The 140,665-nt window shown below is 38.7% G+C and overlaps 1 protein-coding gene and 1 long non-coding RNA gene across 10 annotated transcripts; one reads left to right on the top strand and one right to left on the bottom strand.

The window, feature by feature from the left end:
- Positions 1–37,059: 37,059 nt before the first annotated feature.
- On the bottom strand, positions 37,060–81,221 carry LOC126469970 (uncharacterized). 9 transcript variants are annotated; one of them, XM_050097397.1, is made up of 5 exons: positions 80,708–80,929; positions 79,336–79,539; positions 58,085–58,130; positions 47,635–47,729; positions 37,060–40,775 (listed from the first exon to the last, which is right to left on the bottom strand). In XM_050097397.1, the coding sequence occupies exon 5, from the start codon at positions 40,747–40,749 to the stop codon at positions 37,741–37,743; it is 3,009 nt and encodes a 1,002-aa protein (XP_049953354.1). In that variant the 5' UTR covers positions 40,750–40,775; positions 47,635–47,729; positions 58,085–58,130; positions 79,336–79,539; positions 80,708–80,929; the 3' UTR covers positions 37,060–37,740. The 9 variants fall into 9 exon arrangements, with proteins under 9 accessions (XP_049953354.1, XP_049953358.1, XP_049953356.1 ...); XM_050097401.1 differs by lacking the exons at positions 79,336–79,539; positions 80,708–80,929 and adding an exon at positions 81,155–81,188; XM_050097399.1 differs by lacking the exons at positions 47,635–47,729; positions 80,708–80,929 and adding an exon at positions 81,155–81,171.
- A 20,845-nt stretch (positions 81,222–102,066) lies between these two features.
- On the top strand, positions 102,067–107,444 carry LOC126469979 (uncharacterized). The gene is made up of 2 exons (XR_007586102.1): positions 102,067–103,368; positions 105,383–107,444. It is a non-coding gene; the product is annotated as an uncharacterized LOC126469979 (long non-coding RNA).
- The last annotated feature ends 33,221 nt before the right edge of the window (positions 107,445–140,665 follow it).

Here is a 140,665-nt window from a genome sequence, read left to right on the forward strand (position 1 = left end):
TTTAAAATAGACAAGTAACAGTAAAAGGGGGGGTTAGTTCACAAGAAAAATAAGATACACACAAATGAGTGGATGGATTTTTCTATAATTATGAGACTTCGTGTGGCACAAATCAACCCAGCAAGTTTGGAAGTCAGGAACAAAAACTGCCTAAGCCATCATGAAATGGATATGTATATTAGATAATGTTTTCACACATAGAATTACTGTAAGATTAGAATACACACAGCACCCAGTTAAGGAATGCTGATTATAATGTATTACACTTATAATAAAATGAGTTTCAAACAGAAGGTGGTACCATTGACATATGATATTGAGATATCACAGAGTGATTTAGAGGCTTCCTAAAAAGTTACATAATATATCCGTGACTGTAGAAGGAAGGAAAGAAGATTCTGGTGTATTGTCCAATTGATGGTGATATCAATGTAAATGGCATACAAGCTCAGATTGTAGAAGGTATAGAAGGAAATTGGTCCTGACATCCTCAATGAAACCAACCAACGATTTGTCCATGGCAATTTAGAGAAATCACCTAAATCTGGATGGCCATACAGGATATGAACTGCCATCCTACCAAATATGACTTCAGTGTCTTACCACTACACCATGTTGCTTGGTCCCTCTGTGCATAAACTATGTAGCAAGTAACTTTTAATCTCATATCATTAATCCCATATGTGAAATGGAGGAAGTACTTGTAATGGAACTTGTTTTTCACATAGTATTGTAGAGTATGATACATTAAATGCATTTACCTTCTTGATACACTATTTATATAGTAGTTGTTATTCTTATAACCATTCAAAAAGAGAACTGATGCTTTTATTAATGAATTATTAAATATATCTGTATCTTTTTGGAAGTAATTTTGGTCATATCGATACTGTACACATATCTTTGTAACAAGAAAGATTGATCTACCGTATTTACTCGAATCTAAGCCGCACTTTCTTCCGGTTTTTGTAGTCCAAAAAACCGCCTGCGGCTTAGAATCGAGTGCAAAGTAAGCGGAAGTTCTGAAAAACGTTGGTAGGTGCCGCCACAACTAACGTTTGCCGTCGAATATATGTAGCGCTACACAGGCATACTTTCCAGGCGCAAAGATACTGGCGCCAAAACCTATGCGTAAATAAATTAAAAAAAAAAAAAAGGTGTAAGACGAGCTTTTTCCTCAGCCCCGAGTTTCGACCACTGCATTTTCATACATTATCCAACGAAGTAAATACAAATTCCGTATTGTTCACCTTCGAATGTAGCAGCCTTTCAATGTACTACGAAATTCCGAATGGCAAGACTGTTTGGGATGTTTGTCTGTCAATATGGCTAACTCTACGTTCTGAATTTTTTCCTACCTGTGACAATAGATGGTTGCTTAGGAACTTTTATGAATTGTGAATTACATGCAGTATTCTCTGCACCATAAGAATAATACGAATGTAAACATTTTGCCATGTATTCTTTCATGTTTCCTGCTATCTCATTCAAATCCTGTCTGCCTAATAAACTGCGAAACTAGAGGGAGACAACAGCAAACGCTCAGAATATAAATATCATGTCATGTTTATATTCGTATTATTCTTATGCCGAATAGTGATACAGTCAGAAATGAAGCGCGGCAACTGACTAGATTTTTAAATCTAAGATGACTAATTTCTGTGCAGAATGTAATATACTAAAGAGGCGTCTGCAAAGATTTTCAAACGGAGAAAAATTTTCGCTAAACTCTCGTTTAGAACATCTTCTATCACACGCAGTCTATTATTTGGTTCTTGTTGATCATTATCAAACAAAGTAGCAGTGTAAGTAAAAACAAATAGCAGTCTATTGCCATTGTTTCGCTAATGAGATGATTCCTCTCTTTTCTTTTAATTGTAAGCGGCGGTAGCGTGCACAAAAGCAAGCCATGCCACGAGCGGCGACAGGTCGTTAACACTCATTATCAGAATGCGACAAACAATGCATCACACAGTACAATAATGCATTTTCAGCTTAGAGTGACGTAAAAACCTATACCAAAGAGAACGGCACTTATCAGATCAAAGAAAAATAAGCAATCACTTCAAACCAGGCGAAGCACGTGAAAAAGGAAGGGTAGCCGTATAAATACGGACGGGGCGCCTGACGCATAGCAATGCCTACCTGGTAAAGCTTAACTGCTAAGCTTACGACTCGAACCGAACTACTGTAGCTGTATCGTCATTCATTCGACCTAAATTGTGTCTAATATTACAATGTTTCGATTTGGAGATGCGGTCTGAAACTTTTCTCTGCCCTTGAATTTCGAGTCTCACATTACAGGTGCGGCTTAGATTCGGGAATTTTTTTTTCCCCTTGATTTCGAGTCTCATTTTTCAGGAGCGGCTTGGATTTGAGTAAATACGGTACTCAAAAATCTCTGAACTGCAGATTCCTGTATCACTGCACTTGTTGATATGTGCCCAGAACTGTAGAACGAGCTCTTGAGTTCATACTCTATGGTCAAGTCTTGAGTCTGGGGCAGTGCAGTGAAGATACAATGAGATACAAGCAGCCATGACAAGCTGTATTGAATACTGATTTCTGTAATTTACTTCATGGAAAAAGAAACTGACATTCACTAAACATCTAAAGTAAAAACAGTTTGGCCGCATATAATAATTTCACAGTATTTATATCAAGACAGCAACCCATCCCTCTATTGGGAAGCAAGGTAATTAATCTAGACAACCCACCAAAGAAGAATTCTACATCAACAACACCAAATTTAAGTAAATCTTATTGTTTTTAACAGCCGCCTGCTCATTTTCTATTATCACGCAAATGGTCGCATTGTGTTTAGTACCTGTATTGGCAAATGATTCTTGGTCATTAAAGAATTGAAGCCAACAGTACAAGGAGGCAGGTTAAAGGCTTTGACACTGAATGGCTGCAAAATAAAAACAAAACTTCCATCTGCTGTCACATCTTATGACAAACTTCTGAGAGCAACTCTCCTTGAATGTGAACAGTCAAATTTAAGGGGATCAGAACTCCTTTTGGAATGTGTTCTTGCACTCAGTGAACAGAGAAATCAAACTGCTGTGTTTCCTCTTGACACTGAACACATAGTAATCTAATTTATGTAGGCATTCATCAGAAACTTTCATAATCCAACTTACTGTACTTATGTATTCACCAAAAACATGATGGCACAGGAGGAAAAAACACTTTAAGCATTCGTGAAGTGTCTGGACTATGTCAGAGTGGTGCACCAACTCAAAAACACAGATGTCAAAAGAGCTTATTGTTTGGAACATGGACAAAGTTGGCATAGTTTTGTGGTGGAAAAATTATTTATCACACAATACAACAGTAACAGAATGCTGGTTTGACACCTGCTGTGGACTGCAGTCCCACACAGACTGCAGCCACTGAGCTATTATTGCTTTGTAAACTCAACATGTTGGTTATTCATAAGTACGGATATAAAATATTGCCAACATAAATTCATGAATTAAAGCCACATTTTTCAATATTTTCAGTATGACAGAGACGCAAAATGTCGAAGTGAATGTTCAATCACCATGAAGCTGATAATATGCAAGGAAACATAATCTACATTGATATTATTTCTGTATTTTTGTAGTGTGGTTGTGTGGGTTTCAGTTCCTCTATAATTAAAATATTATTAATGATCAACACTGTCAAGAAGTAAATGTATTGAGGAGTGAGTAAGAACTCCTCTTGTCTCAGCATGATGTGCAACTGTCTATTTTACACAATATTCTCATTGGTCACTTCTGCAAATTAAATGTCTTATTGACTAACTGCATTGCTCCAACACATTACATTTATGTTGTGTCTAATATGTTATGTTTGGGGCACTGATTTAAATATGTGTCATCTGCTAACTCCTGTTTTCCATTTAGTGAACTGTTCTTTTTACATTCTCCAGTTAATCATTATATGATGGAACACAACAGACTTTTCTGTTATTGTGTACTAAGTGTCAAATGACTTAGAAGTTTAGCTACTTGCTAAGATAATTTCAAGTGCCATTATACAGCTTAAATAATCCATCTTATGCCTCAGTTATTTGAAGGACAAAAAATAAACAGAAACATTAGTGATGGAAATTGTCACAGATATTAAAGTGTTCAATTGTTACAATTTATCTGCAGTAAATTCTAAGTGGGATTTGTGCTTATTTATTACACTAAGGTTAGAACTTGCCAGTATTAAAACCTAACCATAACAGGGCATCATAATCATGGGGAATTGATGCCCTGATCATCCATAGGTTTAAATATGGACTCATACAAGAAACTTATTTCCTTTATTAACAAACAATTTTAATAGTCAGCAGTGTTCTAGCAATTATTAGGCCCAAAGTGTTTAGTGAAACAATGCTGTTCTAATTATAGTAAGCATAAAACCAATTCAGTTCTTCAAGTTCTAAGATAAATCATTGGAAAGAATAAAAAGGTTTTTTAATCAATCAGCTTTATTACGATTTATTCACATTTCTGACACAGAACAGTAACACATGTAAGCCTGCCTGGTTAGTGTTGCGGTCTAAGTGCTTTCCAGGTGGGAAGGCACGCCGGTCCCCAGCACGAATTCTCCCGGTGGATTAGTGTCAAGGTCCAGTGTGATGGCTAGTCTGTGGATGGTTTTTAAGGTGGTTTTCCATTTGTCTTGGTGAATGCAGGTTGGTTCCCCTTATTCCGCCTCAGTTACACTATGTCACCAATTGCTGCGAAAACACTTTCTCCGCGTACGCGTACACCGTAACTACTTTACCACACAAACATTGGGGTTACACTCATCTGGTGTGAGACGTTCCCAGGGGGGTCCACTGAGGGCCGAACCACACAAAAAACCTGGGTTCAGTGTGCAGTGGCGGTGGGGTGAGTGGACTGCTGTAGCCTGTTGTGGAGTTGTGTACCACTGTGGGCTACAACAGGGATGAAGCCTCTCCATCGTTTCTATGTCCCCAGTTCAATACAATGCAATGCAATACAATACAATACAATACAACACATGTAATATTATAAAATATGCTAAAATGATAAGAAACATATTTCGTAAAAATATATCTATCTGTCTCCGATATTTGTTCCTTATATTTTCATGAATTGCTCATTTCTTTCTATGAAGAAGAATTTTACTGATTTTAGTATTCACTAGATAGCCCCTAGCAGGAAAATAGATTTTTATCATTTTTCATTGTTGAGTGTCCTTTCTGCCAACTAGAGTGTTAACCTTGTGTGGCAGTAGGTTTCCTTAAGTTTCTTATAGTAAATCAGTTATTAGCTAGATGGATACGGACTGAGTCTATTGTGTGTGGATGCAGGAGGAGTTGGCCAAAGTCCAAACGCAGCTGGAAGCTTTGGTGGCCACAGTCAACAAGCTCCAGAGTGCCATTTTGAGGTGCAGTGGGGATGGGGTGCCTGGGGCAGGCTCTGCTGTACTAGATGTGAAGGGGGGATGTCACAGCTCTCTGTCACTGAGCCGAACTCAGGTGCGATTGAGCCGGCTGGCCCACTCTCACCTCAGTGTGGGTGGCGGACTGTGTAGAGGTCTCAAGCCTGAAGGTGAAGGCTGCATTGGGGACGCAGGCAATAGATTCAGTGTGCTATCTGATTCTGGGGGGTGGGGGAGGGGGAGGCTGAGCCAGATCGGAATACACCTTCTGCCAGGATAGGGGCCACTCCTTCAGCAACATCCAGACAGGCACGTGGGGGCAGGGGTTTGTAAGTTATTGGGAGCTCCAATGGTAGGCGGGTCATCGACCCCTCAGGAACATAGAGCCTAGAGCGGGGAAGAAGTCCAATGTTCACTCGGTGTGCTTACCGGGTGGGGGGGGGCCTTGTCCGGGATGTGGAAGAGGCTCTTCTGGCAGCTATCAAGAGTGCGGGGTGCAGCCAGCTGCAGATTGTTGCACATGTCGGCACCAACGATGCTTGTCGTTGGGGTTCCGAGGAAATCCTTGGGTCCTTTCAATGGCTGGCTAAATTGGTGAAGGCGGGCTCCATCTTTCAATGAGTGGAAGCCAAGCTGACAATCCGCAGCATCGTACCCAGGGTGGACCGGGGTCCTCTGGTTTGGAGTCGAGTGGAGAATCTAAACCAGAGGCTACGTCGACTGTGACGAAAATGGTTGTAGATTCCTCGACCTAAGCTATGGGGTGGAAGGTTGTAGGATGCCCCTCAATAGATCAGGGGTGCACTACACACAGGAAGCAGCTACCTAGGTAGCACAGTACTTGTGGTGTGCATATGGGTTTCTTTTTTTAGATTAGGTTCCTCCCCACGGGAAACAAACCGTTAGCCTGAAAAATTACCAGTTCTTGACACTGATGTGGGTGTGCCAACTGTAAAAATTGTTAGTTCGCCTAAACAGCATAGAGTTTTCTTGTTTTGGAAAGCAAATAAAAGTGTCATTAATGAATATCTTCATACTCAGTTCCAAGCATTCACTACGGGACACAAAGATACTGAGCATCTTTGATCTGAATTTAAAGGTATTGTCCACCACGTGGTAGAGAAGTATGCGCCTACCAAAAATATAGGGGAGGGAAAGGTTCCACCCTGGTACAATGAACACATTAGGAAGTTGCTGAGAAAGCAGAGAATTTTTCACAGTCGTTTTAAATGTTGTCATTGCTCTGCTGACAAACAGAAATTATGTGAAATGAAAGCAGCTGTCAAAAGGTCAATAAGAGATTCTTTTAATGAATTTGAAAGCAATATTTTATCTGCAGATTCTAAAAATAACCTCCAAAAATTATGGTCGTACATAAAATCTATGAACGCTACAGATAATTCAATACCTTCTCTTGCTGACAGTACAGATAATGTAATGGATGATGATAAACAGAAGGCCGAAATTCTAAACCTAGCTTTCAAAAACTCGTTTATGGTAGAGAAGTGCAGCACCATTCCCCTTTCATTTATGGAACAAACGCAAGGATGGCTGACAGTGTTTAGTGCATCTGGGATTGTAGAACATTTAAGATCCTTGTACACCAGGAAGGCATCTGGCCCAGATAGTATCCCCATAAGATTATATGTTGACTATGCTACAAATATAGCACCCTTCTTATCCATCATCTATCAGAGATCATTGGAACAGCAGAAAGTTCGATGGAACTGGAAGAAGGCCCAGGTCATAGCAATCTATAAAAAGCGGAGAAAATTGGATGCACATAATTACTGGCCAATTTCTCTGACATCAATTTGTTGAAGAATCATGGAACATATTTTGTGTTCAGACATAATGGCCTTTCTAGACTCTGAGAAGCTCATCTGCAGAAACCAGCTCAGTTTTAGGAAACAGCAGTCATGCGAGACACAGCTGGCCCTCGTTGTGCATGATATACAACGGGCTCTAGATACCAGGTCCCAGGCTGATGCCATATTTCTTGACTTTCGAAAGGTGTTCGACACAGTTCCACACTGTCACTTGCTCCAAAAAGTGTGCACTTACAGTCTCTCCATTGACATATGCGGTTGGATGGGAAGTTTTCTAACAGACAGATAGCAGTGTGTCATCCTGAATGGGGTGACTTCAACAGAAACAAGCGTAACTTAAGGTGTTCCCCAGGGCAGCATAATAGGCCTGCTGCTTTCTATGATTTACATAAACGATCTGGTTGAAGGTACTGACAGGGGCATTAGATTTTTTGCCGATGATGCTGTAGTCTACAGCAGGGCTTCCCAATGTGTGGTCCGCAGACCCCTTAGGGGTCCGCCGGTTCTTTCTAGGGGGTCCGCGGCCACGTTTCACCAAATTGTGTAAAATAATGAGTAAAATTATTGAATAAAAATGTGAAAATCAAATTCATCACTTTTTTGTGTGAAAAACATGTGTACTTTTACTTCAGGTCATATTCGCAAGCAGCCTTTGCGGTTCCTAAGTGAGAACGCACACACAGTTTAGTGCCAGAGAACGCAGCTTCTCTGAACGACTGTTTCGCAACAATACAGGGGTCGTTTGTGCGCCGGCTCACGGCGCTAGATGCGCTGAAACCTTTTACGCGTGAGCGGAGCAAGCTTTGTCGACCAATCACAGCGCTCGCTGGCATTTATGCTGACCCAGGCATCATTAAATGTTAAACTTGCTTTGTCAGTGCACTACCTATTTCATAAGTCGGTATTTGACCTTCAAGTTGTTTTCATTCATCTCTAAACCAAAGACTATTGATAATCCGGTTTGGGGGGGGGGGGGGGAGGGAGGGAGGGTCATTGGGAACATGGCACTTGCATTAAGAAGCTTCAGTTTCCATGGCTTTCGCTCTGAAATTTAAAGTTACTGTGCTCTTGACTGACTATGGGTCCGCCATGGATTTTCGACTGATGAAGGGGTCCTCCAGCTGAAAAGGTTGGGAAGCCCTGGTCTACAGGAAAGTAGTATCACACGAAAGTTCTGAACAAATCAATGAGGACTTGTAGAAAATAAATGCGTGGTGTAATGACTGGCAGTTATCTCTCAATATTATTAAGTGTAACCTACTGCATATAACAAGGCAAAAAACCCATTAACATGTACAAAATAGATGCCCAGTCTTTGGAAGCAGTAACATCTGTCAAGTATCTGTGTGTGACTATTTGAAATAATCTCAAATGGAATGATCAGATTACACAAGTAACAGGCAAGGTAAACTCTAGTTTGCAGTTTATTGGTAGAATCCTGAAGTGATGCAGTCCTTCAACAAAGGAAATTGCTTACAATCTACATCTACATCTACAACCATACTCCGCAAGCCGCCTGACGGTGTGTGGCGGAGGGTACCCTGAGTACCTCTATCGGTTATCCCTTCTATTCCAGTCTCGTATTGCTCGTGGAAAGAAGGATTGTCGGTATGCCTCTGTGTGGGCTCTAATCACTCTGATTTTATCCTCATGGTCTCTTCGCGAGATATACGTAGGAGGGAGCAATATACTGCTTGACTCTTCGGTGAAGGTATGTTCTCGAAACTTTAACAAATGCCCGTACCTAGCTACTGAGCATCTCTCCTGCAGAGTCTTCCACTGGAGTTTATCTATCATGTCCGTAACGCTTTCGCGATTACTAAATGATCCTGTAACAAAGCGCGCTCCCTGCACCATGCGTCAATTCGCTGCAGATCCTCCTGCATTTCAGTACAGTTTTCCATTGTTACAACCTCTCGATACACCACAGCATCATCTGCAAAAAGCCTCAATGGACTTCAGATGTCATCCACAAGGCCATTTATGTATATTGTGAATAGCAATGGTCCTATGACACTCCCCTGTGGCACACCTGAAATCACTCTTACTTCGGAAGACTTCTCTCCATTGAGAATGACATGCTGCGTTCTGTTATCTAGGAACTCTTCAATCCAGTCACACAATTGGTCTGATAGTCCATATGCTCTTACTTTGTTCATTAAACGACTGTGGGGAACTGTATCGAACGCCTTGCGGAAGCCAAGAAACACAGCAACTACCTGGGAACCCGTGTCTATGGCTCACTGAGTATCGTGGACGAATAGCGCAAGCTGGGTTTCACACGACCGTCTTTTTCGAAACCCATGCTGATTCCTACAGAGTCGATTTCTAGTCTCCAGAAAAGTCATTATACTCTAACATAATACGTGTTCCAAAATTCTACAACTGATCGACGTTAGGGATATAGGTCTATAGTTCTGCACATCTGTTCGACGTCCCTTCTTGAAAACGGGGATGACCTGTGCCCTTTTCCAATCCTTTGGAACACTTCGCTGTTCTAGAGATCTATGGCACACCGCTGCAAGAAGGGGAGCAAGTTCCTTCGCGTACTCTGTGTAAAATCGAACTGGTCTCCCATCAAGTCCAGCGGCCTTTCCTCTTTTGAGCGATTTTAATTTTTTCCCTATCCCTCTGTCGTCTATTTCGATATCTACCATTTTGTCATCTGTGCGACAATCTAGAGAAGGAACTACAGTGCAGTCTTCCTCTGTGAAACAGCTTTGGAAAAAGACATTTAGTATTTTGGCCTTTAGTCTGTCATCCTCTGTTTCAGTACCATTTTGGTCACAGAGTGTATGGACATTTTGTTTTGATCCACCTACCGCTTTGACATAAGATGAAAATTTCTTAGGATTTTCTGCCGAGTCAGTACATAGAACTTTACTTTCGAATTCATTGAACACCTCTCGCATAGCCCTCCTCACACTACATTTCGTTTCGCGGAATTTGTTTGTTTGCAAGGCTTTGGCTATGTTTATGTTTGCTGTGAAGTTCCCATTGCTTCTGCAGCAGTTTTCTAACTCAGTTGTTGTACCACGGTGGCTCTTTTCCATCTCTTACGATCTTGCTTGGCACATACTCATCTAACGCATATCGTACGATGGTTTTGAACTTTGTCCACTGATCCTCAACACTATCTGTACTTGAGACAAAACTTTTGTGTTGAGCCATCAGGTACTCTCTAATCTCCTTTTTGTCACTTTTGCTAAACGGAAAAATCTTCCTACCTTTTTAATATTTCTATATACGGCTGAAATCATCGATGCAGTAACCGCTTTATGATATCTGATTCCCTGTTCTGCATTAACTGTTTCAAATAGTTCGGGGCTGTTTGTCACCAGAAGGTCTAATATGTTATCGCCACGAGTCGGTTCTCTGTTTAACTGCTCAAGGTAGTTTTCAGATAAAGCACTTAAAAAATTTCACTGGATTCTTTGTCCCTGCCACCCATTATGAACGTTTGAGTCTCCCAGACTATATCTGGCACATTAAAATCTCCACCCAGAACTATACCATGGTGGGGAAATCGACTCGAAATATTTTCCAAATTATCCTTCGGATGTTCAGCCACAACAGCTGCTGAGCCAGGGGGCCTATAGAGACATCCAATTACCATGTCTGAGCCTGCTTTGACAGTGACCTTCACCCAAATTATTTCACATTTCGGATCTCCGTCAATTTCCTTCGATACTATTGCACTTCTTATCGCTATAAAGACGCCTCCCCCTTCACTGTCCTGCCTGTCTCTGCGGTATACATTCGAATCTGAGTTTAGGATTTCATTACTGTTTATGTCTGGTTTCAGCCAACTTTCTGTCCCTAGTACTATATGGGCATTGTGACCATTTATTAATGAGAGCAGTTCTGGGACCTTTCTATAGACGCTCCTGCAGTTTACTATTAGGACACTAATATTGTTATTCCCTGTTACATTTTGCCTACTCCTACCTTGCCGTGTCTCAGGAGGCGTCTTGTTGGGCCTAGGGAGGGAATTCTCTAACCTAAAAAACCCCCCATGTGCACTCAACACGTACTCCGCTACCCTTGTAGCCGCTTCCAGCGTGTAGTGCACGCCTGGCCTATTCAGGGTGACCCTACATTTCTCCACCCGATAGCGGAGGTAGAGAAATTTGCACCCAAGATCTCTGCAGAATCGTCTGAGCCTCTGGTTTAAGCCTTCCACTCGGCTCCAAACCAGAGGACCGCGATCGGTCCGGGGAACGATACTACAAATAGTTAGCTCTGATTCCACCCTGCGAGTGAGGCTTTCCGCCTTCACCAATTCCGCCAACTGCCTGTACGAACTGAGGATGACCTCTGAACCCAGACGGCAGGAGTCATTGGTGCCGACATGAGCAACAATATGCAGTCGGGTGCACCCAGTGCTCTCTATCGCCACCGGCAGGGCCTCCTCCACATCTTGGATGAGACCCCCCCCGGCAAGCAGACAGAGTGAACACTCGCCTTCTTCCCCGACCTTTCCGCTATTTCCCTAAGGGGCTCCATCACCCGCCTAACGTTGGAGCTCCCAATAACTAATAAACCCCTCCCCCCGTGTGCCTGCTCGGACCTTGCTGAAGGAGCGGCCACATGTCCACTCACAGGCAGAGCGGGCGATGCCACACGGCCAGCCTCCACATTTACCCTCTGCCTCGTGCGCCGCGAACGCCGCTGAACCCGCCACTCCCCTTGGGGAGAGGGTGGCCCAACCGCGCCCGGTACCCGCAAAGATATCTCGACAGCAGGGACAGTGGGTGAAGCATGTAACACCTGGGGTGTACCATGCGACGCACCAGACTCCCCACTGCCGCTACACTACGAGGCAGCAGCCTGAAGACTGCTGACCGCGGCCATCAACACGCTCAGCTGTTCGTGAACAGTGGCCAGCTCCTCCTGCGTCCGTACACAGCAGTCACACATCCTATCCATCCTAAGAAATCAGTTTACTGAAGAGAGTTAATCAACTTTTAACTTGACTGCTAATTCACTAAAGGCGGCTGATTGTTGACTAAACTGTGGTTGCTAGCCACTTCTTGTAGAAAACAAACACTAGCACTACTGGCACTATGGTTGACTAAAGGGACTCTCTCTGACTGTATTCAAAACAAACATGAAATCTATGGAACACTATTACTAGCACTCGACAAAGCTTCCTAAAAGCAAAAACACACGGAAGAAGAAGTGACAAGTAAGAAAAATACAGTTAATACTTAAATTAAGGTAGCTCGCTGCACAGCAGATGTGAAGCGGACGGCAGTTACGACATTAATGATACTTTCTCACACGGTAATGGTTGGCTTACTGTAGCCATTGTACGTGGAGGTACAGGAGTACCTAACGTACCTGGACTTGAAAGTTTTGTTGATAGAGACATTATTACCTATCGTACTTATCATATGGCAGAACTTGCAAATAAAGACTTTGGTGAATCAGCTTATATGTCGCCTTCTGCATTGTCTTTGTACCTCCACGTACAATGGCTACAGTAAGCCAACCATTACCTTGTGAGAAAGTATCATTAATGTCAATACTACAATTAAGTCTACAACCACAGACAACACAAGGTCCGTCGACAAGTGCAGGAGCAGCAACTGTCTTCACTGGGATGCGATTCTTCTTGTCGCCTGCTGTTGTGGCGAACTCTATGTTCTCGATGGTTTTATACACTGTCTGTTTAGTTTGTCCAGTCTTAGAGTATTGTTCATCTGTATGGGACCCTTACAAGTTGGGTCTCATTCAAGAGATTGAAAGGGCCAAAGACGAGTGGCAAGATTCAAGACTGGTACCTTTAGCCATCGTGAGAGCGTTACAGATCTCATAGAAAGTTTGAAGTGGGATGCACTTGCAGATAGATGACACGCTAAACAGAAGTGGCTGCTCACTAAATTCTAAAATCCAGTCTTCACCAATAATGTAGAGCATATATTATTACCACCAACTTTCAGATCGCACAATGATCACCATTCAAAGATAAGGGAAATTAGAGCTCGTACTGAGGCATTCAGACAGTCATTTTTCCCTCACGCGATCTGCGAGTGGAACAGAGGAGGTGGGAATATGACTTTGGCATAAATTGTGCCCTCTGCCACACACCGCTTGGTGGACAGCAGAGTATATATGTAGATGTAGAAGGATGGTTGTGGCAGCCTACACTTACGCACTTATTTCTTTAAGACTTCTTCCAAGTGACACTGAGAGAAAACTAATTTAGTATTGTATGTAAAGAAAGTGATAAATCAAAATATTTATGGCACTAAAAATAGAAGTAAAAAAAAAATAGGTATACAAGAAATACAAATTCTGTAAATTCTTATAGCATCACATTATTTGTCAAACTCAGTAAGATACGATTTCATATAAAAATCATGAAAGATATGGAAACTGGCCTCTTGGTGTAAACAAGAGGAAGAGCTGGAAAATAAGTAAATGAAATTCTCATTGAATGCCACGTCAAGTTATAAAAATACTGAAATGTGTGATTGTTGAGACAAACAAAATATTATACCAAACTGAAGTTGATTCAGTAATGGGCCAAATGAAACAAAGATCTTTAGGAGCCATGTTTCAATGGTGTGACGAGGGAGGGTGGGAGGGAGCGAGTGACACAAGGAAAGGGGAAATTATATTGCACATAATTCTAATCTAACAACCATGGATAATATTCATATTCAATACAATATCCAAATGTTACACAAAGCGGTGAGAACCACATGATTTCAGGTGACTGCTGAAAAAACTGAAGAGGAACCAATACTTGAAATACAAGAAAATTGTTGCAGAATGGGCATTATATAATATTAAGCTAAAGTTTTCATAGCAAATCTGTAAGGAGAGTATTGTGCAAGGAAGGCAATAGTATTTTGCACTTAGGGAGGGGATTTATGTAAAGTTCCATTTAAGTTCGACATGAATGCCAAGTTTTACCACAAAAAATTTAAAAATTTGATGGAATCAAGTGGTGTGCATCACAGAAAAAAATGGAAAATCTATACAATCTGTTTTTAGTAGACACTTTTAACATAGTCCATAGGAACTTTGGAAAGTCAGTTACATATGTTAATGAATGGATCAAAAGTGGCGAATTGTCAGAAGAGACCACACATTCCAGGTTTCCTGCAGTGTGGATAACTGATGATTCACAGTGTAGTACTGCAATGGTACAGCAACTTAAAATGTATTCCAAATTTGAAGCATATGAGACAGTATGATTATTGTGGGCAAAATGTTTAAACACCACATAGATTCACTGCAAAATTTTGGCTATATATGGGCCAAATGCAATGTCGTATGTAGCCATAGTGAAATGGCCACATATTTGGGATGATGCTGGTTATGAAATCGAGATCTTGCACATGTGATTTCCATCTTTTTGGTAAGCACAAAGAACGTCTTGGAGACAAGAGATTTTCCAATAATGGTGACTTTTACACAGTATTTCTTGAATTTCTCCATGACCAATGCACAAAATTACTGTTTACATAAATTTTATGACTATGTTGAAAAACAGTGTAATGTATCTGTGTCACCGCTTCGAAGAGTGCAACATTCAGTAACAGATACTTGGCCTGCCAAATGTGTAACTTACTTTTTGATGTCCCCTCCTGTTTTCAGTACCATGCAATTCCAACATGTCACTACTATTCAAATGATGGTTTGTTTAACAAATTTAAACATGGTTGTAAGCCATAAATCATACAAGAATATGATTTGCACAATGCAGCCAACCAGTTGCAACAATATTTAACGTGATCTGGTATTGACACCAACTGTGCGTGTCTCCATCAGAAAAACCAAAAACAGTTACACATACAGAACACAAAACCAGTAACAGAGAGAAAAAGCAATAGTCATCTACTTCAAGATGGTACTTAGTGCAGTTATGTGTGGTGTTCAAGTCGGTAAAAGTATAGCGGGTACAAATGATGTGGCATCTAATGAAGCTAATATTTGAATTGGAGGTTTCACCAAGTTTCTACAACAAAACAAACTGAAAAACAATATTGTTGTTACAATTCCACTTTGTTATGAGTTAATACATGAATTGTGTTCACAAAGAAATAAGAAATACAAATGGAAGAATCCAGTTACTACGATCAAGATATGAAAAACGTTTGATTATAGCTATTGGTACAATGGATAAAAGCATCCCACTAAACATGGATTACATTTGAACTATGAGAGTAAACAGTTTTTGTGCGAAAAATTACAATAGATTGGTTACAGAGAGAATTGAACGGAGTAGTTTAATATGTGAAAATGTTAATTGGTGAGTGAACTTTTTTAGTGTAAATCAGCATTCAGTGTGTGTAAATTTACCTTCAGTGTTCACACAAAAAAGCAAAACAACTGCAGACAGAACCAGAGACAATGAAAAATTTAAAGTAATGTTACAGAATGTCCAGCAGGTCACTAATTAAATAGAACAAGTTGATGAATTTCTAGGAGAGAGTAAACCATACTTATATATTGTGAATCAACTAGGACGCAAGAGCGAAGAGATTCATAGTTTTAAGTTAAATAATCACAAATCTCTAAGTGCATGTTGTAGTAAGATGCACAAGGGTGGTGGTGCGGGCAGTATGCTAGAAATGTGTTGTGGTCTTCAGTCCTGAGACTGGTTTGATGCAGCTCTCCATGCTACTCTATCCTGTGCAAGCTTCTTCATTTCCCAGTACCTACTGCAACCTACATCCTTCTGAATCTGCTTAGTGTATTGATCTCTTGGTCTCCCTCTACGATTTTTACCCTCCACGCTGCCCTCCAATGCTAAATTTGTGATCCCTTGATGCCTCAAAACATGTCCTACCAACCGATCCCTTCTTCTAGTCAAGTTGTGCCACAAACTTCTCTTCTCCCCAATCCTATTCAATACCTCCTCATTAGTTACGTGATCTACCCACCTTATCTTCAGCATTCTTCTGTAGCACCACATTTCGAAAGCTTCTATTCTCTTCTTGTCCAAACTAGTTATCGTCCATGTTTCACTTCCATACATGGCTACACTCCATACAAATACTTTCAGAAACGACTTCCTGACACTTAAATCTATACTCGACGTTAACAAATTTCTCTTCTTCAGAAACGATTTCCTTGCCATTGCCAGTCTACATTTTATATCCTCTCTACTTCGACCATCATCAGTTATTTTACTCCCTAAATAGCAAAACTCCTTTACTACTTTAAGTGTCTCATTTCCTAATCTAATTCCCTCAGCATCACCCGATTTAATTTGACTACATTCCATTATCCTCGTTTTGCTTTTGTTGATGTTCATCTTATATCCTCCTTTCAAGACACTGTCCATTCCGTTCAACTGCTCTTCCAAGTCCTTTGCTGTCTCTGACAGAATTACAATGTCATCGGCGAACCTCAAAGTTTTTACTTCTTCTCCATGAATTTTAATACCTACTCCGAATTTTTCTTTTGTTTCCTTTACTGCTTGCTCAATATACAGATTGAATAACATCGGGGAGAGGCTACAACCCTGTCTCACTCCTTTCCCAACCACTGCTTCCCTTTCATGCCCCTCGACTCTTACAACTGCCATCTGGTTTCTGTACAAATTGTAAATAGCCTTTCGCTCCCTGTATTTTACCCCTGCCACCTTCAGAATTTGAAAGAGAGTATTCCAGTTAACATTGTCAAAAGCTTTCTCTCAGTCTACAAATGCTAGAAACGTAGGTTTGCCTTTTCTTAATCTAGCTTCTAAGATAAGTCGTAAGGTTAGTATTGCCTCACGTGTTCCAACCTTTCTACGGAATCCAAACTGATCTTCCCCGAGGTCCGCTTCTACCAGTTTTTCCATTCGTCTGTAAAGAATTCGCGTTAGTACTTTGCAGCTGTGACTTATTAAACTGATAGTTCGGTAATTTTCACATCTGTCAACACCTGCTTTCTTTGAGATTGGAGTTATTATAATCTTCTTGAAGTCTGAGGGTATTTCGCCTGTCTCATACATCTTGCTCACCAGATGGTAGAGTTTTGTCATGACTGGCTCTCCCAAGGCCATCAGTAGTTCTAATGGAATGTTGTCTACTCCCGGGGCCTTGTTTCGACTCAGGTCTTTCAGTGCTCTGTCAAACTCTTCACGCAGTATCTTATCTCCCATTTCGTCTTCATCTACATCCTCTTCCATTTCCATAATATTGTCCTCAAGCACATCGCCCTTGTATAAACCCTCTATATACTCCTTCCACCTTTCTGCCTTCCCTTCTTTGCTTAGAACTGGGTTGCCATCTGAGTTCTTGATATTCATACAAGTGGTTCTCTTCTCTCCAAAGGTCTCTTTAATTTTCCTGTAGGCAGTATCTATCTTACCCCTAGTGAGACAAGCCTCTACATCCTTACATTTGTCCTCTAGCCACCCCTGCTTAGCCATTTTGCACTTCCTGTCGATCTCATTTTTGAGACGTTTGTATTCCTTTTTGCCTGCTTCATTTACTGCATTTTTATATTTTCTCCTTTCATCAATTAAATTCAATATTTCTTCTGTTACCCAAGGATTTCTATTACACTGACTGTGTTCATGAACTCACTGTGGAGACGTGCTTTGAACCTCCAGCAATAAAAATAAAGGTAGGCAAAATCAAATTCATAATTGTAAGCCTATACAGATCACCAAATGCTGGTGTATATGAATTCTTCTGCCATTTAGAACAACTATCAACAAAAAAAAGCAGGTTATAATAAAAGGAGATGTGAACACAGACACTTTAAGCTATAATGTAAATTAACTTAGGTATTCTGACTTGTTACATTGCTACAGCCATATCCATATGAATTCATTACCAATGATAATGGCCACCTGCTTAGCTGAGTGGTAACGTGCTTGCATCCCATGCAGCGGGCCCGGGTTCGATTCCCGGCCGGGTTGGAGATTTTCTCCGCTCATAGACTGGGTGTTGCATTATCACCATCATTTCATCCTCATCACTAACAGGCAATTCACCCAATGTGGCATCAACTGAAGGAAGACTTGCACTTGGTGGCCGAACTTCCCGGATGGGGCCTCCCAGCCAACAATGCCACACTATCATTCATCAATGATAATAACACTTAACTCATCACTCAGACCATAGAGCTTTGTCCACAGAGGTTAAAACAGAGCACAAAATAACTTGCTCACTTTTAGAAGAAAAACTGGCCACAATAAACTTAGGGAGGAACTTGCACACAGTGACTGGCAGAAAATACACAAATCAGTTGATATGAACGAATAGAGGAGGGGGGGGGGGGCATTTCTATGAAATATTTAACCATACCCCCCATGAACCATGGACCTTGCCGTTGGTGGGGAGGCTTGCGTGCCTCAGCGATACAGATAGCCGTACCGTAGGTGCAACCACAACGGAGGGGTATCTGTTGAGAGGCCAGACAAACATGTGGTTCCTGAAGAGGGGCAGCAGCCTTTTCAGTAGTTGCAGGGGCAACAGTCTGGATGATTGACTGATCTGGCCTTGTAACATTAACCAAAACGGCCTTGCTGTGCTGGTACTGCGAACGGCTGAAAGCAAGGGGAAACTACAGCCGTAATTTCTCCCGAGGACATGCAGCTTTACTGTATGATTAAATGATGATGGCGTCCTCTTGGGTAAAATATTCCAGAGGTAAAATAGTCCCCCATTCGGATCTCCGGGCGGGGACTACTCAAGAGGACGTCGTTATCAGGAGAAAGAAAACTGGCATTCTACGGATCGGAGCGTGGAATGTCAGATCCCTTAATCGGGCAGGTAGGTTAGAAAATTTAAAAAGGGAAATGGATAGGTTAAAGTTAGATATAGTGGGAATTAGTGAAGTTCGGTGGCTGGAGGAACAAGACTTTTGGTCAGGTGATTACAGGGTTATAAATACAAAATCAAATAGGGGTAATGCAGGAGTAGGTTTAATAATGAATAAAAAAATAGGAGTGCGGGTTAGCTACTACAAACAGCATAATGAACGCATTATTGTGGCCAAGATAGACACAAAGCCCATGCCTACTACAGTAGTACAAGTTTATATGCCAACTAGCTCTGCAGATGATGAAGAAATTGATGAAATGTATGACGAGATAAAAGAAATTATTCAGGTAATGAAGGGAGATGAAAATTTAATAGTCATGGGTGACTGGAATTCGTCAGTAGGAAAAGGTAGAGAAGGAAACATAGTAGGTGAATATAGATTGGGGGGAAGAAATGAAAGAGGAAGCCGCCTTGTAGAATTTTGCACAGAGCATAACTTAATCATAGCTAACACTTGGTTCAAGAATCATGAAAGAAGGTTGTATACCTGGAAGAATCCTGGAGATATTAAAAGGTATCAGATAGACTACATAATGGTAAGACAGAGATTTAGGAACCAGGTTTTACATTGTAAGACATTTCCAGGGGCAGATGTGGATTCTGACCACAATCTATTGGTTATGAACTGCAGATTGAAACTAAAGAAACTGCAAAAAGGCAGGAATTTAAGGAGATGGGACCTGGATAAACTGAAAGAACCAGAGGTTGTACAGAGTTTCAGGGAGAGCATAAGGGAACAATTAACAGGAATGGGGGAAAGAAATACAGTAGAAGAAGAATGGGTAGCTCTGAGGGATGAAGTAGTGAAGGCAACAGAGGATCAAGTAGGTAAAAAGACGAGGGCTAATAGAAATCCTTGGGTAACAGAAGAAATATTGAATTTAATTGATGAAAGGAGACATTATAAAAATGCAGTAAATGAAACAGGCAAAAAGGAATACAACCGTCTCAAAAATGAGATCGACAGGAAGTGCAAAATGGCTAAGCAGGGATGGCTAGAGGACAAATGTAAGGATGTAGAGGCTTGTCTCACTAGGGGTAAGATAGATACTGCCTACAGGAAAATTAAAGAGACCTTTGGGGAGAAGAGGACCACTTGTATGAATATCAAGAGCTCAGATGGCAACCCAGTTCTAAGCAAAGAAGGGAAGGCAGAAAGGTGGAAGGAGTATAGAGAGGGTTTATACAAGGGCGATGTATTTGAGGACAATATTATGGAAATGGAAGAGGATGTAGATGAAGATGAAATGGGAGATAAGATACTGCGTGAAGAGTTTGACAGAGCACTGAAAGACCTGAGTCGAAACAAGGCCCCGGGAGTAGACAACATTCCATTAGAACTACTGATGGCCTTGGGAGAGCCAGTCATGACAAAACTCTACCATCTGGTGAGCAAGATGTATGAGACAGGCGAAATACCAACAGACTTCAAGAAGAATATAATAATTCCAATCCCACAGAAAGCAGGTGTTGACAGATGTGAAAATTACTGAACTATCAGTTTAATAAGTCACAGCTGCAAAATACTAACGCGAATTCTTTACAGACGAATGGAAAAACTGGTAGAAGCGGACCTCGGGGAAGATCAGTTTGGATTCCGTAGAAATGTTGGAACACGTGAGGCAATACTAACCTTACGACTTATCTTAGAAGAAAGATTAAGAAAAGGCAAACCTACGTTTCTAGCATTTATAGACTTAGAGAAAGCATTTGACAACGTTAACTGGAATACTCTCTTTCAAATTCTGAAGGTGGCAGGGGTAAAATACAGGGAGCGAAAGGCTATTTACAATTTGTACAGAAACCAGATGGCAGTTATAAGAGTCGAGGGGCATGAAAGGGAAGCAGTGGTTGGGAAAGGAGTGAGACAGGGTTGTAGCCTCTCCCTGACGTTATTCAATCTGTATATTGAGCAAGCAGTAAAGGAAACAAAAGAAAAATTTGGAGTAGGTATTAAAATTCATGGAGAAGAAGTAAAAACTTTGAGGTTCGCCGATGACATTGTAATTCTGTCAGAGACAGCAAAGGACTTGGAAGAGCAGTTGAACGGAATGGACAGTGTCTTGAAAGGAGGGTATAAGATGAACATCAACAAAAGCAAAACGAGGATAATGGAATGTAGTCAAATTAAATCGGGTGATGCTGAGGGTATTAGATTAGGAAATGAGACACTTAAAGTAGTAAAGGAGTTTTGCTATTTAGGGAGTAAAATAACTGATGATGGTCGAAGTAGAGAGGATATAAAATGTAGACTGGCAATGGCAAGGAAATCGTTTCTGAAGAAGAGAAATTTGTTAACATCGAGTATAGATTTAAGTGTCAGGAAGTCGTTTCTGAAAGTATTTGTATGGAGTGTAGCCATGTATGGAAGTGAAACATGGACGATAACCAGTTTGGACAAGAAGAGAATAGAAGCTTTCGAAATGTGGTGCTACAGAAGAATGCTGAAGATAAGGTGGGTAGATCACGTAACTAATGAGGAGGTATTGAATAGGATTGGGGAGAAGAGAAGTTTGTGGCACAACTTGACTAGAAGAAGGGATCGGTTGGTAGGACATGTTTTGAGGCATCAAGGGATCACAAATTTAGCATTGGAGGGCAGCGTGGAGGGTAAAAATCGTAGAGGGAGACCAAGAGATCAATACACTAAGCAGATTCAGAAGGATGTAGGTTGCAGTAGGTACTGGGAGATGAAGAAGCTTGCACAGGATAGAGAAGCATGGAGAGCTGCATCAAACCAGTCTCAGGACTGAAGACTACAACAACAACATTTAACCATAGTTTTAATCAGGCATGTCTAATAATAAACAAACTAAGGAAATCAGACTACACAAATAATCTTAAAATTCATCCAGAAATCCACAAATTAAAGGAAAATGTTGCAGACCTACATGTGCTGTTCAGAGATACAAAATAACAGTACTTCCTAACAAAGTACATAAACACCAGAGAAACATACAAGGACTCCCTGGAGACTAAATGCACACTATTACGCTGAACAGGTAAGTGACTCCAGTAATGTTAATGAAACAGCTTAGAATATAGCAAACAAAGAATGTGAAAATAAAGAGAATCCAAGATACAGTAATACAGCACTAGAAGAAAATGGAATTTGGTGAGTGAGCCAAAGACAATATGTGAGGCCGTCATAAAACATTTGGCTACAGCAAGTAAAGAAGAAAATGAACCAACACTACAACTAAACTCAGTTAAAACCAGTAATGCATTTTTCCCAAGGAGTATAACAGAATCTTGGGCAATGAAAATAATCTCAAAACTCAAAATAAAAACATCTAGTGGCTGGGATGACATTATTATCTACATTTCCAAGGAAAGCAAAAATTACTTAATAAAATCAGTAAAACACTTAAAAAAGAGTTCAACTCACCAGGGGACCTTTTTATAAAGTTCTAAAAATTACTGAGACACGACTTGTGTATAAAAAGGGTCCAAACATTGACATAAATAATTACAGGCCTCACTCACTGACTTCGACACTAGGCAAGTTGTTCTTTCTTCAGTAAATACAACCTATTAAACAACTAGCAGAATGGGTCTTGAAAAGGAAGATCTACAATGACAGCAGTAGAAACTTTCAACCATGAACTGCCAAACAGACTGGATAAAGGAAACAAAGTCATTGGGAATTTTCTTGCCTTGTCTAAGGCACTTCATTCTATGAATCATGCAGTACTATTGTCCAAATTAGAAACTTACGATGTAAGAGAAGTAGCACTAAACTACTGAAGTTGGTATCTCTGAGATAGAAGACTGTACTAGACTGTGTTATAAGAATGAAAATAAAATCCTAACTGTAAAATCGGCATACAAAACTCCTAACTGTCGAATTGCCCAAGGAACTACTCTTAGGCCTTTTTTTAAATTGTATATATTAATGACTTAACACAGGCACAACACTCAAAGCTATTTAATTATGCTAATGATGCATTATTTATTAGCTGGGGACATACTGATCAGCTAGCATTACAAAGCAATGAAGAAAACCCTGAACTGATCACAAAGTATCCAACAATAAACAAACTTACATTGAGTAAGAGTGAGACTGTTCTAATGAATTTCTAGTTAAATTATAACCAATCTCATACTAAATCACATTCTTCTGTTAAAACATTTGTTAAAAATAAGTTTTTAAGCACTGTGATTGACAAACATCTTACATGGACATAGCATATCTGCTGCATCTGTCAAAAGATAGGCAGCAATATTTCCTTAATGAAATGTCTCTTAAATATAATAAATCCTCCTGTCCTTACGTAAGTTTATTATGGATTAATTAATTTGCATTTGCAAAATGGCATTGAAATTTAGGATGGGGCACATGGATAGGATATTCAGGCGTCAAAATAGAGCAGTTAGGATAATTGCCAATATAAATCAGCATCAATCCTGTACAGACTACTTAAAGGCAATTAAGTTTGAAACAGAAAATGATTAACTGAGTATAATGAATTGAAATATTCATAACTGGATAGTGTTGTGTACTGATTGTCAACTACCATTTTAATTTTTTTTAAGGTTTTTGCACCCAGTCATGTGTATAGGTGTGAACTATACACAATAAAATTGTCTGACACCAATATGGTTGATTTTTCAACATGAAGTTAACTTGAACCAAGCACTAAACACTCCACCTCAATTATTATATTTTGCATCAGTTGACTACCTACACAATCTTGCAGTTTTACTTTGCATCAGTTGGCTATGTAGCAACTGAGCTTTGCCTGATCACATGATGCATAAATGCTTTGCACGAGCACTATGTCTCTCTCTCTCCCCATGTGCTGTGGTTGTCTCTCATGTGCAATGTGTTTTCCGATTGTGAGACAATCCTTTAATAATATATTTTATAGTTTTCACTGTTCTGAAGTGTTGTTTTGATAATGGAAATGTATAAGACATGAGAAGAAGAATGAATTTGAAACTCAGATAAGTTTCTTTAACATAACATTTGTGATTTGTGGTGCAATAATTGCAAATTATTTGTAGGTTGTTCTAGTTATGATCCATAAAAGTGATGTACCAAATTACTATGTATAATAAAGCATCTGGTTCTCCATACACAGAAAAATGAATATGCAATAGACCCCCAGTCACCTGTCTTTGCAACACAAGTGTCAGTACCTGATCAGTCAAATTAGTTGTTGATCTCACACCACTGAGTCCAGTAAATTCTAATTTAAGCCCCGTAACTATTGTACAGTATTATTATGAAAGAAATGATGTTTCCAATTTGGGTGTTGTGAGCCCAACGTAAATTTTTGAGCTCTGTGAAAAATTAGGAGATCATGAAATGTCAAATTCTGAAGCCATGGGAGAGTCTTCAAATGGGGGACCAAGGAAGGGGTGGACCAGAAAATACTCATCACAACATTGACAAATAAGGAAGACAAAATGCATTATAATGAGACTTACATAAATCAGAAAGGCAAAGTAAAAGAGAAGAAAGACTTCAGAGAATATCTCTGCCTCTAAGTTTTTCCAAGTTAGGATGGGATACTTTAAAAGACTAGTTTGGAATATTCTACAAAACTGACTTACATGACGGTCAAATAGCACTTATTTGCACTGTGCTATTAGAAAATGAAGGAAAAAGGAAGAGAGTTAGGAAATCACATAAAAGGACAAAAACAAGAGTGTATAAAATATGCGGGATACCTGTATGTAAAACTTTCTTTCTCCAGACTTTTAGAATATTTAGTGGAAGGATACATTTAGCTTTAAAGAAAATTAATCACCACAGTGCATTAGAGACTTCCTAGGAGTGGGTGGAGAAACAAAAAGGCTTCCTAAAGAAAAATGCAAAGAAGTAATACACCACATTAGAAAATTTCCAAAATACAAATCTCTCTATAAAAAGAGGTGAACCAAACAGAGTATTCTTTGCCCCAGAAATTACCATTAATGTCATGTACAGTTTGTACAAAGAAAACTATTCAGACCCTGTATCAGACCCTGTATCACTGACAACTTACAAGAAAATATTTTTTGCCAAAATTTAATATACAAAGAATGAAACTGATAAAGATATACATACTGTTTGTGACACACTTGAGGCTCTGATAAAAAAAAAAAAAAAAAAAAAAAAAAACTATGACAATTCAATGGCAGAAAACCTTAAGATCAACAACAACACTCATCTTAATACAGTGAAGGCTGCTCAGGAGCAGAAATCTTCAGATACTTATGAACAAAAGAAGATGAGAATGTAGAAGTTCATTGTTTTGGCCTTGAAGAAACTGTGCCTCTCCCAAGCATTCCCACAAACATTGTGTTCTACAAGGGACAGTTGTGGCTATATAACATAGGTATTCATAATGCTACTAATGACAAATGGCACAGATATGTCTGAGGGTGAGGCAGGACATGGAGCACAGGAACTAGCATCCTGTTCGTTAGAACATTTAATGCAACAGATATTGACAGCCAAAGAGGTAATTTTGTGGTCCGATTCATGTAGTAGACACAAGAGAAACAACAAGCTGGTTCTAACACTAAAATTAGGTTTAGATCAGCATCCCACATTGCAGAAAATAAGATAGCTGTTTTTTATACCTGTACACAGCTTCCTTTCAAATGGTAGCAATTTTGGAGACATGGAATGTGCTCTCCAACTCCAACAGAGACTTTATCATCTGTGAGGATGGGGCAAAACAAACCAGCAGAATTAGGGTTTAAACTAAAGGCAGCTAATGGTTCAAATATGCATTTTATACATCACTTAACAACTGTTGGTCGTCATCTTCCAAAAATGTTTAAAATAATAATAATATTTATTATTATTATTAGATGGTTATTATACTGAAAAAAATTATGAGGCAAAATTACAGGTATTGCAACTGACATAACAGTGGTAATTGTCAGTAAAAATTATAATGTGTGGCAGTTCTTACTGTTTTGTCATTCAGAGAGAGCTTATATCAATAAAAATCACATTTTTATTTCTACTGTGACTATTGATTTGAATATTCACTTTCCTATAGAATTTACAACATAAATAATAAAACCATTACAATTAATAATTCAACAAAATTATTTTGAATCAAACCAATAGTATTACATGTAAAAATAAGTACATGAATAGACCCACTTACTTCAATAATACCAGACAGAATTTTCATGAACCAACAGAAAAATACCTCTTGAAGATAGGATACCAAATAAAGTATGAGGTTGGTTGGTTAGTTGGATGAGTGTTCCATTGATCAATCACACTGTACTGTAGCTATAATGTACGTGTCAAGTATCTGGTATTGGCACTGGTACAGGCACGGCAGTATATCTTGTAAATGAACATCAGAGGGGTATACAACAGCTACAAAATAAATACATAAACAAAGATGGATGGATCAAAAGGTGCTGTTTCCACCTTTAAAAACAGCATGTCACCTGCATGCAGTGTAGCAGTTAAATACTACTGAATGCCATGTGCAGCCTCCACGAAAGAGGTCCCGCTCCCTGTCTGAACACATCTCTCAAAACATGACATGGGGCACCCAAAAGTAGCACCACGAAGTGCAGTATAACGTAATGCAATCATGATTTGAATTTTCTGTGCTGTGACCACTAAACATCTGTACAGTGTGATACCAAAGTAATACAACTCAGGGTACAGTAAACTAATGTTGAATCACTTAACAGGGCTATTCCAGTGATAAACATTAGCATTGAAGTTGAGCCACTGTAAAACATTCTTATATATACTGTGAAAATATGTAAGTTATTTTTTCTGCTGCTTTATTCCTAGTACATAAACCTACCATTTTTCTTGTTTGCATGGATATGTTAATAATGACACCAATGCATGAACTTTGGGGTGTTATGTCACCACAAAAAAATACCAAGTCTGAATACGCTACTATTTGACAGAATATGTTGCAAAAACTGAAAATGAATGTACAAGGCAACAGAAAAATTTTACAAAGTATTCATTTGACACTGCACCACGAAGAAGACCCTTCTAATCCACAATCCACTATACAAAAAAACAGTGTGAGGGTAATATATATTCAAAGGAATAGGAAAAATGTGTGTTTGAGTGTCTGCAAGGAAATATTAATCCTTCCCAGTTATAGGTGCCTGTCAGGAGAAACACTTTTCGACACATCTCTTGTGCCAATAGCAAGGATTGATCGAAGTGATTCTGTAACATGGATTCTGCATTCACCTGACCTTAATCATTTAGATTTTTAGTTGGGGGTCATTAAAAAAAAATTGGTGTATTCCACAGACATGGACAATCTGCAGACATTACAGGTGTGTGTGAGTGTGTCCCATGCATGAGACCAAAACCGAGGACATCTAGGTATGCTTGCATAAGTTTGTGACTCTTTGAGGAGGAGGAGGAGGAGGAGGAGGAGGAAGACTGAAGGAAGATTGAGAATGAGTGGTAATCACATTTCTCACCACCTGCAGCATCAAAAGAGAGAGAGCTCTCATAGAACAGAATGGCCAATATATCAACAAGTATTTGTTTTCAGACATATGTTTATAGGTCTTTTGTACTTTTGACAAGTACAATCTCCAGTAAGAGTACAGGATACTTTTTAAAACACCCTCTACATACAGATTAATTAGTTATATTAGCTCCAGATAACTGGATTATAAGACAGATTGTGAAGTACTGAATGACTGCATGTCTAACAATCAGTTGTTTCTGACATTTTTGGATGATGAAGAGCCTGAGACTAATATCATGCAACGCCCTGAGATTAATGTTATGACAGGAAAGGTGCTAGATAAAGCTGACAATTTCTTTATCTTGAGCGAGGCATAATTCACACCTTTACATGTTTCTTGGCTGTCTGTGATTTACTGTCCAACTATTCCATGTACATCTAATGACTATCTTCCCAATCTGGATGATGTTCCATTACCACAAACACTTTTTGTAGGATAGAAAATGAAAAACCTATGTGTAGTACAATGGAGATACAATGATTCAGACAGTGCAAAGGTCAGTGTCTAATGAAGAAGTGAGATCTATACAGTATTTTAAACTGTTTTTTTTTCCCTATCAAGATGTTTACACATACAGCAAAAAATGAGAGATTTATACTATTTTAGAGAAGTTGGTAATAGTTTGAAAAGAAATTCCACTGAAACAGAAATGTTTTGGCATAGATAATGTGTGTGGGTTACTGGAAGTCCTTTGCAGTTGTTCCTGATGGAATTTACTCAGTAGAACAGACACCTGAAGACATTGTGTGAAGAAACAAATTTGATAAACTCAAATTCATATTCATTTTGTAGATGACAGATTTCTATCAAGTGATGACTCAAAGCATGTCAGACTTCAAAAGTTTGTCACTACACTGAAGATAACAATCAAGGAATATCTTTGCACTCATTAATTATTACCTCTGAATGGCATTCTTAAATCAGGAATTACATAAATAAGTAACCCATGTAACTAGTGAATACAAGTTTTTCAGCAGCAACTAGCAGCAGAATCATGCATTATTTCAAAAGAAACGGTCAGAAAAAGAAACTGTTAATTATACAAATACTGACACAAATTATGCTGAACCACATAAACTACAAAACTGCATATGAATTTTTTCCATAACCACTTTTAGTTGCTCTCAAGAGACAAGGAATCTGGAAAAATAGATGGACTCAATATAATGTCAGCATGTACCCTGAATTCATATCAAAACCTTAAAAATTCAGATAAGAGTCCAATGGTGAAACAATGATTGAGGGGAACAATGTAGCTTATGTCAAACGGTTTGACAAGAAAAGTGCTTACCTAATGTTCATTATATTGGTGTTGCACTCTCTGGCACAGAAAGCACATAGTCAATAAATGACAAATGATACATAAATGTACATGCCATGCGTATTACGAGAACACAATAACTACATAGTTAGCAGAGATGTTCTGGACAAGTTAAACCCACTGAAAAGAATAAATATGAGGAGTTAATAGTATTATCTATGAATCATGTTCCACTCACAGAGGCACAGCAAAATCCACATTTTTTAACTGATGTTATCAACAAGCTAAGGAGAAGCATATTTCTGCTCAATTTTTGACTGGAAATAGCGAACATTCCTCCTCAGAGTGGGAAACTTGCAAGTAAAAATGCAGTCATCCTTCTACTAATGGCAAAGTCAATCATTTCACAAATGCTGCACTTTTATGGTTTTCTAATTTAATATACCAGTTTTCCTGAATACCAACTTCAATTTCAGATATTTTCTGAGCCAATAATGGCACTTGTTTTATTTATTTATTTATATCCCATAAATCCAATACTGCGAGACATTTGCATGGATGTAGGACATGTCAGAATTATTACAAATAACATAAAAGGACCTCTTGCAAGATGATATCTGGTATAAGACAAAATACAGATTAATAGGTATAGAAAAAATTACATTAAAAAATTGTAGATCTTAATAGCTAAATGAAAGACACAGTAATGTTAACAGTGATTGTGAGTATCGTAATGCACAATAGCACCTCAAGTTAGTAAATGAAAAAATCAATTACAGTTAACTACTGAAATATGCTTCTACTGAATAGAAGGAATTATCTAATAAATACTGTTTGAGCTGTTGTTTAAATTTGGGAAGCTCGTGGATAAGTAATTCCAGTGAGGGTGGGAGAGCATTGAACACCTTGCAGCTCATGTAATGGACTCCTTTTTGTACAATAGTAAGGTTTTTTGATTCATAATGAAGGTCCATCTTCCTCCTGGTATTGTGGGTATGGTATGAATCATTGGTTTTGTACGATTGTCCATTTTTACCAATGAAACATAACAGGGAGTAGATCTATTGGCATGCAGTTGTCAGTATCCCTAATTTTCTGAAAATGTTCCTGTTGTGGCGCGTCGATCGTTCAAAGTGCCACCACGCAATTACACGCGTCCTCTACATGCGGCACTGTCTGCCAGCCACGCAGCAGCCGCGCCACCTAAGCGGCCAGCCGGCCAGCGTCCGCTAGACTTGGACTTAGTGCAGATTTGACCGTTACCATGTACACATGCCTTACGTGGTCTACTCGCTCTGTGACTTACATGTATTGTGTCGTCTTTTGAAATATAGTGTCCAACTTGATGTTATAACAATTGGCGACGGGGTAGTGGATTTTTCCTTTTCATCACTGACCCACAAGTTTCCATGGCTACTTTAGAGCAACTATTACACGGTCTCATTGAACAGCAAACGCTTCTCATGTCGGCGATTCGCGATTTTGTTGCAGCATCCAATGCAGGGCGTTTCTCGCCGTTGTCTACAACTCCTTTTACTCCTTACGACAAGACAGCGGAAGACTGGTCTGATTACGAAAAATGTCTTCGACAGCACTTCTTGGCATTTCATGTCACGGACGAACAAACATGTAAGTCTCTGTTCCTTTCATGGATTTCACCTCAAATGTATCGACTGTTGTCGTAATTGGCTCCTTTGAAAGATCCCGCGTCTTTGTCCTTTGATGGAATGTGCTCACTTCTGTCTGTACATTTTCATAAGCAAACCCATGTGGTAGCCTCTCGTGTTGCCTTTTATCATTGTCAAAAACAACCAAATCAATCCCATCGCGCTTGGGCTGCTGAACTTCACGGCCTCAGTAGAAAGTGTCAATTTGCTACTGACGTTCGCAAAGAATCCTCTGCCTATTCCATGGTATGGGATGCTATTATCCGGTTGGTGCTCGACAAAGAAGTGGGGCAGCATGCCCTTCAGTTGGCAAATCCGACTCTCGATGAAGTCCTATCCATCGCGCAGTCTTTTGAAATTTCTCGCACCGCTGGAGTGCAAATAGAGGCGTGGGGTGACGTCGGGGAAATACAACCTCTGTGTGCTGTTGACGAAGCATGTGACATGTCCCCGCCGGCCAACGTGACCGCAGTACGCTCCTGAGCGCAGCCTCAGCCTAACCGTAAACAAACCTCTAAGAAACTGCAGCAAAACCACCGGCAACTTCCTTCATGTCCGCGGTGTTTTACAAAACATTCACAGGAGGATTTTCTCCAACATTGGGCCGTGTGTCACAACTGCAAAAAGAAGGGTCATGTGTCATCCGTTTGAAAATCCGACCACATACATGATGTTCATGAACATGACGCTTATTCTGATTCTGTGTTGTCTGTCAATTGCACTTCTTCCCTTTCAGGGAAGTTATTCCTCACGGTCCAAATACTTGGTCGAGATGTTCGTATGCAGGTGGATACTGGTTCTGCTGCCACCATTATCAATTCTCAGACATATCTTCAGTTGGGTTCTCCAAACCTATCACCTGTCACTAGGTAATTACGGACGTACGATAAACAGAAGATTTCTCTCTTGGGACAATTTGATGATGAGGTATCTTACAAATCCGTCATTCGCACTGTTCCCATATTTGTGGTCGACCATAGTAACGCGGAAAATCTTTTTGGTTTCGATACCTTTCGCGTTTCTGGGTTCTCCATAGATGATTGTCAATATTGTCTCTGATGCCATTCCTTATGCTCAATTGGATTCCTTGTCAACGACATTTTCGTTCCTTTTTTCTCGTGGGTTAGGCCATGCAAACGATTTTGAAGCTCATATCACGCTCAAACCCACTGCTCGGCCTAAGTTTTTTCGGGCTCGGCCCATTCCTGTGGCCCTTCGTGATCGGGTAAAATGGGAGCTGGATCGTCTCACTGCTTCCGGGGTCTTGCTTCCTGTCACTTCAGTTCCTACAAGAATGTGTAGGCTGGACTCCGCTCATTATCCTAATAACTCTCTTTTGAGCAATGAACATTTTTTTTCGATAATGGCTGATTACGCCAGAAAACTATGCCACAGCAATAGTGCATGGAAATAACTAAAATAAGCAGTTTTTGTGGTGTCTCGGTCACATACAGTGGAAATAATACAAACGGCAAATGTTGCTGAGCTGAGTTTTTTGTGGAGGTATAAAATATGTTCAGACTATTTTAGACTGTTGTCAAGGTGTACACCCAGAAACTTGGTTGACTCAACTTGTAGTAGCTCACTACCATTCAATGTAATACTTAATTTTTCCTTACTTGGAAAAGTACAAACTGGGTCTTACTAACATTTAGTGATAACCCATTATTCACAAACCAATTACATACTTCACTAAAGACAATATTGGCTTATTCCTCAAGATTGAGGTTGGGAGTTTTGTTGATGAGGATAGAGGTGTCATCAGCAAAAAGAGTAAAGTGAGTTTTAAAGCTAGTACACAAGGGAAGGTCATTGATAAAGATGAGGAAGAGAAGAGGGCCAAGTACAGAGCCCTGAGGAACACCACAGCCAATAAAGCCCCAGCTGGATGACACAGAGTACCCCCCAGAGTCGTTCAACATGACCTTCTGCTTTCTTCCAGCTAGGTAGGATTTAATCCACGAGCTAATTGAGCCACTTATACCATAATATTCAGCCTTTGCTAGGATGATTTCATGATTAACACTATCAAAGGCCTTAGAAAGGTCACAGAAGATACCAACAGGAGACAATTTATTATTAAAAAACTAAGATTTGATGGGTGAAGGAAAAAATAGTTTGTTCTGTTGATACACCCTGTTGAAATCCGAACTGGCTACTGTTTAATACCTTATAATGTTTGAGGTGTTCAATAAGTCTTTTCTGAACCAATTTCTCAAGAATTTTAGAAAAGGTTGTTAAAAGGGAGATAGGCCAACAGTTGGTAATGTCGGCTTTATCACCTTTTTTAAAGAGAGGTTTGACAATAGCAAACTTCAATCTCTCAGGAACAATCCCGTGCTGGATGGATTCATTGAATATGTGGCACAGTATTTTGCTTATCGACTTCTAGCACTCTTGCAGTAATCTTGAAGAGATACCATCTATGCCAACAGAATTCTTGCTCTTCATCTCTCTAATTATATTCTCAGTTTCATGTACTGTGACAGGAGACACTTTAATCTGCTTGGTTTTTTTATTAATAGCTTTTTGAAGGGATAACACGGCTTCATTAACAGAACATGTTTTCCAGTTTGTACTGCTGACGCCAGGAACTGGTTGTTAAAAATTTCGGTGATTATTTCAACATTGTCATGAATGGTATCATTTCTCTTAATTTCAATTGTGTTTTCAGCAGCAGGGATTTTACCTTTTTTCCTTTTTATCATGCCCCATATGGTCTTAATTTTGTTGTTAGAGAGATCAATTTCTGATTTCATAGAAATACTCTTTGGTCTTCTTAGCACTTTTTTAAGGATAGAGCAGTATAGTTTGTAATGTTTTTCCTTTTCTACACTATAACTGGATTTGAGTGAGGCATACAGATTCCTTTTCCTTCTGCAAGACGTTTTAATGCCCAGTGTTAGCCAGTTTTTATTAGAGTAGGTTTCGCATTTGGATTTGACAATCCTTTTAGGAAAGGCCACTTCGAATAGGCAGATAAATTCATTTAGAAAAGTGTTGTACTTGTCATTAACACTGTCAAAGATCTCAATTTGGTCCCAGTCTACTTCTTGTAGGGAATTACAGAAGCTATTGATAGACGGTGTGTTAATTACTCTGAAAGTTTTACTGCAGGAGTTCTTCTTACAAAGGGGGCTAACATTATCAATTGAAAGTAGTTGACCATCATGGTCTGAGAGCCCATTCAATATACATTTTACAGTTGTGTTTAGAATTCTACTGCTGTCTAAGAAGATGATGTCAATTTTACTTGTAGATTTAGCTGTGACTCTAGTGGGAAAATCCACCAGTGCTGTTCAGTTAAAAGAGTTCAGTAAATGTGATAAATCATTTCTTCCCATGTTATCTGTAAGAAAGTCAACATTAAAATCACCTACAATTATAATATCTTTAGTTTTTGCAAAGAGATGAGTTAACAGAGATTCTAACTGCTGTAGAAAAATACAGATTTTGCCTGCAGGAGTCCTATAAAATGAAAGGACAGTAATTTCAGAGAAATCAGAACAGATTACAACTCCACAAACCTAACAATGTTTATCAATACAGTATTCACTCAAGTCTAAAGATCTATAAGCTATTTTGTTCTTAATGTAAATCACCACTCCATCCTTATCTAAAGAATGTCTACAGTAAAGAGCTGCTTGGTTATAGTTATTCAGTTGCAGTGTGTCACAACCAAGTTTCATAAAGTGTTCACTAAAACAGATTACATCAGCATTATTAATAAAGTCCTTATCTAAAATGTTAATGGATAGCTCATCTAGTTTACTTAATAAGCCTTGAATGTTGTGATGGTAAACAGCAAATTTATTAGCACTGGCTGGAGATTTGGGGTGGTTGATTGGGTTAGTCTCTCTTAAAGTATTAACATTTGGCTTACTTGGAGGTGTAGTTATGACACAATTTTCCTTTCCTTGTGATGATACCATAAAAAATTCTCACTATGAACGGCAGCTTTTTTGGACCTCTTGCTCCTCCTCCTTGCAGTTGGCACTTCTCCTTGGGTTGCTGAAGATTACTTGTCTGTTAGCTGCTCTGATGGTTCTGCAACAGCAGCAAACGATACTCTGGGTGCTGATGGTGCTTCATCTTTTGTGGGAGTGATGATATCCCCTCTTCTTCTTCTTCTGAAATTGTTGGTAGGTCTATTCCAGATTCTGACGTGATTTCTTGAATGACCATTGGAGCAACATTATTTGTTGATGCTAGTACTACTGTTGCAACCACTTCTGATGAGGGTGATTTTCCTTCAGTTGATTCAGGTTTTGTTGCCCTTGGTGAAGTCTCTGCTGTGTCAGCTATTGATCCTGGTAGTGCTGCCACAGGTATTGGCTCTCTTGAATTCACTGATGATGGTGAATTTACTAATGCTATAAATAGTGGGTCCACTCTTCGGAGTTGAGTTGCTGCAGTAATTTTGGAAAGTTGAGCTGCTGCATGTGGTGGTGTTTGCTGAGGTACTGAAGGTTGAGCTGTTCTAGGCAAGTAATTTTTGTTACTTACAGGCAGCTTTTCCACAATTTTTCTGCAGAGAAGTTTCTTGCCCTTTCTGTTAAGGTGCAACCCATGTCTCGTGAAGTTGTCTCTAACAAGGGAACCTCCACATCGCACCCCCCTCAGATTTAGTTATAAGTTGACACAGTGGATAGGCCTTGAAAAACTGAACACAGATCAATTGAGAAAACCGGAAGAAGTTGTGTGGAACTGTGAAAAAATAACCAAAAATACAAACTGAGTAGTTCATGGGAAGATAGGCAACATCAAGGACGCCAGAAACGCATGAGCGCCGTGGTCTCGTGGTAACTTGAGCAGCTGCGGAACGAAAGGTCCTTGGTTCAAATCTTCCATCGAGTGAAAAGTTTAATTTTTTATTTTCAGTTTATGTGACAAACTCTTATGTTTTCATCACTTTTTTGGGAGTGATTATCACATTCACAAGAAAACCTAAATCGGGCAAGGTAGAAGAATCTTTTTACCCATTCGCCAAGTGTACAAGTTAGGTGGGTTGACAACATATTCCTGTCATGTGACGCACATGCCGTCACCAGTGTCGTATAGAATATATCAGATGTGTTTTCCTGTGGAGGAATCGGTTGACCTATGACCTTGCGATCAAATGTTTTCGGTTCCCATTGGAGAGGCACGTCCTTTCATCTACTAATCGCACGGTTTTGCGATGCGGTCGCAAAACACAGACACTAAACTTATTACAGTGAACAGAGACGTCAATGAACGAACGGACAGATAATAACTATGCAAAAATAAAGAAAGTAAAATTTTCACTTGATGGGGAGACTTGAACCAAGGACCTCTCCTTCTGCAGCTCCTCACGCTACCACGAGACCACGGCGCTCGTGTGCTAACTGTCTCCATGATATTGCCTATGTCGCCCATGGGCTACTCAGTTTGTATATTTTGCTTATTTTTTCACAGTTCCACACAACTTCTTCCTGTTTTCTCAATTGATCTGTGTTCAGTTTATCAAGGCCTATCCACTGTGCCAACTTATAACAATCTGAGGGGAGGTTCCCTTGTAAGTAGGAAGTCGACAGGCAGAAACTGAGTATTTAGATACAGTTTACATACATTTTCGAACTGTTCATTAGCCTTGGTTATTACTTTGTTTACACACGATTCAAATGTAAGGTCATGCCTATGTGGAATTCCCATGACTATAATTGCTTTACTATTATTATTAGAATGAAGTATCCTCTTCAAGTTTTGGACAGCACTCGACAATTCATTTTTATAAACGTCGTTGGCTCCCCCCCACTATTACTGCATATTCATTTGTATTTGTTGGAGACCCGTCTTTTATGTTGTTTTCCGATTTCATACAAGGGTGCTCCTGGTTTCACATAACTGCAAACTTTAACATCATGATCTTCACATAAGATTTTTGCTAATCCACGACCACGACTATCCGAGTGGATATTTACCTTAAAGGATTTCTTCCCTGACACACTTTTGTATGACAATACAGTAGCAAATGAATATTTACTTGGATGACAGATTCGTTTGGTTTTCGACGAGTGAACTTTTTAGGCCTATTAAACTCAGCACAACTTTTATTTTGCGATGTATTAACACTGTTCAGTGACTGAAGATATATCAAGTCCTGTTTTAGCTTTGCTACGTCATCACACAGAATGTCAATGATTTTTTCTTTTGTTGCTAATTCACACAGAATATCGTTCAAATTTGGTTGCAAAGGTCTGTGTTTACCGGGCTGATCACTAACACTTGTATATACACGAGAGTTTACATGTTCTTTTTTCCCAGGGTTTTTAATTAAGATGTGGCACAGCACACACAAATTATCACACACTGTGTTTTATTTCTCGCACAGAGAACACTTAAACATGCGATTTTTGTTACTAAAAACGGAACTCACCAATGTGTATCTTCTCCGGTCGCCATCTTAACTCTTGCTGGCGGACAATATTTGTTTTTGGACTTCAGTTTAATTCTAACCTAAGGTAAGAGAAACTACACACCTTCAAACACATGAACCAGTTTTGTATTTGTATGTTTTATTTATCCTGTGGATACTTATTCAGATCATTAAATTTGTGTTATACTAACAATGGCCCTAAACATGGGAATGCCTGTTTGGGCAATGTTATAGTTAATTTCTCAAGAGACTGATACACTGTTAGCATAGCAGATGAATGTTTTGCAGATCATGATCCACTACTCCTCACATACCACTATGCACAGCCAGATAATTATTATGTGACTACAAATATGAAGTCAAGCACGACATGTGTTAGGGGTCAGAGAGAGGAATGTATTAGGTTATTCACAGACTGCCTTAGAAACACAGACGGGGACTTTATTGAAAATGTATTTAACGTATTCTTTAAGACATATACAATTCTTAAATTGTCATAGAATTCTTTTTCATTCTAAGTCTTTGGCACCAGATTCAATATTAATAAAAAGTAGGAACATTTAAAATCCTGGTATATGATACACTTGCCAGACACAATTTTCTACAGTTTTTAGATAGTTTTTATTATTATACAGTCCATGGACAATCACGACGTTGGGTCCTGAAATTGGCGATGGTCACATTCCGTGTAACCACCACCAGAATGCTGCCCACCAAACAGCCATGTGTGTTATTCCTAGCACCAGTATTCTTTTTGGCATCTCCAACGTTGTCTTCATTTCTGTTGTCACCCTCCTCGGTGGCACCAGCATCCCCAACAATGTTTTCATTACCACCATCACCATCCTCACTTACATTCTATCCAGTATTGCTGACTGCATCAGTAACATCTCCACTGTTGACAGCCGGAGCAATATTGGCTGCATTACTAGTAGCATTAACGATTAGGTATCTGAAGAACTTGCCAGACGCCTCCGCCATATACTCTAACTTCCAACTGCTTAAAAAAATGGCCTTGTGGCAAACCATCCCAATGTCGCACAGTGCTTACCAAAGCATGGACAGCCACAACATCAGGGTCATACAGTTCTTCATAGTAAGGTCCTGCGTAGCCACCACCATAAGGTGGTTCAACAAATTCCCAACGATGATTATACTGAGCGCCATCAATTAACTCAGGTTCATTGGCATCTCCAACATTGTCTTCTTTTCTGTTGCCATCATCCCCGGCAGCATTGGCATCCCCAGTACCATCTTCAGTACCATGGCCATCACCGCACTTACTAGCACTGGTGTCCTGAACATTGCCTTCAGCACTGTGGCCACCAATGACTTCAGTGTCAGTGTCCTCAATACCATCATCATTACCTTGAGCAACAACTTGTTCAGCAGTAGTGTCCCCAACATTATCTTGATTAATGTGGCCATCATACCGTTCATCAATTGTGTCCTCAACATTATCTTCATTTCTGTTGCCACCATAATCCACATCACCATCATCATCCCCACTTACACTGTATCCAGTATTGTTGGCTGCATCAGTATCATCTCCCCTGTTGACAGCAGGAGCAGTATTCGCTCCATTACTAGTAGCATCCTCAGCAACATCATTTTCTGTGCTGTTATTGTCATATTCATGCTGTGCCTCCATTCTCAGATCTTTCATATGTGATTCATTTCTGGTGTGGTTACTTGGATCTGAGGCCTCGACAATGTTACGCTCAACCTCAACCATATTTTCATCTCTGTCTGTCTTATCCCCTTCAGGACCACAACTACCTGCATCAGATTCTGCCTCATTTTGCGAGCACTGTTTTTCAGACAACTCTAATTCACTGTCACTTTCTGAGGTTTCAACTTCTTCCTTTATTTCAATCTCTTCCATAGAGAGAGAGACAGAGTCAAAAGTATTCTGTTCACCATCTTGTTCTCGTTCTGCACTCCCACACATTAAATTACTCTTGGAGCTGGCACACCCTGTTCTATCATCCACTATGCCATTTCCATTATTCTGATCAGAAACTACAGTATCCACTCCATGTAGGTCCAGGATTTCTTTTGGGTCTCCAGTGGGTGAGGAACTAGTACTAGTAAATGTCCCAGCAGCTGACACCATGATTATGGGCTCAACTGATGATGACGTTGCGCCATATTCTGATGCTGACTTTGAGACACTGCCTTCTGTTATACATGTTATTGTGCTGGTACTCTCTTTTGTGTTTGCTTCCAGTTGGGCTGTTTCTCTGATACTTGCTTCAATATAAGCAATATCAGTGCTACCTACTGGTGATGGTGTGTCGTTTGTCTCTTCAGTGAGAGAAGTGCTGTGTGATGTGCTTATGCAGGTCTCAGCAGTTGACACTATGTTTCTGGATTTCATTGTTAATGTTGTGGCATCACACTGAGGTGCAGACTCAGATATACTACCTCCTATACTGGCTTCTGTATTGTTCCTCTCTTTGATGCTTGCTTCTAGATGGAATCTTCCCATTAAATTCCCATTTGATTGCGTGCCTGCTGCTGCTGGCTGTACTGCATCACCATTGGATAATGAAATCACATTTAATTCTGCAGACAGTCTACTTTTTAATGCATTCATAATATGAATGCTATATAGTAAACATCCGATAGGTGAATGGCATGTGCAGCTGGACACCGAGTGAGAAACGCTAGCTACCATATGCTCAAAACTTTGGTCACTCAATGTATCACCAACTCTATTAGCACATTTCTGCAGATGTGCTGCCACATCCTGAAGTACATGCGCAAACTCATCAACAGTTTTTCGAAAAGTGTCACCCAACTGTAACTGAGGAGGCGCTGATGCTGACCGTCGACGCAAGTATGGGTGCATTTCTAAATGTGTAAGTGCATGTGCAGGTTGTGAAGCTGCACTGTCTCTCATCTGCAAAGGTGCTGTGGCTACAGAACATGAAGCTGGTGTGACTGACCTCCTACTACTGTGGCTGTTAATAATCTCTCTGTTTCTGGATGACTGGCCATCTTTAAATACTTCACTCATCATCTTGAGTGTTGCGATAGTTTCAGAACTTGTACTGCTGTGCTCTGTAGTTAGTGGTCTGCCTCCATACTGATAATCAGCATCTTTCACTTTGCTGTGAGAAGCACCCACAACAGTTTTTCTTTTTTGGGTACTACTGGCTGCTCTATTTACATCACTATTTCTGATGCTCTTCTCCATATGTTTGTTATGTTTTGCCTTCAAGCCATCACATGGAACTCTTATTTCATTTCCACTGTTGTTATCTTTTCCTACACAACATATACAAACTGGCTTCTTATATATTTTACGGCGTTCTCGACGAAATTCTGAACTCATTTTGTGGGAAGCATCCCACAACTGTCTTCTGCTCTGATGGGTCGAACTCTCCAACAACCCCTGGTCATCATCATGACTCAAGCTGAGGGATGCTACATTCTTCTGATCACTATTATGTAGTTCTTTGCCATCATGATGAGTAGATTTCTGCAAACATCTTTCACTGCTTCGAGAGTCCATGCTTCCTGTTGTCGAGTTCTCTTGATTTTCTGTGCTGCAACCATTTGAACTCTTAGTAGTTATTTTGACATCTCTGATGCATTTCTTTTTATTGCGATTTGCAACTTTAGCCTGCATATTCTTCTCCAAATCAAATGGCTCTAGCACCACTGACACTGTTTTATTTAGAACATTTGTAAGCTGGTCCTGCTTACTGGAATGTTCCAATTCTTCGTGGTAGTTAGTCGCTGCCTTCTTACTGCTGCATGTAACATCAGAATGCCTTCTTTTCCTGCTGTTTTTGGTCAATTCTATAAAACTTCTGTTATAATTTGTATTATCATGCTGTGCACTTTGACTGATGTCTGATGCACATTCTCTTGATTCATTCGTCCTCTTGACTGAACAGCTTTCCCCTCTGCCTCTGCTACTAGATCTGGTTTTCATGTTGGCTATTCACTCTCAGGCTGACACTGTAAAGACAAATTAAGTACCAGATTACTGTGTGAGCCAGGAGCACTATAAACAAACAAATCTTAAACCAACTACAACAGATGTCTGTAAACAAAACTCCTGGAACATGCACGAAGTGAGAGGAATTTTTAAAATCAAAAAGATGTCACATTCATCAAAACAAATCAAGTTTAACAGAACCATGTAATTGTCAAACACATATTTTGTTGCTTAATTTACAAATTAATTCTGTATTATGTCTAGCACAGCACAAATGCAACCTGCAAGTAATAAATAGTGATGCCGGAAAACTCACTCCCTCCCCATCGCCTTTTCACTTTTCAGTGCACTTTCAATGCTCCTCTCCTCTGATCAGGAAGAAGCATTAAGGTCTGATACTTCACACATGTACTTATATAGGGTGTCTCAAGAGGAATGGTCAGTATTAAGGGAAATGAAATAAAAAATCAGTTGAAGCAAAAAATTGGGTATGTTCATATGCCCTAGTCCGAATGGATTCCGAGACAGCACACATTTAATTTACATTCTTATTTAATTTGAATATTATTCAATACATAGTCAATTTTACACACGTACACATGCACAACAGTTAGTAAATATCAAACATGTGTTTTAAAACCACCAAATGAAAAAATAACATACACCTCTAAGCATTACCACACACATCTGTTTACAGCTGTTGTACAATTCACAGTAAGTGTTCAAATAGCCCATCATTTCTGCATTCTTGGGAGAACATACTTTATTGCTTGTCCGAGTGCCTGTGCATGTTCTGTAATGAGAGCGGCAATGTCCATGATGTGACCAAGCTGTTCATCTTGCATTTTCATCATTTGTTTATATTCTTCAGACTTCATCTAACCTCACAAACAAAAATCTAATGCTGAAAGGTTTGGTGACGTTGGTGGCCAGTTAATTGTACTACCTCTAACAGTTCAGTGATTAGGATAAATGTGGTTGAGATGTTCCCTAAGATGCCAAGTAAAATGTGGAGGGGTTCCATCTTGTTGGAAGTACCCTGCAATCAATGTGGCCAAAGGAACAAAGGAATGAACTTACCATAAATTGCAAGTAGGTCTGCCCAATAACTCGCTTTTCTAAAATGACTGGACTTATCAGCATGTTACGGATCACGCCACATCAAACACAGACCAAAAAACAAAGTTGGATGTTGGTTCCACTGTAGTGTGTGGATTTTCCTGTGACCAGTCATGATTATTACGCATGTTGTTGATTTCGTACCATATAAATGTGGCTTACCAATGAACAGTATTAATGGACAACTATTATTTAATCAGTGACTAAATTCAAGTCATGTGGCACTGACACCAATGTGGAGAATGTGGACATGTTGCAAACATCCTGAGACGACAGGGCTTCCAAATAGCATATAAGACTGGGCAAACCCTCCAATCGCATCTAAGCCAACCAACTATCAAGAGGGATAAATTCCAGTGATCAGAATATATAAACTTGAATGTCAAAGTTGTGATGCGATATACATAGGCTTGGCATGTGGGAATTTTAAAACATGGTAAAGAACGTTATCAGGTGTTGGAAGTACGAAACAAACCATTCCACATTTGCAGAACATTCAAAACACCATAACCACCATCCTGCAAACATGGAACAAGAAATCAAAATAATGAGAATACGCAACCATGATAAATATCTTATACAAACGCAAGAAAACTTCCACATTCAGAAAGCCATCGCTGAAAACAAACATGTGATAAATGAGCAAACACACATCACTACACCCTCCCTACTACAATTACTAAAAGAAAAGATAAGATAAAAATTGTCCCTCTCACACAAGCAGCCACAAAAAAATAAATCTACTTCATTTACTTCCGGTATGATGGACGTGGAAGAATTATGGGCAAATTTTAAACACATTGTAAATCACACACTGGACAAGTATGTGCTGAAAAATTGGGTTACGGACGGAAAAGACCCATCGTGGTTTAACAGCGCAATTCAGAGAATGCTCAGGAAGCAAAAGCAGTTGCACTCGCGGTACAAGAAAGATCGGGAGAATGAGGACAGGCAAAAGTTAGTAGAGATCCGTGCTGCTGTAAAAAGAGCAATGCACGAAGCATTCAACCACTACCAACGTCATACCTTAGCAAAAGATCTTGCAGAAAACCCAAGGAAATTCTGGTCTTACATAAAATCGGTAAGCGGGTCAAAGGCTTCCATCCAGTCACCCACTGATCAGTCTGGCCTGGCAACGGAAGACAGCAAAACGAAAGCTGAAATTTTAAATTTAGCATTTGAGAAATCTTTCACGTAGGAGGATCGTAAAAACATACTGCCATTTGAGTCTCATACAGATTCCCGTATGAAGGACATAGTGATAGACATCCCTGGGGTTGTGAAGCAGCTGAATGGCTTGAAAATAAATAAATCTCCAGGTCCTGCTGGGATTCCAATTCGGTTTTACAGAGAGAACTCTACTGCATTGGCTCCTTACTTAGCTTGCATTTATCACGAATCTCTTGCCCAACGTAAAGGCCCGAGAGACTGGAAAAAAGTGCAGGTGACGCCTGTATATAAGAAGGGTAGACGGACGGATCCCCAAAATTACAGACCAATATTCTTAACATCGGTTTGTTGCAGGATTCTCTAACACATTCTCAGTTCAAATATAATGAATTTCCTTGAGACAGAAGTTGCTGTCCATGCATCAGCATGGCTTTAGAAAGCATCGCTCCTGCGAAACGCAACTCGCCCTCTTTTCACATGTCGTCTTGCAAACCATGGATGAATGGTATCAGACAGATGCCATATTCCTTGAATTCCAGAAAGAGTTTGAATCCGTGCCCCACTGCAGACTCCTAACTAAGGTACAAGCATATGGGATTGGTTCCCAAGTATTTGAGTGGCTCAGAGACTTCTTAAGTAATAGAACCCAGTACGTTGTCCTCGATGGTGAGTGTTCATCGGAGGCGACGGTATCATCTGGAGTGCCCCAGGGAAGTGTGGTAGGTCCACTGTTGTTTTCTATCTGATAAATGATCTTTTGGATAGGGTAGATAGCAATGTGTGGCTGTTCGCTGATGATGCTGTGGTGTATGGGAAGGTGTCATTGTTGAGTGATTGTAGGAGGATACAAGATGACATGGGCAAGATTTGTGATTGGTGTAAAGAATGGCAGCTAACTCTTAATATAGATAAATGTAAATTAATGCAGATGAATAAGAAAAAGAATCCTGTAATGTTTGTATACTCCATTAGTAGTGTAGCACTTGACACAGTCAAATCAATTAAATATTTGGGCGTAACATTGCAGAGCAATATTAAGTGGGACAACCATGTAATGGCAGTTGTGGGGAAGGTGGATAGTCATCTTCGGTTCATTGGTAGAATTTTGGGAACATGTGGTTCATCTGTAAAGGAGACCGCTTATAAAACACTAATACGACCTATTCTTGAGCACTGCTCGAGCGTTTGGGATCCCTATCAGGTCGGATTGAGGGAGGACAGAAGCAATTCAGAGGCGGGCTGCTAGATTTGTTACTGATAGGTTTGATCATCACGCGAGTGTTACAGAAATGCTTCAGGAACTCGGGTGGGAGTCTCTAGAGGAAAGGAGGCGTTCTTTTCGTGAATCGCTACTTAGGAAATTTAGAGAACCAACATTTGAGGCTGACTGCAGTAAAATTTTACTGCTGCCAATTTACATTTTGCGGAAAGACCTCAAAGATAAGAGAGATTAGGGCTTGTACAGAGGCATATAGGCAGTCATTTTTCCCTCGTTCTGTTTGGGAGTGGAACAGGGAGAGAAGACGCTAGTTGTGGTACGAGGTACCCTCCGCCATGCACCGTATGGTGGATTGCAGAGTATGTATGTAGATGTAGAAATATCTTACACACACACACACACACACACACACACACACACACACACAAAAAAAAATCGTATTCAATATCTGGCAGTAGCATCTGACAGTCAACAACACAAACCAAAATAAAGCATCAAAACAAGTGTTCAGTTCCTAGTGCTTTGAAATGTGGAAAAAACCCAAAGTGGCAATTGTAAGAAGAGGAATGGCACCAAAAATGGAATAGAAACACAACCTGTAAGTAAAATTTAAAATATTACTATATCGTAGTAAAAATCAACCACCAGAACTGTTTATAACCTATGGGTACATTGCCCAAAATGTAAACTAAATAGTAAACATACGTACATATTACAGGCCACTGAAGATGCCTTGCAGAGAATAAAGGCGAAATGTGTATGGCACGAAATTTTGTTTCATTCGGCTGTAGTCAGATGGTCCAAAAAGTAAAAATTATCAATATACTGTAACAGTAACCATTAATTTAAAATTTACCAAAGAGATTCCTTGACTGACACTTTCATCCCGGCTTCCTCTCAACATCCTACAACCTACAAACTACAAACTTGCAGCATTCCACCGCATGATCCACTGTCTCCATTCTATTCCTATCTCCCAAGAAGACTTTGACCTGGAACTTAACACAACAAAAACAATGGCCACAAATAATGAATATAACCACAATATCACTCATAAAATTTTAAGTAAAAATGTGAAGAAGCAAGCCAGGTCCCTACTGTCCCCAATGAAGAACACAGCAAAACTGGAAAAGCAATTGTGCAGATTACCTTTTACAGGGAAAACATCAAAAAGGATAAGTAACATCTTGAAGGCAAAGGGTTTCTCTGTGTTTTTCTATGTCCCTCAGACAATAGGTAGTTTCTTGTTCAATGCTAAAGACAAACAACCAGCCATTTAAAAAAAAAAAAAAAGAGGGTTTATAAAATCACATGCCACAAGTGTCAGTCTTGCTACATTGGACAGAAAGGAGATCAACCTATACCAGGCTTAAAGAATATCACATAAGCTGGAGATTGAGGAAGCCTGATTCAGTCCTTGCAGAACATTACCGAAACAATAACCACAAATACACAATAGATGTACAAGTCTTACACACAGAGGAATAGGGGGCCAAACTCAACCAACTAGAAATTTTAGAAATTAAAAGACAGATGTGTATATCCGCACACCTATTGTTAAACAAGCAAACCCAATTGAATTATTCACCTCTTTTAGATGAGATCACAACCCCAGGATAGAAGCAAAACTTTGGCCACAGTCCATCATAGTTAAAAAGTGCTTGGCTGATGCATAACTTTAGTCCTGTCATTGTAGTGTAATTGCTGAATTGTGTAATAATGTATGTAATTTGTTAAAAATGATCATTGACATAATTGTACATTAAGCTATGTATCGATACCTTAAGAAGTTGAGATGATTATCTTTGTCATGTGAACATGTTTATCTGTGCATTATCATCTTTTGGAATCAGTAACATACTTCAAAATGGACTTATAAACCGAAATCTAGGTTGTGCAGTAACATTGATAGTAAAATTGTGAAACAAGGCCAAAAAACAATGTTTGTTTAGTTAATTTACAATGTTTCACCAAGAACTCACAGTTGATTCAACTAAAATTACATAAATGCTTACTTCATAAATACTCTAACTTGGGTGATAAATTACTTTCGGGATAGTAAAACCTCAATTTCATGGTGACGCTGTGTTCTGCTAAGACCCATAAATAAATTAAAAGTTCCTAGAATAAATAAAGAAGAAAATGACGAATAAAACATCTTCATAGATAAATGATGTATTAAATTCAGTCATAATAAAGTGTGTTAGTGTCGTATCAGAACCAATTTCACATATCATAAATACGTCATATCAAAGTAGTGTTTTCACAAAGATTAAAAATTTCAAAATCAAAACTATCGTATAAAAATGGCAATACGTATGAAGTGGGAAGCTATAGATATATAGCCTTGTTACCCGTATCTTCTTAAGTAAGAGAGACACTCATGAAACAAATCCACAAACTACCTTGAAAAATTCAACCTCTCATCTGTAAATCAACACAGTTTTTTGCAGAGACATAAGCACAGAGTCAGCTATTATTCATTTCATTGAAAATGTTGTTACAAGACTAGACAGAAACAACAGTACACTACGAATAAATCTGGACTTATTGAAGGTGTTTGATACTGCCCAACATGATATCTTGCTAGATAAATTAGAAGGTATTGGTATACAAGGGATAGCCAAGAAAAGGTTTCAGTCATATCTCCAAAACAGGAGACAGGTAGTAGAAAAATAGGTATTCCAACATCTACAACCAGAGTTTCTGAATATGTGGAAAACTGGTTGGAAAAGGATGAATTAATCTTAAATCTTTAAAAAAAATGATCATATTCACTGCAGAAAAACAAAATCATATCATGATCTGGACCTCAAAACACAAAACAAACAAACAAACAAACAAATTTTTAGGTGTCCATGCTGATAAAAATTTAGACTGTTCATGGCATTGCACCAATGCATTCATCATGTAGGCACTCATTCTAAGAACAGAGACATGGGTGTTTATAGTGACATATGTGGTGCAACAGTGATGAAAAGTTTCCGAGTTTTCACAGAAACTCAACTGCAGAGTCATTCCTTCTGTATCCAGTGGCTCAGTACAAAAAATTGTTATGTTTTTGTGATAATGAACAGGGCATCCCTATATCCAAGATGTTACAAACTAAGATTTAGGTACTGAACAGTTAGTTACCGCAACACGATTAAACAATATCTAGTGCCTACAAGATGCATTGAAAAGATTAAAGACAAGTACAAACAATAATAACAGAAGTGTGTGTGCCAAACAGCAAAAAGATTATATCACAGACAATACAATGGTATCAGTTGTGACAGATAATAATTACAATGTATTAGCTGAAGAAGAAGCTGACAACAAACAAATAAATTCTGCAGATTATAATTTAACTTCCGCTGCACTATACACACCTCTGTGCAGAAAGTCAAGAGAATGTCTTCAAGTAATAAACAAATGAATATAAGAATGAGTTGTGATGATTGGTGACATCCACAACACCAGGAATCTGAAAAAATAAATAAATATAAGACATCATATATGGCGGTAGGAACTGAGTGCACCTTTGACTGAAATGACAAAGAACAGAAACTCACTCAGAGAATTATCTAAGAATAATACTTTCATAATCATGGGTGGAAGTAATGATGCATACTGAAAGGAGGGTAGACATGCTACACAGTGATTAAAAGTACACAACTTGATCTTAAATTGCCCAACATCGCAAGTAATACCATGCCTCACAGATATGACCTGCAGGATGACTCAGTCAAATTTGGAGCTTGCAAAAATATACAGATAGTTGCCAAAAAAAAATTCAAGGTCTATCATAATGTAACATTCTTTGAGCTTTCCATTTCAGGAGAACTTTTTATGAAACACAGACAACATAACAACAACACTGGGAAGTCATATATTGGCAAAATTAATGCACAAAGATGACTTCATTGCAATAAATACAGCCCCATTGCGTAACTGGTTGACCAAACCTGAAACACCGAACTCAGAAATTGATTGTGTTGAAACTTGTGCAACTAACAAAAAACACAGGAATACAACAGAAGAGACACTTTTAGGTGATAAAACAAAAATGATAGACACATATACAGAAAAAAGGCACCCACAGTGAGATAATAAAAATTAAACAGAAACATCTGAAGGAAGCTTCTTTTATATGCTTAGGTGAACACTGAGAGCAGTGATGTGTTGGCAGTTAACACTATCCTCATCATTCACTACAATATCCTCTGTACATGGTGGGCTATACATTTCTGTCAGAAGTAACATGAGACACTGCTGCTTAAAATCCTGGGAAAACAAAACAAAACTTCAAAATTTCAGCTGTGGAAATAACTTCACTAAAAACAATTACAATTTGCCTGTACAGAAGCCCAAATGAGATCTTAACTCATATTCTTGCAGAAACTAAGACAGTGCAGTATATAACCTTAAAGCTAATAAGAAAAATCTAATGGTGTGCAACGATTAATTCAATTTCCAGGGAAACTCAAACAAAAAAATGTAAATGCAGAAAATAATTACTTCCAGGCTATAACAATAAATGCAGGGTTTTGTGCCCATAATGGACAGTATAATGTTCTCCATACAATACCCAAAACCATAATGCAAACAGAATTAGTCAAAGAAGAATCAATCCTAAGTGAAAAAATATAGATATCTTCAGACAACTGTTAGCAGAGGAAACATGGAATGCAGCATATTAGCATGGCAGTACATGTCAATAGTCTGACAAATCTGTGGAAATTTGTGTGGCGTATCTGACATGAAGCGACAGTTCTTTGACTATGGTCTTTGGTTTTGTCTTCTTCTCCTTGTGTTCTAGCACGATGTTTGACAGCCATCTTTCTGTATTCGCTCTATTAAGTGACAAAATAAATGTCATTTTGATTCTAAAAGTGTGTTATTATGGTTCTATGCCACATAAAACCCACAGTAGTGACCCCAACTTCAACATTGTGCGTTCGGGAATTATTTTGCGCTTATTTTCATCAGTAACAGACTCCGTGTGCCAGCCCAGTCTGTCTTGAGAACAATGGATCTACCTGTGTCATTTTGTGCAAGGGCACTGCACCCTAGTAATTGTGCTTGCGTTTTTAGTAGTGTTCCTAATGCACAGTTGGTTGAAAGTGAACAATTTACTGGCCCCTGTCATGCCAGCGGCCACTTAACCGTTGCCTGCCCAACATGGCCACCGTCAAATGCTACTACGCAGCAGGGCCTGCTGCCCGGACAGTGTACCCCACTCACCAACATTGTGAACAATAATCATGTGACGGATGTTGTGTTTCACCCTCCGGTTAAGCAGTCGCCTTTCGGTTGATTTGATGTGTAGACGCAGTTCGAGAACTGTACTCCAAATGCTCACACATGTGGGGCTGCGCCGGTTGCTGCGACTATTGCTTCGTGGTCACATTGAGATCACTTTCCAGCCACTCTCATAATGGCACTGGCCATCTCTTCCATACCAGTTTCCACACAGACCTCGGGTGATGCATCGCCCACCATTACTGCACTCCTGGTGTCGGGGCTCCCTCAACCACCAACATGGATCTTCGCCTGCCTGTGCTACATCAACATGTGTTACCCGGCAGATTTCCTAAGCTGCCTGCATTGCAAAATAATGACCGTAAGGCTTGGTTCACCCTGGTGGGCCATGTGGTGTCACCACCAGACACCACACTTGCTAGGTGGTAGCCTTTTAAATCGGCCATGGTCCGCTAGTATACGACGGAACCCGCGTGTCGCCACTGTCAGTAATTGCAGACCGAGCGCCGCCACACGGCAGGTCTAGAGAGACGTACTAGCACTCGCCCCAGTTGTACAGCCGACTTTGCTAGGAAAGGTTCACTGAGAATTACGCTCTCATTTGCCGAGACGATAGTTAGCATAGCCTTCAGCTAAGTCAATTGCTACGACCTAGCAAGGCGCCATTTATCCTTTGCTATGTATCTAATGAAGCATGTACAGTAACAAGACCAATGTTCACCAATTGTGGATTAAAGTTAAGTATTCCAGCAGCTACGTACTTTTCTTTATAGCATTCATTATGTATCCTGTTTCAGACCTCACGCCAGCCTGCGTGAGTTTATGCGCGTGCCTTTCGGTTACCCGTCACTGTGGACTGGCTGTCTTGTCAGTCCACAACATTATTAGCGACGAGGATGGGATAGAGCATTCGATTCTTCCAAACTTACTTGCATGTTCATTGATGCGGAAACCGATGACGTGGTCGAATCGTTTCCGATTGATTTTCGTCGTGTAGCTACAGCCACAGCTGCTGACCCTGTCCTTGCTACAGTTTTGCGTTTTGTTGCTACGCAATGGCCCTTGTCAAAGTCGTGGATCAAGGATCGAGGATCCGTTGGTTCGCAGATTTTTTGCTCACAAGGAGAGACTTTTTGTTCGACGTGGTGTTTTGCTGTTGCGTTCTGATAATGATCAGTCCAGGGTCGTGGTCCCACGTTCGTTACAGTCCTCTGTCTTACAGCTTCTCCACCAAGGTCATTGGGGTATAGTGCGCACGAAACAACTTGCTCGTCAGCACTGTACTTGGTTCGGAATCGATGCTGCGATTACGAGTATGTGCCCTTCTTGCATGGCGTGTGCCAAACAACAATCCGCACCACCGCGGAAATTCTTTGCATGGCCGAAAGCCACTTCCCCTTGGCAACGCTTGCACATCGATTTTGTTGGTCCATTCTGGAATGCTCGATGGTTGGTTGTGGTAGATTCATTCAGTAATTTTCCTTTTGTTGTCCGGATGTCTTCCACGACGGCTTCTGCCACCATCCAAACGTTTTCTGCTATCTTTTGCATAGAAGGTCTTCCACGGACTATTGTTTCAGACAATGGCCCACAATTCATGTCCGCAGAATTTCAGTCATTCTGCAAGGCCAGTGGTATTCAACACCTGACATCCACGCCGTTTTCGCCTCAGTCAAACGGTGCCGCTGAACGATTGGTCCGGACTTTCAAGTCACAGATGTTGAAGCTGAAAGAGTCGCATTCTCGGGAGGACGCATTATTGCTCTTTTTGTCCTCGTATCGCTCTCAGCCCCGCGATGGTCGCTCGCTGGCTGAGTTGCTTCACGGTCGTCCTCATCGAACCTTGATGTCTTTGCTGCACCCGCCGCATCAGGTTCCTGTGCAGTGGCAGCAACCTGCTTTTGCTCCAGGCGACGTAGTATACTATCGCAACTATCGAGGTTCACAGCATTGGCTCGCAGGGCGCATTCTTCGCTGCCTTGGCCGCGCTATGTATTTGGTTTTGGGGGCCTCTGGTGAGGTGCGTCGGCATCTCAATCAGCTGCGCCTCTGTCGTCGCACGGGTTCTGCCACTCCCCGTCTGCTTTCAGCGGAGGTGCCGTCCGGTCAGCACCCTGGGGACCCATCTACTGGCTTGCCTCATCCCCAGGTGTTACCGACGCTGCCTTCCATTTTGCCCAATGGCAATGCGCCGCCGCTGCCACCGCCGCCGCCTGTTATCCCGCCGGCGCCGCCTGCAGAGGACGCGCCGCTGCTGCCGCCGGGCGCCTCCCTGGGTCGTGCGCCGCCGATCGCTTCCCGTGACCTGCTGTCCTCCGACATGGAACTATTGCCCGCTCCGGACCAGATGTCGTCTTCGCCAGTCGGGTGCTCCGACTCAATGGAGGTCGACCCGTCGGCCCCTCCTGACTATCTACGGGCGCATACACCGCATGTTGACGTGCACCCTGGACTAGGTTTTCAGGCGTTTCCTAGCTCCCCTCGGACCGAATGGCAGGGTGCGGGTGGCACAGCCTCGCCTGTTTTTAGGCTCCCCACCTCGTCGCATACGCCAACATGGAGTCCTCTCCACGGCGGGCAGAAGCCTTATAACACAACCATCCGCCGATTTGCGGGGGAGGAATGTGGTGTCACCGCCAGACACCACACTTGCTAGGTGGTAGCCTTTTAAATCAGCCACGGTCCGCTAGTATACGATGGACCCGCGTGTCGCCACTGTCAGTAATTGCAGACCGAGCGCCGCCACATGGCAGGTCTAGAGAGACATACTAGCACTCGCCCCAGTTGTACAGCCGACTTTGCTAGGAAAGGTTCACTGAGAATTACGCTCTCATTTGCCGAGACGGTAGTTAGCATAGCCTTCAGCTAAGTCAATTGCTACGACCTAGCAAGGCGCCATTTATCCTTTGCTATGTATCTAATGAAGCATGTACAGTAACAAGACCAATGTTCACCAATTGTGGATTAAAGTTAAGTATTCCAGCAGCTATGTACTTTTCTTTATAGCATTCATTATGTATCCTGTTTCAGACCTCACGCCAGCCTGCGTGAGTTTATGCGCGTGCCTTTCGGTTACCCGTCACTGTGGACTGGCTGTCTTGTCAGTCCACAACAGGCCATCTACTGGATATCCACGGGATCTTTGACAATGACGCACGTTTAATCTGCCTGGTGAGCCACCTCCACCACCATCCTGACTTAATCAGTGATCTGCTACTCTTGCCGCCCAGTTCGCCCAAGTATGTGATAGCGAAAACTTTGCTTATCGAACACCTTTCTCACCCTGTGGCTGAGGCCATCTACCACAACACCTATGACGAGCACCTCGACGACAACACATCTTCGCTGCTCTGGCGGTGCTTTCATACATTGATTGAGGACCAAGCACTACCCAACACTGTACTGTTGCAGCACTACCCAAACCGTCCTGTGGACTCTGTGGATGGTCAAACTACTGTCAGAACCACAGCTTCACCTGCTACCGCATGTCGCAAACCCTCTCGAGGTCCACCTATGCATGGTCGATCGGGCCAACACAATCATTTCGTAGCGTGAGAGTCAGAGGAACGTATCTCCAAAAATGCGATTTTCGGTTTTTTTAACATATGTCCTCATGGTAATCAGGTCCTTGTTGTGTCAAAACGGCGTATCTCTATCTCTTCTCATTGCGAGAAGAAGCTGCTGCGTATCTCCAAGTTGTGAGCTTAATTTAGAGACAGATAAACGTATTGGCTCTTACGTTCTTGTCTCGAGTCAGTGCGTCTCTATTTTCGGATCAGCAAAACGTATGGGCTCTTACGTTCTTTTGACTGCTTACTTCATGAAGTAAATTTGGAAATACGTTTTTATTCAGCAGATACCATTATCTGCTTGTTTTGTATAATACAATTTTGCTGCATTTGTGCACTATTTTCCTGTGTGCTGAAAGAGTATTATATGTTGTCTAGTAGATAATAATGAAGCTTGCGACGCCAAGTAGAAACTTTGCATCACGCCTCCCTGCTGAATCATTCGTCTGTTCATCAGTTCTCGAAACACTTTACGTACGAGGTTTCAAGCCATTGTGTTTCCCTTGCAAGAATCAATAAGCGCAGAAACGCTAAACAATGAGTGCCCTTTGTAGGCATTGTCAACGGAGTCACGTTGCTGTCATTGTCACGTCAAATTTTATTTAGTTTCGTGTGGTATTCACTGTGAAGAGGTTGTTGTTATTTAGTTTCGTGTGGTATTCACTGTGAAGAGGTTGTTGTTAGTGTGCGCTCTCTGTTAGATAAAAAATGACTTCATGAGAAAGGAGAATGGTTGAGCTAGTCATGTAAAATTACCGCAGTGAAAGTAATTCTACATCTGATTAAGGTAAGATGAATTACTATTAATTTTATCTATGAGATAATCATCCACGGAGATACAGATTGTTACTTTGATTGACTTGACTCCCATTCATTGTTTGTATACCACATTGTAGAAATTACAGAAGCAGAAGAAAAGAATAGTGGAACCTCGTCTGCAATACAAAACTGTTCCGAAGTGAAACAACTGCAAGAGTTAACTGAAGAAGATCGCAATGATTTCAAAGTGCTTAGTTCGGGTTCATCAGATGATTACATACCCGAAAACAGTATGGATTCATCATCATCATCATCATCATCATCATCATCATCATCGTCACCATCACCATCTCAGAGGCCAAAGAAAAGGAGAGCTGCAGTTCAACAGAAACTACAACTATCTTTATAAAACCTCGGTAAGCAAAATGATAATCCATGGGTCTTGTTTAACATTTCCAATACTAATTTCTTAGTCACAAATTATTTGACAAACAAAATACATATACTGGGACTATCGTTTGAATATGGTTGTGTGTACACATTTTCTTAGTGGTCCTTAATTACATTCTGATTTATTTCTTCTCCTAACTGTGCTGTTACTAAAATAATAACACATGTGCATTTCAATTGAGCTAGGGCCACATTTGTTGCCTTTGGGTGAAGTGGTACATTTCTTCGAAATTATCGCACGTCATAATTTTTAAAATACAATGGGACTGTAAGATTCATAGTTGATTAATGTGGTATATTATGCTAGATAAGGCACTAATGTCAGTAATATAATTTTCTCCTTTCCAGGCAATGTCACAAAGGAGATACAATATGGAAATCCACGTTCACTGACAAATCAGCTATTCAGTCCTGATTCTTCAATTTGTGTGGGCAAAGGTTTTGTGATGTTAATGAACATGCAACAGGAAGAAGTTAATCCAGTGACTGTTGAGTCTAATGATCAAGAACATGGGCAATCTGACAGAGGAAATGAAGTTGGTAAGGAAAATAAAACGATAAAAAAAAGTAAGAACACTGACAAGTGGAAAAAGAACATAAGAAAAATGAATAGGCAGTCAGGAAAGGTGTACAAATCAATTGCTAATAAAGAAGTACCAGCCAGAACATTTAAGTACAAGGATTGTTCCAAATGCCCAAGAAAGTGTAGCGAGAACATCAACGAGACTGAAGGGATACAGATGTTCCAAGGATACAGATGTTCCAAGGATCCTCGATGATGAAAGATTTAGAAAAGCAGCAACAGTATTTAGCTCCACTTATTAAGGTGGTACCTAAAGCAAGGTCACGTTCTACAGGTGCGCAGTCTCGAAGAAATGTCTCAAAGAATTACGTTCTCCTGAAAAATGGTAGTGAAGTTCAAGTGTGTCTAGGGTTTTTCCTTAGCAGTTTTAATATATCAGAAACATTTGTGCGATATATACAGAAGAAAAGGGACAGCAGCAACATGATTCTGTGTGCTGACAAGAGGTGTCATTATCGTCCAGGTATAAGGAGATCCGACAAGGCAAGGGAAAGAATAAGGAACCATATAAAATCATTTCCTACCATTCCATCGCATTACTGCCGACAGAGCACTGTGCAACAGTTCTTACCAGGAGATTTGAATATACAAATAATGCACGAACTATATAAGAAACGTTGTGAAGAGGAACAGGTTATTGCTGAAAAATATTGGCTTTACAGAGAAATATTCAATACAGAGTTTAACTTAGCCTTTCATGTAGCAAGAAAAGATGTATGTGACTACTGTTATCGCTTTCAAAATCTCTCTGAAGAAAATCAAGAGGCAGAGAAAGACCAGCACTCAGAACACCTAAAGAGAAAGGAGGCTTCTACGATACTAAAAAATTAATTGAAGGAGCGGGCCAAAGCAGGAGAATGTCATTTACTAGAGTTTGACCAAGAAGCTGTGAGATACTGTCCACACATAGCAGCTAAAACCATCTTTTACAAAAGAAGACTGGCGGTATACAACCTCACAGTATACAATACTGTTACCAGGAAAGCTAGAAATTACATGTGGCATGAAGGTGTGACTAAACGCGGCTCAATTGAAGTAGCATCATGTGTATTTCAAGAACTCCAGAAGATTGCAGATAGCCGTCCAGTTGTTTTGTTCTCTGACACTTGTGGTGGACAGAACCAAAATGTCAACATGAGTACCATGTTCCTTCATGCTGTTCAAACATTGAACAACCACGTAAAACCCACATATGTACTAACTATTATGAAACTGCATTCCCACTGAAGGAACACGGGCTATGGTCTTATAATAAAAAGTAGTCTTGGATACCAGCTGCAATTAATATTTCAAGGAAAAAAAGAAAAACCTATATTGTATTAAGGACACTGTGGGTGTGTGATGAACTTCACGCTTACCGCAGAAAATACAAGCGATATTTTAATAGTTGTCACAGAAGCAAAAATGAAGGAAAATGACCTTTACATGCCACAGGACAAAAGCTACATCAAAAATTGTGAAACAGCAGACAGGTAATGTCACTACCAGAAATGCCAATATCAAGCTATGTCAACATGAAGAGAAAATAACTGATACAAAGAATATTGCAAATATCCTCACCAACTATTAACAAATATATGTACGGAACTAATCAGTAAGATTAACCCAAGTAACCAAAATGCTATGGCACCATCATTCAAGATCCCGGTGATACAGCAGTGCTTCTTTGAGTCTGTCCTGCAGGTCCAATTGCATCCGCACGGAACCAGGAGCAGGAAAGGTGCAGCTCGTCACAGGAGCAAAGCAGAGCGAAGACAGTAGGAGAGAGAGGCTGCATTGACAGGAGCGGCTCTGCAGAGATGCAGCCAAAGGTAATCCGTGCATAAGCCAATTCAGCGGAGGCGGTAGCAATGCGGGATCGTAACTCCGCATTATGAGTGCGTAGTCCGGTTATCTGCTTGCGGATGTCTGATAAATCAGATAGGCGAGTCATAATATCTTCGAGCAGAGAAGCACATGTAGAAAGCATGGCCAAGGAACTGGAGTGTAAAGATGTGCTGCACTTGTTCAAGCATTTCCATAATCAACAATTCAGAAGTTTGCCAGTTTCCAGAAAATCCCGAAATTCTGATACAATCTTCCAGTTGGAACCGAAATACCATGGAGCACTGAAACTTCAGGAAGAGAAGGTAAAAAGACCTCCTGGATCTATGCCGCAGTGGCATTAACAGAACAGTACCACGCATTTTACAAGAGTCTTCAAGAATAAATAGCTGGAGATCCATACTGTGGTGGTAACAGTTCTGATGAAGTTAGCGAGATCCTTCGCATCGCATGACTGTCACACCATGCTTGAAAAAGATGTGATTAACATCATTTTTGCGATATTGAAGTTGCGTCACTTTAAGCCATTGTACTTGATTTCCTTCACTGTCAATTTCAGTATTCTTAAACTTTTCCTTCTGCATAGCACCAAAATCCAAAAAGTCCTTCTGGTCCATTTCAATGACTTTATACCGTCTTTGTTTTGTAGCAGTTTGAACAACAGTATACCACCTCGAAGGGTATAAATAATAACATTTTTTGCAGCCCTCTCTATATGGGCATGGACAGAATCACACTCCATTCAAGATCAACAACCCTGCTACCTCATTGCATCTGTACCAAATGAATAAAAGAGAAATTTTTACTGTCATAAAAACCTTAAAAATGAAATAGGCATCTGGAGTATATGGTATACCTGATAAAATAATAAAAAGATGATGTGGAATCACTGTAAAACCACTGACATTTGTGCAATAGTTTATTGATGTCAAGGACTTCTCTTCCTATCAAAAATTGCAAAATTGAAACTAATATTTTAAAAAGTAAAAACAGAAGAAGTTGTCAATTACAGGACAATTGCCCCATTGTCCTGCTTCTCAAAAATTTTTGAGTAGGTCTTCCACAACAGACTGACATGCTTTATGCAAAAATACCAAATTCTGTCCATAGCACAACACAGGTTTAATGGGAAATGTCAACCAGCATTGCTACCTATGAATTTCTGAGTGAAATTAACCTGAAAGCGGACAATGGTGAATATATTATTGGAGGATGCCTTGGCTTGTTAGCATTCAGTATTACAGATAATGAGGCACTACTACAGAAATTAAATGAACTAGGCACAAGAGGCACACCTAATGTTAGGTCATGTCATACCATTGCAGACACAATCAAATAGTGGAAATACAACACACTGCATGCAACAAAATTACAGACCAACACTCAGCTTACCAACAGATGAAATATGTTGTTCCCAAGCATCAGTCGGATCTTCCTCCTGTATGTAAACAGAAATTTCAAAATATTTATCAGTTCGCTGATAACACATGCTTCCTCATCAGTGAAAAAACAGGAAACTTAATACAAAAAAACATAAAAAAAGCTATGGTCAGTGTAGCAAAATGATTCACACACAACAAGCTAGTGAGAAATGAATAAAAAAACTGTACTGTATGAATAATGATCTGTGTTAGTTTTGAAACTGACAACATACCTTTTTTTATAGTAATTACACTACTTGATATTCAGAAACAGTGCATGGGTGAAATATTTAGCTGTTGAAATAGTTGTTTGGAGAGTGTTAGCCTTGAACTGTTGGTAATTATCCTCATTTTTGTTTAGTGAGGATGGTTTCCAGATTTGTATTATTATTACACCAGGAGAGGTCATAGGTAATAGCAAAATGAATGTAAGCAAAGTAGACAATTTTGCTACATTATCTGTTACATACAGTACTAATTTCACACAACACAAAGGAAGCAGAGCTTAACATGTCAGTAAGATAGAGGATGTTCGATTCATTTACTTGTCAATGTGGTCTTGTGGGTACATAGAATTTATAGTAAGATGATGGACATCATTTAAGACAATAATGCTTATGTCACTATAATACATCAATCATTACTTACAGCTACAACAGATTTCTGGTAGATTATCTTTAGTACTGCTTCAGTTGTTACAATGCTACTATGGTTTCCAAGTGTAATATTTGTACATTACTATTGGTACTGCCACATTATTATTTATCAAAAAAACTCTTTCTGGCTACAAAAGAAGTGGTCAATTAGATACACCTTTACTGCATCTTTGAATCCTGAAATGCTGTTAACTGATTGTATGTCATTTGGTAATTTTCTTAATATCTTTTTGTTCAAGTTGCAGAACTCCAGTTTGGCATAAGTTAGTTTCCGTTCTGTGTATATGGAGATCCATTTTTTGCCTTGGATGAGGGTGTGTACAGCTTAATTTTTGGGTATGAGTGCAGGATTTTCAATTGCATACTGCTTTACGAATACTACTGTTTCGGGCATCATCTATCATCAGATGACCTGCACAATGCAACATCTGTACAATCCTTTGGAAAAAAAGACTTTCAACTTACAACACATGAAGTTATTGTATTCACATTAAGAACAGAAATACTGACATGAACTTAACAGTTGACAGTGTTTATGTTATATCGAGGCATCATACTCCTGTCACATTGTGGAGGTCATCTGATGATCGGTGGCACCCGAAACACATTCCAAAAATAAAGAAGTTCCATTAACATCTAGTAACTACTATTTTAGACCTATAGGCTTTTTTGGAATCAAAATAAATGTCATTAAAAATGGCCACACACCTCATGCACAACTTTCAGTCATACTTGCAGAAAAAACAGAAAGAAAGAAAGAATGAAAGAATTGGAAGAATCATGCAAGGTATAACATACACAGAAAATCTTGCAAATCAATTTGCAAAGAACTGCAAATCATTCTACTTCCATGCCAACAGATATATACAAGGTGTTCAGAGATTCCTGTTACAAACTTCTAGAATTTGTATAGGAAGATAGTGGACAATAACTGAACAGGAACCCATGCCTGGAAATGTAATGTTTCTATGCTATAACCATTTGAAAACGTGTTGGTAGCGCAACCACTTTTACAAATAATTTATTAAGCATGACGCAGTAAATGACTTGTTTTACATTTCCACTCATTAATAGCCAAAGAAATTCCTCATGCACTCGTTGGTGGGTTCCCTTCAATGTGATGCAGTATGGCCTCTTCCAACTCGGGTGTGCAGCGCCTTGGAGTATCAGACACACGCCTTCTGATGGTAAAGCTACCCATTCTCGAAGCTACTGCACAACTGTGGCAATGAGGGTATGCAATGGAGTCGGATCTTGTGCAGAACAATCTTGATAAAAGCAACAAGCAGCTTTTCCATTACTGTGAGCTTTGCCATTCAGAAGGATCATGTCAGTGTATTCTGCAAATGTGTGCTCATGTTGATTAACCCTCACAGACACATGACAGGCTCGAACCAGGTGAGAGGTAGGATAGACATCACAAATGACATCAGCTGATCTGACATAACCACCCTAAATCCTGCCTACCCTGGAGCATACCTACTTAGCAAACATGTTTTCACACACCTGTAGCACAGAAACTGTATGTTTCTATACAAAATATTATCTGCTCACTCCCCTCTACAAGCCCTAGAGGTTTGTAACTGGAAATTCCTAACACCCTGTGTATCCATAGTATTCATATAGCAGTATGTTATTGAAAATCCCGCAATGTTCCTCAAAAATGAAGATGTACATACCGATAATACAGGGCAAAAAAAGACTGATCACCATATGCATGAAACAAAACCTAAGCTCTCCCAAAATGCAGTCCTGCGTCTTGGAAAAAAAGATATTTAGAAAATTACCAAATAACATACAGTCAGCAAGCAGCACTGCAGGATTTAAAGCTACAGTAAAGGCATAGCTAACTGACCACTTGCGTAGTTTGAATGAGTTTTTTGATAAATAATGATGTACCAATACCGTCAATAATGTACCAATATTATGCACTGAAACCATAGCAGCAGTGTAAGGACTGAACAAATACTAAAATAATGAACCAATACTAACAATAATGTACCAATAATCTGTACTATAGACTGGTGTAATAAATGATGTGCAAGAGTGACAGAAATATTACTGTGTTAAACGATGGCCAAGATCTTACCCTACATTCTATGCACCCACAAGATCCCATACATAAATAAATAAATAAATAAAGCAAACATCCTCTATCTTACTAATGAGCTAAGCTCTGCTTGCTTTGCATTGTGTGTAATTTGTATTGAGTGTAGTAACAATGTAGCGAAAATTGTCTACTATATTACATCGATTTTTCCATGATCTATGGCCTCTCCTGGTGACATAATAAGACAAACTTGAAAACCATCTTCACCACACAAAAACAAGAATAATTATCAACAGTTCAAGACTGACACTCTCCAAACAATAATTTCAACAGCCAAATATTTCACCCACACCATGAATATATATACTAAACAGTGTAATTTTTATGAAAAGGTACATTGTCAGTTTAAAAATTAACTCAGATCTTCATCTACACAATACAAGAATGTGCAGTGACAGCCATATAAAGCTGTTAACAAGGCTTTGGCACAGAAATGAACTAACATACATTTAGGGTACTAAAGTGTACAACAAACTTCTGGCACAGGTAAAATAAATTTAAAAAATGTCTTCATTTAAAGAAGTAGTATTCAAATTTTTAATGACTAACTGCTATTATACAGTTTACAATAAACTTTCATCACCGCCACCGCCACCGCCACCGCCACCACTGTATTTTATTTTTTGTCCAACCCAGGACATATTTTTGTGTTTACTTAAAAGTCTCAACAGTTTACTAGAACATTAAACTTCATTTACTCAGTTGTATTTTTCAGCAGACTTCTTTTTCAGAAATGATTTGTGTTCAGTATACACTGAATAACCAGTTTCTAAGGTAGATCCATCTCAATCACTTTGAACTATTCTGAATGCATTTTCATTCCCTACTATCTTGTATCGTTAGTGTCACCAGCAGTAAAAACTAATCTTTCCTTCCAGTCCGTATTTTTGCACACTGCAAAAGATACTGAGTCAAAGTTTCAGCAGTTCAACTTGATTTCCTTCCTCCAGACTGAAATATCCTATAAGAATTGGAATGAGTTTTCCTTCACTTCTGTTTGAGCTATCCATTGCTTATGTTGCACAATGTTTTCCGAAGAAGGTAATGCATAATCAAATACTGTACAAATAGCAAAGTAGCTTTAACAATAATTGCCTTGGTTTTAGTTCTAGTAGATGAAAATTTTGGGTCACTTAACATTTTAACCACTTTAGATATGTGTTCTATTTTGGAAGTGTGTTTGTGATTGACTGATTGATATGCCGTATAACAATACAAATTGTATGGAGGTTGTCAACTGTGTCTTATGAACTGAAACATACACGGGTTCTTACAATAATATAATTATGCCATATGCTGTCACTTTATATAGTCCTATGTGGTTATGTGTGTCCACTAAATAACTATCTACAATTATTCTAAATTCTCATTTACTTTGTAACAACTTTTGCCTAATAAATATGTCTTTAGCTTTTGGCTAAAGATAAGAAGTTCATTTACACCTTTCATTTCCTGTGGCAGCCTGTTGTACAGTTTGAGGCCACTATATAGCATACTGTTCTGTGTTTTGGACTTGGTTTTCCCATTTAGGTATAAGTAATGGTTGGATCTAGTTTCATTGTCATGTATCGAGATGTTTGTAGCATACAGATGAATATTTTTCCTTACATACATTACAGTCTAGAAAATGCATTCAGACAGGATAGCCAGAATTTCTGGTTTTTTGAATAAGACAGTACAATGGGCCCTATTGCTGCTATTTGTTATTATCTGTACAGCTCTCTTCTGTACCTTGAAGACAGACTGAATATTTCGATCACTTGTTCCCCAAAACATGATTTCTTGACTAATGATTGAATGTGGTATGTATCTAAAATATTTCATTTTGAGGCATTATATATTGCACACTAAGTGCAAGTATTCGTAGAGCATAACATGCTGTATCTAACAGCATGATACGAAAATAAAGTGTCTTTAGCAGCACACTCCAGATCAGAATTCCCTAAAGAAAAGCCTCTTTATGTTTGGTGAAGCAGTAGCAGTAATAGCCGGTTTTGTGGGCAACAAAAAATCCTGCAGTACATAGTGCGCAACAAACACCTCTGTTGTTACTGTCACTGTAACATTTCCAAAATTTGCATTCTTGTTGCCAGTTAACATTAAACACACACTTTCTTTTGAGCATTGCCAAATAATAAACAAAAAACAAACATGTATAAAGTGACCACAAATGTGCAGATGTGTTACAGTACTTCACACACAAAAACAACAAACCTACTGCCCTTGTTGTGTTGCCAAATGACTAACAGTAAATTGAAAAGTTATTGGTAGCCACGCCTCACCATCAAAATCAGTGCTAGCTCCAAGGTCAGCTAACAGAGCATGGGCATAAGAGAATGTTTGTAAACGAGATATCAAACATATAACTTATGTCTAAAATTTTAAAAAATCCTGACCAGTCATGAAATTCTCAAACCCTGGTCATTATGTGGGATGATACTAAAAAATCAGGACTGTTCAAGCTAACCCCAGTCATATGGTAACCTCACTACTACGATAATGTTTCTGAATTTGATAAATGATTTTTCATAGTTGCACTTACACATTTTCACCTTGTTGGGCTTTTGTTTGACAACAAGGATTCAACTTTATTTGAATCTGCTGTGAATCTCCTCCTCCTCCTACTCCTCCTCCTCTCACAGTAATATCTTAACACCGTTAAGCAACATGGTGATTTGATCCCATCTTCCACATCACAAACAGTCTAGCATATATTTTATAACAATTCTGAAGTAGTGCCAAACATCTTCCACAGTCCCCTTTTTGGGCTAAATGTTTGCTGTTAACGGCAGAGATAGTTTGAAAGGATATGATATCACTTGAATATGTAATAAGCAATAAGGTTCTGGATCAATTTAACATGGAATGATCATACTGATTTTGCTGTGGGAACTTCACATACCAGATGGAGATTTATTGAAAGAGTCCTATACAATAGTAATTCACTCGTGAAGGAATAATCAATTCTTGGGTAGTGTTCATCAGTCAAGGACCCTCATTCAGTTGTATTAATGTAGGCAATAAAGAAGACTGAAATAAGATGTAATCATTTCATCAAAGATTTGTTTAATCAGTGTAACACAAATGCCCAATAAACTCCGGTGGGAAATAATATGAGAAGGACATTGTGTAACACAGACAGCCTTAGTATCAAAATCATGAGACCACATTCAATAAACATATTACTTTCTGTAACATTTATCTTGTGTAAAGATCACAACAGGAAAGAGAGAGAAATCTGAGCTTAAACAGAGGGTTATTGACAACTGGGCATCAACAATACCATCTACACAAGGAACAGAAAGGAAGGGAATTATTATGGCACACTTTGTACCCCCTGCAGCACATTGTCTGCTGGTTTCTGGAGTACAAATATACATATAAAAGTACATTACATTAATACTTGTTCTGTATATCATGAATGCAACATTTTGTAATGATGTAGAACATGTCAGTTTAACATAAGTTTTCTTTACACAGTTACTACTTCACATCTACAAATTCACCTATTGAATAGAAGGCACTGTCATTCAGAAGTTCTTTTAATATGTTTTTAAATGTTGGTTGGCTAGCCGTCAGACTTTTAATGCAATTTTACAAATGACCAAAGATTTTTGTGGCAGCATAATTCACCCATGTCTCTGTCAAAGTCTTATTTAACCCAGAATAGTGAAAATCATCCTTTCTTCTAGTGTTGGAGCTATGCACTTCTATTATTGTTGAACTGGGATGAGTTATTAATAATAAATTTCATACATGAATATATGTATCCCAAAGGTACTCTGAATATACCGAGTTCCTAAAATAAATATCTGCAAGGTGATCTTGGGTGGGCTCCAGATATTATTCTGATTACACACTTTTTGTGCACTGAATACTTTTTCCCTTAATGATGAATTACACCAAAATATGATGCCATATGAAAGCACTGAATGAAAATAGGCACAGTAGGCTAATTTACTGATATGCAATAACCCTAATAGCATAAGCAGCTGAACCTCGGTGTTTCAGCGGATCGTTAACGTGTTGCTTCCAATTCAATTTCTCATCAATGCACACACTCAGAAATTTTCAATGTTCTGCCTTAGCAACAGACTTTTCAAAGTATGTATTTATCAGTGGTGTTATTTCATTTATTGTACTGATTTGTATATACTGTATTTCCTCAAAATTTAGTGAGTCCATTTGCAGAGAACCACCTAATGTTTTCTGAAAGACATTTACAATTTCCTCAGCTGATTCCTGTCTGTTGGGTATGATTACTATACTTGTATCATCAGCAAAAAGACCTAGCTATGCATCTTCATGAATATAGAGTAGCAAATCGTTAATACAGGGTGTACATAAAGACCGGGAACACTTTCAATTATTTATTACACAAGAACAAAACATTGTACAGACATCATACATATGTCATTTTGAAGAGAAACCCTGAAAGTTTTTTTCATGTACACTGCCACAGCATAGTTTGGCAATCTGCCAATAGTCAGTGCTAGCTGCAAACATGGTAAGTTCAGGCGCGAGAGCACTGTCACTGGATATTTCTACTTAGACATGTTGTAGCAATGGCTGATGCCTCAAATGCAATCAGACTCATCATTCATTAATCAGCAGGATGGGGCGCCATCCCACTTTCATCGTGAAGTTCATGTGTACCTGAACACAGAGCTGCTGCATCGATGGATCGGCCATGCTACAGAAGGGACAGCTGTTTCGTGAAATTGCCTCCCCGATAGCCAGATCTCACTGTGTGACTTTTTTCTGTGGAGACACATTAAAGATCTTGTGTATGTAACGCCTCTACCATGTGATGTAGCAGAGCTCTGGGAGAGAATATGGGATGCGACTGCCACAGTCGATGATGCCATGCTGGGACGGGTATGGCAAGAATTCGATTACCGTATTGATGTGTGTCGGGTCACTCATGGTTCGCATACCGAATGTTTGTAAAAAAAACTTTCAGAGTTTCTCTTCAAAATGCAATATGTATGACATCTGTACAATGTTTAGTTCCTGAAAGTGTTCCCGGACTTTATATACACCCTGTATAGATTAAGAACAGTAAGGGAACCAAGACTGAACCCTGTGGGAAACCTCTCTCGTCTCCCCAGTAGTCAATGGATGACACAGAAAAGTTGCGTGTACACAATACAATGTAAAACTATGACTGTTGAAAGGTGGACTTAACAAAATATTCTTGATAGTGACATGTCTGTAGATCTCTTATTTTGAAAGTTCGATGTTTTATTTTTAATATCAACTAGTAGTCACATTGCCATATAATTTGGTTGGCAATAATGCACTACGTGTTGCATCATGTTTTCATCCCATGCATAATGAATGAAGAGAAGACTTTCCCATGACAATGCACAATACTACATCAGTCCTGTCCACTACACCCATCTCACATCTGTAATGTCAGAAAAAATGACTTTAGGGGCATTCATTTCATAAATCTGCAACAGTGCTCAAAATACAGGATGTGAATGTAAGGATCTGAGAAATAATTGATTGTGCCATGTATTCAAGGACTTGCAGAAGTGTCATGAAAAGTGCATCAAAGTACAAGGGGCACTTAAAACGGTTGTGAAAATGGAATGATAAGTAAATACCTGTGAAATAAATGTGTGATGGCCCTCTTGGCACACAGAGGAAATATGTATACATTACTAAATGCCCCTTTCTTACGATAACAGTGACATTACTCCACCAATGACAGACATTGGTAGGTAGTAAAATACTTTCATTTTTATGAAAGCCCCATATTATAAGTCTGCTTCTTTACTGTTATGCTGAGGAAGATGTGCCTGTGTCTGAATCATCTTCAGCCACTCACGTTTTTGCTTTGGTTAACTTTTCGGATAATCACTTTGAAACTTTCACATAATAAAGCTGTCCTCAACAAAAAGGTTATTTGGAACACTGCATAGCTTCACTGGATACGGTCCCAATGGAAGTAGTATCCCATTGCTTCCTCTGACACTGAGCTGACTTACGCAGCCAATTACACGAGAACCACAGACTATTGTGGACTCCAAGCCATGGCAAATCTCAACATTTTTCAAATTAACAAATCATTGCCAGATGCGAAAGAAGTGATAAGTAACAGGAAAAGGACCAACTGCAGATTAAAACCTGGACCTTTAGATATTTAATCTGACATCTAACCACTGAGCCACACACCATTTCCACATCTGAGATTAAGGAAAATATTGGAATAAGTGTGATAAGTAGTTTTTCACATAACTGTATTTTGCACACAGAAAGAAGGGAAATACACTTGATACATTTAGATGAGTTTCATACATCATGCAGAATAATATTAGAGGTGGTGGGATAGGAACCATACAATGGTTTCTTTCCTGTAAAATCAATCAAATATGCCCCACAAAGGAAAGTAACAGGGTGGGTAAATAGAGTTGTTCAAGATTATCTTCATGTTCACCTCTTAACAACTCTAACAGAGCAATTAAGGATCTATCATCTTGGGAGTGAGTGGTGTTCACACATGACGTACAAGTATTTAGCCACCTGTAATGTCCGAATTATCCTTAAACACAATTAGTCCTAGAAAACAGGAACAGGAGCAAAGCAATACAATGAAATTGTGTTCAACACTGTCACATAGCCTGCTTTCTGATGTGAAAAGGAGACAGTCTATTGCACAAGACTCTTTGGGGGTCATCATCAATGAAACTAATGAAGTGCAGGAAAATTGCACTATGCAGTTCAGTACTCATATAGGAAACCTGTATAGAAGTACCAAATATTCAGCTGTTTCTGATAAATAACTTAAAATATTCTGTTTTTATGCGTGTGGTATTTGTTCATTTATCTTCAGTCGGCTGTGCAACTATTAGCAGCATTATCAGTACTCCAACAGTGATTCACGTGTTGCCCTTGCCAGCATAGACTAATACCACCATGCAGCAGCACTGCTCAGTCATTGTTGGAGTACTGGTTATTTGTCAAGTTTTAACGTTTCTGTTAATACAAATTGATAAAACAAACATCACACAACACTAATTTGCGATCACTCTATCAAACATGCATGTAAAATTTTGCTTTAAAAATGTAGTAGGGAAACAAATAGATGCTTTCCATTGATGCAGGAAGTTGTATGAAAGATGTGATGAGCAGTATTTGTTTAGCTGACTCCAGCTACACACTACAAAAAAAATTGCAAACATTTTCTGAAACACAACATCAAATGCACATGACGACCTTTAAGAGGGACACCATGGATAACTTGTCAGGGTGTAAGAGTCGTTTTCTTTATGGGCGAGTGAATAGGGATCAAATGTGCCATGCTATAATGATGGCTGCATATTGTGCAGTAGGTCGCACCTCCCATTATTGCCACAAGATGTCACTGCAAACACTAATGGAATAATGACAGACGGGGTAACATTCATGCCTTTTGAGAACTTTCAGACTACAGTGCCTGCCTGGTGATCGATAAACAATAATAATAAAATAAAATAAAAAAACCTTACAGTAGTTCCTGAGATTATTCTTCACATGCAGATCAAAAAGGTTGGTGGAAGGACAATATTTGTGTAGATTCTGGTAATAATGGCATGTGGCTCAATGGACTGGTACAAGTCTTTCAATTGAACATTACTTCAGCAACCTGCATGTCCGTAGCTAGGTATCCTACTGTGGAAAGGAGCTCAAACCACATTTCATTTATAGCAAATCACCACATCACTAAGATGTGATTGCTAGGTCAGACGGATCACCATGCTCAACATGGATCGAAACAGGTCAAAACCTATACAGTGGTACCTGGGTTAGTCAGGTCATAAATACAGTAAGTGTGGCACAAAATGGACGTACAGTCAAAATTGTAAGACTATTATCAGATAATTGTAGCTTGTTTGATTACTCACTCTTAAAGAATGAACCAGTCACTTGAAGATATATTAAAATAATCTACTCAGTAATTTTGACAGAAAGCTGCATAACATGCAAAACCTTAAACCCCTTTCCACACTCATCTCATTGTATTTAAAACAGTGGAAAAACAATTATCAAGACAAACTGCTCCCCTTTTGTCAGAATATATAACGCAATCAAGGAAAATGTGGCATAGCAGCACTGGTGCACAACAAGCAATGCACCCTGGTGGTCCTCCTGCTGCAGGAGTTGCCTTTGTGTCAGAGTACAGTGGCCCATTCTCAGACATGTTAAGGCCACTGGTTTCTACCTGTGTGACTGCAACAATGTTCACCATGGCAAAATTGTTGGCTTCATCAGGTTTAATTTGTTACTTTGTACTGCCAACCACTCTTTCTCCTGCTGACACCTACCTCTTCTCCTCAACGAGTAACAGCAGCCGAGGGTACAGCATGGGATAGTATATTGATTTAGTTGCCATCACCTCTTGCTGCCATGTCAGCTTGCTCATTTCCATGGATTCCTGCAGGGCCTGAGACCCAGAAGAATGATATTTCACTCCCTTGCTACTGCACCAAGTGAAAGGTGTCTTGTACGTATTAACTCCTTTGTTTACTTGGTACTTTTGCTGAATCAACTATATAGCACTTAAGGTATCACAGCAAATGAGTAAATTATCCCAACAACTGCACCTCTTCTGCTCCTTTAGGAGTGTAGAGATTTCTGTGTCAAAGAGAGTAATGTCATTTGGAAGTCAACTCATAAAGACACTGCCAGCGGAAACTACTGGGCAGCTGACAGTACACCTCTGATTAAACCTATGAATGTAAACAACGCACCTAAACATTAGCAAATGGACTGTTTAAAATCAAATCTGGTGTACAGTAACTTTGAAATATGACACCAGTTTCTACTGGATGCATAGTACAGTTTCCAAGTGCCATAAATGACCTTTTGATACCACACAACTGTTATTGAAGTGTATGTATCTCTGATTTTAGCAGGAAAATTGTACCATGCCATCAGCCAAAGTTATTTACTTGAATACCTACAATCCACTGATCTCATTCACGAAGCTCAAGCTGCGAGCCACCCAGGTGTGGATTCTGTTCCTCTCTGTATAAACGCTGACATTGCATATTCTTGCTGGTTCTAATTCAAATTCTTTATTCCTACAGTAAATGTTAACAGATTGTGGAATGTCATAAAACACACAATTCATACACACAAGCAAGCACATGTTATGCACAAATGACTGCCAATCCCAGCATCTCCGGCCAGAATGCTGGAGTTGGCAGTCATATTTGCATAAGGTGTGCTTGCTTGTGCAAATGAATGGTGTGTATTTCTCTTTAGCTGATGAAGGCTGCAGCCAAAAGCTTTAGGTAAGTGTCTTAATTGTAACTGGCAGCAACTTAATGTGTCTTCCTTAAACAAAGTAACAATCTGTCTTTTCCTACACTGTTGATATCCCTACCTGGAGTTCCTATAACACTATTTGTAGTCAAGGTTTTACAGGCTGATGTCCTTATTAATTGCACATGGAGCTTGCCTGGTATCATGTTCATTTATGTTGGAATTTTTGTTTCTTTCTCGCATATTTACGTGTTTCTAGAACACAATCTGCAGGGGAGTGAGAGAATCGAAGACTTCTGGAAGAGGTACCTGCAGGAATCTGTCATGCATAGTGCATTTATCTTATAGCTATGTTTTGGATCAAGAGGATGATTCAGATAGTGGTTGTGCTACCCCAGAATATAACAACACACCCCAGAATATAATCACATAATGCTGTGGAAGTGGGCAAAGTGTGCAATTAAAACAGTGTGGAAGCTTGCTTTGTGTCCAAGTAAATGTAGGCTGTACTATACTTTCTTCAGTGTTGCATTTGTTTTTGTTATGTGTGTGTCATTTAAAATCACACTGAAGCCAATATGTCTAAAAATTTTGTTTCCAGTCAGGGTGTAATGCTTCTGAAGTTTGTCACAGAGGTGTTGGAGGCTCTCCTTTTAAACAGAAGTTTAGAAAAGTTGTTTTGGGTGTATATATGTTACTAGCTTATTTCCTTCAAGTTTCAAGCCAGTCATGTACCTGGTCTGTAGATTTATTTATGTTTGCTTGTAGCTGTCTTTGGGTTTTTGCTTGTAAGAACAATCATTACACAATCCTTAATTTTAATTTTATAAAATTTGTGACCGGACTTTCTAGACTAGTTGTATGTGATAATTCGTGCCAAGATCTGTGAAGAAAAGATAAATGCAATGCCTCCTTTCTGGATTCAATCTGCCTCCCACCATTGAATTTCCCAAATGGAAAATAACAGGAGAGTAACAGAAAATATTTTCGTTTATATCTCATGTGTAGATGCGTTCACTCTTCAAGACATTACAAATGGGTTACCAACTCAATACATAAAGGTTTTAACGAAGGATGGCATAAAGACAGATACACAAGAAATTAGATCGACCCTGCTATCTGAAACAATTACTCACTCAGCTTACTACAAACCACTAAAATTAGTCCCTGTGCGAACTCTCATTAGACCTGCTTCACTGTGTTATGAAAATTAAGTATTACTTACCTTCCTGTGTCCTAGCACGCTAATAAGATTTGTAGAAACAGGTAAATACTTATGTAGCATTACATAAAACTGTGCATATATTACTACTTCGAGTCCACTTAACTGTATTATGGTCATTTCAGCTTATTTTAACATATGGAAAAGTATTTTAAAAAGTTCATGTACAAAGAATACAGATGTATTTACTTGATCTGACCATCCTGATATGGGTCTTTAAAGGTTTACGCAAATTATTCCAAGCAAATGCCACAATTATTCTCAGCCATGGGCCATGGATGACACATTTCTCTTCTAGACACGTGTCCATCTCCACATGAAATGGTGATGACCATGGCAACATGTGTATGCAGTAATAAAATTTCCGACCTCTGTTAGAGTTGTTTTACTAGTTTGTGCTGAAAATTAATGTCTCAGAATTTTTTATTATGTGTGCAATTTTGGTTGAGGTATTACATGTCATGAGCATTACTCTGTCAACTTTCATGCTTCACTGGCAGAAATTGCAACCCCTGCGAACAGAGGGCTCCAAACTGTAGTGTGTAACATGGTGGTGTGTAACATAATGTCAGTGCATGAGAAACAGCATGCTGTAGTGTAATTCCTAACCGCAGAACAGTTTGTTCCCACATGGTGCCCCATCTCCTTCAGCATGACAATGGAAGACCACATAGGAGCACTGCGATATCTGTAACAATTAGATGCCTTGGATTCACTGTCATCCTTTGTACAGTACCAACTTGGCCCCATTCGATTTTCAAACCTTACCTTGCAGAAGTCAAACATTTTACAGTGAGGTATCAACTAACTGGTCCCTCATTGGGTGAAATGTATTTGTTGCCAGGATGACTACATTGAGAAATAAATATGTAGACATGATGAATAAATATGTAGAATGTTATTGAAGTTTGTTTTATTTAAAAACCTTTACGGTTCTGAGGCATTACTTTTCAGCACACCCCCATTCACTAAAAATAAAAATTTCAGAAGGTACCATCCAACTTCAGGTGTTTTTAACAGAAATTATCTGAACACTTCACCTAAACACACAGATGGAAGATAGCTTTTGAAATGTAGTGTGTGGAATAAATCAACTCCTTACAGTGTTCTTTTCTTGCCCACTATTAATAGTTGCGAAAACAGTAAATTCTTTAGCTGCATTAGTTTCTTCATTATTTTCATATTAAAAATTCACAGCTCAATGTTTTATTATTGTGATGTTTTTCTTTTGATAAGTTCTAGATGAGAACTGACTTGTTCTTAGAACTTTTTTCATAGAATAAAAAATAAGCAAACATTATAAAAAGAGAGATTTTTATTGAGTAGGCCTACATAAGGTTGATCGTAGATTCAATGCATTACTGCAGACATTTTCAAATTTTATGAGCACGCTTTTTCAATTGTGTGCAGAAAAAATTAAGAGCACATTAAAATCTTTAAGTAGTGCCAAATTTTCTCAGGAACAAATATTTCAATGTGGTTTCATTATCCCATTGCAGCAAAGAATGAACCACCACTCAAATATCGAACAGAAAGGAACATCACGAAGTAAAATGCTTCAATCTACAATGATGAGTTGCAGAGCTGGAACACACGAATTTTCATGTGTGCAAAGTCTAGCATGTGATTAAAAGTGTGAAAGTTCAATGCTGTTGTTTAGAGGTGCAAAAATTCAATGCTGTTGTTTAGGGGAAGTAATTTAACTTAAATCTTGCTCAGAGACAAAATCCTCATTGTACACTTTGAAAAAAGGTCAGAAACTAAGTTATTTAGGAATTGAACCACAACAAAATTGTCAATTAGGAGGACGCTGTAACTGAAAAATGATTGTTATTTTCCTTGCTTGTTTGTGCCCATGTATAATAAAAGAAATACAAACAAAAGTTAGTTGAAATGGTACTTTGAAAAATATTCTGAATGATTTACTTCTGTATTTACCATGAACAAGTTAGAAAGGACATTGTAATCACTGATTTGCCACACATGAAATACCTAATATTTCCACATCACAGTGTCATATTTATACAGTATGTTTTGCCCGAGGATAAACCTATTGGAAGATTTTTGACTTTTCTTGTCAATGCTATGCAAAAGCCTTAGAAAAATCCCTTTGAAACTTTACTGGCTAATGTCACTATTTCAAGCAAAGTTATTTATCAGTGCTACAATGTTGCAGCTGTCACAAGTAGTCATCCTCCAGACAACCAGACTTTTCCTTCATAACATTTTAAATATGCTCGTAATTTTTGAAGTTATGGCCATACTCATAACACAGACACTAGAATTTTTTACTGACATCACTAAAACTTTTAGCTACTTCCCCAGCTCTTCTGAGTGAACAATGATGCTATGTAATAGAATAGAGAAGTCCATTATATGTCCAACACAAAATGCAGCCTCAAATCAAGAATAATACAACCTGAACACAAAAACAGTCACTTGCAGAATACATAGAGAGAATCCAACTTTTATCTCAACAAACTACTATGATTAGAATCATAAGAAGGTGCCATCTAACACTACAACTACCATCATTTTAACTCTGGTTGTCTGTATTTTATCATATCACACCACACATTGATATACTGTACAACTCATTTCAGGCTATTGATTCATGACTGTATAAGAAGATCTAACATTTTAAAATAGCTGTACAAGGTATCTGAGATACCATCACTGCCAAAACTTCCACATACAGAAAGATACTGCATTTAGCCAAGAAATATGCACAGAAACATGAAATTCTAAAAATGGAAGCTGTGAAAAGTGTAACAATTCTCATTCAGGTTAATGATTGCTTTTACTTTACAAGCCACCCAATCACTGCCCTGTATCCAACACTGACAGGTTCTCGTACATATTGCTATATAGGTCTCACGAAATATATCCTTCTTCGAGTGGTGTAATATGAAAATAGAGCTTCAAAGATTCTATATGAGTAAATAGTTTAGCACTCACACAGGTGCTGTTGCAAAACTATGATTTCTAGTCACAAATAATTTTCATGAGCTTTTTAGTGAATGAATGTCTCTCTATATCTTGAAGACAATATAATTTTTTCTGAGATCTGAGGTGTACAATGTTTTCCATTCAGAAAAACTCCTTACAGTGCACTGTAATCTGCTACGAATGAGTCTGTGACAAACTCCCTACACTTATGGAGAGTGCGATAGATTGTTTCATATAAGCATATCCATAAATAATTTTCTATGTCTTTAATTTCTGGCCATGTTACATTAGCTATTTACAACCCAACAGTCCATCTGATACTGAAGCATCACCGCATTTGACCCATTTGTTTTCCTAATACACATATCAATAATTCACTATTCAGTGTACTAGATAACTCTAGCTTTTTTTTTTTTTATCTGAAAATGATATTAGTATCACACATTCAGGGCCATACTGAAAAACAGAGCAAACAATGTATTGGAGGGAAATTGTTCACAGTTAATGATTAATGTATGCTCATGTAATTTCAATGTGAGGTAAAGCAAAGACCGGGCTTCATTTGATCAATGGATCACCTAATGACCTATACTGGCATACAGCTCAGCTTCAATAAATTCTCATCAGGTTTGACTTACACAAAATCTGCAGCCATGGCAGAAATATTTAACAGTTTCAAGTAACAGACACTACAAATAACGTATGAAAAACCTACTTGTGAAACTACAAGAAAGAATTTAGGAATATCATTCGGCCCTGTGGATACCGTTCCCCAAAGGGCTGCCAAGATAACATTATACTAATAAGAAATTGCATTTGTAGTAATTATTACCATATTCAGTCTGTGAGTGGAAAACAAACCTTAATCTATAGTGTTCTAATAATTGTCCACAGCCATATAGTGATCTGCATGGGTTCTAATGTGTGTCACTGTAGACCACAAGGCCTGGAGATCAATCTTTCATTAAATATGTTTATAACAGAAGCATGATTTATCTCTCTGTTGGTCACAAGACATATGAAATATCTGCTTCATCCAATATACTGTCTTGCAAACAAACATACAATATAGGGTGTAAGAAGCTTTTCTTCTTTTAAAAAAACCACCTCAGATAGCAGTAGTCATGGAAAGGTCTCAATCCCCAAATCTAGCATAATAATATGTGGAGACACGAATGTCAACACAGATGTTGAGGGTGAAATTAGTTGTAACTTAAAATAATTGAAATAATATGAAGTTGCGTGTGTAAGGCTTTTCAGTTATTTTAAAAACAGTGTGATCGCCTCACGACACACCGTGTGTTCACTGCAAAATTAGTAGTAACTGCTTACACTTTTTGAACACTTTCAGTGTGGCACAAATGGTAAACACTGCAACAATGATTTTAAGAAGTTACGTTTCAATTTTAAATCAAGTACTTACAGACACTGACAGGGAAAACTGTAAAGTATTTATAAGAGATCACGGCATTTCAAATTATTACTGTCACATGACAGAGCTAAAGACACGCTCAGTGAAACCCACAAAACTGCAGGCCTACAAAAGGATCTCCTCAGATCTTAAGATACATACTTTTTCTAGATATTGGCAAATAAAACCTGGGGTGAAATGTATACAAAAAGCAATCTAGATGCTACGTCCTCTAAATTTTACACATTAGGTAAACCAATTTTTCAGATGACACTTTCGAAAGTAGACATTTCTACTGCTGCAGATAGGAAAACAGATGGGTAACTGCAGGTTTTAGAAAGTTCTCACAGACAAATTTCTCAGTTCCTTGTAAAAGCAGTGCACTAATCCACAGACCCTTGAACACTATCACAGATGTAATTTCCTAGACTTTCCCGGCGATTCTGTGACATCTCGAATCTGGTGTACTGCCGGTGGTCTGCGTTTTTCTAACAATATTTCCATGTCATACCTCAGCATCTTCATCAGATGCTTCCTGTGACTGTTACAGGAAGAACCTGATGAAGACACCGAGGTACGATGTCGAAATATTGTGTTAGAAAAACGTAGACCACTGCCAGTACACTCAATTCAATGAGATGTCACTATCACAGATATTTAAATAAATAGAAGTGGGTACCGCTTGTTGTAATAAAAAAAAATTCAATGATAAGTTAATATATGAAACTTCCTGGCAGATTAAAACTGTGCGCCCGACCGAGACTCGAACTCGGGACCTTTGCCTTTCGCGGGCAAGTGCTCTACCATCTGAGCTACCGAAGCACGACTCACGCCCAGTCCTCACAGCTTTACTTCTGCCAGTATCTCGTCTCCTACCTTCCAAACTCATTCTGGTCAAGTTAATATATAATTCCGAAAATAAAAGCAAAGTGGTATGAGAGGTTATAAAACGTGAAGTTGGAGAGGGCAGAGACAGGGATAATACTATATAAATCAAAAATGGGGACAAACTAACAGAGTCCTCAGAAATTAGCAACTTTTGTAAATGAATATTTCTTTGGTACTGCAAAGAAGTTGCAGAAAAATCTTTCTAAAACACACATGTAGACTACAAAGACTTAAACAACAAGCACAATCATGTTTCCCACAACAGAGCTTGAAGTTACAAATACAACACAACAATTAAAAAATAATAATAATAATAATAATAATAAGTCAGCAGGCACAGATGAGGTTCCCGTCTCTGTTCTCAAAGCATGCATACAAGACCAATTAACAAACATAATAAATGTATCTTTTAGTTTAGGCATTTTTTCCCTAAAATAACTAAAGCAAGCATGAGTGTGAAGAGAACTGGAAACTAATGACCACATTCACTGCTGTCTTCATTCTTAAAAATAATTGAAACAATCATGAAAGACAGGACCTCCTTAATGAAGTACATTTTACTTTCAGAAGTGGAAGTAGTACAATAAAAGCAACTGCAGAATTTACGGAGATGGGAAACAGGATGCAAAAGGTGGAGAACGTTCACCCATCCACTAATGTAAATGTTTGGTAAAACAATAATCAGACAAGATACATAAATCACATTCCACATAAGCAAGACATGGAAAAAAAGTTCTCTTTGCTGATGACAGAAACATCGTAGCCACTGATAAGACATCAGAACGCCTGTTAGAGAAAGTGGATGAAATGCTAAATGATGTTTACAATTGGGCAGTATGTAATCAATTAATGCACAACAAAAAGAAAAACAGTATGCATTTAAGCATAAGGAGAGGAACCAACTCTTGTCACATTAAGGATAGAAAATAAACCTGTAGGTTGTGTAGCAAACAACAAAGTTTTTAGGGATGGACATTGATTGTCAACTATTATAGTATGTACACGGATACTGGCAAACAGTATATCATCAACATATTATGTTTCTAGGGTGTTAGCATCAGATTGTAACAGCCAATGTTGTGACATATTACGCCTACATATACTCAGTTCTTAGCTATGGGATTCTTTTCTGGGGATCCTTACTGCAACAAGTGAGTATGTAAACCAATCTGTGGGGCATATCAGACAAAATATTACTAAATGCTACACTAATAGTTCTATTCCTAATCATGGAACAAGAGCTAGTTTGGAGCTAAAAAAGAGGCAGTGCACCAGCGCATAAAATTGAGTAACAAATTGCCGAAGGTAGTGGAAAAGATTACTAAAACACATTTGCTTAAAAAGGCAGCTAAAATGTCCTTCACAAGTAATGCATATTACACAATTCAAGATTACTTAGAGGACCCAGAGTAGTGGCTGGTAATGAATGGTGACACTACAGTACCTTGTCACATTTCAATACAGGGTTAGGGTTTACCGCTTTCACAAGGATCATGTGTGAAGCTGTATAAAGCATAACAGTTATGTCTGCCAAATGAGGCAATGCAGCTGTTAGTATGCTGACCTCATATTGATGAGGATGGAGCTGCTCTCTCCAGCCATTCTGATTAGGGTTTGTGATTTTCCTATATCCCTATGGCCAAATGCCACGATGGTTCCTTAAACTAAGCCACTGTCATACACCTGTCCTATTCCCATATGCTACCAGCCTATCCTCTTACAGCATGTTATATATGTTGTGTGTTATATTTTGCTCTGCTCATTGGCACTGTATTACCTCGACAAATCCTGTATCGTTGTGAGATGATCCCTGGATGAATAAAAAACTAATTTGCAGACAGACAACAACTTGCATGGGAGAAACCACTAAGGGAATTCCATCAAATGAAATAATTGATTACCTGCTCTTCCTTCTTATAGTGAATTGCATGATATTTAATTTGCAATAGGAAAAAAAACCAGTTTTTTGTTAATCAGAAAAGTGTTCCAAATATGTACAAACCAAAGAACTATTAAAATGACTACTAAAATCTCCAATCCTCTCTACTTTTTAAGATGATGTGTGGTTGATGACGGAAATGTATCCGGGTCTGAAGAGCAGTTTATATATCATAGAACAAAGCACTGAACTGAACAATTTTGTAAATATGTCATATTGAGTAACAGTGAAATGGAACTGTCTTTACCGTAGGAATTGTACCTGGTATGTGGCAAGTATACTAGATTTCCATACCCTTCCTTTTTGAACTTCTCACAAGCTATCCCACTTTCCTCAGGGGCCAGAGAGAGTAGTTGTGTGTGTGTGTGTGTGTGTGTGTGTGTGTGTGTGTGTGTAACAGGTCTGATTATGCCTGTCTGTGGCTTAGCATCTCCTCTCTATTGTGGGTAGCAATCTATCCTTTTCATAATATTGCCATCTTTAAGAAAGAATACCTTAATTGCCGAAAAACAGGCTGTAAGGAAAATATGTGGTGCTTGAAAATAAATAGAAAAAGTTTCTCTTTGATAATTCCTCCCATGCCATGGAAAAATCTCTATTTAATGTATAAAAGGTGGTGGTTACTCATATCTGTAGGTCATCTTTTTTATTTTTAAAAGGAAAAAACAAGAATGTTGTCAATGATCAGTCTGTGTACAAAATATTTTGTGATGTGAATATAAAATACTCAGTCCACATCATTACTAATTATTGTGCAAATGGCCCATGAAAATTAAACTAACTAGCTCTCACCTCTTTAAGGAAAGTACTCCAACAATTCTCTCGTAATTTTACAGTATACTTTTCTTGGGGGCATTTTTCTTCTGATACGATACTTCATTTGTACAATTTTTTTTATAAGTTACTTTATAATGATAAACAGATTCCTGTGGAAAGCCTGAAGACTGGCCTGCATGATTCTAACTTGTTCTCATCAACTTCAGTCACTTGCTCAGCCTGCATGAAGGGAAAATTATCACAACACGCAACATAAAGCAACTGTTAGTCACTGTGGGATATGATATGTTTAGGGGACAGATTTACACAAAATTATTTTTGTCTTAATATTTGTGGGACAGGGCTACGCCAAGGTACACCAGTACAGAGGGAATGGTTCGCATGGACATCAATCATCTCAGTCTCGAACACACAATATTAATTAATGCAGCACTTCAAAAATACCACGAAGTTATAAACTCTGTTCTTAACAAAAACTGGATTTTAGCATTATTTTCTTTCCCCAAAGCATGGAGAAGACAAGATATAATTTTTTTGTAACTGTAGCAGAAATTATATTTTAGTGAATCCAAAATAAAGATTGGTATATTTCACTGATGTGTTGATACACAAGCTGTCAAGGATGAACTTCTCAATACATCTACCTCTACATGGGCACACTACAAATCACATGCAAGTGCCCAGCACTCTGGTTAAGCTAAATAAATAACAGTACAAGAAGGAAGTATCTATCTATCTCTATCTCTCTCTCTCTCTCTCCCCCCCCCCCCCCCCTCTCTCAAACACTACAAATCACATGTAAGTGCCCAGCAGAGGATTCATCAAACCACCTCCAAACTAGTTCTCCAATCTCGAATAGCAAGTGGAAAAATTTAACTATATCTTTCTGCATGAGCTCTGATTTCCCTTATTTTATTATGGAGTATGTTTCTCCCTATGCAGGTAGACATCAACAAAATATCTTCACATTTGGAACAGAAAGTTGGTGATTGGCATTCCTTAAGTAAATTCTGCCAATTTTCACAGCATCTGAAGTTGTAAATGTATACTGACGTATGTAATATCGCTCTAAACAACGATCAAAGAATGGACGAATAAATAAAAGTACAAATTGTGATTTTTCATTTATTACTGTTACTGCTACGACAGGATGTCATCTTCATCGTCTTTACAAGGGAAGTCCAAGTTTATATATAAGCTGGGCAGTATGGTAATTAAGCGTCAACTGCGCCGGTTCAAAGGGGAAACGCAATAAAATATTTTTTTTTTCTTCGTGTTATTACAGAACTCACGACCAACGCCATTTTCGTGAGTATGAAAGACAACACAGGAATGATAATTCATGTCTACCATATAAGAAGCATAAAGTATTAATGAGTTAACCCACGGCCAAACAGAATTTCATGGGTACGACGAACACTTAACATTCTGATCATCTCATTTATATTGGATACGATGATATACACATTTTAACAGTGCTAATACTCGAACTTTCTCCATAGTTTTATGAAACACGAAGATTGCGCATACAGGAGACCGGCTTTCAAAGCTACAGCTTACTAAACTGATACCGCACCACAAACAGTTGTATTACATGCAGCCATACTACTTATTTACATTTAGTTACGCGTCATCCAAATGTAGCAAAACCAGCGACATTCACGGCAACGTCATTCCCGAAGCTAACAACTACTATAACACAAAACCTTGAAGATTTGCTAATAGGAATTTTTCAGTGAACAAGGGAGCTATTTCGAAGCAAACTGTTAGCACTCAGAACCTCAACCATATAATTATTTAGTCACATGAAAAAACAGTAGCAATGTAAAATAACCTTGAGTAATGGTGGCCATTCCAAAATGCACGCACGTACACACACACATACACTCTCTCTCTCTCTCTCTCTCTCTCTCGAAATATAATGTACATGCGGTCGTGCAAAACGTTTTATTAAATTAAAGTACTGTTTTTTTACTCTCATTTAACATTTTATGAAAGTACACAATCTTCCACAAAATCTGATTCTTAATAGGGTAGTATACAAACAGTAGTCAAAAAAATTTTTAAACCCAACCTTTTCTTACCTACGTAATTCTTCAACTGCGACGAATCCCTTGTTTAACTTCAACTAATTCTGCGTTATTTCGACGATACGAAAACCTATCAAAGCCGCTCGCTCTACCATTAATGTCGCCTGCCTTCTACACGATCTTTGCCGTGTTGGCTTATGACGACAGAACGAAGTAAAGATCAGAAAACGGAGAGACAAACTGCATGGAAATGAGCAAAGAACAAAAACCCAAGGTAGTCGAATAATGCCTAGATTTGAGGAGAATTTCAGACTGCTTTACAAGACGAAATACATAATTATCTTATCGAAATTAGGAAAGTTTGCTCTAGATTTTTTAAAAAATGTATATATCTTATTACATGCGTCCTCTTTATGAGCACTTCATTATTGGTCAAATTCATTATTCCGATATCTCTGAATTACTCAATCAAGTTCTGTAATGGTCTGATTTCTTTACTATTTACGCATTGGGGAGAAGATGAGCGGCAGGAATGTTGAAAAACAGGGAGGAGATTACAGACAAAAAAATGAATGGATAAGGTTCAGGAAATCAAATGTTACAGTGATACATTTAAATTGAGGAAAATAAATCTTTAACAAGCTGCAAGGAAATATAAACTGAGTTATTAGGCAAATCTATCTTTCTCCCACATTGATAATGTGAATCAGTGTGTAAATACATATTGAACCTTCAAAAAATCTATTAAAGAATGAACTAAATATTTAAGTACGAAATGTACAGCACATTTACCATTTGGGTTAACATGTCGCCACCGGAATAGAAATGGGAAAGAAGCTATGGCAGTTGAAATTCTAAGGGTTTTGAAATCATGTCTTGTTGCAGCAGCAGTCATGTCACACACAGATGGTGTCAGATCACCTGCAGCAGAGGTCAGATCACACACAGCAGAGGCCAGGTCACATACAGAGGAGACCGGGACATCTCCAGCAGTAGACCTTACAATGGCAGCAGAGGATCCTGCAGATAGCAATGGAGGACCATGCGTCAGTAGCAGACGAACCTTCATCAGAAGCAGAGGACCCTGCATCAGTACCAGAGTACACTTCATTGGCAGCAGAGGACAATTCACCAGTAGTGGGAGACCTTTCACTGCCAGCTGCTCTGGCAACTAGAGATCAGACACCAGCGACAGTAGAAGGATACCTTTCAATGGTAGCAGTCGAGCCACTCTCACCAGTAGTTGCTGCAGAGAGCATTACAATACAGACAAAGGAAACCCAAACAGGGTGCAGAAAACCCATTGTCCTTAAGGGCTTTTGCCACCTCACCTCAAAACAACATCAGTTATTAGACAGCAAAGTGTGAGTACAGCTGTACCACTCTCTGTCATAGACGTTTCCATATTTTAAGCTATAATATCCAGAGTCTGAGAAATAACCCTTTTGAATCTAAAGTTACAGTTTACCATATGTGTATCATGGAGCACCGATACATGGATTCTGAATCAGGTATCATGAACATTAATCAATGTAATTTGGCTTTTCAGATTTTTAAGAAGGACGCCAAAAGTGGTGCAGTTTGTATTTCTCTTAAATCTAACGTGGAAAGGAAAATTTGGTGTGAGGCAGAAGCACTGAGTATTGGAAAACATTTTGAAACTGCTGCCGTTCAGTTGCATCGGAAACTATTTAACATAATAATTATTGTGGTATATGGAGAACCTATTAGATAGATAGACTCCTACATTAAGAAACTGGAGTCTCTGCTGGACATTATATTTATTGAAGAAATCACCATAATTGTCTGTTGAGAGTTTAATATAAACCTTGTGAATGATTCTGGATTAAGAGAGCTGTTTCTTAATGTATTGCAGAGTGTCAAGATCTTTCCTCTTACAAACAGCCCCACAAGAATAACAAATGGAACTAGATATGTCTTACAGACAACACATTTTCAAATGTCGACACCACAGAGATAGAAATTATTAATACTGACCTATGGCTACTTGATCATAATGACCTCTTCCTTACAGTTCCAGCAGTATTTCATGAGAGAAAGGGCAGTATGTCTTTCCTATAGAAAAGACTTTCCTGCAGGAAATTGTATTAGTTTTGTCGTCAATCTAAGTAGTGAATCTTGTTTAGTTATGCTTATATTCTTAGGTACTAACATTGCTTTTTCTTCAACATTCGTGTCCAATTTTGAAATGTGTTTTCAAAGCAATTGAGTAGAGTCCATTCATGCTGGATCATTAAATCTAGTTTCTGGATTACATCAGGCATTAAGATTTTCTGTAGGACTTCAGAAATGTTCAGTTAACAAATGAAAAGATCCACAGGTCTTCACTTTATAGAACAGATAAAGACTTATAAGAAATATATCACAGGTAACAAAACAGCCAAAACAACTTAGAAACAAGAGCATAATAAGAATTTTGGTCAATAAATCAATATCTGTCTTAGATATTGTACCGAATGGAACAAGTAAGATACATGAAGGAAAGGAAATAACACTTAAAGACGTTGATGATATCAAAATTGGCAAAAGAGACCAGCCAGATTACATAAATGATTACTTCATAAATGTTTCCCACACACTTAGCTTAGATTTCGCAAATCAAGACAGACTTAGGTATCGTACATCTGCATACAGAGTGGGGTTAGTTCCAGGTAGTGAAGTAAGAAGGAGTAAAAGTGATTAAAAGCCTGCACTGCAAAAGGTTAGTGGGGTGTGGATGATGAACGAGAGTCATAATTGGTACTCCTTCACAAACTGCAGAACCCTTTGCTCTCAACTGTTAATATATCACTCAGTGAGCAAATGTTTGTCAACAGATTAAAAATATCGAAAGTGATACCTTTATTCAAGAGTGGTAGTAGGCATAAGATTAGAAGCTGTCGACCCATTTCACTCCTCTCAACGTTCTCTAAAGTAACTGAAACGGCCACAGTCTTCTGAATAATTGCCACCATGTCTTTCGAACGGGTAGCAGCACAGAAAGAGTGGTAAATGGCTCTGAGCACTATGTGACTTAACTTCTGAGGTCATCAGTCCCCTAGGACTTAGAACTACTTAAACCTAACTAACCTAAGGACATCATACACATCCATGCCCGAGGCAGGATTCTAACCTGCTACCCTAGCGGTCGCGCGGTTCCAGGCTGTAGCGCTGCAACCGCTCGGCCACCCTGGCCGGCGAAAGAGTGGTAAGTGTTTACATAGACGAACCAGATAGAAACCTGGATAACAACAATATTGTTGTAGGAGTTAATTTAGATCTTTCTAAATCTTTCGATACCGCTAGTCATGAAATTCTTTGAGATGAGCTGGAAACAATGGGGATAAAAGGGATAGAAAACAAGTGGTTTCAGTCATATTTGCAAAATAGATCTCGGGTTATGGAACTCACATCAACTCATTCTAATCATAAAATCAGATTAGTACCTTATACAAACAAAATCGTAATAGGTGTACCACAGTACAGTATGTTAGGTACCCTTTTGTTCTTTATTTACTTACATGACATACTCATCTCAGAAGCTGCAGCCAAGATCATATTGTTTGCAACTGACGCTTGAGAATTAGCAAACGACGTTAAGGAATCTCTGTCCTCAATAACTGATCAAGTCCTCAAGTTCTTGTATTCAGTGTTAACATGCTGATCCTTATTGAGAAAGAAACAAATTACACTCAGTTTGGAAAGATGAATCAAAACCAAGATCTCCAACTAGTACTGGGTGGAAACGAGAAGGATGCACAAAACTTTTAGGGATGTATGTTGAGCAAGAGTTAAATTACAAAGACCATATAACTAAACTCTTGCAGAGACCTAGTTCTGCATGTTTTACTTTGAGAATTATTTCTAAAGTTTACTCCTGACGTGGGTCTATAATGGTTTATTTTGGCTGCTTCCAGTCACTTGTAGATCATGGAATTGTTTTTTGGGGTAAAACCGATAACCAATTCAGTGAAATTTATTTACAGGAAAGGGCTATTCGAATCTTGTCACTCAGCTCTACTAGGTCTCACTGGAAGCCCATATTTAAAGAGTTCTGTTTGCTTACTGCACCTGCATGTTCATACACAAATGTTGATGACAAGAGCAAACAAATCGTGATTACCTTAGTCATAATAGAAACACTAGCCCTTCATTTACTGTTGTGTTCTTCTGATATTCTTAACTGATGTTCCATCTATACTGTGTTAGAGCATGTAGTGGTACAGGGCGCCCTCCACCACGAACCAAATGGTGGCTTGCGGAGTATCTATGTACATGCAGACGTAGATGACTTTGCAAAAGAATGTTTGTGCTATTTGTTTTATGTTTCCTGTGTTTCAGATGCTGTGTAATACCCTCCTCAGAGCAGGTATTTGGTGCTACACTGATTGTGACAGATATAATGTCAGCGATTTTTCGTATGTTTTACTATTCTGCAGTGTTATATAATGTTATTATTTCATTTTATTTTATTTTTTGGCGGTGTTTTATATCAAAATTTCATGTCCTAGTTATGTCATTGATTTACTTCTCGTGTATGTTGCAGTTGCAATGTAGACTCTGTATTTGTCATTTTCCTTCCAACCATGTACTGAGCGAGGTGACTTTGACAGTCTTCATAAAGTGGACTCGCATTTGGGAAGAGTGGAGTTCATTCCCTCTCAGGTCACACAGGTTTGGGTTTCCCACAGTTTTGATCAGTTGCTAAGGTGAATGGTGGAGTAGTGCTTTGATTAGGCCATGTCTCACTTAGTGCCAAATGCTCCCCATATCCTCTCCTACTTTGTTTATTTTCTATATATATGTACAGGGTGTAACAAAAATGTACAGCACAAATAGCAGGACACATTCCTCACATGTAGATGAAGAAATTATGTTATATGAGTATCGAAATACTTTGCTTTTGTGTTCCAACTCATTTTCTCCAAATCATAAATTATGTGAAAACCCATATAAACAGAATGCACCAGCATACCCATGCAACTCTTTCTCGAAGGTGTATACCTCCCGTGTGCATTGACACATGCATCAATGTGTCACATAGTGAATGTCGCATGTGTTGATGTTTCCCTGGAGTATGTATATGGTTCAGCAGCCTTCCATAATACTGGCACAGAGAATCTGAGCATCTCATTCAGGGGTTCCATACACAAGAGCTTTCAAATGCCACAACAAGTAAATTCCAGTGGGCTAAGGTCGAGAGAGCGTGTAAGGCCATGCAGTTGGTCCATCTCTACCCATCCATCTGTCACCGAATGTGTTATTTAGAAGCCAACAGACATTAATACTAAAAGACGGGGTGCTCCATCATGCATGAAGTACATGTTTTGTCATACAGCTAGAGGCATGTCTTTTCACAAATCTGGTAAAATATATAGCTGGTGCTCATGTAACACCCGCCAGTCATGTGGTCAACATTCAGTGTTGCAGCTACATGTCTTGTACTGATACTAGGGTTGTCGTCAACTTCATCACGAATTGCCACCTCCTGATGCAGTGTCCTCGTCCGTCTAGGCCTCCACCGGTTGCGAGTATCAGGCATTTAGAACCAAGTACCCTAAGTCGACAATCAGTGGCTTCAAACACTTTCCTGTCTGGTCACCTTCACAGCAGAAACCTCTCCTGGTACAAACGTCGAGCGCCACCACCATTCCCATCATTCGATCTATACATCAAATGGGCATCTGACATCTCTGCATATGTGTACACGGCCATTTCACGAGCCAAGTCAGTGATTAATTCTACGTAGTAATTCGTGTGGCAGCAATGGTCGCACTCATCGCTGGAACAGTTGATGTTACCTGTAAACAAGCTATGACGTATGTCTCATGGCAACAGGGACATGTAAAACAACACACTGGCAGTGCACACGTAACCAGAGGTCATAAAGAGTGCGTGTTCTTTACGATTCTATCGCTCTGTTCTTGAGTGTTTCTCATAATTAATGAGTTGAAGAAAATGAGTTTAACCATGGAAACAAAGAGTTTTAAGACTCATGTTCATATAACATAATGTGTTCGTCTTTGTGTGAGCAATTTATCCTGCAGTTTGTGCCATACATTTTTGTTACACTGTGATATTATTTCTGTACTGTATCTGACATTTCCGACAATGTTGTACTGAATGGTCTAAAGATGAATGAATAAATAACGAAACAGAATAAAAATAAAATACTAGATTTTCTGCTAAGCAACAGGAAACCAAATTACAGTACCACAACACCAGCTAGCTCTAACCTGAACAAAGTGCTTCGAATCTATTGTATTCAGGGATAAAAAGTGATTAATGAGGCAGATATTATGGAAGAAAGAGATTGTTTCAACAAAATGTTGACGTTGAACATCTAAAAGCATGGCAAACAAAATTAGTCACTTTGGTAATTTGTTCGCTGGTGGACTGCAAGCAAAGCTCCTCACTGTGAGCCTACCAGCACTGAAGATGTTAGATGGCAACGAAAGCGTACAAGCATCTCTCTAAAAAACTTAATAGCATACAAACTCACAGTTACTAGCGAAAGGGTGGTCTAGAAGTAGGTGTTGGCCCACGTCCCTTCTCTGGTCTTTACTGTCGTCTGATGACGGTTCTGGAAGAGGATTCCCACTCTCAAGCCATCCTCTGCAATCTCTCGAAGTTTCTATTACACCACATTCACTGATGAGCGAAAAAATTATGACTACCTGTTTAATTATGTGTTGGTACATCTTTGAAACGTAATAAATTTGCGATTCTGCGTGGTATGAATTCGAAAAGTGCTTGATAGGTTTGTAGATGTCTGTGGTACCAGATTTCTACGCACAGGTCAGACAGTTAGAATAAATTACGCGTCGATGGTTTGTTGGCACAAAATTATTGCCTGGATGTGCCATATGTGTTGCATTGGATTCAGTTCAGACGATTTTGGTGGCCAAGACATCAACATCAGTTCACTATCACGCTCCTCAAATTACTGTAGCACGATTATGGCCATGTCACATGAACAGTTATCCAACTGGAAGATGCATTCACTGTCAGGGAAGACACCGTGCTTGAAGGACACAAGTGGTCCACAAGAATTCTCATGTAGTGCTCAGCTCTCTTCTACCTTAGATTACTACCACGTATCCTACAGGAGCCCAGGTGACTGTCCATCATAGTACAACACTGCACCCACTGCCCTGTGTCCGTGGTACGTTGCATGTTTCAAGCAGCCATTTCACTGGATGACTGTGTATCCTGACATGACCATGGATCTGGTGTAACAATAAACGTGACTCATCCAATCAGGCAATATGTTTCAATACATACATGGTATAACCTCAACGATCCTGAGCTTTCTGCATTCGTCATTGATGATGTCGTCCACACAATATGGGAACACATAGGGGTCCTCTGCTATGGAACCTCATGTTCGACTGTGTGTGCTGATCAAAGTGATTTGAAAGGTTTGTGATTGGACTAGCATTGGACTGTATTGTCAGATCTGCTACAGATTTCCGCCTACCCTACTTTCCAGACTGAGCAGCCTTCAATCTCCAAATTCTGTGATAAAGTGTGGACAGAAAGCATTTTCCAGAAATCATACGACACAGTGCCCCATAGCAGACTGTTATGAAGGTAGGAGCATATGGAATAGGTTCAAATACTGAGTGGCTCATAGACTTCTTAAGTAATAGAACCCAATGCATTGTCCTTAATGGCGAGTATTCATCAGAGACAATGGAACAGCTAGGAGTGTCGTGGGGATATGTTATAGAACTGCTCTTATTGCCTATATACATAAATGATCTGACTGACAGGGTGAGCAGCAATCAGTGGCTGTCTACTGATGGTGCCATGGTGGAGGGGAAGCTGTCGCCGTTGAGTGACCATAGGAGGATAAGAGATAACTTAGATAACATTTCTAATTGTGTGATGAACGGCAGCTTGTTCTAAATGTAGAAAAATGTAATAATTTGTAAAAACAATCCCATAATGTTAAGAGTACAGCATTAGTAGTGTGCTGCTTGACACTGTCACGTTCATTCAGTATCTAGGCATAAAGTTGCAAATTGAGATGAAATGAAACAAGACTGTAAGGACTGTCGTAGGGAAAGTGAATGATCGACTTAGGTTTGTTGGGAGAATTTTAGGAAAGTGTGGTTCATCTGTAAGGGGAGATCGCATATGGAACACTGGTGTGACACATTCTTCAGTTCTGCTCGATTTCTTAGAATCCCTGTCAGGTCAGATTAAAGGAAGACATCCAGGCATGGGCGTACCCAGCGAGGGGCAGGGGGGGGGCAGCTGCCCCCCCCCTTGAAGTCATTCGCAGTTTTTTACTAGTTTACTGTTTTATTTAATAAGAAATGATGCATGTTTTCTCAGATTGTACAAGTGCATTCTTGTATTTAAAATGTTTATTAAAAGCAGTTTTTCACTGGTTTACTGTTTTATTTAATAACAAGTGCTGTATGTTGTCTCGAGTCCTTGTTGCCTGAGACTAGTATGACCTGCCCCCCCCCCCCCCCCCCCCCCCGCCTCACCCTAGTTTAGATCTTGGGTACGCCCTTGCATCGAGGCAGTTTTAAAGTGCGGTACTAAAATTGTTACCAGGAGATTCGATTATCACAGGAGTATTACAGATACTTGTGAACTCAAATGGGAATGTCTGAAGGGATTCGCGAAACTCTATGGAGAAAATTTACAGAACCAGCATTTGAAGTTGACTGCAGAATAGTTCTACTACAGCCATCGTAAATTTCGCATACGGACCACAGAGACAAGATAAAAGAAGTTAGTTATCATGAAGAAGCATATAGACAGTCGCTTTCCCCTCGCTCTCTTTGCGAGTGGAACAGGGAAGGAAATGATTATTAATGATACAAGGTAACTTCCGACATGGTCTATATGGTGGCTTGTGGCGTATGTATATAGACATAGATGTAGATATACATTAACTTGTCGCTTTCTCGTGGTTTCCCTGTCCTTGGACCAGCTTCCATAGATGATCATGGCAGTAGCATGCAAGACACTTATCCTAGACGCTGAGCCATACTGCCCTATATCATTGTCATTTGTGCTAGTGGGCTTCCCCATTTACAGTCCGTTTATTTGATAAAATGATTTCCATTCGTTTCTTTTCCGCCTCACTTGCCCACAATGTCACCAGGTGACATTCAGTCTTGTATCTGGCAGTGGTCATAATGTGTAGATAATTCAGTGTATATTGGATCATAGTTGTCGTCTACATATGTCTCGGCAGGCTCCAGAGCTCAGTACTTCGTAATTTAGCTACATTCAGATTAATAAGTCCTGAGAATTCGAAATCCAGATATGAATGTTTTTGCTGATTCTATTCCATAAAATACTCAAATTAATTCATGAGACTATACCTGTGCATTTAAATTTCAGTTACTTTCAAACTCTGGAGCCTGAACTTTTGACCACTAGTGAAAAGCTTTCCTTTTCTTAATAAATTCACTAAAATATTAGAGTCATTAAGAATTTATTTGCTTCTGCCATTGTAGCAAAGGTATTTAGAGCTTTATGTTAAAATACTATTGAAGTTCAGATTCATGCTAGATTCCAATTCCCTAGTTCGTAAATATTTGCATTATATTAAATAAATAACGTTTTCCTAAATAGATGTTAAAATTGAAGGTTTTTAAATGAGAAACCTTATCTGTTATTCGTAGATGTCAGATTATGTATTGACTGACTTGATAACAAGAAACATTTTTGATCCTTAAATCTCTTAGTGATATGTGACAGTTATAAGTCAACAAAGTTATACAACATTAGATGAACTAAAAGTTTTGTTCAGTTTTAATGTACATCAAGCGGTTCTAGGCGCTCAGTCCGGAACCGCGCGACTGCTACGGTTGCAGGTTCGAATCCTGCCTCGAGCATGGATGTGTGTGATGTCCTTAGGTTAGTTAGGTTTAAGTAGTTCTAAGTTCTAGGGGACTGATGACCTCAGATGTTAAGTCCCATAGTGCTCAGAGCCATTTGAACCATTTTTTTTGTACATCAAATCAACAGTTTATTCTGAAAGCAGAACAAGGAGTCACGAGCAATCTGCGATATACTGACATATAAGGCTGACATAACCTCATGGGCCTTCAACAGACAGAGTGATTAATTATGGAACTCTGATAATTCTTTGGAAATTCACAGTTTAATGAGTCTCACAGATAGAAGACCTAACGAAAATTATAAATATAAATGTGTAAATGTGGAATCACAATTATTACATCACATCAGTTACAATGAACCATCTCATTTGGTATAAAGAATGAGACTTGAAATTTTCAGCAAACACACTCCATGTAGGAGAAAAATCTTAAACATGTGATACATCTGTAAGAACATTAAGTCATAGGGAAGCTCCATTTGTTTGTGTCACTTTTTCAGGTCAACAGAAAATAGCAGACAATTTTGGAAGATAAGTTGCAGTTTGGCTGTAAGACGTCCATGCATAAGAAATATTTTCAGTTATGTCACATACACAAGTTAGTATTCCACAAAGTGCTGTCTGGAGGCAAACATTGAGAATTTTATCAGCTAGAATAGCTCATTTCCAAGAGAGCAGTGCAGAGAAACTAGGAAGCACTAGGAATACACTTAACAAAGTATAGGCTATAGGGCTAGATTATGTAACTTCAGTGGAGGAAAAAAGGATCAGGGAAGGAGGGCAGCAGGAAATAGCTTATTGTAAGACTTGTGCATATACTGAGGAGGTTCAGAGAAGACGTGAGAAGTTGTTGATTGAGAACAGGCCTCAGGACATAAGGAATAGGATTATTGATACACACAGGTGGGACAGTTTTATAATCAGCCAGTGTTATTGCAAGAGACAACCTCACCATATTCAACCACGTCGGTTCATAACCCGACGTTTCCGCTCACTCAGTGTTATTATCTGTGACCGCTGGAGCAGAGTCATGTGTGTTCCAAGGACTCAACCATGCCATTATTAACTGCACAATCGTGTGAATTGTTCACCGAGTGTTTAACCATGCTACAAGTGTGCCAGGACCTTTCGTTAGGCGAATCTGGCAATGCAATTCCTCTCCAGTGAGTGGGTAGTGCTGAACAGTAGTGAGTGCGAACCATTTCAAAGTTACCACCACTCCAGCCCAGCAACCAACATACTATGTTCCAAATAACTGAAATCATTTTACAAAGCTATGGAGTGATGGACGATACACATGAATTTGTAGTAGTGTTGAACAATTTAGCCGAATATTCTCATATCACTAGAGACATTATTGGCATTCCACCTACATCAAACATGTTTGATGTGATAAAAAAGCAGATGCCTGAACAACAAATATTGAAAGCCTTGTATGAAGAGAACATCAGAAGCAGAACACATTGCAACTATGTTTCAGATACTAGCTTATGCAGAATATGGATGCTCAAGCTTCCACCATCACTGGAGAGTATAGATATCAAATTACACTTGGCTGATAGACTCCATGCAGTACTGCAGTTACATAAGGAAGCAGATTCTCATGTAAGAAATATTACTAATGCTACACAGGGAGCCATGTAGCCACGGCAGGAGAGCAGTGGTTCTGGAGAAGTACAAAGGCTTACGCTCCCACATTAAGCTGGTAGTGTGCGATGTGAGGGATATTGGACTCCACAGAGGTGTCGTGGAACGTCGACTAACTGAGCTTTAGCGAAAGCAGCCGACCCCTCGCATCGGACGACCATTGACTCAAGGTTCTTGGCATCAAGTGGAGAGCATATGAACACTTCGCATAACGGTAGCTCCTCACCGAAGGACATATTATGATTTCATGAGGAATTTGGAGCAACCATGCATGAATGTGTTTACCCTTGCAATTTCACATATCAGCAACAATGTACTACTACTCGTTCCACAGTAAGCACTGTACCATAGGAACATTCTCACTCAGGCAGAAAAAAAAGAACTTTGGAACATGCCATTAACTACACAACAATGCATCGTTGTGGAACATGTCACTTGACACATTTTTTACTGTGGCACACTTTCAACTGGAATCTTGTGATAGCAGGTGTATCTGTTCCAATTATGGGGGCGCATTTTCTACATCCAACAAACTTTCGCTATACTTAGCTGATGATATGATTAGTTGTTATATTACTCGACACTCAGTGCAGAGGCACATGGACAATTTAGGCCCAACAGTATGGGCACATAAAAGAAAAAATTGACGAAAATTATAGCCGACCCTGAAGAGGAGACAGACAGGACTCAAACCATATTACAGAAGGTGGTACGGAAGAAAGCATTACTATGTCAAAAAAATTCAGAGTTACTGGAAGCAATAGGAATCCTTAAGGACAGTTGGACAGCATGCACAAGAGACTAGCAGCTTAGCAGCATCAGGAGCAGCAGCCTCAAACTCAGGTGCAGCAGCATATCGACACACTAGGTCGGAAGATATGAAATGCGCAGGTTAGTGGAGTGCAAACCACCAATTTTTTACCTGATTATGTTGGCAACAGGAAAACACACGGTCAATTCAAAATGCGGACAAAATGCATTTCGAGGTATTGTTCAAGGGAGAAAGCGTTACATTCATATACTACAAGGTCTCTGAATCCACCACAGTGCAACGAGACTTGCCCCAGATAGACATTGGGCAGCTAAAGAAATCGTAAACGGACCTTTGCACTCAGATATGGTTCAGCCTTTTGCTAGTAACTGGGCATCACCAATCCATTCAGTACATAAAAATGACAGTTCTTATAGACTGAGCAGAGATTACAGATCACTTAACTTTTGTACTATACCAGTACACATACCTTTTGTGTGATAGAGTGCAGAAAGGCCTTCATCAAATTCCAGTGGTGCCAAATGATATTCCAAAAAAGGCAATTATTTCGCCCGCTGATCTTTTCACATTGATTTGAATGCCGTATGGGTTAAAAAATGCAGCCTAGACATTGCAGTGTTTTGTCAGCTCAGTATTAGTTGACCTGTTTTTTTTTTTTTTTTTTTTGTTACTTGGTTGATTTGTTGCTTTTCTCAAAATGAGTGGAATAGCATGAAACACATTCAAAATTGGAGAAAGGCGACAACTTTGCAAAAATTCTGTACCTACATCTGGTATTAGACCCACAGCTTCAAGAGGACCAGTGTATTCAGCAGAATAATGTCTATCATAAAAACGTTCGAAGCATAATAAATCGAAGCACCATCAACAACATGTAAAGACACATATGTTAAAATCAAATCCTGGAATGTGAATGTCACTAGAAAAAGCCACTTCGTTAATCTTCTAAATACTTCGCAATCTGGTGACAATTTGTCGGCAAACAAAGCAAATCAAAGCAGTTTCTCAAACGCTGAAGCTTCCAGTACAATTTTCAGTAAGATATAAATACACAAATCTTCAACTCACTTTTAGCAGAAATGCAGTTTCGGATTTAGGCTCAAAGTAAATCTAACTCCTAAATTTAACCAAACAACACGACAGAATTATTGACTATTCGACCCCCACCAAATACAATTACTTTACACATCATATTTACGCTGATAGTGAAAACATTATGATCACCTGCTTAATAGCTTGTTTCTCCATCTTTGGAACGAAATACGTCACAGATTCGGCAGATCATGAATCCAACAGTTTGTTGATTGGTTTCTGGAGGTAAGTGACATTAGATGGCTACTCACAGGCCACGTAATTCATGTAAATAACGGGACGCTGATTTTCGTGTGCGGTGATGGCGCCCGATGGTCACCCAGGTAAGTCCCATTGGATTTACATTTGGCTAATTTGGTCGCTGAGACATCAACGTGAGTTCACTATAATGCTCCTCAAACCAATGTAACACGGTTCTAGCTCCGAGACAAGGACAATTATACTGTTGCAAAACGACAACGCCATCGGGGAAGACATAAACCTGAAGGAATGCAAGTGGTTCGCAGCTGTCAGTGTGTCTTCGATTATTGCCACAGGTCCTACGCAAGCACAGGAAAATCTTTCCTGTAGCATAATATTGCTCCCATCAGCCTGCCTCTGTGGCGCGCTGCATGTTTCGAGCTGCCATTCATCTTGATGACGGCGTTTGTGGAGACGACCATCGACCTAGTGTATTAAACTGGTGATTCACTCAAAGAGTCGACACGCTTCCAATGATCAATCGCTTGTCGATTCTTCTGTGCCCAGTGCAATCGTAATTGACTACTTCGTTGGGTCAACATATGAAAACGCAGGGGTGGTCTACTGTGGAACTCCATGTTCAACAATGTACAATGAACTGTGTGCTCCAAAACACCTGTGTGTGCACCAGCATTTTGCTCTTTCAGTACGGATCACCATCTACCAACTCTACAGAGCAGACAAGCCTCCAAATCTCACGTTTTGTGAAAAGTCGTGAACGTTCAACCATTTAGTGCTTAGTGGTAGTTTCAATGTCCTTCTATCCTTCTACCTCTTTCCATAGATGTTCATGAAGTAGCAGAGGAACATTCTACCAGTTTCTCCGTTTTTGAGATACTCGTTCACAAGCTTTGCGTAATAATGATCTGTCCTTTGCGAAGCCACTTTTCTCAATGGATTTTTCCATTTGAGCCCTTACCTTCGTTAGGATGACTCCCAATGTTGAAAGTTACAGATGTTTCACAGCCAGGGAAAGACGATGTGGTAGAACAGTCTTTTCCATATAGAGAAGCAGTTGGAGCACTAATGTATCTGATGCTTGGCACAAGACCAGACCTAGCCTTCAGTGTAAGTGTTCTGTTAAGATCTCTCGAGAACCCCACCACAGAAGACATATTAAGTGTAAAAAGAGTTTTTCGTTGTGTATCAGCAACGACAGACTATGGAATCTGATACAAATCAAGAGTAAAGAGCAGAACTCTGGATTGCTACAGTGATGCAGATTTTGGAGACTGCTTAAAAACAGGCATATCAGTATCTGGAGTAGTCATCAACTACGCAGGAGGAGCGATATCATGGCTAACTCAGCCAAAAACCATGGTAGCAACATCTACAACTGAAGCTGAACTAGTTGCCGCAAATGAAGCTGTCAAGGAGATTATTTGGTTAACTCGTCTATTCGGAGAAAAAACAAAACTATCTGAAATTCCAGCTCTCCGAATTGACAATTCAGCAGTAGTGAAGTTGGCAGAGAATCCAGAATGTCATCGCCGAACCAAACATATAGCCATCAGGCATTTCTTTATTTGTGAAAAACTTTATGAAGGAAGAATTAGAGTTCACCAAATCCCATCTGAAGAGCAGGTAGCGGACATTTATTTATTTATTTATTTATTCATCCGTAGACAACTTGCGTTGTATGGATGTCGTCAACTGTATACATGGAATGAGTATATACATAATAGTACTTCTGGTAGTACATATTTCTATCGTACAACTTAATCGATCGTACACAAAACAAATACACACCAATCTTAGTTACAAATAAATATAAATTTACAAATGTATTCTTGCATGGATTACACAAAACAAATACACACCAATCTTAATTACAGATAAATATAAATTTACAAAGGTACTCTTGCATGAATTGAGGTAAACACATGTCATTTACAGTATTCTTTGACAGTATAGTAACATTTATCTGCTAAATAACTTTTTGCAGCTTTCCTAAAGACATGTATTCCAGTCTCAGCTTTGATCTCCTCTGGAAGTCTATTATACATATTTATTCCATTAAATAATAAACTATTTTGGGTTTTTGTTTTCTTTTTTCGTATGAGATGCAAATGGTGGCAGGATCTAGTCCAGTGTTGGTGTATAGATCTGTTTTGTGTGTACTGGTCAATGTGTTTCTTTATATATATCACAGTCTGAAAGATGTATTCACATGGTACTGTCAAGATTCCCATGGTTTTGAATAAATCAGCACAGTGAGCTCTCTTGCTGCTTTTTGTTATTATTCGTACAGCCCTCTTTTGCAGCTTGAAAATTGCTTGTATGTTCTGCACATTTGTACCCCAGAAGGTTATGCCATAACTAATTATTGAATGCACATATGCAAAGTATGTAGACTTAGCACATGATCTATTACATACTGACATAATTATCCGGAGTGCACAGCAAGCAGTACCAATTTTCTTTTCTAGTGCTGCAATATGGTCAGTCCAGTTAAACTGTGAGTCAACATGCATTCCTAGGAATTTTGTGACACAATCTATAAGTTCATCTTTAACTTTTAGGCCTATGCTATTATGTTTTTTATTTATGTGGAAATTAATACTGTTTGTTTTTTTTAATATTGAGGGTTAATTTGTTGCTTACTACCCACTTGCATACATGATCGAGAGTTTCTTCAGCTTTGTCTCTCAATTTATCTGGTGACTCGTCACTGATAAGGATGCTACTATCATCTGCAAATAGTATCACTTCCCCGTATTTGACACTCTGGGGAAAATAATTGATATACACTCCTGGAAATGGAAAAAAGAACACATTGACACCGGTGTGTCAGACCCACCATACTTGCTCCGGACACTGCGAGAGGGCTGTACAAGCAATGATCACACGCACGGCACAGCGGACACACCAGGAACCGCGGCGTTGGCCGTCGAATGGCGCTAGCTGCGCAGCATTTGTGCACCGCCGCCGTCAGTGTCAGCCAGTTTGCCGTGGCATACGGAGCTCCATCGCAGTCTTCAACACTGGTAGCATGCCGCGACAGCGTGGACGTGAACCGTATGTGCAGTTGACGGACTTTGAGCGAGGGCGTATAGTGGGCATGCGGGAGGCCGGGTGGACGTACCGCCGAATTGCTCAACACGTGGGGCGTGAGGTCTCCACAGTACATCGATGTTGTCGCCAGTGGTCGCCGGAAGGTGCATGTGCCCGTCGACCTGGGACCGGACCGCAGCGACGCACGGATGCACGCCAAGACCGTAGGATCCTACGCAGTGCCGTAGGGGACCGCACCGCCACTTCCCAGCAAATTAGGGACACTGTTGCTCCTGGGGTATCGGCGAGGACCATTCGCAACTGTCTCCATGAAGCTGGGCTACAGTCCCGCACACCGTTAGGCCGTCTTCCGCTCACGCCCCAACATCGTGCAGCCTGCCTCCAGTGGTGTCGCGACAGGCGTGAATGGAGGGACGAATGGAGACGTGTCGTCTTCAGCGATGACAGTCGCTTCTGCCTTGGTGCCAATGATGGTCGTATGCGTGTTTGGCGCCGTGCAGGTGAGCGCCACAGTCAGGACTGCATACGACCGAGGCACACAGGGCCAACACACGGCATCATGGTGTGGGGAGCGATCTCCTACACTGGCCGTACACCACTGGTGATCGTCGAGGGGACACTGAATAGTGCACGGTACATCCAAACCGTCATCGAACCCATCGTTCTACCATTCCTAGACCGGCAAGGGAACTTGCTGTTCCAACAGGACAATGCACGTCCGCATGTATCCCGTGCCACCCAACGTGCTCTAGAAGGTGTAAGTCAACTACCCTGGCCAGCAAGATCTCCGGATCTGTCCCCCATTGAGCATGTTTGGGACTGGATGAAGCGTCATCTCACGCGGTCTGCACGTCCAGCACGAACGCTGGTCCAACTGAGGCGCCAGGTGGAAATGGCATGGCAAGCCGTTCCACAGGACTACAGCCAGCATCTCTACGATCGTCTCCATGGGAGAATAGCAGCCTGCATTGCTGCGAAAGGTGGATATACACTGTACTAGTGCCGACATTGTGCATGCTCTGTTGCCTGTGTCTATGTGCCTGTGGTTCTGTCAGTGTGATCATGTGATGTATCTGACCCCAGGAATGTGTCAATAAAGTTTCCCCTTCCTGGGACAATGAATTCACGGTGTTCTTATTTCAATTTCCAGGAGTGTATATTAGGAAGTGTATTGGCCCTCACACACTTCCCTGAGGGACTCCTATGTTAATATGTTCTGGTTTGGAAATGTGTTTTGTCAATCTGCTGAATTTCGTTTGTGAGATCTCTACACACTGTACCCTATTTTCCAAGTATGATTGAAACCAATTATTTACTGTTCCCCTTATTCCTAGTGCCTCCATTAGTAGTATTTTGTGGTCTACCGTGTCAAATGCTTTGCTAAGGTCAAGGAATATGCCTGTTACATGTTCACCTTCGTCAAGTGCTTCTAATACAAAATTTGTGAAGTGAGCTACTGCTGAACCTGTGCTTCTTCCTGGCCTGAAACCAAACTGTTCTTTACACAGTAGGTTGTACTTGTTTAGGAAATCCATTAGTCTCTTTTTCATTATATTTTCTATTACCTTGGAAAAGGATGAGAGTAATGAGACGGGCCTATAGTTTTCTATATTTTCTGGATCACCTTTCTTAAATAAAGGCAGGACTTTTGCACATTTTAAGTATTCTGGGAAGCAGCCTACAGTGAAAGATTCATTTATGATGTGTGCCAAAGGATGTTGTATGCTGTCAATGCAGTCCTTCAGTAAGCACACTGGCACTTCATCTAAACCTGCTGATGTTTTATTCTTTAGATTCTTCACAACCATCCTTACTTCTTCTGTAGAAGTCGGTAACAGTAACATTGAGTTAGCCACATAGTTCAATTTTTGTTCAGGCTGTTTTTTGCCAAACTTTTGCTGTAGCTTGGTAGCAACACTGCTGAAGTACTCGTTTACAGTATTTACTAGTGTATTTGGGTTATGTATAATAGCACCATTATGTTTAATTTGAATGTTTACTGTTTTTAATTTATTACTGTTTGTTTCCTGTTTGGTAACAGTCCAGGCTGCTTTCATTTTATTTTCTGCCTTTCTATAATTCTGTCATTGTGGCCTTTTTTTGCGTCTCGTAATACTCTTCTGTATATTCTTTTGTATGTGTGGTAGTAGTTTAGGAAACCGGGATCACTATGGTAGTTTTTTAACCTGTTCAGTTGTTTGAGTGTTGCAGAGGATTTCCTTATTCCTTTGGTCACCCAGGTATTTCTTTTTTGTGAGTGTACTGCAGTTTGCACCTTTGGGAATGCTTCATCAAATCTGAGTTTAAATAGTGACATGAATTTAGAAAATTTCTTATTTACACTAGTTTCAGCATACACTTCTTCCCAAGTTATACTGTTTATTTGCTTGGCAAATTCTGATCTGTTTGGTTTGGAGAAAACCCTTCTGTATGTGTATGTTTTAGTTGCATTGCCTATATTTATGTTTAATTTTAGGATTTGACAGGAGTGATCAGAAAGGCCAAGGATATCTACAATAATTTCACAACTTTCTTTATCTATGTCTGTGATGATGTGATCAATTGTTGATGATGAGTTTTTGGCTATCCTCGTGGCTCTGTTAACTAATGGCGATAACTTATAACAGCGCAATATATTCAAGAATGAGTTACAGAATCTATCTGGGTTTTGTGTGTTTATATTTAAGTCTCCACAAATGAGAACCTTCCCTTTAGGATTCGAAGCCATGTCTAGAATCTGGATTAGTTTTGCAGTGAAAGTATCTATATCACCACTGGGTGAGCGGTAAATACATATTATAGTTAACCTTTGTGCCTCATCTGTCTTGCTTATCTCTATGGCTGATATTTCTATGTGTTTTTCCTCACTTACAGAATTAATATCATTTCTAATTTTATAGACAATTCCTTGCTTAACATATATACATGATCCACCACCTCTAATGGTGGTTCTACTATAATGACATGCTAGTATATATGAGTTTAAATTTATTAATGTTATTTCAGTTCCTCTACACCAATGTTCAGTAATGCATGTGACTGAACTGTTTAAAGTTTGTAGTTCCACTTCTAGTTGTTGCTCTTTGTTTCTGACAGATTGCATATTTTGATGAAAGACTGAGAAACGAGCACAGATTACCTTGCCTGTATCTTTTGTTTGCATTTTGTTGACAGTGACTGATGCTTTGCGCCGGTTTGTCCCAGTTTTTTTTCTCCTCTTGGTGCTGAACCATAAAAATCCTCCTTTGGAGTGATGTACTTTCTTGTCCTCTGGCTCCTTCTGATGGGGTGTGGTTTAGCTGGTGGCTTCTCCATTGGTGCTGTCGTTTCTGGTGCTACTGCTGTTGTTGGCTTTGCTGTTGTCTGTCCCACTGTTGCTGTGTCCCCTGTTCTTATTGTTGGTGGTGGTGGTGAAGGTTCTGCTGATGTCAGTTCTGCTGCTGACGAGATGACTGCCTTTGTTGATTTTTCTTGTACTGTGGAATAGTTCTATTACTGATAGTGGTATAACAGTTGTTTTTGTGTTGAAGGTGTTTTGAAGTAGTTTTAATTCCTTCATTATCATGTTCGCCAGATATTCTTTCCCAATACTGTTTAAGTGTAGTCCATGTTGTGTATGGAATCTACGACCTATATTATTTATATTAACACATTTAACATTTTTAAGACGTCTACAGATTTTGGCAAACTGGCTTTTTGTATTTCTGTATGTACACATGATTGGTTATCCAGATCGTGCCGATGTGGTGTATTCACGATTATCACGTTTGTATGCGTAATGTTCTTCAGACACTGTTTAAGATAACGTGTAGCATTTGCAGTTTCGTTTTTATATACATCGTTTGAACCTCCGATGAGTATTACACAGTCTTTATCGTGTAGATTTTTTTAACCTCTCTAGATTCAGTCGTTTTTATTATTTCCGTTAGTGGGGCTCCCTGTTTTACTATGCTACACAAACTTCTGTTAGTTTTCTCTTTAATTTTCTTTGCGAGTCCACGGCCATGACTATCTGAAAGCATGAGTATTTTGTTATGCGAGTTATCTGTTACAATGTTTTTCGTTTGAGTGTCTGTTTGTATCGGTATTTTGTGACGTACTTCAAGGTCATTTTGTACCAGTATTGTCTCGTGAAGTTCATACGACACTTTATCGCTGTTTCGAGATTTTTTGATGTTTTTAGACTGTTCACAGGTGGTTTTAGGCCTACTATCTTGAATGTTTTTCTTCCCAAGCGACTCGTAACGGCTCGTTTTTCCCTCGCTGTCTACAATTGCGAGTACTTCAAACGAGTTTTCATGCACGAAATTAACGTTGCGGTCATTGTTCACACGATTTAACACTTCTTGTTTGTTGTTTTTAAACGTAGCTTGGTTGTTTTTAAGCGTAGCTTTGTTCCAGTTTTTGGAAGCAGGCGAAATGTTTTGCACCGAGTCCCGCGTGTAGCACGTACCTTGTTTTGATCGGAGATCATAATTTTCTTTCTTGAGCCATGAAATTTCTTTACGAAGCACTTCGACAATTTTCTGTAGGCTGATAATACGTTCATTTAATTTTGTTGTAACACCATTATCATTCACATAATGACTGTTTTTCACTACGGAGCTGTAATTTTCGCGCACAGGAATCTTACAACACACATCATGACCAAAGCTCTACCGAAGACACGTATGAATATATTGTGTATCGTAAGCCTGGTGACTTTGTGCCGCGCGGGTTACTTTGTGCCACCCGCACTTTAGTTCGAACAAATGTGTCCTAGCAGTTCCGGGTGTTCCCACCAAAAGCGCTGATGTACTCTAAACATAGTTGGATAGTGGTGCAATGTGATTGTGTATTCGTATTTCCGTCATGCTTCTGACATTCACGGCTGAGCGTCCCAACTGTCTTGTGTGTTTCTCGAAAAATTTGTATTGTGTCGTACAGAAGGAAGAATTTCAGCTAACTGAGATTAGTATAATATTTTCCTTCATTAGTCTGCTGCCACAGTATGATTGTTTTGACGATGATGGTTTTTGCACATTAGCGAGATTTATTGAATATTGACAGATTTGGGGGTGACTTTGTGCCACGTTTCCACGAAGGCTTTGGGCGATATTTCTATTATATACTGTACCGGTATTCATAAGATTGATATTCTGTATACGATTTTGTTGCAGAAAATGCCACGAACATACAAAAAAAGCCGCTGGTTGTTGTCCCTATACAAACTACACTGATGATATGTTGGAGAATGCACCCTCAGAAATTCGTGGTAAGAAAATTTCAGCTCGTGCAGTAGCAAACAAATACGGTATTCACCGAAAAACCGTCATGAACAAGTTACATGGGAAACAATGCACAGATTGGTGGACAAACTGCGTTTAGTAAAGAAGAGGAAGGTATGTTTGCTGTACATGCTGTGACGATGTGTGATGTTTCCCACTTTCATTGCTCGATTTTCGGTTTATTGTAAAAACCTTATCTTGACAGAGGTGGACAAAGAGTGTTGTTACCTTTTCAAGAAAACTTGCCAGGCAGAGAATGGGCTAAGTCTTTTTCTGGCACGCCACAGTGACAAAATAAGTAGCAGGTTGGCCCAAAACATTTACTTTTTATTTATTTATTGAGTCCTTTGATCACATGTAGTACAGTGTACTGGGTGATATTGGACTAATTACGAAGTTCAAAATGATACATCACTAGGGCTAGAGCAGCTGTTTATGAAGTGACGGTCAATGAATATTTTGATGGCTGGTTAAGGGAGCTAGAAGGCATTCATCCATCACATGTATGGAATTACGATTAAATGAACTCTGAAGATGATCCAGGGACCAAAAGAGTTATTACCAAACGTAGTGCCATACATCCAAAAAGGATTTGCGACACACATAAGGCATGTACGTCTCTATGATGTGTGGTAATGCTGAAGGAACACTAGCACCTCCATAGCGGGTCAACGGGAGCGTCCGATGACAACTGCAAACGCAACCAACTTATAAACTCAGCGCCGTGATGACGTCACACATACCACAATACGTACGTCACGGGTCAAAGCAGACGGGTGGAATCGGACACTTCCGTTGACCGGTAACCGGTGCTTTATAAATGCTTCCCACATACTTAACTTAAATTTCGCAAATCAGGGCAAACGTGGATATTGTACATGTGTATGCAGCATGACATTACTTCCAACTAGTGAGCATGAAGTAGTAAAAGTGATTAGAAGCCTGAGATGTGAAATGTCAGCAGGTATGAGTGATGTACCAGTGTAATAATTCGTACTGCTTCACAAATTGCAAAGCCCTTTGTTTACAGTTGTTAATTTATCGTTCAGTGAATGAATGTTCCCCAGTAGATTAAAACATTGAAAGTGATACCGTTATTCACGAGTGTTAGCAGGCATAAAGTTGAATGTTATCGATCCATTTCACTCCTCTTGGCATTCTCTAAAGTAACTGAATCGATCAGTCTTCTGAATAATAATCACCACCATAGTTTCCGAACAGGCAAAAGTACAGAAAGGGTGGTAAGTGTTTACATAGATAAAACAGCTAGAAACCTAGATAACGACAATAGTGTTGTAGGAGTTAACTTAGATCTTTCTATCTCTTTCGATACTGGCAGTACTGAAATTCTTTCAGATAAGCTGGAAGCAATGGGGATAAAAGGGATAGAAAAGTAGTAGTTTCAGTCATATATGCAAAATAGATCACAGGTTGTCGAACTCACATCAGCTCATTGTAACTATAAAATCAGATTAGTTTTCTGAAGCAAAGAAAGTCGAGTTAGGTGTACTGAAGACTAATATGTTAGACTCCCCTTCTCTTCCTTATTTACAGTATATAATGTATATGGGAGGAGGTGCAGAAAGTGGCCTGAGTTATTTTCAGTGTTCAGTAATTTTGTATTTATTTATGTAATGTGTAATGATATTTTCAGAGCTGCAGATGGTGGCAGAAATTTATTTTCAATATATTTAATGATGATGTAATTTTTTTCTTGGTGTATAATAGCTTATTTGCATAAAGTTCAGCAGCAAATTTTTCTGAAAGAAAGTTAAGAAAGAAAGAGTAAAATTTTGAATCAGCAATATTTGTAGCAGTAACTTGCTTAATGATTAAAACAGATTTTGAAAAAAAGATTTCAGTAGTAGTGCCAATTTTGGGTACTATTAAAGTGTTGAAAGACAGTTAATTCACTTTTTACAGAAAAGACTAAGATGAAGTTGTGCCTACAGTAAAGTTTGAAAAAAAAATTTGGAAAAGAAATAGTTGAAAAAGTTCTTTGAAGAAATTTTTACTTTTGAATCTGAGAGTCAAGCTTTGATAAATATTATTTATTAGGAATAAATGTGTGTGTTAGGGTAGAGTGTAAATACTAAGGATGGACGTTTAGACGTACTGTATATTGCAGATACAAAAAAGATGACTGAACCGAATATGGTACCGAGAGAGAACCCGATGTTGAGACAAAGCTGGACGCTGTATCCCAGTGACAAGCCTTTATATGATCCAGGTGTTAGTGTTTGTCATCCATACCCATTTGTTTCATCTGCGAAAGTCGTCGAAATCGCCAATTTGTTGTCAGAACAGTTTTAAGTTTAGATATGACCCCCACATCACTGTATAAGGTTTAGGAAAGGACACCATTCGTAGTGCCTGAATTATATTTCAGTAAAGTTTTTGCACGCTACTTAAGGGACGAAATATAATTATTGTTTCTGGTTAAATATTACTCATATGTGCAAAATGTAAAAGTTTTGTAAATTTAAATTGAGAGAAATGTTGTAGCATTGGATTGTGGGAGAAAAGAATTGAAAATTTTTTTCTATAAGAATTTACTGTGTGCCATCAAGCCCTAGCCATTGACTATTTGATGTAACTGTATATAATGTTATAATGTAATCTTAGCTATTTTGTTTATTTGTGAAAGACTTCAGTTCAAAATAGATTTTAGTAAGAACTGTTTAGATTTGACAGTGTCGGTGTAGCTTTTGAAATCTTTCATAACTAGCAAGTGTTTAGTAAAAACCGTAAAACGTACTCGGGAGAAATTTTAGGTTCTTAAGAGGGTGCGTAACACCGTGAGTCAATACGCTATAGCATTTTATTGCAGTAAGCTACTTTGAAGTGCGGGCTTGTAGCTTTGTAGTTTTTGGCTGTGGCAATATACAGCCACCGGTATCTTAGTGACTCACTCGCATCTGTCGCTAGCCTAGCCGTGGGAAGCGGTACCTGTTTCAATTCAAGCAACAGAATATTCAAGCCCCTAACAATCTAAATAAACTATATTAAATATTATTCAATTTAGTTTAAAGTCAATATACTGACCTTATTAAAAGGAAGATTGAGAGTTGGAGAAAATTACCTAAAACACCCCAAACTGACACTGGTAAGATTAAAAGTCAGTCAGGGTTCGTAACAGTTTGTCTTTTAGTATCATGTGGAATCATTACTGAAGCTTAGAGCATGTTAGGTCAATTTGTTTAGAGTTTCATAAATAAAAATGTTAACTATTTGGCATTTTTTGTAATATAAAATTCAGGAAAGATCAGTATTTATTTAATGTGTTGTTGTGTTAGAAAATAAGAATGAGTGAGTGTGTGTATGTGTGACATATGAAAAAATTCAATATTATCTCATGTTACACCATTATGTAACTGTGTTGTGGGGAAGTTGTGTTTTACCCACATTGCTGATGACGTATGTTTAAGTGTACTTGCTTTTGTAAGGAGGCAGCCAGAATAGCCGTTTGCAGAGTAATAAGTTTCTAAACTTATTAGGAGTTTAGTTTTCCTTCCATTTGGTTTTGTTAAACATTATATTAATATTTGCATATTGAAATGATGTAAATGCAACTGGGAATAGTGATTGGCGTAGGACAGTTTTGGCGAGAGAATAATCTCGAAGGATAGTTCTGATTGGCTGGTCATTTTCATCAACCAACGGAGTTAAGTAGTTCCCGCGCACTGCTAAGTAGTTTTACTGGGAGAGAAGCAGACTGAACAGGAGTCGCTGGCTAGCTATCGTATGTGCAGGTCATGGTGGACGTGTCCGTCTACATTATGAGTACTGGTTTCTCGCCTCCGGATGGTATTGCTGTGGAAGCAGTTGCATTTATGGACAGATTATGAAAATCTGATCTTTGTGAAGTGATCTGTTGGATAGATAAACACGTGTGAACTTTCGTGGCATGTTTCATACCCGTTTATGGAATAGTTGGTGTGCAGTTTCCTTATTAAAAATCCACTGAAAAGGACCGAATGTGAAACTCGTATTAGTATTTGTAGTAGAGTAATGACTCTAAATCGCATGATAAATCGGGTCGGACTTAAGTGCATGTCTGGCTGCCTTGCGTGTGTACTGAGTTGTCTGAACTGTGAGCTGAGGACAGTGATATTGTTCGTTAACTAAATACAGGCTGATGACAAGTGTTTATTTTGAACCTAAAAAAATAAAAGAACTCGTTTGCTGAATTTTGACAATTTTCTAAAGAGATAATCGCCCTCCACCTGAAATTTGTTATAAGGGATTACAGGATAGCTTGCTACCAGAGTTTACATGGACTTTGCAAACGTAAGTATTGGCGGTGTTTTTCTTCAACTCTGCTTTTAACATCGTCTGGACAGTATCTACATATGCAGAGAAACAGGCTGGTGATCGGATGCCGTACTGAGGTAGGTGGAACTTTGCTAGTGCACTGTACAACGAGAGACAGTGATCATACAAGTACGTCACCCTACTAAACTCGTCACGCTGCAAGTTTTCCAGTTGTAGCCCTAAAAATGTTCAGTACACTGGACCGAGAAATGCAGTCTCTGCCGATAGGACTGTTCAAAAGGACAATTGCACAAGACTTGAAAGAACACCCATTATATTCTATTGGAGAATTTTTCAATATTGAGCAAAGTGTATGGACAAAATAATATTGTCGTAGTATGTTATATCTGCCCATATTGTGAATAATTATCTGTATGTTGTATAAAATTGTAAGCAAGTCTTATAAATGACGCAGTCTGTCCAGTCACGACTGGTAAATGACACAGACCTAGTAATAATAAAATATTAATTATTTCTATCCCTGTTGTGCCCATATTTGAAAATGTGTTGTCTGTAAGACCTTTCTTTCCACTTGTTATTATTGTGGAGCTATTTGTAAGAGGAAACATGTTGATGCTCTGCAATACATTGAAAAGCAGCTCTCTTGATGTAGAATCATTCACAAGGTATATATTAAAATTCCTACAGACAATTATAGTGAATTTTTCAGTGAACACAATGTCTGTCAGACTCCAGTTTGTTAATGAAGGAGTCTATGTACCCACTATGTGCTCTGTATACTACAATAATTATCAAGTTATTCACCCCCCATGCAATTGAACAGCAGCAGCTTCAAAATGCTTTCCAATAGTCAATGCTTCTTCTTCAAACCTCATTTTCTATTCCACAGTAGATTCAAGAAAAGTAGAAACTCTGTCATGTTTGGCATCCTTCCTGAAAATCTGACTAGACAAATTATAACGATTAATGTTAATAATACCTCTTTCAGAATCCCTGTTCAGTGCTCCATGATTCGTTGTTGTGGTCTTCAGTCCTGAGACTGGTATGATGCAGCTCTCCATGCTACTCTATCCTGTGCAAGCTTCTTCATCTCCCAGTACTTACTGCAACCTACATCCTTCTGAATCTGCTTAGTGTATTCATGTCTTGGTCTCCCTCTACGATTTTTACCCTCCGCGCTGCCCTCCAGTGGTAAATTTGTGATCCCCTGATGCCTCAGAACATGTCCTACCAACTGGTCCCTTCTTCTTGTCAAGTTGTGCCACAAACTCCTCTTGTCCCCAATTCTATTCAATACCTCTTCATTAGTTATGTGATCTACCCATCTAATCTTCAGCATTTTTCTGTAGCACCACATTTCGAAAGTTTCTATTCTTTTCTTGTCTAAACTATTTATCGTCCACATTTCACTTCCATACAGGGCTACACTCCATACAAATACTTTCAGAAACAACTTCCTGACACCATTAATATTGACATTGTTAACTGCAGCTTCAGGTTCAAAGGGTTTATTTCTCAAACTCTGGATATTATAGCTTAAAATATGGAAAGCTCTAGGGTAGTGTGTGCTACAGCTTCACTCACACTTCGCTGTCAAATAGCTGATGTTGTTTTGAAGTAGGGTGCGAAAAATCCTTCAGTACTATGGGTCTTCTGCACTTTGTCTGTCCTCTGCAGCAGCTACTGGTGAGGGTGGATCAATTGCTGCCAGTGGAAGGTCTCCTCCTACTCTTGCTGGTTTCTTATCTCTAGCTACTGGAGTAGGCAGCTGCGAAGGATCTCCCACTGCCTATGAACTGTGCTCTGCTGCCTTTGAAGTGTCCTCCAATGCAGAATCTAAAACTCTCCTCAAAACTAGGCATTATTCTACTACCTTGGGTATTTGTTCTTTGCTGATTTCGACGCAGTTGGTCTCTGTCTTCCGATCTTCACTGCTGTTTTTCGTCATAAGCCGACACGGCAAAGATACTGTCAAACGCAGGCGACATTTGAGTTGGAGTGAGCGGCCTTGATAGCATTTAATATGCTTGAAATAATGCAATAAGTAGTTGAAGTTAGACAAGAGATTCGTTGCAGCTGAAGAATTACATAGGTGAGAAAATTTAAATCTATAATTTTTTTTAGGACTGTTTGTGTAATAATGTATTTGAAAATCAGGCTTGGGGTGAACATTGTTGAATATTTTCATAAAATGATAAATGTGAGTAAGACAAAGAGTTCTTTAATTGAATGAGATGTTTTGTACGAATGCATGTAAATAATAGTGTGTGTGTGTGTGTGTGTGTGTGTGTGTGTGTGTGTGTGTGTGTGTGTGTGTGTGTGTGTTCGTGCGCGCACATTTTGTAATGGCCACCATTACCACGAGGTAATTGCTACTGATCTTTTTAATGGGACTAATTAATTGTATGTTTGAGCATCTTGTGGCTAACATTTTGCTTCAAAATAGCTCCGTTGTTATTACTGAAAAATTCCTGTTAGCAATTTTTTATACAACTATGAAGCGAGTTGAAAAAAGTGCGAGTACTATCACTGTGAAACTGTATATATCATTATCGTATCTAATGTAAGTGAGATGATCAAAATGTTAATGTGTTCATGCCCATGAAATTACATTTAGACATAAGTTAACTCATTCATGCTTTGTTCCACTTACTTGCAAGAAGTTAATTATCTTCCTTATTTTGTCTTTTACACTCACGGAAATGACGTTAGTCGCGAGTTCTGTAATACCATAAAACACTAAAATTTATTTTACTCTGTTTCTCTTTTCCAATGGCGCAGTTGACACTTAATTACCATACTCGGTAGAATGTATCTGGTCTGAAAAAGTTGTACGACATATCTAACGATGATGAACGTGACTTCATGCCATAGAAACAACAGTAATAAAGGAAACCAAAAATGCAGGATCGTTTATCCATCCATCCATCCCTTGACTGCTGTTTAGAACAACATTGGATACGTCAGTATAAATTTAAAATTTCAGCTGCAGTGTAAATTACAGTTTGCGCTCATGTGTTATTGTTCAACAATAGACTTATACATACAAGTAAAATAATTAATGAAAATATAGGCAAAGGAAAGTCTTTAATATTAAATTAATTTACAACATATAGGCAATCAATTTAAGTTTCTGGTGCAATGAATGAGACATAGTTTACTTTTCATTGACAGTGTATGAAGCACAGTTCTCGTACTACAATTTTTTTCTAATTCTTTTGGACTGGACTCTGATCTTAAAATATTATGAAACACTGTACGAACATGCTCTTTTTATGTACTCTCCTTTTTGTTTTGAAAGCTGGTAGTGTGTCTATATTTTTTTAAACTGCATGGCTTTCTGTTGTATAATAAGCACCCTGCTCTGGTAAGGTCTTTACTGGCAAGTTGTAGTCTGGTACAATTGATGTGATAGTCACCTTTTACTCTTGTGCTGTAACTGTGTAATTCACTGTTTACCATTGGTGTAATTTAATTGTGCACTTGGAGTGCTACATTAATTATGTTGTTTGTTCCTGATTGAGTTGGTTGATGTCCTAGCCAATCTTTCCCCATATAGTGATATACTTGGCATGCCCCCCTACCACAAATATAGAGAGAGAGAATTTTGTGTAAATGTCCTTTAAACTTGTGTACCATGTGGTATACATGAAAATTGCAAATATATGCATAAAAGGTATGGTCATACATTGAAGTGCCAAAGAAACTGGTATAGGCATGCGTATTCAAATACAGATATATGTAAACAGGTAGAATACGGTGCTGCGGTTGCCAACACCTATATAAGACAAGTCTCTGACACAGTTGTTGCTCCATTACTGCTGCTACAGTGGGAGGTTATCAACATTTAAGGGAGTTTGCACGTGGTGTTGTAGTCGGTGCACCAGCGATGGGACATAGCATCTCAGAGGTAGAGATGTAGTGGTGATTTTCCCATATGACCATTTCACAAGTGTACTGTGAATATCAGGAACCTATAAAACTTAAGATCTCTGACATCACTGTGACCGAAAAAGATCCTGCAAGAATGGGACACACAATGATTGAAGAGAATCATTCAACATGACAGAAGTGCAACCCTTCTGCAAACTGCTGCAGATTTCAATGTTGGGCCATCAAGTGTAAGGCTGCAAGCCATTCAATGAAACATCATTGATATGAGCTGAAGGCCCACTCTTGTACCCTTGATGACTGCAAAACACAAAGCTTTATGCCTTGCCTGGGCCTGTCAACACTGACATTGTGCTGTTGATTGAAATCACTTTGCCTAGTTGGACGAGTCTTGTTTCAAATTGTATTGAATGGATGGACTTATACGGGTGTGGAGACGTCATGAATCCATGGACCCTGCATGTGGGCAGGGGACTGTTTAAGCAGGTGGAGGCTTAATAATGGTGTGGAGCATGAGCAGTTGGAGTGATATGGGGCCCGTGATACATCTGGATATGAGTCTGACAGGTGACATGTATGTAAGCATCCTCACTGATCACCTGCATCCATTCATGTCCATTGTGCATTCCGACAGACATGGGCAATTCCAGCAGGACAATGTGACACACCACACACTCAGAATTGCTACATAGTAGCTCCAGGAACACTCTTCTGAGTTTAAACACTTCTGCTGGCCACCAAACTCTCCAGACATGAATATTGTTGAGCATATCTGTGATGCCTTGAGATATGCTGTTCAGAAGAGATCTCCACTGCCTCATACTCTTATGGATTTATAGACAGCCCTGGAGGATTCGTGGTGTCAGTTCCCTCCAACACTACTTCAGACATTAGTAGAGTCCCTGCCATGTCGTGCTGCGGCACTTCTGCTTGCTTGCAGGGGCCCTACACAATATTTGGCAGGTGTACCAGTTTCTTTGGCTCTTCGGTGTAATTCTATATTCTTCGAATTTGATTTTATATGATGCCACGCAATAAAACCAATAGGCCTAGCTACAGTTTGTAAAATACACCAGTCAGTTGTGGGGACAAGTTAATGTCCTAAAGGTGATGAAAAGGATGTGAAGCCATTAAACATATTTATATTCCCCCCCCCCCCCCCCCTTACTTCAATATCATGCTGATGTGTTCTTTACTATTCTTTACCTCAGTTGTCACTTGCTATGAAGCTAGGCTTAGATACTGTCTCTTATTATTCATCTTAATCAATTTCTTTATCCACTGTTACACACAGCCCTTTCTTGCACATCACTCCCATTTTAATGTTTTCTAGTTTCTGATTATTTGATGGTAAAAATTGACATTTCAGTAGTTACAGAAAACTAGTGTTTTGTTGCACATTATATCGTATTTACTGATGACACATGTGAAGCTAGACATATAGATTGCCAACTATCATCATTAGTCTTTAAGAATTTAAATAGACTATGATTCTTAACTCTAATTGTAACTAGTTCAAATAGGTGAGTCTTTCCTCTGAACTGCCATTTTGTCAAAAGCACTTCTGACTTCATGGGCACAAGCATTTTTTGCCTCAAAATATGCTATGAATGAGTGAGGGCAAGAGGGATTAGCCCTTGGTACTTGTACTGTATCTGGAGAGTAAACTGTCCAATGAGCATTAATTCATGCATAAGTTGGCATTCTTGTTGACTAGTTTATTAACCAGGTATAGTACACTGTAACACTGCCTGATAGAAAGCACAAATTAAAATATTGTCTCAAAGTTTATCCTACATACTCGGTAATTTAATGTGTAAATTGAAGGGGGCAGGGGAAGAAGGGAAAGCAAGAGTATCATTGCTGTCAGCTACATCGGTACATGACACAGAATCAGTGGCAACGAGTGAAAATGTATACCAGACCAGGATTTGTACCCGGGATCTCCTGTTTACTAGGCAGGTGCGTTAACCTGTGCGCAAACCAGGATGCAGCATTATCGCAACTGAACAGCCTATCTTGTCACACCTCATGGCCGATCCATACTTCCATCGAGCACCACGTATCCACAGTCCCTATCCATTTCCTCCCTGTTCACTACTCTGACATTACCGCACGAGGTTGTATGTGTCTGTGCACCTGCACAATTGTTTTTCATTTCTTAGTGATGTGTGATGTATTAAGATTTTCACAGAAGATCTCTTTTGGATTACAAAACTGTGCAGCTGGCAAAAGAAAGGAAAATAAGTCATTTTCCATTCAAACATCTGTAAACATAGTCACATTTACATGCCCATTGTAGAAATGGTGGATGTGACTTGAGAATATAGTGCTAAAATATTTTTATGCAAAACATATGTTTATTTCTGGTACATGTGTTCAACATATAGATATTCATTGTCTAAAACGCGAATTCCATCATTCTTCCAGTCCTGAAAGTTTTACAAGTAGTGAGTAGATTTTCAAATTTAGCTTGCAGAATCTTTCAGCTGGATCAAGTTTTATTGGAGCTACTAACTTCAATCCCCCCCCTTGTTGTTGAGTTACTATGGAACATTGAACAGGAGGTAGCTGCCATAGGATTAATATTGTTGCTAATTCACCAACATGTATCCATCATCTGTTGGTTAACTCTGATCTCCACTATTGCTAGTGCCTTCCTTCAGAGTATCAACATTAATTGGTAGGATGCTGCACTTGTATTTGGGAGAACTGCATTTCAAATTCCTGTTCAGCCATTCTTATGTAAGTTTTCTATGGTTTCTCAAGGTTGCCTATGACAAATGTCATTTTAAAAGCACTCCACTGTTTCCATTCCTAGGTCCAAAATTTTGTATCTAATGTCCTTATCAGTGGAATATTAACTACATGCTTTCTTCCTTCTGTTGAGATTCATGGTAGAAAAACTCCCCATGTTTGTCATTTACAGGACTACAGTTTTCTGAGAAGTAATCTTAGTGAACATTTAAGAAGCATAATTTAAAGGACCTAACACTTCAGTGTCTTACAGAACTACAGAAGACTTTTTTTTGTTGCTGTGTGTAGTTTCCTGTCTTTGTACTTCCGAGGAAGTTAATGGACTCATAAACAATAGTTTTCCGTGCTTATTTCTCATCACCTGCAAGGTATTGAGAATTTCATCCTTGACAGCTTGTATATTAACACATCAATGAAAAACACCATTCTTTATTTTGGATTCTTGAAGTGCTTCATGAATCATATTGGGTGTTCCAGTTTGAGATGATTGGTGCCCAAGCCAATCTTTCTCTCGGTAGTGATACGCCTTGGCATGCTCCTCTCCCACAAATATAAAGAGAAAAATAATTTTGTGCAAATCTGATAATTTTCCTGTCATACAAGCTGAGTAAGTGACTGAAGCTGATTGTAAAAAAATTAAAATTATGCTAGACAGTCTTCAGGTTTTTCACTAGTGTCCTTATATCACTGTAAAGTAATTTATAAAAAACTGTACAAATGAAGTATCATATTAGAAGAAAAACTCAGTCAAACAGTCTGTACTGTAAAATTATGAGATAGAATTGCTGGCTACTGCTTTCCTTCAGGAAGTGAGAGTTAACTAGTTAGTTTAATTTTCTGTGTGTATTTTGCACAATAATTTGTAGCAATGTGGACCAAGTCTTTTATATACACACCACAAAATATTTTGTAAATAGATGTGATCATTAATAGTGTTCCTCTTCTTTTCCTTTTAAAAATAAGAAAGAAGACCTACAGATGCAAGTACCCACTGTCATTTACACATCATAATAATAAAATTTATTCCACAGAATAGGAGTAGTTATCAAGAAGTTGTTTTGATTTATTTTCAATTTGAACGTTGTTGTCTGTCAGACATTTTATATCACTGGGTAAGTGATCAAAAATGTTGGGCGCCGCATTATGCACCCCTTTCTGCCCTAAAGATAACCGTAATGTGATGTAATGAATGTCATTTTTGTTCTGGTATAGTAATTATGTACTCATTGTTCCTTTTTAACTGTAGTGGATTATTTACAACAAACTTTGAGAGAATAAATAAACTGTGAAGCAATAGCCCTTAGACAGGTTTGTAAAGGATGATCATTGATGAGCACCACGTATTGTTCTTAGAGACAATTTTTCAGCAATGAAGACATTCTTTTTAACACATTGGATGTACTAGATACGTTCACCATGTTTTAACCATAAAATCCGATGGACGTATGTCATACGTTTGTCACTTCTGACTTATTTATTGGTCATTTAAACATGTGTGTTATGTTTATAACTAGCGAGACTAATTGTTTGGCTTGTCGTAAGTGCACTGTTGATGTCTAGCATGTGATGGTACCAGTGTTAGGCGAGCTGCATGCATGCTTGGAATATTGTTGTTTTGTTGTATGGCGGCTGCTGTGTTGTGCTATTCTGTGCATCCTTCCCGTGTGTAAAAACATATAAATAGTGAATATGGCTAACAGACATCGCTTGTCTAACTTAGAGATTGAAGAACTCTTGAACAATGGCTCAGAACTTGACGATCTTTTGGATGACATTGGCGATTTTTCAGAAGACTACGATGACTCACGTGAGCTGGAGAGCGAAACCTGTGCCGCTGATAGAAACGTTGGTAGTGTGTATAAACAAACTAATGCACAAGTTTCTGTTAGTGAGGTTTCTCATTCAATTTAACAGCCTGCCCTTCATAATGAATGGTGTAATTTTCATGCACTCCATGAATTATCTCTGTTTGAAGAAACTCGTGGAATTCAGGTTCCTGTTGATACATTATCAACGGAACTATACTGTTTGTTGCAATTTTTTGATCACAGCATGTTTTTAAAAGTAAAGTCGGAGACAAATATATATATGCTACTGATACTATTTCTGAATTTCGCTGTCAGAACAGAATCAAACCAAAATCTTTATGGAAGAAACAGAGAGCAGTGAGGATACTTGAAGTAAATCAATTTGTTGCAGTCGTTTTGCATATGTGTGTTGTAAAGAAACCTAAACTTAGGGATTATTGGTCTGAAGACCCTGTGCTTACTTCATCATTTGCTTCTCAGCTAAAGTCATGAGATTTTTGCCCGTATTCAGGATGCTGAATGTGAACAAAAATGCGCTGTGGATACCTCAACAAGAACCAGGCCATGACCCTCTGCATAAAATAAGACCTGTTTGGGACTTTTTCACAGAAAGATGCAGAAAAGTCTTTTAGGCACCGCGAAATCTGACTGTGGATGAAGCAACAGGTCCTTTTCGAGGAAGAATTGGATTCTGTGTTTATATGAAAGACAAACTAGAGAAATATGGCATAAAACTGTATGTTGTAAGTGATGCTCAAACAGGTTCCATGTGCAGTGCTGAGGTTTACACTGGAGGAAAAGGAAATGTTGCCAATTCTGGTCAAACACCTGCTGCTGAAGCTATTTTCCTCTTACCTGGGAAAAGGGCATGTGGTATACATGGACAGATTTTATACAAGTCCTGCAGTCCTTGAAGAACTATGGGAAAGAAATACATTGGGAGTTGAAACTGTGATGAAGTACAGGATAGGTTTGTCTAGAGACCTGATAAATCAAAACCTAAAGAAAGGAGAAATGACATTTCATTGGAAAGGACATCTTTTCTGCTGGGAATGGAAAGACAAATGTGATGTACGCATGTTGTCAACACGGCTTAAAATGACTGCTTTGCATGTCAGTGTAAAATCCAGGAGGGGTTATGTTGAGGTAGTAAAGCCAGATGTTGTACTAGATTACAACTTGTCTAAAACAGGTGTTGACAGAGGAGACCAGCTGAAGAGTTACTATCCCTTCCAGTGAAAGACTGTAAAATAATGGAAATAGATTTTCTTCCATATTTTTATGAAGGCAGTTGTGAATGCAAACATTATTCACAGTATCAAAATATCAAAAAAGTGTGCATTAGCAGATTTTATCTATAAATTAGCAAAGCAATTGGTTCAAAAAGGAGGAGTGGAACTAAATAAAGATACACGTTCAGTGTCTGGAGTTGTAAGTGCAAACAGGTTCACAGCATGCCATTTTCCTGAGAAACTGCCACCAACAGAAAAGAAAACAAACCCATCTAGAAGAGGCAAGGTCTGATGGGAACAAGGGAAAGCTGCAGGAAAGGTAGTGAGGAGAGACCAGGTACTACTGTCGGCCATGTAACGCAGGCCATTGTGTTCCCGAGTGTTTTGAAAGATTTCATACCCAAGTGATGTTCACTAATTTGTAAAAATGAGAAAAAAACACAATAAAACACTTTATCTATAAATGAAGCATTTAGTATTCCCTGCTGACAAGTGATTTTAGACCAATAGCCTACTATTCCCTACAACTTACGAAAATTTTGTCCGCATCAGGGAAAAATAAAAATTCTGAAAAACAGTCTCTTTAGAGTAATATCTACAAATCCATCTGTAATTTATTTGTGCTAAATGTATACATATTCATGAAGAGGATGGATGAGTTAAGCTGATATACTGCCTAAAGAGGTAAGTGAATTAGCAAATTTATTAAAAAATTGTAAATTGTAGCAAATTTCCTCAGGATCCAGGTATTAACTGGATTGCCAACCCATTAAGCTCCAATGTGTTAAGGATGACAATATTGTAAAAAGAATAGATCACTACTCACCATACAGAGGAGATGCTGAGTCACACAGGCACAACAAGAAGACTGCTTGCTATGTGTTAAGCTTTCGCACACACACACACATTCACACAAGCATAATTTGCAGACATGTAACTGCTGTCTCTGGCCCCTGAGGAAAGTGAAGTAAGTTGGGAGAAGTTTGAAAAGGAAGGGTAGGTAACTGTTGCCAACAGGTGGATCCCTCTTATCCTGGAATCTGATGGACTAATACTTCCTAAATATTTTGGAAATGTGGTATAGTTGTCACATGACAGGCACAATTCCTGCAGTATAGACAGTTCCACTTTACTATTACACAGTTTGAGACATTTACCAAATAAAATAATGGTACAAAGAGAAAACATCACACACACACACACGCAGTTGGCTGTGGCTCATTGAGGAAGAGACCAGTGTGTTAATTTTTTACGTCATGTGGTTTATACGTAGGGTTCACACTTGAAGGAACAGCAGATAATCAGTTATTTCATGTGATGTAATTCCCTTAGTGATATCTCGCCTGCACATTGTTGATGATATTGGTCTGCAAATTATTTATTTATTTATCTTTATTCATCCAAGGATCATCTCACAAAGATACAGAATTTGTCAAGGTAATACAGCAATACCCCAAGCAAAGTTTAACACCCAGCATACATAAAATGCTTTAAGAGGATAGGTTGGAACAAGAGTTCAGCATCCTAACACTATTTTACAATGTTCCTTCATTTACACACAGATTGTTCCTGGTAGACAGCTAAATAAAACATAGTTTCCTTCTTCACTGCCCACCCACTGAGGACATCTACTGATGACTACTGGACTGATTCTGATCACTTGTAATGTAAAACATAGTTCCACTCTTCAGTGCCTCTTGCACGAAGACACACCATTGACTCTTGGACTGAGAAGGTGCTGCTGTGTCACTTGCCTCAATTCCAAACTCTACATTCAACTGTCCACATGAAAAATTAAGCCACCAGACATTACTGTTATGCTTTATGCATCTTCGCACCTGATCCTTGTGAGAGCAGTAACCCATAATCCTGTATTGAAATGTGACAAGGTACTGTAGTATCACCATTCATTACTATCCACTACTCCGAGTTTCTACATGATCTTGAATTGTGTAATATCCATTACTTGTGGAGGACGTTTTAGCTGCCTTTTTATACAAATGTGTTTTAGTAATCTTTTTTCACTTCTTTTGACAATTTATTATACAATTTTGTACCCTGGTACACTGTTTTGAGTTTTTTTTTTTTTTTTCCTGGGTAAATGTAACTCCAAACTAGCTCTTGTTCCATTATTATGGATAGAACTATTAGTGCAGAATTTAGTGATATTTTCCCTGATAATCACCACAGATTGGTGTATGTCCTCACTTGGTGCAGTAAGGATGTCTATTTTTTTAAGTAGCTCCATACAATGAGCCTGAATGCTATTTCCAGTTATTATTCTTATGGCCCTTTTCTGCAATTGGAAAACTGTGTGCATGTTTTGTGACATCAGTCCCCAGAAAAGAATTCCATAGCCAAGAACTGAGTATATTTAAGCATAATATTTCATGACAGTGGCTATTACAAACTGATGCTAACACCTTAAAAGCATAGTATGCTGATGACATTCTCTTTGCCAGTATCTTTGTATGTAAACGCCGTGTTAGCTGACAGTTAATGTTCATCCCTAAAAACTTTGTGTTTTTGCTACGCGGTCTATAGATATGTCATCTGTGCTTAAAGTGGCACAGTTGGTTCCTTTCTTTATGCTGAAATGCATACTATTCATTTTCTTTTTGTTCAGCACTAATTTATTAAATACTGCCCAATTTAGTGTTTCATTCTCTTTCTCTAAACCAGTTCTGATGTTTTATCAGTGACTATGATGTTGCTGTCATTGGCAAAAAGGACTTTTTTCCCATGTGTCACATTGTCAGGAAAGTCATTGATATATATTATGAATAGAATTGGACCCTGTACACTACCTGAGGAAAATATATGTTTATCTTGTCCGAAAATTGCTTTACAAAAAATTTAACATCAGCAGCTGTGTGAACAGTCTCCAGCTTTTGCATCCTCTTTTCCAAGTAAGACTAAAACCACTCATTTGCTGTCCCTCTTAAACCTAGTGCTTATAGTTCGCTCAATAGTATTTTATGGGCAACAGTGTCAAAAGCCTTGGACAAGTCTAAGAAAATGCTTTTAACATAATCATCCTATCGAGGGCTTCAAATACCATCTCCATGAATTCTGCAATGGCTGATATTGTACATCTTCCACTTCTGAAACTAAACTGTGCTTCATTAAGGAGGTTCTTTTTACTCATGTAACTCATCAGTCCATCTTTCATGAGTGCTTCAATTGACTTTGAGAATGAAGACAGCAGTGAAAGAAGCCTTTAGTTTCTAAATGTTTCCACACTACCATTCTTAAGCAAGGGCAGCACTTCTACATGCTTTATTTATTCTAGGAAAAACACCTGAACTAAAATATTCATTTATTATGTCTGTTAATTGGTCTTATATGCACGCCTTCAAAACAGAGACAGGAACCTCACCTGTGCCTTCTGACTTTTTATTTTTTAAATTGTTGTGCTGTATTCTTAACTTCAAGCTCTGTTGTGGGAAACATCATGACTGTGCTTGTTGGGTAAGAATTTGTGGGTGCTACATGTGTTTTAGAAAGACATTTCTGCAGCTTCTTTACAATACCAGAGAAACAGTCATTTACAAAAGTTGCTAATTTCTGAGGACTTCCTGTTATTCTATCCCCATTTTTGAGTTGTTACCCCTGTGTCTGCTCTTTCTAGCTTCTTGTTTTATAACCTCCCACACTACTTTGATTTTATTTTCTGAATTATACATTAATTTGTCATTGAATGGTTTTTTTACTACATGCAGAACCCTCTGTATTTTTTATGTACCTGTGATGGTGTTCAAGGAACTGTGGGTTAGTGCAATGCTTTTACAAGGAACTGAGAAATTTAAATGTCTGCGAGAACTTTCAAAAATCTGCAGTTATCCTGTTTTCCTACCTGCAGCAGTGAAAATGTCTACTTTTGGAAGGGTCACCTCAAAAATTAATTTAAATAATGTGCAAAATTTATAGGACTTAGCATTTACAGTGCTTTCCATATACATTACATTCCAGGATTGATTTGCCAATATCTCGAAAAAGTATATATCTTATGATCTGAGAAAACCCTTATGTAGGCCTTCAGTTTTGTGGGTTTCACTGAGCCTGTCTTTAGCTCTATTATCTGATAGCAATAATTTGAAATGCTATGATCTCCTATAATATCTTACAGTTTTCCCTGTCAGTGTCGATATGTACTTGGTCTAAAATTTAAACTGAACTTCTTAAAATGTGCATTTGTTTGCAAGACAGTATACTGTATGAAGCAGATATTTCACATCTCTTGTGGCCAACAGAGATAAATGATGCTTTTGTTATAAACAGATTTAGTGAAATACTGGTCTCCAGGCCTTGTGGTCTACAGTGACAATGAAAACCACTGTAAAGTTGAGGACATGTATTAGAACACATGCAAATCACTACATTGCTGTGGACACTATAATATCATAGGTTAAAGTTTGTTTTCCACTCACAGGCTGAATATGATGATAATTACTACAACTGGAATTTCTTGTTAGTGTAATGTTAACTTGGCCACCACTGGGGGAATGATGTTTACAGGGCTGAATAATAGTCCTAGATTCTTTCTAGGAATATCACAAGTAGGTTTCGTTTGAGTAATTTTCAGTATCTGTGACTTGAAGCTTTTAAGTATTTCTGCCATGCTGCAGATTTTATGTCAGTCAAACCTGATGAGAACCTATTGAAGTTGAGCTGTAGTCGAGTATAGGTCATTAGGTGACCCATTAATCAGCTAAAGCCTGGTCTATGCTTTACCTCATACTGAAATTCCATGAACATGGATTAATAATTTAATTGTGAACAGTTTCCCTCCAATACATTGTTTGCTTTATTTTTCAGTTCTGATGCTAAATCTGTGAAACTAGTATCATTTTCAAACTGAATGAAGCTGGAGTTACCTGGTACACTGTGTGGTGAATTATAATAATGTGTATTAGGAAAACAAATGGGTCAAATACAGTTTTGGTTCACTGTCAGATGGACTGTTGGGCTATATATAGCTAATGTAAAATGGCAAGACATTAATAATGATGAAAATACTTTATAGACACACAGTTATGCTGAATCCTTGTACGAAACAATCCATCCCACTCTCCTTAAGTGGAGATAGTTTGTCACAGACTCATCCACAGTAGATAACAATGCACTATAAGAAGTTTTTTTCAATGGAGGACACTGTACGCCTCAGACCTCAGAAAAAAATTATATTGCCTTCAAGATATAGAAAGACACTCTTTCACTAAAAGGCTCTTGAAAATTATTTTTGACTAGGAATTGCACTTTTACAACAGCAACCATGAGAGTTCTAAACTGTTTACTCATACGGAGTATTTAAAGCTCTATTTTGATCTAACCACATTCCAAGAAGAATACATTTCATGAGACCTCTGTAGCAATATGTATGGGAGCCTTTCAGTGATGAATACAGGGCGGTGTTTAGTTGGTTTGTAAAGTGAAAGCAATAATCAACCTGAGTGAGAACTGTGTTACCCTTTTTCATAGCTTCCATTTTTAGAATGTCATGTTTCTGTGTATACCTCTTGACTGGATGTGGCCTCTGTCTGTATGTGGAAATTGTGACAATGATGGTATCTCAGATATTTTGTACAGTACTTCTAAAATTTTAAGTCTTCCTGTACAGTCATTGAATCAACTAGTCTGTAATGAGCCGTACAGAATATCAGTGTGTAGCGTGATATGATAAAGTACAGACAATCAAAGTTAAAGTAATGGTAGTTTTAACACTAGATGGCATCTTCTTATAATTGTAATCATAATAGTTTGTTGAGATGAAAGTAGGATTTTCTCTGTGTATTCTGTAGGTGACTATTTTTGCATTTAGTTTGTGTTATTCTTGATTTGAGATTGCATTTTGTGTTGGGCACATAATGGAGTTTTCAGTTCTATCACATATCATTACAGTTCACTCAGCAGAACTGGGGCAAGGGCATCAGCTAAATATCTGACTGATATCAGTGAAAAAATTCCAATGTCCATGTTATAATTATGGCCATAACTTCAAAAATAATGAACAAGTCTGTAATACTATTTTAGAAGAGTCTCGTTTTCTGAACGATACTACTTGTGACAGCTGCACCATTGTAACTCTGATAAATAACTTTGAGTGAAATATCCACATTAGCCAGTGAAGTTTCAAAGGGATTTTGCTAAAATTTTGCATTGCATTTGCAAGAGTGAGGAAAGTCAAAAATCTTCCAATAAGTTTCCATTCAGGCAAAACACATCTTCTAAATATGACAAACCGTAACATTGTGGAAATATTAGTTGTTTCCTGTGCGACGAATCAGTGATGACAATTTCCTTTGTAACTTGTTCATGGTAAACACAGAAGTAAATAATTCTGAATATATTTCAAAGTACCATTTCAACTAGCCTTTGTTTTTATTTCTTTCATTGTACCTGGGAACAAAAAAGCAAGGAAAATAAGAATCATTTTTCAATTACAGTTTTGTCTACATTGACAATTTTGTCATGGTTCACTTTTTAAATAACTTATATACTGACATTGATCAGTCAAAGTACATGATAAGGATCTTGTCTTCAAGTAAGATGGAAGTGAAGTTACTTTCCCTAAACAACAGCATTGACTTTTCTCATCCCTAAATAACAGCACTGAATTTTCACACATTTAATCACATGCTAGACATTGTGAACTGGAAAACCCTGTGATCCATCTCTGAAACTCAATTAAAAAAAAAAAAGTAAATAAATAAAAAAATAATAAAGGGCAAATTAGCTTATGCTATGTTTAGTGACTCCACTGCCACAAATAACAGTAACTCATGTCCATAATTGTAGGTTGGAGCACTGTACCTTGTGATGATTCTTTCTGTTCAATATTTTTCTGCTGAAACGGAATAATGGAACCCCATTGAAGTATTTGTTGTTGAGAAAATTTGGAACTACATAAAGATCATAACATGCTCTTGATTTTTTTTCTGTACATTATTGGAAAAGAGCTCTCATAAAATTTGAAAATGTCTACAGCAATTCATTGAATCTACCATTGACAGTATGTGCTGTGCAAAATATCTATGAGAAGTTCTTAGAACAAGTCAGTTTTCATCTAGAACTTATTAAAGGAAAAAAATCACAATAATAAAAAATGCAGTTGTGAATTTTTAATATGAAAATTTCAGTGCAATAATAAAGAAACTAATGCAGCACTAGAATTTACTTGTTTTTACAACTATTAATAGAGGGCAAGAAAAGAACTTTGTAAGGAGTTGATTTATTTCATGCACTACATTTCAAAAGATGTCATCCACCTATGTGTTTAGGTGAAGTATTTAGACAATTTCTATTAAAAACACCAGAAGTTGGATGATATGATCTGAAATTTTTATTATTAGCAATACGAGGGTGTGCTGGAAAGTAATGCCACAGAGTTTTTTATGTGAAAAATCTTAAAGCATTTTAAATAAAACAAACTTCATTAACATTCTATATCTTTATTCGTCATGTCTACATTTTTAGTTTTCAATGTAGTCATCCTGGCAACAAACACATTTCACCCAATGAGAGACCAGTTTGTTGATACCCTCACTGTAGAAAGTTTGACCTCATTGATGGAGCCAAAACCTCACCTCTGGTTGCACTGCTTCATCCCTATCAAAGTGAGGTCCTCCAAGGTGCTCTTTAAGGTTTGGAAACAAATGACAATCAGATGGGGCCAAGTTGGGACTGCATGGAGGATGACAGTGAATCCAAGGCATCCAACTATTGCAGGTGTCACAGCACTCCTTCTTGGCCTGGCATTGTCACACTGAAGGAGATAGTGCTTCATGTGTAGACGAAGTCTTCTGCAGCTACAAACTCAATTTCAGCTTGCTGTTTCTGATGCACTGACATAGTTATGTTACACACCACCATGTTACATGCTTCAGTTCTGCCCTCTAGTCGCAGAGGGTTGCAGTTTGCATCAGTGAAGTATGGAAGTTGACAGAGTAATGTGCAAGACATGTAATACCTCAACCAAAACTGCAAACAGAATAAAAAATTCAGATGCACTACTTTTCAGCACATCCTTGTAAATCAACCCCAGCAAAGGTTGGACATTTTATCAGTGCATTTAGACGTTTTATCACAGCATATCCATGTTACCAAGGTCATCATCATATTGTTTGGAGATGGATGTATGTCTAAAGAGGAATATGTTGTCCATGGCCTGTAACTAAGAACTATTGTGGCATTTTCTTGGAACAGTTTGAACAAACCTTCAAAGATCTATATCAGGATGGTCAGGTCAAGTAAACAAGTCTGTAATCTCTGTTCATGAACGTTTTTTAAATACTTTTTCACCTAGTAAAATAAACTGAAATAACCATAACACAATTAACCCTTTAACTGCTCTGGATGTGTTAACGCTCACACCTTTGTACCTGTCCCTGTGTGCTCTGAACATGTTTACGCGCACCACCAGTCCTTCTAGCTGGTACTCTGAATCTATGTGTAGACATGTTCAGAGTACCATGTAGAAGGACTGGTAGTGCGCGTGAACACGTTCAGAGCACACAGGGACAGGTAGCACGTTAACACATCCAGAGGAGTTAAAGGGTTAAGTGAACTCGCAATAGTAATATAGGCACAGTATTATGTAATGCCACATAAGAATATGCTTGTTTTTACATATCTTATTAGTGTGCAAGGAAACAGGAAGGTAATTAGTAACTTACCTTCTCATAACACAGTGAAGCAGGTCTAATGAGTTCCTACAGGGACTAAATTTAATGGTTATTAGTAAGTTGCATCAGTAATTCTGTTTCAAATAGCAAGTTGATCTAATTTATTTCGTATCTGTTACTCTTATTTTTCTTTTGTGCCTTCCACTATTAAGACCAGTATGTAATGAATTGGTAATCCATTTGTAATGTCTGTAAGAGTGAACATATCTTCCCATGAGCCTTAAATGAAAATATTGTCTGTTACTCTCCTGTTATTTTACAGTTGGGAAATTCACTGTGGGAGGCAAAATGAACACAGAAACAGGGTGTTGCATTTATCTCTTCTTAGCACTGGAATACTCACATATGACTAGTCTTGAAAGTCTGCTCACCAAATTTAAGAAGTTAAAATTTGGGTTTGTTAATGATCCTTCTTACATGCAAAAAACCCAAGATAACTACAAGTAAACATAAATAAATCTAAAGACCAGCTTAATGACTGGTTTGAAGGAAATAAGCTAATAACACATATACACCCAAAACAACTTCTCTAAACTTCTGTTTATAAGGAGAGCCTCCAGCGCCTCTGTGACGATAAACTTCAGCAGCATTACACCCGGATTGGAACCAAGAAAATTAGGCATATGGCTTCAGCATAATTTTAAATGGCAGACGCACATAACAAAAACAAATGCAACACTGAAGAAAGTATGCTACAGCCTACATTGACTTGCACACAAAGCAAGCTTCCACATAGTTTGAATTGCATACTTTGCCCAGTTGCACAGCATTCTACAGTAAGTGGCTATATTATGGGGTATTTTATTATATTCTGGGGTAGCACAACTGCTGTCTCAATCATCATCTTGATTTAAAAAAAAAAAAAAAAAAAAAAAAAAAAAAAAAAAAAGCTGTAAGAGCAATGCACCATGTATGACAAACATATTCCTGCAGGTCTCTCTTTCAGAAGTCTCACTTATCTGCATTTTTATTCTAGAAACATGTAAATATGCAAAAGACAAAAAACTTCAACATAAATGAACATGATACCACACAAACTCCATGTCCAGACAGTAAGGACATCAGCCTGTAAAACCTTGACTACAAGTAGTGCTATAGAAATGGACAGTGGTCTGCCACATAAAATAAAAGTTATTTACTTGTTTTCACTTTTTATTAATCCGTAAGGGCATTTTTATTAGATCATGGATACTATTCAGTGGCAAAATTTTTAAATCACATTAAGTATTTGAAGCAGGAATACGCAAAAAAACTGCTACTGCAGCTACAGCAAGTTGTAATAGAAATAATTTATTGCATTATTACAATGTGTTTTGATGTCATGTAACTCGCATGTGCATGTGAGGGGTGGGGGGTGGCGGGAGGGGCACACACTGGTGTGCATGCTCGTGCACAAATGACATTCCACAGGATTTACTGGATGAATAAAGAATTTGAATTAGCACCAGCAAGAATGCACAATGGTAGCATTTATATTAGCAGGAAAAAAATCACATCTGGGTGGCTTGCAGCTTTAGCATCATGTATGATATCAGATGAATGGATTGTGAGTATTCTTATAAATAACTTTGGCTGATGGCATGATACCATGTTCCTGCTAAAGTCAAAGATACATTCACTTCAGTCACAGTTATGTGGTATCAAAAGGTCAGTGATGGCACTAGGTATCTGCTCTGCATCTACGTCTGTTCTCTGGAAACCACTGTGAGGTGTATGGCAGAGGGTACGTCCCATCATACCAGTTATTAGGGTTTCTTCCTGTTCCATTCATGTATGGAGTGCGGGAAGAGTGATTGCTTGAATGCCTCTGTGCATGCAGTAATTATTCTAATCTTCCCTATGTGAACAATATGTAGGGTGTTGTAGTATAGTCTTAGAGTAATCATTTGAAGCCAGTTCTTGAAACTTTGTTAACAGACTTCCTCAGGATGGTTTACATCTGTCTTCAAGAGTCTTACAGTTTAGTTCCTTTAATATCTTTGTGATACCCTCCCATGGATTAAACAAACCTGTGACCATTTGTGCTGCCCATCTTGTATACACTCAATATCTGCTGTTAGTCCTATCTGGTATGAGTCCCATACACTTGAGCAATATTCTACTGCTGGTCACATGAGTGATTTGTGAGCAATCTCCTTTGTAGATTGATTGCACTTCCCCAGTATTCTGCCAATAAACTGAAGTATACCACATGCTTTACCCACGACTGAACCCATGTGATCATTCCATTTCATATCTCTACAATGTGTTACACCCAGATATTTATATTGGTTGGCCAATTCCACCAGTGACTCACTGACATTATAGTCATAGGGTACTACATTTTTTTAATTCTGTGAAGTACAAAATTTTACATTTCTATACATTTAAAGCAAGTTGACAATCTCTGCACCACTTTTAAATTTTATCTAGATCTGACTGAATATTTATGCAGCCTCTTTCAGCTAGTACTTCTTTATAGACAACTGCACATATGCCAAAAGCCTCATTTTACTGTTAATATTGTCTACAAATTATTAATAAACGATACGAACAGCAAGGGTCTCAACACACTTCCCTGGGGCTCACCTGAAGCTACTTCTACATCTGACGATGACTCTCCATCCAAGATAACACCTTGTGACCTCTGTACCAAAAAGTCCTCAGTCCAGTCACAAATTTCACTTGATACCCCAGATAATCATATTTTTGACAATAAGTGTAAGTGTGGTACAAAGTCAAATGCTTTTTGGAAATCAAGAAATACAGCATTACCTAAATGCCTTGATCCAAAGCTTTCAATATGTCATGTGAGAAAAGTACAACTTGAGTTTCACATGATCTATGTTTTCAAAATGCATGCTGTTTGGCATTGAGGAGGTCATTCTATTCAAGATACCTCAGTATATTTGAGCTCAGAATATGTTCTAAGATTTTACAACAAATCAATGTCAAGGATATTGGATAGTAGTTTTGTGGATCACTTCTACTACCCTTCTACTACAATTCTTCTTCCAGCAGAAACTGATGTGTTGTGTGGTTCAAAGCTACTGTTGAATGTCTTCTTCCATCTGCTGAAGTGTCCATAGTGTATTCATGAAGATTAATGGGTACTGTGAAGAGTCTTTTATATTTGGGGATGTGTAAAGACAGCAGTCTATTTCTCTTGAGATATACTTTCAGTGTGGCTTTTCACCAATGACAAAGTGAGGTGATCCTTTGCAGAAGGATTGGACACATGGTCTGAAGGTATATGCTCAAATACCAATCAAACTGACCTGTTGTAGGCTGTCTGTGTTTTCTCCTACCAATCAAGGTTAATTCTATGACTCTGGGCCAGAGAAAGTATGCTCTGTGATTAGTAGTGAGACCCAGGATCTTAAATTTGAGAAAGTATGTTACACGAAATCTTGCACACCAGATTTTATTTTAAGCAAGCCATTTGTTAATTTTTACATTAGTTGTTTACATTCATAAGTCTAAGCAGGGGTGTACTGTCAGCTGCTGAATAATTTCTCCTGGCAGTGGCCTTTGTGAGTTGACTTCCAGATGCAATTACTGTCTTTGACACAGAAATCTCTACAATCCTAAAGGAGCAGATGAGGTGCAATTGATGGAGTAATTTCCTCATTTGCTCTGATGCCTTAGGTGCTATATAGACCATTCAGCAAATGTGCTCAGCAAACAAAGCAGTTTAAAACATACAAGACACCTGTTGGGGAATGAAGACTCCTACACCATCTGTTGGTGTTCTGTTAAGTCTGCAGATTGTGCTGCCCTTTGCAGCAGATATAACTTCTTAACTGTACATGAACATGTCAAAATAAATGTGTGTGAGCAGAAGTTTTACCATGGCAGTCTCTATGTTTTCACTAGTGTGTAACAAAAATAACTTTCACTTTGTATCATGTCAAGGGAAGGAAGTATCATTCTTCTGGAGGTCAGACCATGCAGGAATCCAGAGAAATGAGCAAGCTAACATGGCAGCAAGTGGTGACTGCAGAAAAATTAATGTACTATCCCATGCTGTCCCCTTGACAGCTGTAACTTGTTGAGGAGAAGAGTTAGGTGAAGTGGGAGAATGAGAGGCTAGCAGTACAAAGTAATAAATTAAGGCTGATGGAGCCAATAGTTTTGCCATGATGAGCATCACTGGAGTCACACAGGTACAAATTAGTGACCTTAACATAACTGAGAGTAGAGCACTGTACTCTGACCTCCACAGGCAACCCTTACAGGAGGAGGAGCTACCAGAGTACATTGCTTGTACCAGTGTTGCTGTGCCACATTTTCCTTGATTACATTTTATATTCTGACAAAAGGGCAGCAGTTCTTCTTGACAATGATTCATTCACTGTTTTATATATAGTGAGATGAGTGTGGAAAAGGCTCTAAAGTCTTACGGGTTGTGCAGATTAGTGTCCAAATCATTGAGTAGGTTAATTTAATGTATCTTTGAGGGACTGGTTCATACTTAATCATTATCTGAATAACAGTTTCACAATTTTGATTGTATGTCCATTTCATGCCACACTTTCTGACTGTATGATCAGACAAATCCCAGAAACCACTGTACAGATTTTGATCCAGTCTTGACTAATAGATAGACTGATTCATGAGGAAGATTTGTTTATATAAAATTTATAAATTTTTGTCAAAATTTGCTGATTTATGATGAATCCAAGTCCCGCAATCCCATGGAAAAAATACCATTGCTACCCAGTGGTGCAGCTGCCTAACTCTTGAGAACAGTGGAGCTCGACCAGAACCGTTGTCTAGCCTGGTGATCTAGCATAGAGCACATGCCTGGAAATGAAAGGTCACATAATCAAATCCCAGGTGGACCTATGACATTTAACTGTACTTTTTGACCGAGCATTAACATCTCAACAATGTCGAGATTTGCCAGACATAAAATGTGGGTCACTGAAGTGATGTTCAATTGAAAGACTTGCCCAAGCCATTGAGCCACATGAGATTACTACCAGAATCTACACAAATATTGTCCTTCCACCACTCTTTCCAGCCTATATGTGAAGGATAAACTTAGGAACTACTGTAATGATTTTGATACTAATGCCAGACAGGCACTGCAGCCTGCAAATTCTCAGAAGGCATGAATTTTATCTGTTCCATAATTATTTCATTGATGTTTGCAATGACATCTTGTGGGAAAAATGTGAGCTGTGATCTACCGCACCATATGCACTGACCATGATGGCATGGCACATTTGATACCTGTAAACCGACCCGCAAAGACAATTACGGTTACACCCAGACATGTCATCTGTAGTGTCCCTCTCAAGAATCATCATGTGCATTTTCTGTTGTGTTTCAGCAGATATTTGCAATTTTGCTGTTGCAATGTTTAGTGGGAGTCAGCTAAAACAAGTGCTGCTCATCACGTCTTTCATACAAGTCCCTGCATCAATCGAAAGCATTGGTTTATTTCCTGTTACAAATAAAATTATTTTTAAAGTGATGTTTTACATGCATGGTTGATAGAGTGGTCCCAAATTAGTGTAGTATGATATTTGTTTTATCAATTTGTATTAATAGTAACATTAAAACATGATGAATAACCAGTACTCCAGCAGTTGCTGAGTAGTGGTGCTGCATAATGGGCCAACTGAAGATAAATGACCAAAGACAACACATACACAAACAACATGTTTTAAGCTGTTTATCAAAAGCACACCTTCTATACGTGTCTTCCGATATGAGTACTGAACTGCATAATGCAATTTTCCTTCACTTCATTAGTTTCATTGATGATGACACCCAAAGAATCGTCTGCAACAGACAGAAAGGAGGCTGTGTGATGGTATTGAACATGATATCATTGTATTACTTTGATCCTGTTCCCATTTCCTAGGACTAATTATGGTTAAGGATAATTTGGACACTACAGATGCTAAATACTTGTATGTCATGTGTGGAGAAAGCTCACTTCCAAAATGATAGATCCTTAATGCTCTGTTAGTGTTGTCCAGAGGTGAACATGCAAATAATCTTGACCAACTCTACTGGCCCACCCAATAAATTTTCTTAATGGGGTATCTGTGATTGATTTTACAGGAGATAACCCAGTGTATAGTTCCTCTCCCACCACCACTAGGTACTCTACTGCATGATAAATAGTATGAAGTTCATCGGAAAGTTTCAGGTATGCTTACCTTCTTTCTGTGGCAAAGTACAGTTATGTGAAAAACTATTAATCATACTCATTAAGCAATTTTCCTTATTTTAAAGCATGGAAATGGTGTGTGGCTCAGTGGCTAGATGTCAGATTAAATATCCAAAGGTCCAGGGTTTAGTCTACAGTTGGTCCTTTTCCTGTTACTTATCACTTCTTTCACATCTGGCAAAGATTTGTTAATTTGAGAAATGTCGAGATTCACCATGGCCTGGAGTCCACAATAAACTGTGGGTTCTTGTGTAATTGGCTGCATGAGTCAGCTCAGTGTCAGAGAAAGGGGATACTACCTCCATTGGGATCATGTCCAGTAAAACACTGCAGTGGTCAAAATAACCTTTGAGTTGAAGGCAGCTTTACTATGTGGAAATGTCAGAGTGATCATATGAAGACTTAACCAAAGGAAAAATATGTCGGACTGAATATGGTTCAGACACAGGCAAATCTTCCTCAGCATAATAATAAAGAAGGAGGCTTATAACATGAGCTTCCATTAAAATGAATGCCTGTCATTGTTGGAGTAATGTCACTATGTTATTGTAAGAATGGAGCATTTAGTAATTTGTACATATTTCCTCTGTCGATGCTAAGAGAGCCATCACGTATTATGAGCTCTGTATATGAATGACTTGGAATTTATTTCACGGATACTTATTTATCATTCTGTTGTCACAACTGTTTGATGTACCCCTTGTATTTTGATGCGCTTTTCACAACACTTCTGCAAGTCCTTGAATACATATCATAGTCCATTATTTCTCAGGTTCTTACATTCACATCCTGTATTTTGAACACTGTTACAGATTTATCAGATGAATGCCCCTAAACTGATTTTTGTTTTGGTGAGATTTCAGATGTGAGATGGGTATAGTAGACAGGACTGATGTGGCACTGTGCATTGTCATGAGAAAGTCTTACTGCCTACATTAATACAACTGAATAAGGGTCCCAGACTGATGAACAACACCAAAAAATTGATGACTCCTTCATGAGTGAATTACTGTTGTATAGGATTCTTCCTATTAATCTTCATCTGGCATCTGAAGTTCTCACAACAAAATCAGTGTGATCATTCCATGTTAAATTGATCCAGAAATTTATTGCTTATTATATAGTCAAGTGATATCATATCTTTTCCAGCTATCTCGGCAGTTAACAGCAAACATTTAGCTTGAAAAGGGGAATGTGAAGGATCTATGGCACCATTTCAAAATTGTTATAAAATGTATGCTACATGTGTTTGTGCAGCAGATAACAGTGGACATTAAGCCTAAGAAGGGAAATGTGAAAGATCTGTGGCACCATTTCAGAATTGTTATATGTGCTAGATGTGTTTGTGTTGTGGAAGATGGGATCACTTGACTGTGGTGCTTAATAGTGCTACATAATTACTATGAGAGGAGGAAGAGTAGGAGGAGAGGGAGATTTACAGCAGATTCAAATGATGTTGAATCCTTGTTGCCAAACAAAAGCTGAACAAAAGGCAAACAGGTGTAAGAGCAACCATGTAAAATCATTTAGCAAATTCAAAAACATTATTGTAGTAGTGAGCTTACCATATATCTTGGGTTAGCCTGTACAGTCCTAGTTTTTTAGTAGTATTCTGGGTAATGTCCAGGACTTGAAAATTTCATGACTGGCCAGGATTTTTTTTAAATTTTAGATCTAAGTTATATGTTTGACATCTTGTTTTTAAACATTCTCTTATGGCTGTGCCTCTGTTAGCTGACCTTGGAGCAAACACTGATGTTGATGGTGAGGTGTGGCTACCAGTTCTGCCACAACTTTTCATTTTACCATTATTCATTTGACAACACAACAGGGGCAATGGGTTTGTAGTTTTTGTGTGTGAAGTACTGTAACTCATCTACATGTTTGTGGTCTTTTTTTACAGTTGTATTGACCAACTAGGATCACGTTAACAACTTCAGTTCCTCTTCTTCCTTTGTTGTTGTTTCCTATTTTTCCAGTATTCCCTCATTTTCACCCCATGAAGACTCTTCCTTCCTTCTGTCCATGTTGCTCCCCTTTTTTTAAATTTCTTCTGCTTTGAAAGCCTTCCAAATTTGATATTTTATTTTTAAAACAGTTTCTTTCTTCTATTTCTGATTCTTCGATGTTGTTTCTTTCTAGATCTTTCCTTACTTCTGTAATCCATGCTATTGTCGATTTCTTCTTCCAGAAATATAGGAGTATTTGTTTTGTTAGTCTATTTCTATCCATTCAGTAGAGGTTTCCAAAAAAGGTTAATCTTTGTTTGGCTATTACTTCAGATATTTTCTCTATATTTTTGTAGATCTCCTCATTACTCCTTATTTTCCAGCCATCTGCAGTTTTTATTCCACCCATTATTTTTCTAATAATCCTTCTTTCCAGTACCTTTAGTCAGTCCATAGTATAGTTCATCGTTAGGCATTCAGATCCTTATAAACATTCTGGTCATACCACTGTGACTGTGGTGTAATGTTTTAGTGTTGTTATTATAGATATACATTTATTGTTGTAAATATTTTTAGTCAAGCAATATGCTCTTTCCATTTTGTCAATTCCTACATCAATTGCAGATTTTTCTAGTCCATTCTGCTGTATAGTCTCTCCATGATATTTAAATTTATTTACTCGCCTTATTTTACCTACTTGTGTTTCTATGAATTTTGGCACATTTTTTATATTTGTCTTGAATTTTGTTTTTTCAGCTGAAATCTTGAGACCAGTTCTGTTTGCTATTTTTTCCAGAAGGTGTATCTGGATAACTGCTTCTGTCAGGTTTTCTGAAAGTATTGCAAAATCATCCGCAAAAGCCAAGCGCTTTACCTTAATTCCATTTGTTTTCCTTCCCAAAGTAATTGGTTCAATTTTGTGATTTTTTTAGCTCCAAATTCCAGATCTTTACAATTTTTTCTAGAACACAATTAAACAGTAAAGGTGATGAACCATCACCTTGTCTATCACCAGTTTTTATTTCAAATGGCTGAGATACTTCTCCCATAAATTTGACGTTAGATAATGTACCTGTTAGTGTTTCACAAATTATTGATTCAACACCACATTCTCTAATGACTTTATCTGTTGTTTCACTGTCTATACAATCAAGTGCTTTCTTGAAATCAATAAATGACAATATTATTGGTTTTCCGGTTGACATTCTGTGGCAAATTATTGACTTTAAGTTAAAAATTTGTTCTGCACAAGATGTTCCCTTTCAAAAACCACCCTGATATTCTCCCAGTTGTTTGTCTAAAGTATCTACCACTCTGTTAAGGAGAATTTTTGATAATATTTTGTATGCCACTGCCAGAAGTGACACTCCTCTGTAATTATTGACATTTTGTTTGTCTCCCTTTTTACGTTGCAGGTGGATTAATGCTGTTTTCCATTCATCCGGAATCTTTTCAGTTTTCCAACTGTTCTCAAGAAGCTGTTGTAGATCCTTTATGATTTTTGTTTCTGACCACTTCAGTAATTCTACTGTAATGGAGTCTTCACCACTTGCTTTATTATTTTTGAGTGTTCTGATGGCTTCATGAATTTCTAACTCTGTTGGTGGGATATCTTCCTCTAGATTTTGAGATGTCACTGGAAATTCTAATTTATCTGTTGGAACTGGACAGTTATAAGTTTTTCAAAAAATTTGCTAAAATTTCACAATTTTCTTTGTTATTTAATCCCATTTTGCCATTTTCATCTTTGAAACAAACACTTGGTGGTGGATATCCTTGAAGTACGTGTTTAAAAGTTTGGTAAAAATTTCTATGATTATTTTTGGTGGGGGGGGGGGGGGGGGGAGGGGGATTGTGATTTGGAATATGCTACAAAAGGGGCTAAATTTTCATATCATGCTGTTAGTTACAAACACACTTTTAAAATAGACTGAACATCTAATCTGGTTAAAATCTTAGTGAACCAAAATATTCATCTGCTAGAACCAAAACAAAGGCAATTGTTGTTAATGTTGCATCATTGTTCCTACAGTATTTGATAATGCATTATCTTCTTTGGAAAACATTAATTGTGTAACATAAACAGTGGATAACGGAAACAAAAGTGAAGGAAAACTCATTCTATTTCTTATAAGATATTTCAGCCTGGATGAAGGACTTGAAGTGAAACTGCTCAAACTGTGACTGATACTGTGAAGATAATGGGGTATGAAAATGCATTCAGAATAGTTGAAAGTGATTGAGATGGACCTATTTTAGGAACTACTGAACACAAAGCATTTCTGAAAAAAAGTTGTCTGGTGAAAACTACAACTTAGTAAATAAAGTTTAATGTTTCAGTAAACTGTTAAGACTTTTAAGTAAACATAAAAATATGTCCTGGGTTGGACCCAAAAAATATGGTTAGCCTAGGCAGTAGTAGTGGTTGTGGTGGTGGTGGTGGTGGTGGTAGTGGTAGTGGTGGTGGTGGTGGTGGTAGTAGTAGTAGTAGTAGTAGTAGTAGTAGTAGTAGAAATTTATTCATAAAGAGACAATATTTATTGAATAGGTTTTGTCAGAAAATGCATAGCATAAAATACAAGGCTCTACAGTACCCTACACAATATCACATTCAAAATTACATATACTCTCTGATTACATCTACATCTACATATATACTCCGCAAGCCACATGCTGGTGTGTGGTGGAGGGTACTTTAAGTACCTCTATCGGTTCTCCCTTCTATTCCAGTCTCGTATTGTTTGTGGAAAGAAAGATTGTCGGTATGCCTCTGTGTGGTCTCTTCATGAGATATACATACGAGAGAGCAATTTACTGCTTGACTCCTCCATGAAGGTATGTTCTCGAAACTTCAACAAAAGCCAATACTGAGCTACTGAGTGTCTCTCTTACAGTCTTCCACTGGAGTTTATCTATCATCTCCGTAATGCTTTCATGATTACTAAATGGTCCTGTAATGAAGTGCGCTGCTCTCTGTGGGATCTTCTCTATCTCTTCTATCAACCCTATCTGGTATGGATCCCTCACAGTTGAGCAGTATTCAAGCAGTGGGCGAACAAGTGTACTGTAACCTACTTTCTTTGTTTTCGGATTGCATTTCCTTAGGATTCTTCCAATGAATCTCATTCTGGCATCTGCTTTACTGACGATTAATTTTATATGGTCATTCCATTTTAAATCACTCCTAATGCCTACTCCCAGATAATTTATGGAATTAACTGCTTCCAGTTGCTGACCTGCTATATTGTAGCTAAATGATAAAGGATGTTTCTTTCTATGTATTTGCAGCACATTACACTTGTCTACATTGAGATTCAATTGCCATCCCCCCCTCCCCCCCCCCACCCCTCTCTCTCTCTCTATCTCTCTCTCCAATGCTAAATTTGAGATTCCCTGATGCCTCAGAACATGTCCTACCAACCGGTCCCTTCTTCTTGTCAAGTTGTGCCACAAACTCCTCTTCTCCCCAATTCTATTCAATACCTCCTCATTAGTTATGTGATCTACCCATCTAATCTTCAGCATTCTTCTGTAGCACCACATTTCGAAAGCTTCTATTCTCTTCTTGTCCAAACTATTTATCGTCCATGCCTCACTTCCATACATGGCTACACTCCATACAAATATTTTCAGAAATGACTTCCTGATACTTAAATCAATACTCGATGTTAACAAATTTCTCTTCTTCAGAAACGCTTTCCTTGCCATTGCCAGTCTACATTTTATATCCTCTCTACTTCAACCATCATCAGTTATTTTGCTCCCCAAATAGCAAAACTCCTTTACTACTTTAAGTGTCTCATTTCCTAACCTAATTCCCTCAGCATCACCCGACTTAATTCGACTACATTCCATTATCCTAGTTTTGCTTTTGTTGATGTTCATTTTATACCCTCCTTTCAAGACACTGTCCATTCCGTTCAACTGCTCTTCCAAGTCGTTTGCTGTCTCTGACAGAATTACAATGTCATCGGCGAACCTCAAAGTTTTTATTTCTTCTCCATGAATTTTAATACCTACTCCAAACCTTTCTTTTGTTTCCTTTACTGCTTGCTCAATATACAGATTGAATAGTATCTGGGAGAGGCTACAACCCTGTCTCACTCCCTTCCCAACCGCTGCTTCCCTTTCATGTTCCTCGACTCTTATAACTGCCATCTGCTTTCTGTACAAATTGTAAATAGCCTTTCGCTCCCTGTATTTTACCTCTGCCACCTTCAGAATTTGAAAGAGAGTATTCCAATCAACATTGTCAAAAGCTTTCTCTAAGTCTACAAAAGCTAGAAATGTAGGTTTGCCTGTCCTTAATCTTTCTTCTAAGATAAGTCGTATGGTCAGTATTGCGTCACGTGTTCCAACATTTCTACGGAATCCAAACTGATCTTCCCCGAGGTCGGCTTCTATCAGTTTTTGCATTCGTCTGTAAAGAATTCGTGTTAGTATTTTGCAGCTGTGACTTATTAAACTGATAGTTCGGTAATTTTCACATCTGTCAACACCTACTTTCTTTGGGATTGGAATTGGTTCGCTATGATTAAGTTATGCTCTGTGCAAAATTCTACCAGGCGGCTTCCTCTTTCACTTCTTAGCCCCAATCCATATTCACCTACTATGTTTCCTCCACTTCCTTTTCCTACTGTCGAATTCCAGTCACCCATGACTATTAAATTTTCGTCTCCCTTCACTACCTGAATAATTTCTTTTATCTCATCATACATTTCATCAATTTCTTCATCATCTGCAGAGCTAGTTGGCATATAAACTTGTACTACTGTAGTAGACGTGGGCTACGTGTCTATCTTGGCCACAATAATTCGTTCACTATGCTGTTTGTAGTACCTTACCCGCACTCCTTTTTTTTTTATTCATTATTAAACCTACTCCTGCATTACCCCTATTTGATTTTGTATTTATAACCCCGTATTCACTCGACCAAAAGTCTTGTTCCTCCTGCCACCGAGCCTCACTAATTCCCACTATATCTAACCATAACCTATCCATTTCCCTTTTTAAATTTTCTAACCTACCTGCCTGATTAAGGGATCTGACATTCCACGCTCCGATCCATAGAATGCCAGTTTTCTTTCTCCTGATAACGGCGTCCTCTTGAGTAGTCCCCACCCAGAGATCCAAATGGGGGACTATTTTACCTCCGGAATATTTTACCCAAAAGGACGCCATCATCATTTAATCATACAGTAAAGCCGCATGCCCTCGGGAAAAATGACAGCTGTAGTTTCTCCTTGCTTTCAGCCGTTCGCAGTACCACAACAGCAAGGCCGTTTTGGTTAGTGTTACAGGGCCACATCAGTGAATCATCCAGACTGTTGCCCCCGCAACTACTGAAAAGGATGCTGCCCTTCTTCAGGAACCACACGTTTGTCTGGCCTCTCAACAGTTACCCCTCCATTGTGGTTGCAACTACGGTACAGCTATCTGTATCGTTGAGGCATGCAAGCCTCCCCAACAACAGCAAGGTCCATGGTTCATGGGAGGGGGGGTAACTTTATGTGTTGTTAACTCAAAAGGCTTCTTTGCTACAGGATTGCAGGTCATCTGATGATAAGGCAATGCTACAGTTTTTCATTCAGTTCTTGTTAGTTTATAGTTTGTGAGCCATTCTGCTTACTGACCGTAGTCTTCATTATGTTTCCTTGTAGTAAGTTTATCTGTTTTAGCACTGATGAGAAAAGGAAAATGATAAACATTTTGACAATGTATGTTTGTTTTTAGGTCATTTATACATAGGAGGACCAGGGCTGGTCCAGTACTGTTGCTCGTGAACAACATATTTCATCTCTTAGTAAGCTCAGTATTGGTTTGTAATTTTGTTTGCATGCAGTACTTCCACTATTTGTTTATGTTCTCAAAGGTATGACCTGACTCAGATAGTAGGTGTGCCTTGTGTGCCTAATTTATTTAATTTCTATAGCAATGTCTCATGATCTGTAATAATGAATGCCTTCAACAAGTCAAGGCATACTCCAGCAATTTATTCGCCACTGTCCACTTTCTGGTAAATTTCTCTCAGAAATTCATAGGTAGCAGTGATGGTTGAGCAGTTCTTCCTAAATCTGTGTTGTGGTATGGACAGAAATTGATATTTTTGCACAAAGCATGTCAGTCTGTTGTGGAAGACGTTCTCTAAAATTTGAGAAGCCAGACAATAGGGCAACTGGCTGTAACTGACAACTTCTTCTGTGTATCCTTTTATTGAACCCACGATCACTCGTGTTGTTAGAAAATATCTAACATTTATGATTTTAGTTAAATATTCCTGCACATTTCAAAGCTAATGATCTGACAATCTAGAAATCCTTTCTTTCATATCCCATGCTTCTATTAATTTGTGACTTGAAAATCAAATTTCAACAATAACTTGCTAGTTGTGCCATTATTTGAAGTGGTGCGAACTGTTAGATTTTTTCTAACATGGGAGTCTTTACATTACAATTATTTCTCCTTTTGTGGAATACGACCTTGCTTCAGTTTTAGTCTCTTTCTTGTACTTGTAACATGTGGCTGTGTTCGTTTATTTTCTTCTGAAAGCATTCAGCGTATGTTACATCTTTTATAAGAAAAGTAAGTATTCTTTTTGGGTTTTACATATTGAATGACACAATTGTTTATACAGAGTCCACAACATTCT

Source organism: Schistocerca serialis, chromosome 3 (genome assembly GCF_023864345.2).
Source record: "Schistocerca serialis cubense isolate TAMUIC-IGC-003099 chromosome 3, iqSchSeri2.2, whole genome shotgun sequence".
Classification (NCBI taxonomy): Eukaryota; Metazoa; Arthropoda; class Insecta; order Orthoptera; family Acrididae; genus Schistocerca; species Schistocerca serialis.

Excerpts from the sequence above, each read along its gene's own strand:
- LOC126469970 (XM_050097403.1), bottom strand. The coding sequence starts at position 40,749 with ATGAAAACCAGATCTAGTAGCAGAGGCAGAGGGGAAAGCTGTTCAGTC.